Source organism: Marmota monax, unplaced genomic scaffold (assembly GCF_021218885.2).
Source record: "Marmota monax isolate L192 unplaced genomic scaffold, Marmota_monax_Labrador192_F-V1.1 WCK01_AAM20220418_F8-fsc00067, whole genome shotgun sequence".
NCBI lineage: Eukaryota > Metazoa > Chordata > Mammalia > Rodentia > Sciuridae > Marmota > Marmota monax.
Genome location: NW_026695065.1, coordinates 9,033,658 through 9,177,836, shown reverse-complemented (window position 1 = coordinate 9,177,836; position 144,179 = coordinate 9,033,658). Strand labels below are relative to the sequence as shown.

Genomic DNA, 144,179 nt, shown 5'->3' with positions numbered 1-144,179 from the left:
TAGTTGGGGTTCATATTTGACTAACAGAACGAGGGTCATATGCTGGAAGGCAGAAGTCAAAGAGGAATAACAGGTCACTATATGCAAATCATCACAAGAAAGGAAGATGTCTGGTAATGTGGGCCAAATTCAAAATGTAACCTCATTTCTTTTTTCAGAATTTTCCTTGGTGTTGTTCTTTGTGTATTTTTTCCATAGAAACTCTATAATAACCTTCTTTGTACTCTAGATTAAAGATATAACTTGTTCAGATTCCTATTGGGACCACATATTTATCAATTTTCTTGGGGAAAAATTGCATATATGTAATGTTGAATCTCTCTACATAGAAGCATGGCCAGCTTATCTGTGTGTTTTCCTATTACATTTTTTTTGGTATTTAAGTTTTCTTCAGCATTTTAAAAACCATTGAAATGGGAAATTTTATGTTAGTTTTGTATTGTTACACTTAAAGTAAAAAAGAATGAAGAAATATTATTGGTAACAAAGAGGAATTGAAAAATTAAACAATCCACTTGAATCAAATGTATGAAATATGATATGTCAAGAGCTTTGTAATGTTTTGAACAACCAATAAAAAAAACAAAAAAAAATATAAAAAAAAAGAAAAATTAAACAATCCTACTCTGGGAAATAAACTAGATTATCTACTAAATTATTTTTCTTCCTGCAGGTGTTGCACATTTGTAAGTTCATTCCTTTATAATACTGTACTTTATAATATTGTTGCTATTATAAGTGCTAGACATACATTAATATATATTCCACTACCTTTCTGAACTCTTCTTTATTGATAGTTGTTTTCTCATTTTGTTCTCTTATATTTTTCACTTACACAATTATATCACCTTCCATGAAAGATAGTGGTTTATTACTCTCTCAATTTTTAATATTGGTATGTCTTTTTTCTTCTCTAATTGTGTTAGTTATTTGTATGCAGTAAAATCTTAAATAATAGTGGAGCTTATGGGCATTCCAAACTCTGCGCTGGTTTTAAGGATAATGATTGCTGTGTTTCCCTATGATATTGAATTTTGGACTGAGATAAATATAGTTAATCATGTTAAAGAAGTATTGATTTATTCTTATTGAATATTTTTTTTAAATTGAGACTTGTCATTGAATTTTGTCAAATGCCTTTTCACCATCTGTAGAGATGAGCACATAATTTTCTCCTTGAATCAATTGATATAATCAATTATTTTAATAGATTCTCAAAAAGTGAATCATTCTTGATTCTTACAATAAATCCTACTGATTTGGAAACATATTTCTTAAAATGTATTGTGGAATTCTGTTCACTAGCATTTTATTTTGGGTTTTCTTAGTAGGTTTTTTTAATTAAAACATGATTCGCATACCACATGTCCATTCTTTTAAAGTGTACGATTCAGTGATTTTTTTTAAAATCACAAGGTGAGACAACCATGACTTCTAATCCAGAATATTTTCATCTTGCCAAAAATCAATTTCTTACCTAATAATAATCACTTCTCAACTTCTATCTATAGGCATTGTTATATACTATGTTCCTTTCTCTTCCCATGCATTTGTCTATTCTGCACATTTCATATAAGTGGAATAACACAGTACATGGCCGTTGCTCTAGTTGACTTCATTGAACATGTATTCAGGATTCATCCATATTTTAGCAGTATCAGTACTTCATTTATTGCTGAATAATATGCCACTATGTGGATGTACCACATTTTTATACATTAATTCATTGATAAACATTTGGATTGTTCCCACTTTTTGGCCACTACAAATAAAGCTGCTATGACTTCCATGTACAAGTTTTTGTATAAACATAAATTTTCTATTCCTTTGAATATACATCTAGGTGTAGAATTCCTGGATTGTATGGCAGCTTTCTTGTTTAACATTTTTGGTGGAATTGCCAAAATATTTTCCAGAATGATTGTACCACTTATAGTCCTTCCAGCTATCCTTAAAACATATCCTTAAAAGCACTTGTAATTGTCTCTTCAAATATATCCACCCAAGGGAATGGGAAGTATGGGGTTGATTTGCATTTTCCTAATAGCTCTTGAAAATGTCAAGTATTCACAAGTTTGTTCATCATTTTTGGTATTTTTTAATTGAAAAAATTAAATTCTTTGCCAATTTTTATTTAAATGGTTATTTGCCCTTTTATAGTCCAATGTCAAATTATTTATATGTTCTTGATACTAAACATTTATCAGATACATGATATATATTTTCTCTCATTCTATGGATTGGGCTTTCACTTTCATGACACTATTCTTTGGAACACATTTTTATTTGATAGAATCCAATCTACTTATTTACTTTTATTGCTTTGCTATAAGTATTGTATCTAAGAATCTACTTCCTAATGCATGGTCAGAAAGATTTACTGCTACGTTTTCCTCTAAGAGTTTTATATCTTACTTTTATGTCCTTGATTCATTTGCATTTAATTTTTGTGTATGATGTGAGAAAAAAATCCAATTTCACCTTCTTTGCTAGTAAATATCCAGTTGTCTAAGTACCATTTGTTAAAAACACTCTCCTCCTCATTGAATTATTTTGGCACTCTTGTTGTAAATACATTAAACATTCATGTATAGGTTTCTTAACTCCCATTTCTGTTCTATTGAACTTTAAGTCTACACTTATTCCCAAATCACTCAGTCTTGATTACTATGGTTCTATATATTGTCTTGATTACTGTAGTACTATATATTGTCTTTTGAAATCATAAAGTGTGAGTCCTCTGTTTTCTGCAAGAGTGTTTTGAATGTACATGGTTTTTTTGCATTCCCAAATGAATTTTAGGATTAGTTTATCAATTTCTGCAAGAAAACAAAAAGGAAGCCAGCTAAGATTTTAAGAGTATTGCTTTGGACACATAGATCAATTTAGGGATTATTGTCATCTTAACAATATTATGTTTTGCAACTCATAAACATGGGATATCCTCCCATTTATTTAGGCCATCTTTAATTATTTTGACAATGTTTGTACTTTTGAACATCCAAATATTTACTTCTTTTGTTGCATTCATTGCTCTATTTCTTCTTAATTTTATTTTACATGAACTTATTCACACAATTTCATTTTTAGGATATTCACTGCTAATGCACACAGAACAATTGATGTTTTTATGTTGATCTCATATATGATGAACTTGATGAGCTTATTATTCAGTGTAATTTTTTTGGATATTCCTTGGGATTTTCCTTACATAAGATCATAGTATCTATAAATAAAAACTCTTTCTTCCTTTACAATCTGAATGTCTTTTATGTATTTTTCTTGCCAAATTGCCCTGGCTAGAAATTTCAGTACAATGTTAAATAAAAGTTGTGAGAGCAACCTGTTCCTTATTTGAGGTGGAAAGATTTTAGTCATTCACCTTTAAGTATGATATTTGCTGTGGAATATCCATGCATATTCTTTTTTAAATATATATAATATAAATATTACACACACACATATGCCTTTATTTTATTTATTTATTTTTTCAATGTGGTGCTGAGGATCAAACCAGTGCCTCATATGTGTGAGGCAAGAGTATTGCTTTGAACACATAGATCAATTTGGGGATTATTATCATATTCATAAGAATATGTCATGCATATTCTTTATAAGTTTGAGGAAAGATAATTTCCAGTCTTAGTTTGTTGAATTATTTCTAGCAAGAAAGGATGTTGTGTTTTTTCAGATTCTTTTTCTTTATCTAAGTGATCATGTGTGTTTTATTCTTTACTAATGTGATGTATTAAACTGATTAATTTTAATAGGTTCAATCAACCTTGCATTTCTGAGATAGATATAAGTTAGACATGGTGCATATTTCTATTTGCATGTTGCTAGAATTTATTTATTAGGATTTGTGGAAGACTTTTGAATCCAAATGTATAAGTAATAATGATCTATAGATTTCTTGTTTATGATAATTTTGTCATCAGAATAATACTGGCCTCCTAAAATAAATTTAGAAATATTTCCTCTTCTTCAATTTTATGGAAGAGTTTATGAGGAAACAATTTTTATTCTTAAAATTTTTGATAGATGCTGGGTGAACTGGTATATATAAGTAATCCTAGCCACTAAGGAAGCTAATGCAGGAGGATTACCTGTTCAAGGCCAACCTGGACAATTTAACAAGACCATCTCAAAATAAAGTAAAAATGGCTGGGAATGTAGCTCAGTGGTAGAATACCCCTGGGATCAATTCCCAATATAAAACTAGTAATAGTAGAAGTATACATTTTTAAAAATAATTGGGGCTAATCGGAGGTAATTAGGTGCAGACATCACCCTTGCAAGGGATTAATTTTGGTCTCACAAAGTGAGCTAGTTCTCAAGAAAGTGAATTGTTATAAAAGAGCAAGAGTGACCACTCCTTGATCTTTGGCCTCTTGTCCTACCATGTGATTGCTCTTATATACATTCTCACCATTGCAATGCTTTCCAAGTGTGGTCCTCACTATAACTGAGCAGAGATATGTGCCATGTTCTTGAACCTCCAAAACTGTGACCTAAACAAACCCCATTTCTTCAGACATTATTTAGTCTCAGGTATTTTGTTATTTCAACATTAAATGGGCTAATATGCCATTACTGTGTTCAAGCTTTACAAAACATCTTGTCCGCCAACTTTTCCTTTTAGGTTTCTTGGGCATAGCCTTTTATTTGCTCCAACTGTTGTGTATCCCACCCCCAAATGCCACAAAGTCAAACGCTTATTAGTAATTTTTTTTGGCAAATGACTCAAAAGAAAAGTTTTATCATGGACTGAGCTTTCAGTCAGATCAAATACTGACAACTATACAAGTAGAATATTCCTAGGGTTCATGAAACAGTTCAAATGATGACAATTATCTGAGAATGATGCTTTAAAGGAGCTCAGACCTCATTCTTCACCCTGTAATGGTTTGCACTCTACTGGTTTTCACCATGCTTGTAAGCTGTTCATTTTTGCCATGGAGCTGGAGAGAATGGGATAATAATAAGGCTGCTTAAATCACCACAAAACTTGTATTGCCAACATTCAAAAAAATTCTTTTCTGAAATAAATGCTTCACAATTTGCTGGAAATATCTGGTTAATTTGAAGAGGTCTAAAACTTTGAATATGATAATTTATTTTGCCAATTTTCAAATTAGCTTTATGGAGGAGAAAATTTTCAAAGGTCAAACTTAGCCACTTTGCTGACATAACTCTTTGAGAATTTTTGCATTAATATACATAACATATGGATATACATGATATTTTTTGTAGCATGTTATTTTCTCTGCAATCTTTTCCAAATTTTACTACCAGTATTAAATTCTTCATAAATAGAATTTGAAAGTTTTCCTTTATTGGGCAGTTTTATTATCTTTGTAATTATCTGTCTTTTCAAAGGTTTGGAGAATATCTTGTGAAAACATCTGTATCTCTTGCTGTTTTGGGGGAGTAACACTTTGATAATTTTCTTCATTCACTCTAGATATGCATGCGTTCAGATTTTCTATCTTCTCTCAGTCTAATTTTTCTGAGGTTTATATTCCTAGACTATTACACATTTCATCAACTTTCAACTATATTTTTATGGGTTTGAGGAAACTAGATCTTTGTTCTTTCAAATAATTCTGATTCTGTTGTTATTTCCTCTTATTTTTCCTTACATTTTAGCAGTGATCCTTCCTCCCTCTTTTCATTAATTAGATTAAATGGAGACATATTTTTAGATTTATGCATGACTTTTCATGTTTTTAAATTTAACTCAAATTCTTTAATTCATTAATTCAAAATCACTTTAATTATTTTACTGCTATATTTCTAATTTTAAGCCAGAGCATTAATTCAATTGTTTCCATTCTGCCTTATTACTGATAGACACATTTTAGGCCGTCAATTTTCCTCTGAGAATTTCTTTAGCTATATCTCTTAGGTATTGATGTATAAATCTTTTATCATATTTGTTTAAAAGATGAATACACTTCAATTTTGTATTTTCCCTTTGACTCTCAAGAACGATGAGGGTTTGTTTTTAACTTACAGGTACAATTTGTTTTCATGATTTAAAATTATTTATAAATTTCTAGATTTAAACATATAGTCAAAGATTACTCTTCTACTAGATCAATGTTAGTGAATCTGTAGAGTCTATTAGAAATATTTTCCTTCTCTATTTTTAGGTTATGCCATTTACTATGTATCAAATTTGTCTACAAATTATGTTATCTGCTTTTATATTATGTTTTTGATCATTTCATTTGAATACTTTGAGAGAGAATTAGCATCCAACTATTTAATTTTTATCTACTTCTTCTTTTATTTCCTATGATATCTGATCTATGAATGCTGTTACTGAGTTACTTGGTGCTAGATAGATAATTCTATTTTATCTTTCTTGTGAATTGCATCATGTAGCTCTTTAATGTGTTCCTCTTTGTCCTTTTACATACTTTATGGCTTAATTCCACATGGTTTTGTTTTAAAAACCTAACCTCTGACTTCCTTTTGTTTGCATTTCCATTTATATTTTTATTTACCACCCTTATGAATCATTTTGTTTGGATGAATCTCATATATATAGCATAGACCTTGGTTTGATTTTTTTGATCTAATGTAATAGTCAAGTTTTTTTTTTAAGTTGGTGATAGAAGTATATTAACCTTTGCAATAGTAAGGCTGTACTTTTTCATATTTTATAATAAAATAATCCAATAATACTCTTTCCCTGGATTTGATTTTATATTGTCAAGCATACAACTCTCTCTTACTTGCCTCAACTATTACTATGCTCCATCATATTTAAATGGCTTATTTTTATTCTCAGCTAAAATGAATAAGATAATCAGTACACTTACTTTACCTCAACATTCTTTCTCATACTTTCTCCAATTGGCATTAATTATAAGAATGTTACCTTTTTTAGGCATATGGTATTTACATTCTGTTCTGTCACTCTAGTCCTATTTTTCTCTGACCTTAATTATATGATCAAATGTATTCAAAGTTCATTGCTAGTTTTTTGGTTTCATTTTCTTTGTCATAACTTTTTTGTCTCAAAAATGGTCCTCTTGTAGTTTCCTCAAAAAGTGTCACAGAAATAATAGTTTCTGAAATCTTGCCAATTCAAAACAATTTGTAGTATTTACACATGAAGGAGACTTTGAGTGGATACATATTATTGGCTTATATTTTCTTTATTTGAATACCATTTAGATGCTGCTTCACTGTATTTTTGGTATAGATTTTTCAGTGGAGAAACCTAAAACTACCTTGCTTCTTTTATTATACAATGACTTGATCTTTTTGTCTGACCACTCAAATAATTATTTCTTCATTTTAATAACCTATAACTCTACTAGGGCTTTTATCAGCATTGACTATTCAGGCTCAATTTTATTTTAGACATTGTTTATCTTATATAATCTTATATACGTACAGTTGGCTTTTTATATTTTTCAGTACAGACTCCTTAAATAATATGTTTAATCATTGGTTCTAGCCTACTATTTTAGCTTTCTTCCTCAGTTTCTCCAATCACAAATAGATGCACTTTTTTGGTCTGGCATACAAATCTATCATTTTTTCACCTATCCCTTTTAAACTCTTTATTCATTTTATTATCATCTTCGTTTAATTTCTTTTTCAGAGCTGAGGACTAAACTCAAGGCCTTGTGCATGCTAGGCAAGCACTCTGCCATTAAGCTAAATCTCCAACCCTACTTCATTTAATTTACATTTTCAATATTTTAACTTCTATCTGAAAGAAGAAAACATTTTTTCCTTTCAACTCTCATACTCAATACAGAATACTTTTTTGTTCAAAATTTGTGGGAATTTCTCCCCACCATCATCCAATTCTAGGTAAATTATAGCATATCATATCAGAGTCATAATGTAATTCAATCTGACACTATCTACCTGGAGATAGCATCAAATCCCACAGACTGAAGCCTCAGTACCATAAAACTGTGCTTCACTTCAGATGCCCATGTTAAGTAGCAAGTTGTCACCTATTCTCTTGAGTATAAATAATAGATTCCCAAGACCCCTTTAACCTTCAATTAGCTTGTTAGAGTGGCTCATAGAACTTGGGAAAACAATTTACTTATATTTTCCCATTTATTATAAAGTATTTTACAAAAAACACAGATGAACAGCCAGATAGGAGATTTTTACTTAGAATTAGGTATTTGGAAAGGGACATGGAGCTTCTGTGCCACGTCCAGCCACAATACCTCTAATATCCTCTACATGTTCACCTATCCAGATGTTCTTCAAACCCTATTGGTGGCTTTATGGACTTTTGATCATATAGGCATGATTGGTAACATAACTGGCCATTGATGATCAACTCAACTTCAGTTCCTTTCTTTCCCCTGAAGGAGGTTATTGAGGGTGGTTGGGTCAGAAGCCCCAACTTTCTAATCATGTGGTTGGTTCCCCTTACAATAAGCCCCACTCCCAAGCAGGGGCCACCAAGAGTTAGCCTATTAGAATAAAAGATGATCCTATCACCCAGAAAATTCCAGAGGATTTACAAGCTCTGTATCAGATGCTCCTATTACTCATGAAATTACAAAGGTCTTAGAAGATCTGTGTCAAGAACTAACTCGAAAACAAATACTAGAAAAAAAATTCTTGATAATGACCCTCTCTAGGAGAGTTTTTAGGGTTTTATATCAGAAACCAGGGGTACATTCCAACACATTTATCCCTCATTATTTAATAACATAATACCAATCTTCTATAGTATCTTTTTCTTTTGTGATTTCACCAGTTCTGTGTTTTTCTCAGATTTCTTCTCTTTATCTTCTAAACTTCTTAGTGATTCCTATTCTAATTTCAGTATTTTCTATTGTTTCATACTTTCTTTCTTATGGTACATTTCTGATCTGCCATCTCTCTTTGTAAATGTGACTGATTCATTATTTTTAAGTATTTGTTTTACTGCAACATATTCTAGGGAAACTTCATTTGTTTCTAAATTTTGCTGTTATTGTCTATTTTTATGACATTTTTGTGCCAGTTCATTTCTATATTATTCATCATTGAATGAGTTGCATTTTCCTGGACCAGCTACTTGTATGTTGATTAGAGCAGAGACCAGTGTAACCATCCATGCTTTATATCAAAAGAAGCTTTCCTTCTCTACCTCCACAGAGGCATTTGATTTCTTGCAAATATGGCCTGTGTATGTAGTTCTTCATCTAGCTATTCTTTGAAATATGCTGGATATGATCTTGCTAACTTATTTCTCACACCTAGTTTCAACAAAAAAATATAATTTTTGAGAGACGGGAAGATGGCGGCGAAGGGAGTGCATCACCCCCGTGTACCGCGTCACTGTGCGGGAGGATGACGAGTTAGAATGGCTAAAAGCTACCTTGTTAGGAATTTCCAGCAAAATTGGGGTGCTCCAAAACCTAGAGGAAGGATTTCCATCGCACGAGGATTAGCTACGGGGGCTCAAAGGCGAGTAATTTGTCACACGGAGGGTCACGCTGCTTATTCAGCAAATCGCCCCGTGGCTACAGTCTGCAGCGCGCCCTGGGAAACAATGAGATAGCAACGCAAAGATACAGCACTGCAGATTCTGTGGGCTCCTGCCAGCGGTGCACTCACTGTGCTCAGTGCTGAATTCTGGGTTTGAGACGGGGGAAGGAAGCGGTCCAATTTGGTTCTCCATACCGGTCAGACCACAGAGGAAGCCAGGACACCATCTTGGAGAGCTGATGTCACCATCCCTGTTTTCGACTTATCGCAGCTCATTCAGCTATAGAACAGGTAATTTCAGGCTGCCATTCGCCTGCATCTCGCAGACAAATTACTCAGGCTCAGTGCTAAAGAACCCGCGGAAACTGCTTCTTGGAGCCTGCTCCTATCAGAACATACACAGAGCCTGGAGCAGCCGAATTCCAGCTCCCGGAACTGCTCTGGCCCAGGGCTAAAGAATCCGCGGAAACTGCTTCTCGGTCCGGGTCCTGCTGAATACTGTGGAGGTAAATACCAACCGAGCCTTCATAGGCAGTGGCAACAGGATTGAGACGGGGCTTGTGAGGGCCGGTCAGGATCCACCCGTTGCTTTGGTCACCCGGCAAAGGGAACGAAATCCTGCCATTTGCATGGGATACCAACATGGCAGAGACCTGATGTCATCAGAAAGCAGCAGAGGAGATAACTTCATCGATACCAGCGGCGACAGAAACAGTTGGTCTCCTGGTAAAGAAAGTGAGTCATAAACACCCGAGTCTCTCTCACTTTGTCATCATGCCAGAGGGGCAGAGCAGAGCCGCCGCCCGCGCCCAGAACAGGCCCAGTGACCCGCCGGCGTGGTAGTCACGTCACCCCAATTGGAGTAGGGGCCGAGCCAAGCCGCCGCCCGCATCCGGAACAGGCCCAGTGACCCGCTGGCGTGGTAGTCACGTCACCCCAATTGGAGTAGGGGCAGAGCAGAGCCTTCGCCCACACCCAGAACAGGCCCAGCGACCTGCCGGCGTGGTAGTCACGACACCCCAATTGGAGTAGGGGCAGAGCAGAGCCGCCGCTCGCGCCTGCAAGGTAGGCAGACCTGCGACCGACCGGCAGAACAGGCCCAGGGGTCAGCGTGGTAGACAGATCACCCCAATTGGAGGAGTAGCACAGCCGCTGCCCGCCCCTGCAAGGGAGACTTTTCAGCTATACAAGAGCAATATAAATATATAGGGGGGAAATTTCAATACCACAACAGTTTCACCAAGCAGAAAGAAACGTGAGCAGTATGAAAAGACAAGGAAAGAAAGGACCACAAGCAATGCAGGTCAACTCAACTTTAGAAGAGGTAATAGCTGCAGCAGATGGAATGTCAGATAAAGAATTCAGGATATACATACTTCAGATGATCTGGAGTCTCAAGGAAGACATTAGACAGCAAAATCAGACAATGAAAGATCACTTCAACAATGAATTACATAAACAAATCCAAGAAGCAAAAGATCAACTATACAGGGAGATAGAGGTTATAAAAAACAAACAAACAGAAATCCTAGAAATGCAGGAAGCAATAAACCAACTTAAAAACTCAATTGAGAATACTACCAGCAGAGTAGAACACTTAGAAGATAGAACTGCAGACAATGAAGACAAAGTATTTCAACTTAAAAAGAACATAGACAGCTCAGCAAGACTGTTAAGAAACCATGAGCAGAACATCCAAGAAATATGGGATAACATAAAGAGACAAAACTTAAGAGTCATTGGGATACAGGAAGGTACAGAACTCCAAACCAAAGGAATGAGCAATCTATTCAATGAAATAATACGAGAAAACTTCCCAGACTTGAAGAATGAGACAGAATCCCAAATCCTAGAAGCCTACAGGACGCCGAATGTGCAAGATCGTAAGAGATCCACACCTAGACACATTATAATGAAGATGCCCAACATACAGAATAAGGAGAGAATTTTAAAAGCTATAAGAGAAAGGAAGCAGATTACATTTAGGGGTAAGCCAATCAGGATAACAGCTGATCTTTCAACACAGACTCTGAAAGCTAGAAGATCCTGGAATAGCATATTTCAAACACTGAAAGAAAATGGGTTCCAACCAAGAATTGTGTATCCAGCGAAATTAAGCTTCAGGATGGAAGATGAAATTAAAACCTTCCATGATAAACAAAAGTTAAAAGAATTTGCAGCTAGAAAACCATCTCTTCAAAACATCCTTGGCAAAACATTACAGGAAGAGGAAATGGAAAATAACAATGAAAACCAACAGTGGGAGGTAGGACAGTAAAGGGGGGAATATAATCAAAGAGGAAAACAAACCATGTTTAGTAACATAAATAAACAAATTAAGAGGCTAGTAGAATGGATCACAAAACAAGACCCAACAATATGCTGCCTACAGGAGATGCATTTGATAGGAAAAGACATACATAGGCTGAAGGTGAAAGGTTGGGAAAATCATATCACTCATATGGACTTCGGAAACAAGCAGGAGTGTCCATACTCATATCAAATAAAATAGATTTCAAGCCAAAGTTAATCAAAAGGGATAAAGAGGGACACTACATACTGCTCAAGGGAACCATACACCAACAAGACATAACAATCATAAATATATATGCCCCAAACAATGGTGCAGATATATTCATCAAACAAACTCTTCTCAAGTTCAAGAGTCTAATAGACCACCATACAATAATCATGGGAGACTTCAACACACCTCTATCACCACTGGACAGATCTTCCAAACAAAAGTTGAATAAGGAAACTATAGAACTCAATAACACAATTAATAACCTAGACTTAATTGACATATATAGAATATACCACCCAACATCAAGCAGTTACAATTTTTTCTCAGCAGCACATGGATCCTTCTCAAAAATAGATCATATATTATGTCACAGGGCAACTCTTAGACAATATAAAGGAGTAGAGATAATACCTTGCATCTTACCTGATCATAATGGAATGAAACTGAAAATCAAGGATAAAAGAAGGAAGGAAAAATCACGCATCACTTGGAGAATGAACAATAGGTTACTGAATGATCAATGGGTAATAGAAGGCATCAAGGAGGAAATTAAAAAATTCTTAGAGATAAATGAAAACACAGACACAACATATCGGAATCTATGGGACACATTGAAAGCAGTTCTAAGAGGAAAATTCATTGCTTGGAGTTCATTCCTTAAAAAAAGAAAAAACCACCAAATAAATGATCTCATACTTCATCTCAAAATCCTAGAAAAAGAAGAGCAAAACAACAGCAAAAGAAGTAGAAGGCAAGAAATAATTAAAATCAGAGCTGAAATTAATGAAATCGAAACAAAAGAAACAATTGAAAAAATTGACAAAACTAAAAGTTGGTTCTTTGAAAAAATAAATAAAATCGACAGACCCTTAGCCATGCTAATGAAGAGAAGAAGAGTGAGAACTCAAATTACTAGCATACGGGATGAAAAAGGCAATATCACAACAGACACTTCAGAAATACAGAAGATAATCAGAAATTATTTTGAATCCTTATACTCCAATAAATTAGAAGATAGTGAAGGCATCGATAAATTTCTTAAGTCATATGATCTGCCCAGATTGAGTCAGGAGGATACAGACAACCTAAACAGACCAATATCAATTGAGGTAATAGAAGAAACCATCAAAAGACTACCAACTAAGAAAAGCCCAGGACTGGATGGGTATACAGCAGAGTTTTACAAAACCTTTAAAGAGGAAATAATACCAATACTTTTCAAGCTATTTCAGGAAATAGAAAAAGAGGGAGAACTTCCAAATTCATTCTACGAGGCCAACATCACCCTGATACCTAAACCAGACAAAGACACTTCAAAGAAAGAAAACTACAGACCAATATCTCTAATGAACCTAGATGCAAAAATCCTCAATAAAATTCTGGCGAATCGGATACAAAAACATATCAAAAAAATTGTACACCATGATCAAGTAGGATTCATCCCTGGGATGCAAGCCTGGTTCAATATACGGAAATCAATAAATGTTATTCACCACATCAATAGACTTAAAAATAAGAACCATATGATCATCTCGATAGATGCGGAAAAAGCATTCGACAAAGTACAGCATCCCTTTATTTCAAAACTCTAGAAAAACTAGGAATAACAGGAACATACCTCAATATTGTAAAAGCAATCTATGCTAAGCCTCAGGCTAGCATCATTCTGAATGGCGAAAAATTGAAGGCATTCCCTCTAAAATCTGGAACAAGACAGGGATGCCATCTCTCACCACTTCTGTTCAACATAGTTCTTGAAACACTGGCCAGAGCAATTAGACAGACAAAAAAATTAAAGGCATAAAAATAGGAAAAGAAGAAATTAAATTATCACTATTTGCAGGTGAGATGATTCTATACCTAGCAGACCCAAAAGGGTCTACAAAGAAACTATTACAGCTAATAAATGAATTCAGCAAAGTTGCAGGATATAAAATCAACATACATAAATCAAATGCATTCCTGTATATCAGGGACAAATTATCTGAAATGGAAATGAGGACAACCACTCCATTAACAATATCCTCAAAAATAAAATAAAATACTTGGGAATCAACCTAACAAAAGAGGTGAAAGACTTATACAATGAAAACTACAGAACCCTAAAGAGAGAAATAGAAGAAGATCTTAGAAGATGGAAAAACATACATTGTTCATGGATAGGCAGAACTGACATCATCAAAATGGCGATATTAACAAAAGTTCTCTATAGGTTTAATGCAATGCCAATCAAAATCCCAATGGCATTTCTTGTAGAAATAGAGAAAGCAATCATGAAATTCATATGACCCAGAATAGCAAAAACAATGCTAAGCTTGAAGTGTGAATCAGGCGGTATAGCGATACCAGACTTCAAACTATACTACAGAGAAATAATAACAAAACCAGCATGGTACTGGTACCAAAACAGGCAGGGGGATCAATGGTACAGAATAGAGGACACAGAAACCAATCCACAAAACTACAACTATCTTATATTTGATAAAGGGGCTAAAAGCATGCAATGGAGGAAGGATAGCATCTTCAACAAATGGTGCTGGGAAAACTGGAAATCCATATTCAACAAAATGAAACTGAATCCCTTTCTCTCGCCATGCACAAAAGTTAACTCAAAATGGATCAAGGAGCTTGATATCAAATCACAGACACGCCGTCTGATAGAAGAAAAAGTTGGCTACGATCTACATACTGTGGGGTCGGGCTCCAAATTCCTCAATAGGACACCCATAGCACAACAGTTAATAACTAGAATCAACAAATGGGACTTACTCAAACTAAAAAGTTTTTTCTCAGCAAAAGAAACAATAAGAGAGGTAAATAGGGAGCCTACATCCTGGGAACAAATCTTTACTCCTCACACTTCAGATAGAGCCCTGATATCCAGAGTATACAAAGAACTCAAAAAATTAAAGTATAAGAAAACAAATATACCAATCAACAAATGGGCCAAGGACCTGAACAGACACTTCTCAGAGGAGGACATACAATCAATCAACAAGTACATGAAAAAATGCTCACCATCTCTAGCAGTCAGAGAAATGCAAATCAAAACCACCCTAAGATACCATCTCACTCCAGTAAGATTGGCAGCCATTATGAAGTCAAACAACAACAAGTGCTGGCCAGGATGTGGGGAAAAGGGTACACTTGTACATTGCTGGTGGGACTGCAAATTGGTGCAGCCAATTTGGAAAGCAGTATGGAGATTTATTGGAAAGCTGGGAATGGAACCACCATTTGACCCAGCTATTCCCCTTCTCAGTCTATTCCCTAAAGACCTAAAAAGAGCATGCTACAGGGACACTGCTACATCGATGTTCATAGCAGCACAATTCACAATAGCTAGACTGTGGAACCAACCTAGATGCCCTTCAATGGATGAATGGATAAAAAAAATGTGGCATTTATACACAATGGAGTATTACTCTGCATTAAAAAATGACAAAATCATAGAATTTACAGGGAAATGGATGGCATTAGAGCAGATTATGCTAAGTGAAGCTAGCCAATCCCTAAAAAACAAATGCCAAATGTCTTCTTTGATATAAGGAGAGTAACTAAGAACAGAGTAGGGACGAAGAGCATGAGAAGAATATTAACATTAAACTGGGATGAGAAGTGGGAGGGAAAGGGAGAGAGAAGGGAAATGGCATGGAAATGGAAGGAGACCCTCAGGGTTATACAAAAGTACATAGAAGAGGAAGTGAGGGGAAGGGGAAAAATAATATAAGGGGGACAAACGAATCTCAGTAGAGGGAGCAGAGAGAGAAGAGGGGAGGGGAGGGGAGGGGAGGGGGGATAGTAGAGGATAGGAAAGGCAGCAGAATACAACAGTCACTAGTATGGCAATATGTAAATCAATGGATGTGTAACTGATGTGATTCTGCAATCTGTATACGGGGTAAAAATGGGAGTTCATACCCCACTTGAATCAAAGTGTGAAATATGATATATCAAGAACTATGTAATGTTTTGAACAACGAACAATAAAAATTTAAAAATATATATATTTTTTGCACTTATGGCATCTATCCTTTCAAAAGTTGTTTGTGTGGATATTTTCTTAAATCCTTTACTCTAGACTAACTTGTCACTCTCCATATTCTTGTCTTCATCGATCCCTGTGTATGACTATATGATGACTATAAAATCCTAATTTAGTAATAGGATTCTTACCAAGAGGGAGAAGGAATAAAAGTCCCTAAACAATATTGAGGAGTGCGGAGGATACCAATCTTAACTTTTGAGTGGTGTGAATTATGAAAAATATACAAAATGTTGCTAAGAAAAGGAATTGCAGATATACAGCAATTTTCTAATAATGGAATAGAAGTTTTCAGGAGTCAAATAGAAAGATCATAAGGAACCATTCTGAGTGGCTGAGTCTTCTAGCCATCTCCAAGTTTAAGTGTTCAGTAATTTCCCCATTTGTGGCTCAGGAACTATGCCTGAATTGTGGTCAGAAGTTCAATGGTACATGCATAACTACTGGCAGAATTGGGAAAATTATATAACCTCTGTAAACCTGTATTTCCTTGTTTTCATAATGCTCTCAGGAAGATTAAGGAAATTACATTATCTTCTTTCTTATTCAGTGTGGTGGTTCATTATGCCACTCATTGTGATGTCATTGCCTTCTGAAGGATTCATTGACAGGGAGTAAACACATATTTGAAACATTCCAGTAAGGTCTATCTTTAGCTCTTTCCCTTCACAGAATGATAGTTCATTTACCTCTTCTTATATTTATTTTCTTACATGCAATCTTGCTTTTCTGTCTTCATTTTCTTCTGCATTAGAAGGTCTCAGAAGATGTTGAGCTGACTATGGACTGTCTTCTTCATTGATATAGCCTTACTGATGAGTTGGTTATATAATAACTTTTTTCATAATTAAGTATGAGAAACCCCAACCTCTTCCTCCAATATCCTTTGGTCAAGGAAATATAGGAATGTATAAACTTTCTATTCAATGGTATGTCTCAGAAATTATATTAAATCACATGAGGCTAAACATTAAGTTTAAGCTGGGTGGTAATTTTAAAGATAGTTTAGTTTTGAGCTAAGAGCTCTCTCACTATTCAACAATTTATCACAGAATATTGCAATTGTTTTATGTTTTTCCACATTTACTTTTTCTTTGACTATCATCATAATCAAAATATGGATGACCAAAGCTGTTGCATATTGAATTGACAGGGTGTAGGCAATTAGGCATTGTTGCCTTGCTAACACATCCACTGTCAAAATGTGACAACAGCTGGCAGGGGTGAAAGATACCCTGGGAATATTTCTAGGAGCTCAAATGAAAAGACTTTCCTTGAATGTGATAGATGTTGTTTATAGATCCCTTGAGGAGAAAGTGTCTCTCTCAATATGGCTTAAATGCTTAATCTCTGTACTACACTAAGAACACTGTCCGGGCTAAACAAATCATGTCCTTTTATTCCATTTATATGCAACTGAACAAAGAGTTTCCATTCTAACACATTTAAACATTTAAACCTGACATGACTCCATGCAGCAGTGTCTCTTTTTATTAGCTGTAGATAATATAGTATATAATTATGCAACACAATCATGTACTATATTTGTAATCTCCTCAGATAGGTGTTGAGTTATGCCAAATGAATCATGTAAAACACGTATGGATTCTTTGCTAATTGGCCAATGTCAGGTACTATAACTCAGAGGAATGAAAGGGCATAATAGTTTGATATTTGAAAAATGCCTATTTCCTACCAGATCACAACCTTCTAAAATAAACTTATCCATTGACCAAATTCAGAGCACAGCTGGGCCAACTGTAATATTGAATGCATTCTGAATTCCCATCTCCCCTCTGTTTTCATAAATTGCTATGGAGTTGTTGTGCGGAGTGCCCCACTTGGTTTCAGAGTGAAACGACAGTTTATTATTCATGAGTGACTGAGTGCATAGGGGATAAAGGTAGGGACTATGGAGGAAGAAGGGAGGAAAGTCAGAGCAGGCCACACAACAGTAATATGTTTGTCGTAAGTGACTGTTATGTTATAGTAACCTAGCCTCAGTATTGCAAAAAGTAATAAGGAGAAATTATATCAGTCAAAAGAATAATTATGAATGTATTACACGATTTCTAAGGCATGAGTCTTTTGATTTTTTTTTCTTTTTTAAAGAATGCATCAAAATCCAATAAGTTAGCCTCTGAATGGATTTGCTTTCAGTTATTCTGAATTATGAATTCCAACTGAGTACCAGATGCTAAAAAGAGAGAACTGCCCTGCTGATGATTACCAGTTGAACAACAAAGCTCTTCAAAGTGGGTTGAATCTTTTCTCTGAAAAGTTCTCATTCTATTTAATAACATCACTGTGTTACTAGAATGTAGAATGGTATGCTTCTTATTGAAGTGCTGGCAGCTCTATACAACTAACCACTGGCTGGTTCCTCAGAATGTTATCCAGCTATCATACCTTAAGTAAAGAAACATTACCTTGGAGGTGATGCTTGAAAAGTAAAAGGAAATAAGTAAGTAAGAATCTTTACCATATTTGGGTCACGTTTTAACTTTCTTCATGTTACCATAAGCATAGATTTATATTATTCTTCAATGTCTAGGTAAATAAACATTCCTTGAAAATTATCAAAAAGATAGAGCTCACACAAACAGAAGATTTTCATCTTATGTGATCCATAGAGTTAAGCTGGATCATTAATGAGTATTGAATTCTTATTTCAGTTATGTGTTTTCTTTTTTGTGAGCTCTAAAATGCAAATAATCAAACTATTCCAATTTTACATTTGCAGCAGAATTTACCATTATTAAAGTTTTTAAGAAACTTAAAAATAAGAGGTAAAAACTTTAAATATTGCCAGATGAAGGCAGTAGCTCTCATGCCTTTTTGTGTGGGATTCAGGAAGTGCCATAATAAAGAATGAGCTCAAGGTTGCAAAGGAGGTTGTACCCCACCTGTTTCTGCTGCAAGAATGAAATTTTATGGTCACTCAGTTTCATGAAATTGGCTTCTCAGTTTCATGAAATTGGCTTCCCAATTTCTGTTAGTAGGTTAATACTTAAGAAGGAGTAATAATCTGCATTTTATTTGATATTCCTCTTCCTTAGTATGAATGCAAGCTAAAGTCAGGGTAGAAGTAGAGAGAAAAAAAGTAAATATGAGAAGAAAGGTTAAATTTCCAAACAGTACTCATAATCTTTCTATCTGGCTTGACATAGTGAGGTATTTTTAAATTTTGTGTTCTTTAACTCCTTTGAGTTCCACAGGAATGAAGAATATGAATGTGATAAATTTATACTCAACACATAATAGATCAGAAAATCACAATTATGCATAAAAGGTCCAGGGATTTTGCATGTGATAATCACTGGGATTATTATTGAAATTAAAATTCCAGAATCATATCCAAAAACTACTGAAAGAAAATCTCCTAGAATAGAGGTAGGAACCTTTCTGAAGGTGGTAGGGAAGAAAGGAGCTGACCTAAATAATTTTGTAAAACAGTGTTTTGACTAGCCAGTATTAAGCTATAAACAACCACCAAAACATAAAATTATGAAAAACCTAGACTAGCTGGTAAGTTTGTTTCTCACAGTGAAAGGGGTCAGCAATTCTGAAATTATGTGCATACTAGCTTCAAACTAATGAGTAAATACATTCATAACATGAGTCAGGTTTCCTGTGTTCAGAAAAAGAAGCTGCCAATAAGTAAAGAATGAATGCTAAAATGAACCCTGTAGTGCTGGAATAGACTTGGAGATATCACTATCAATATATGGTGTGTGTACACACACACACACACACACACAAAAATAGATAAATGAATAAATATAGATGTGCACGAATGCGTCAATTAGTATATCTTCAAATATTTCCTAGCTCTGTACTTTGAGAGGGCTCAGAAGCAATACACCTCAGTCATAAGGAGCATACCTGGCAACCAATCTTGCTTTCTAAATATTTCTCTTCAGTAAAAGGAATCAAGGATATTTGGAGAAATGGCTGGTTCTGAGGCTAGAGCAGGGAAAATAGAAGATGCACTTGTAGAATCTTATGTGAAAGTTAAAAAAAAGTGTTCAAGGAAAAAATAGTAAAAGGACTTAGGAGACAGTCTAAAAGAGCACCCAATGGACAAATGTGGAATGATTTGAGTAATAAAATAAATCATACTGTATTATAACATAAAGAATAAAATAAATATCCATGTCTCTACTGATATAAATATGTAATGGGAACAAAAAAAGATGTCTTCCTTATAGAATAATTTGAATTAATAAATGTAGATGAAATGAGAGAACTAAAAAATCACCATTAGAATGTCACATTAATAATTTCTGCAGGCAATAGCAATGGATTAATGCTAAAATTAATGGGTGAAACTTTAATGAAAAGGAGGATATGTATATAACCTCAAAGTTTCCTCCCCAAATGTTAATTAATGCAGTTGTTTTCTAACACATGTCCATAGATTCGTTAATACTTTTTTCCAGGTGGAACTTAATTCCCCTCCCCTTGAGTGTAGCTGGATTCAGTGACTCACTGATAATGAAAATGATATGAAAAAAATAGTAACTTTACAGTGTAGAAACTTAGCACACATTGCTTTGTCCATTCACTAAATACAGACACACTCAATCAAGGTTAACATCACCTTGATAATAAGTTTTATTGATAGTATTGATCTCCTGATATGATGCAATGAAAAGGTGATGTCATTTCTTTTAATACACATCCCCAAAATCTATAATCTCACACCAATCGTGAGAAAACATCTGATAAAAGTATCAAGGTCATGAAAGAAAAGAAAAAAACTGAGAAAGATTTAGGAGACATACAATTATGTGCACTGTTGTATCCTGGGTTGGATCCTGGAATTGCAAAGGGACTTTAGGATTAAAAAAAGAAAGAAAGAAAAAAGGTAAATTTAAATAAATTATATACTCTAATAGTATTGTAATAATTTTAATTTCTTAATTTTGATAAGTATAACGTAGTTTTGTACCATGTTATTATTGAAATCTTGGCTTAAGGGCATATCAGAATTCTTGTCTTAAGCCATCTTGTGCCACTATAAGAAAACACTGTAGACTCAGTGTACTGTTATGGTGGCACAAGAAATTCACTTTTTTTACAGTTCTGGTACTGAAAGTCAGCTCAAGGCGCCAGCAAGGTCAAGTGAGGGTTCTCCTCCTGGCCTGTGGACAGCTACCTTCATCACAGGTTTTCACATGGCCTTTCCTCAGTACATGGATGTGAGGGGTCAGGGAAAAAAAGAGAGAAAGAAAAAGGGAAAGAAAAAGAGAAAAATAGTGTCTCTTCTATAAGGACACAAATCCTGTCAGGTTAGGGCCCTACCTTTATGATTTTATGTAACCTTAATTTCTTTCTTAGAGCCCCTGTTTCCAAATACAGCCACACTAGGGGTTAGGGCTTCAACATATGAATTTAGTTAGAACACAAATTTTCAGTCCATAACATCTCTTTACTACCATTAGTAAAACTAAACTTATTCTAAAACATAGAATTAGAATGGAAAATGAAATAAAAATATAAAATAATAACTTCAGTGGAATCATGTTGATTTTACCTCATTAATATAGTTTGTTCTATTTATAATAGCCAAATAAGATCCTTAAAACTTGGTTGTGACCACTTGTACTTTCATAAATACTAATCTGTCTATAAGTATTTTTATGCATGGTAGTATAGCAGCAACATGACTTTAGCAGTGAAACACATAAGCTGCTAATAAAAAAGTAAGAACTGACAATTTTATTAATGCATTATAAAATGTTATATGTATACCAATAAATAGACATCAATGAGGCCATGGATTGCAAAATCTCATTTTGACAGTAATCCAGCTCTCCAAGGTCATTGAGTAATGAGAAAAAAGTGTCAACCATTTAAGTTAGAAAATAATTTCTGAACAAGTTTATTTCTGTTGCCTTTTCATTTCCTAAAACACACACACACACACACACACGCAAATAAAAATGCAAACTAATTTCAGTGGTTTGTTAATAACTGGTCTGCAGTAAATTAAACCTGAATTCATTCTGTTATATGTTTTTGGCAGCTTGGAACTCTATATATTTTAGTTTTTCTCTATTCCCTAAATGCAGATTGCTTGATGGTGTGTAAGAGAGCTAATTAGATATAAATACCAACCAGCACCCAAATAACAAGGATCATAATGATCATACAGTGAACAGCTGTGCCATTCAATAAATTGGTTTCTTTTCTAATACTGCAGCAATTCAAACATTTTCTAGCTCCAAAAATGTTTTTCCTCTTCATAGGCCAGATTCAATTTAAAAAAAATGTCCTGATAATACATGACTTAAGAAGGCCAGAAAAATCTGAAGCTTTGCAAACTTTTGTTAAAAAAGCTGGACAGAATTCTTACTGATTGGGGCCTTCTCTGATTTGTTAACTGATAGCACAATAACACATAGCAGTAATATTTCTGGGAGCAGTGAAGAAAGGGAATACTAAATTATAATTGATAATTGAGAATAAGTAGCTGTGTGGTATCCACCAAAATCACATGTATGAGACAATTCAAGAATGGTTAGAGGCAAAATGATTAGGGTATGAGAACCTTAATCTAATCAGTGAATTAATACACTTGTATGGTTTAACTGAGTGGTAACTGTAGGCAGGTAGGGTGTGGCTTGAGAAAGTAGGTCACTAGGGGTTTATATTTTGTTCCTGGTGAGCTGAGCTCTTTCTCTGCTTCCTTGGTGCCATATCCTGAACAGCCTTCCTTCACTACACCTTATTGCCACAATGCTCTACCTCTCCTCAGACTCAGAACAATAGAGTCAGTCATCTATGAACTGAGATCTCTGAAATCATGAGCGTCAAATAAATTTTTCTTCCTTTATATTGTTCTCATCAGGTCTTTTTGGTCACAGTGATGATTAAAAAAAAACCTTCCTAAAACAGTGTCCTCTATAGAACTGAACCATATTGGTTATTTTTTTAAACCATTTCCTAATTTGATCTACCATTGAAAGGGAGGCAGGGTTTCAATGTCACTTTAGAGTGCCAGCTCTATATTTGATTTAATTCAAATTATTTAGTGCTTATTTAGTACTTATTCTGTGAGTGGTACTATTTTAAGTGTTGGTAAGCTTAGATAGAAATTGTTCCTCCTTCCTTCAAGGAACTCCCAGTTTAATTTGAAGAAAATACAAAACCCCCATTGATATTATATAACACAGTAAATACAAATAGTGGTTTCTATATGGAAAAAAATTGAAGCATTTCCCCCAGAAAATAATGGAGGATTGGGGAGTTTCCTGAGATAAACATATCTGGAAGTTTTCTCTGAGAAATTGATATTTCAGTTGACAACTAATGTAAGCTAATGAAAATATTTTTTTTTCTCTCCAGGCTTCTGCAGAGAAAAAAAAAAAAACAGCAGAAAATCATGCTGTTTACTTTGAGTTTGCATGTCTCAGTCCTGTTTTGAAGTTACCAAAAGCAGCTAACAATTTATAGTGAACAAAACAGTGCTTGAACAAGTTGCTACCTCCTGAAACTCCATTCTATTGACAGCAAAAATATTAAAGCAGGAAGGGGACATAATACAAATAGGAACAAAAAAATGGGAAGAGGTAACAAGAAACAAAATGCTTCAATCTGGAAAGCAGATGGATGAGTGGAAATTGACTTGGAACACCAAAAGCTCAAAGTGAAGGAAGCCAAGAAGCAACCAGATTTGAATCATTGTGTCTCCAAAATATTTGGAGGATAGTGCCAGAAACCTCTGGATGTTGAATGAGGGGCTAAAATCAGGAAAATTGGTTTTAAATGTTTACTTAAACTTAGCAAAGGTTTAGAATCCAAGCACCTACTCTACTTCTTTACTTCACTGCCTTTTGGATGAGCATGGAAAAATAACAGAAGTCATTTCTCTAAAGAAGGCAAAATATAGAGTCTCTGGAATGGGAGACAAATGAACATGAACCACTAAATATTGAGCTACTGTTATTTATAACCACTTTTATCTTTATTTACAACTACTATTTATATCTATATGTATATTTATAACTACTGCTATTAAAACATATTATTAAGTGAAAGTTCACATGTTGAATACTAAGAATTTCATAATTCTAAGATTTCAGAATACTGACCATCAAGCTTATTCTTTAAAACAAGGAGATTAGAAATTCAAATGTCCCCCAAGAAAATAATTTGCCTAGATCAGACTATGATGGAGCCACTCAACAAAACTAATCCTGCACACAGATCTTCCAATATGTTCTCTGAAGAGTAACTGTGAAGTGGAAGTCAAGGATAACTAGACATTTGAAATAGTCTCTAAAAATGTAAATATCAAAACAAACATACATAACCAAGACATTTGGAAGACATAGAAACTATGAATAAAAAATAATGAATAGTATCTTCAAGCACACAGCAGGTTTTTACCCCATGAAACAAGAACTATTTGTTACAAAACAAAAATTTAAAAAAATAATAACTCGTGAAAATTAAAAATGTTCTATCAGATATGAAAAGTTTAATAATAATAATTCAAAGGTAAAATTTAAGAAATATCTCACAAAGTATAGTAAATCAGCAATGAGATAGAAATAGGAGACCAAAGAAAATTAAAATATAAGACATATTAAAGAAATCCAACATTCAAATAATAGGAATTATAGTAAGAGAGAATATAGAACTTAGAGGGAATAAAATTATTGAAAAAATAATCTGATATGATTGGATAAAAATGATCAAAAATTATCCAATAAGATCCCAAAGGACAGAAGGATCCATTAAAAGGGCCCATCAAATTCCAGCACAGTACATAAAAATATCCCTTATCAGCCAGACATGATGGTACAAATCTGTAATCCCAGTGAATCTGGAGGCTAAAGCAGTAGGATCACAAATTGGAGACCAGCCTCAGAAATACAGTCAGACCCTGTCATAAAGTGAAAAAAATTAAAAAATAAAAAGGATTTGGAGTATAGCTCAGTGGTAGAGCACTCCTCAGTTCAATTCTTACTACAATAAAAGAAAATCCCTCACCAAAACACAACAACATAAGGAAAGGGAAAAAACAAAATTTCTGATAAACACACACACACATACATACACAAATTTCTTCAGATAAGGACATTATGAAGACAAATTTTGCTTCTATTTGAATGTATGAAACATGATTTACATCTGGGGAGAGAGTTTGGGGCCAAATATTGATGAGGAAACTAAGCTGTCAAAACAGAAATAATCATTAAATGAAGGTAGAACTAAAAGATGGGTAGGAAAGGAAAGGTAAACTACATAGCTCTGTTCAGTTAAATATTTGATTGTTCATGACCATTTGAACACTAAGAAATTAACTAATTATTTTGAGAAGGTGGGGTCCATGAAGTGTACTGTAGGCTGTGAAAAAGAAATAACTCATGTTCCACAATATGAAGGACATAGATAATACCAAAGATGTAGTAATAATATTAAGTAGCAGTATAAATACATTATTTAGCAATATAAAGGTAAGTACTAAAATGATGTTATAAGAATGAGATTGTTTTTTTCCATGTAGCCAGAAATATGGAATAGAAGGAGTCAGAGAAGTGTACTTAAAAATTCTTGCAGAACTACTTGACTGTTTAAATCATGTACTTGTATACCTTTGATAAAAAGCAAACTATAGTAAAACAAAATAAAGTAAATAGCTGCCAAAATAGAGGCTTGCTAACCTGTTAAGGATAAGTATGGATTTATACCACAACAATAGCTCTAAATTTTTTGAAGTAGGATAATGATAAATGATATATGAATGATTTATCTCTTGGTAATCCTTAATTGCATCTAAATTCTGTAGTAGTATCTGACTCCACTCTTTACTTACTTGTCCATGAGCACAGAGGCTGGATAGAGTTGTTGCTCAATAAATGTTAATTTTCTCATTCATTTTTTTCTCAACGGTATACTAAATATGTCACAATCCAATTATACCCCCAATTTGTTCCTTGCCCTGCACACAGAACACTTTGGGGGTGGGGATGGTATTATGGCTAGACTGTAGTTTCTGAAGGATTTATAGACTTTTGCCCATTTAAAGTCTCTGGAATTTAAAACTCCAATTTATATAACATCCTGAAGTTTCTAAACATACACAGCATGTGTGTGTTTGTACGTACAAACATATTTTTATTTTTCCCAAAACTTAGATTATATACTACATATTTTATCTTGAGTTTTAAAAAATTTAACAATGTCTTATGAGTATTTCCTTTGTCAATAGACTTCCACAGTGTGATATTTTGAAGAAGTATTTTGCTCAATCATATGAATATGCTATAATTTATATAATCAATCTTCTACTATTGGGCATTTTCCCAATATTTCTTAATTATAAATAATCTGATATGAATATCATTGTGTATTCACCTTTGTGTATATATATATGTATATATATATATATATAAACGGATTTAAAAATGTTTTAAAGGATCCATAATTATTTCCTTATATTAAGTTTCTAGAGATAGAATTGTTGAATCAAAGTGTTAGAAGAATCTGACACAGAAATTCCAATATTAGAAATTTATGTTAAAACAATTATATATATATATAATTGTTTTAACATAAATTTCTAATATTGGAATTTCTGTGTCAGATTCTTCTAACACTTTGATTCAACAATTCTATCTCTAGAAACTTAATTATGGATCCTTTAAAACATTTTTAAATCCGTTTCTAATCTGCTCACTTAATAAAGAGAATAAAAGACTTTAAATAATTTAATTTAGTCACATGACAGAAATTTGCATTTTTGCCTAATCCTCATCACTATTACAGCTCATTGACATTGGGAGAATTTCACGAAGTTCTGGAAATTACCCGTGATCAACACATCTATGATATAATAAAACCTCATGCTGAGATATGGTGTTGGATCTAATTGGCAAACTGTTTGTATAGGAAAGTTGAGTGAGATATGTCTCAAAGACAAATTGAGAAGGACAAGTTTTGCCACAGAAAAGAAAATGGTTTTATACTTCCAATAAAGTCAATGCAATGCTCCTGGGCACAGTGGCACATGCCTGTAGTCCCAGTAGCTCAGGAGGCTAAAGCAGGAGGATCAAAATTCAAGGCCAGCTTCAGCAATTTAGCAAGGTTGTAAGCAATTTAATGATACCCTGTCTTTAAGTAAAATATAAGTAAAAGTGCTGGGGGGATGTGGCTTAGTGGTTAAGCATCCCTGGGTTCAATCACCACTATCAAAAAGAAAAAAGTCAATGCTTTGATCATTTCATTATAAGAGTTCTATCTAACCACGAACATTATAGAATCTATAAAGTGGATAAGGAGACCTAAATTTCTCCATATGTGCTTTCATAAATTGCTTAAAACTAATTATATTTTTTAAAAATTTTCTTTAAAGCAATTAAGTAGATAGGCTCCATGATAAGTAATGGAAACCACATTGAAAAGAGACCATGAGGAAGAAAAAAGCATGTGTCTTAGCTGATAAATTCATTTTATGTCAATAAAAGTGTTGGTCACCATATTCTCTATTACAGTGAGAATATCCTGGGTGCTTGTTTAAAATATAGGCTTATGGCTCTACCCTACTGAGTGATTCTCTTGAGATGGAACTTGGACTCTCTGGTTTCAGATGAATTTCCCAGGTGATAGTTATTTTAAAAAATATCTGAGAAACAGTACTCAGTGATTTTAGAGTATATATAGAAAAATTTTTAGATTTATTTTTTTGTTTTTGTTTTTGTTTTTGGTACCTGGGGTTGAACCCAGGGATGCTAAGTCATTGAGCCAAATTCCCAGCATTTTTTAGTTTTTATTTTGAGACAGGTTCTCACCAAGTTACGTAGGGCCTCGCTAAGATGCAGAGGCTGGCCTTGAACTTGCCTCAGCCTCCCAAGTTGCTGGGACTACAAGCATGCCTATCTGCACCTGACAAAAACTTTAAATTTCTAAATAATCAGAAATGAATGTGTAATAGACAAGAGAAGAAAGTAATGAGTAGATAACAAATGTTTCCCCTCATAATCATTAAATCTGAAACATAAAAACATAGTACATACACAGGCACATACATGGCATATACACTCATGTTTTATGTTAATGATAAAAATGCATTCCAAGAAATGTGTTGTTAGGTGATTTTTTCATTGTGTGAACATCAGAGCATATACTTACACGAAACTAGGTGGTCAATCACTTAATATGACCAATTGATACAATCAAGGAATGTGGTAAATACAAGATGTATGAGACCATTCTCAGGGTAATATAGCATATTGTACAGTGATTTTTTAAACTTTTTTTTAGTTATACACAGACATAATATCTTTATTTTGTTTATTTATTTTTATGTGGTGCTGAGGATCAAACCCAATGCCTCACACGTGCAAGGCAAGCACTCTGCCACTTTGCCACAACCCCAGCCCTGTACAGTGATTTTTTAACTAGAAATATATTCTAAAATAGTGTGAAAAATATGGTGTAATAAATACGTAAGCCAGCTCGGGAGACTGAGGCAGGAGGATCCCAAGTTCAAAGCCAGCTTCAGCAAAAGCAAGACACTAAGCAACTCACTGAAACCCTGTCTCTAAATAAAATACAAAACAGGGCTGGGAATGTGGCTCAGTGGCCAAGTGCCCCTGAGTGCAATCCCAGGTACCAAAATACATACATACATACATAAGCTAAACATATAGTCATAAGCCAACATTATCAAATATTAGGTACTATATATAACTATATGTGCTACACGTTTACATGACTGGCAGCAGAGTAGATTTATTTATACCAGAATCACCACAAATACATAACTAATGCATTGCACTGTGATGATATAATGGCTACTGTGTTACTAGATAATAGGAATTTTTTGGTTCCATTATAATTTTACAGGACCATTATTGCATATATGGTTCATCATTGATTGAAATGTCATTATGTGGCATATGACTAGAGAATATTGCATTATTGATTTATAGATGTTTTCATAAATGCTATTAAATATGAAAAAGCAGAATATTTAACACAGTATATAATAAAATGCCATTATAATAGTTCAAAATATATACTCATACTAGATATCATGACATACTTTTATAATGCTATATCATTCAATAATTTATATCCTCAATAATTAAAGTTTATTTGAGCAAGGAAGACACCATAAATGGATGGCAATTCCAAGTCTTTTTGTTAGTTGGTATGTCTATATAATAGAATCAAATTGAAGGGTTTTAAGTGAAAGTAGTACCTAAAAATTGGGTGAAGTATTATTTAAAAGAGTGGAAAAACTATTCTATTTCCTGATGACCAGAATAACAATATGATGGCTAGAATTCTGACATGATTCTGTGGCTCAAATAGCCAAATTGATTAATTTTTGAGAAGGATTAAACAATCAGATAAAAGAAGATAAAGTTATAATAACGAATTACTATATTAGTTTGAAACTGCCCCCATTAAGTGAACAACAAACTTGTTTTCAGTGTTACATTAGGTATTTATGCAAATCATATATAGACCTGATATGTCTTGCTGTTTAGAGAGAAGAGAGAGAGGAGCAGCTCAACTTCTAGGAAATAAAAATGCAGAGAAGTCATGCTTAAATGTCTATGTAAACATCAAATTCTTGTTCTTTGTAAAGACCAACAAAATTAACAAACTTTTACCTATACTGACCAAGGTAAAAGAAGGGGGGTGATGTGAGAGAACATATCACTACTAATCTAATTGGAGGGAGATAGATTTTAGAGGAAACAATGAACAACTGTGTAACAATTTAGATAATCTAGATTAAAAAGAACTATTCACAAATGATACAAACTACCAAGATTGATTCAAGAAAAAAATAGAAAATCTGAGATTAAAAAATATAACAAGAGATTTAATTAGAAACTTCAAAACCTCTCCATACAGACACACCCACAAAAAAGTCAAGGATCTGACTTCGCCGGTAAATTCTATCAAATATTTAAAGAAAAATGAACCTTCTCAAACACTTTGCAAAAATACAGGTGGAGAGAATACTTCTCAGTTCATTCTATGATAATAGTATTACTCTGATACCAAAAACAGAAAGAATCATTTATAAATTTAAAATCTTGAAAAAAATGATCTAAAACAAATTCCAGCTACATATAAAAATACGTATAGAGCATGACCAAGTGAGATTTATTTTAAGCATGAAAGGTTGGGTTAATATCACATAATTAATTAATATACTGAACCATATTAATAAAAGGCAAAAGTACATGACCATCTCAAAGGATATAGCAAAAGCTATAGGTCTTGCTTATCAACCTGACTTTTAGCTATTTATTTTGCACATGAAGATGACTCATACTTTATTTTTAGCTTGCTTTTATATGAAATATTTCAGTGTTATGTATTATTTAAATAGGCAGTAGAGGGCTGAGTCTGTAGCTCATTGATAGAGCACCCACTTCACACGTGTGAGGCACTGGGTTCAATCCTTAGCACCACATAAAAATAAATGAAGACATTGTGTAAAAAAATAAATAGGCAGTAGATAATAGTGTGTAGTGGTTCTAACAATGAACTTCAGATCCAAACTATTTGAGTTCAAATCCTGTTTCCACCTGTCATTAATTATGTGACCTTGGACAAGGTACTTAACTTAAACTTTCTCGATTTCAGATTTTCTCTGTAAAATTGTAATGATAACAATAGTACTTATCTCATTGGACTGGTGTGTGTTTTAAACAGTTAACATATGTGCACCTCTGATAGTAGTGCCTGGCATATATTAAGAGCTAAGTGTGTTATTAATACTATTTCTATGTGGGTTTCAGTAAGGAGAATAAGAAACTTTTCAATTAACTCAGTATGCCTACTACTCAGTATTATAGTTAGCAAAAGAAAACCTTGAATTACTCTGTCTCTTGACCTGTATTTCCCTCCAACTTCCTTCTTTCTCTAGATAACATCATGGTCAGTTCTGCCTTTCAGATTAAAAATTCAGAGTCCTTGGAGTCTTCATAGTTTCTTCCTTATTGCTCAGTACACACTTTAAATGCATAAGAAAATTTTTTTTCAATTCTACCTCATAAATATATTCTAATTTGTCCATAATTCACTACATCTACCAGCACCATCCTGGTACAAGCTATCCTCACTTTTCTGTATGCCTCCTAGCTGGTCTTTCACATTGCACTCTAACAACAGTGAAGTCTACTCTCCACAGCATCCCGAGTATTATTTTTAAAGCCTAAATCAAGTCATATCCCTTTCCTGATTACAATTTTCAATGGATCCATGCAATACTTGGATTACAGTGAACACACATTACTATGCCTACAAAAACCTTTATGGTAGCTTATTTCCAAAGACTGCAACTATCAATCAAGAGCTAGAGGCTATTTTCCTTATACTTGGAATTTAATTGGCTCTATGAATGTCTTTGACTGATAAGATGCAATGAAATTAACATTCTGGGGTTTTTGAGATGAAACCACAAGATATCAAGCAGCTTCTTTCTTCCTCTCTGATGGAAACCAGATGTCAAATGTATTAAGTATGACCGCCCTGACACCACCATGCTCTGAGGAAGCACAAGTTAGTCATGGAAATGGAGGACGTGTGGATAAGTACCTGTACACCAGGGGTATAAGAACCTTCTTGGAAATTCAATTCAGCCCAGTCACCAGATGAACAATGTTCAGTGTCTTCAGGTGACACCATACAAAGCAAAATTACTGAGCCAATAGCTGTCTAAATTGCCAACCAATGAAATCCAGACAAAACATGAATTGCCTTACTAAGCTATGCTATCATGTTTGGAATGGTTTCATATGCAGTAATAGATAATAAAGGCATCCTTCATGAAGCTTTTCCCCATACTTCTCTAGAATAATCTGAAAGTAAATTCCTCCTTTACCTTCTAACACAAAAATCTTGCCTAGTGGTCCTTAAAACCACTGTTCCTCTTGCCTGAAAATCTTTCTTTAGTTTTGAACATAACTAACATTTTTTCATCACTGAGGTGTCAGTTCAATTATCAGCTCGTCAAACAGTGCTTTCTTGGCCACATTATCTGAAGTAACTGCACTCTACCACTATGATCATCATGCTTCTTCATTTTACTTTTTAGTATTATTTAACATTATATGGAGTCATTTTGAATATTCACATATTTTTATTGCCTGATTATTTTTATAAGGACAGGAACTTCTATTTTGTTGAATCCTCTAAAATTAAAACTAAATAGTGCCTGGAACATTGTAAATGTTAAACATAGATTGAATGGATAAAGATGAAAGGATATGCTCAGGGAGAAGATGGCCGCTGCGTACGGGGGTTGCTGAAGTGCTGAGCGTGGTGCTCAAAGCAGCGGCTTTAATAGAGATTTCGCACAGTCTGTTAAAGCTCCTTTCACCGTTAATCTGTAGTGGACCACTTTGCCAAGGAGCGGGAAGAACAAAGAAATCGAAAAAGAGACGCTTGGCTGCTCAGAGCCGCGGGCGCTTTGCTCCCATCTGCTTCCTCTTTCGCTTCGCTCCGGGCGGAGAAGCTGAATGTGTAATCAGCAGTGGATTGTAAGTACCCGAGGCAAAGAAAGCTCAGTGCGCCCCGCCTTTTTTTTTTTCTTTTTTTTCTCTTTTTTTTTTTTTTTTTGAATATTTTTTATACAGGGAGAGTTTGTGGATTGGGATTGCTGGCGGGGCTGTGGTCTCTGTGCCGAAAATCCACTCCGCGGGAGCCGCCATTTGCTTTCTGCTTGCTGTCTTGATGGCTCTGTATACACTGTCCGGCAGCCGGACCTAGAGGTTGGAGCTGGGCTGCGTGCCGAGCCCTGTCCTCCGAATGCTGGACTGCAGCCTCGAGCGTCTCTGTGGCCTGTTCGCTGCTGCACCTTCGGGCAGAGCCTGCTCTGGGGTCGTTCTGCACCCCCCTGCCAGGGGACCTGTGCTCCGGAGGAGGGGGACGGAGAGCCGCGGCGGCAGCCGCTTGGGCCCCTGGGGCCTGGCACCGGGCTGAAGAGCTGCGGAGGCCAGGGCGGCTCTGCTACGGTCGCAGACAAGCGCGGACGCTCGTCAGTGCGGCCCAGAGTTTCATTTCTAGAAATCTGGTCTGGAAACAGAAGCAGCAGTTTGTATAATCCCAAGAACTTGCTTATACCAGGAAGCTGTAAGGGCAACATGAATATTACTGAGGAGATGTAACATGGTGGCAGGCGCAGAGAGATCAAGTCTCTGACATCTTCAACTGCGCGGGCATAGGGAGCCGTAAACTGTCTAAATGCTGTTTGCTCAGGATCACTAGGCAATGCTGAGCTGACGTGGATCTGGGGTGTACAGGCTGGGCCCCTCAGAACACACACACAGAGCCCGAATCGGAGGCAATTAAGCTCCGGTTCGCCTGCTTCGTGTGACTCAGCACTAACGATCCCGCTGAAATAATTGGCCGGCCCTTAGGAACTTACAGAGATAAAAGCCAACCGAGCCTTCATAGGCAGTGGCCACAGGACTGAAACGGGGATTGGGAGAGACAGTCAGGACCCACCCGTTGCATTGGTCATCCGGCAAAGGGAACGAACGGTCACCATTTGCATGGGATATCACCATGGCAGAGAAATGGCGTCACGGGCGGAGGAGATAACTGCATTGAAACCAGCGCGACAGGTGTGTAATCCCCTAGCCATCTCTCTCCACACAGCGGGGAAACCTTAAGGGCCACTCCCAGCTCTCCTGTGAACGCAATAACCAGACCGAGGGAATCAGGAGTGGCGCGGGACTCGCGGCGCGGAACTCCCGGCTACCACTCCCACCAGTGCTGACAACTGAGGTCTCTTGCACCAGCTACCGGGGGCGTGGCTACAGGAGGACAAGCAAATTCGCTGGGGGATCTCAGCCCCAAGCTCTACAAACTTAGGGTCTGAGGGAGGCAAACAGGGAGAGTGAGCCCAGGTGTTCATGAAAACAGGGCTCCCAGGAGCAGCAGACCTGGCGTGTAGCCAGTATTGTGGTGAGCGCCACAGGTGAGCACGGCCTGGCTTGAGGAAACACAAGACAAGGCCCTAGACACTCAGGATTGGAGACCCGCCCAGTCTAGGAGAAAGAGCTGCTGCACAGTGAATGGTTCCCACCTATTGAGAGGAGAAGCTTGGCCCAGTGGGCACAGCTCCACCTACTGGAAGAGAAGTTAATAGAACGCTAGGACTGCATTTATTATTATTATTATTATCGTTTTTTTCTTTTCTTTTCTTTTTTTTTTTTTTCTTTTTCTTTTTTTTTTCTTCTTTTTCTTTCATTTTCAATTTTTATTTGTTGTTGTTCTTTAATTTTTTTTTCAATGTTTCTATTTTTTTAATTTTTTTTTATTTTATTATTATTATTATTATTTTAATTTTAATTTTCATTTTCTATTATCACTATTATTTTTGTTAAAATTTTTTTTTCGTCTTTTCTTTCTTTCTTTATTATCTAATCTTTGTTATTCTTGTTTCTTTTGTCTTTTCATTTCTTTTCAATCTTCTTATTCCCCCTTCCTTGAATTCTACCTGCCTACTCTCATTCTCTTTAGTTACTTCTTCCCTTCCCTTCTAATATCTTTCCTCTCAAGCATCAAATAAATCTATAAGAGTAAACAGAAACTCAGCAGTCAAACAGAACAAGAAGTAACATGAGCAGCATAAAAAAGCAAGGAAGAAAAGGAGTACAAACAATGAAGGACAGCCTAAATATTCAGGAGGACCTAGAGTCAGCAGAAAAATGGTCATATAAAGAACTCAAGGAATACCTTAGACAGATGGAATGGAACCTTAAAGAAGATACGAGACAGCAAATCCAAACAGTGAAAGAACACTTTGAAAATGAATTACATAGACAGATAAAAGAAGAAGTTAAGCAACTTTATCAGGAGATTGAGATTATAAAAAAAAACCAAACAATAATTCTAGAAATGAAGGAAACGATAAACCAAATTAAAAACTCAATTGAGAGTATCACTAACAGAGTGGAGCAAGTAGAAGCCAGAACATCAGATAATGAAGACAAAATATATCATCTTGAAAAGAGCCTAGCCAACTCAGAAAGGCTGGTAAAAAATCACGAGAAAAACATCCAAGAGATATGGGATAACATAAAGAAACCAAACCTACGAGTCATCGGGATAGAAGAAGGTACAGGGATTCAAACCAAGGGAATGAGTAACCTGCTGAAAGAAATAATTACAGAAAACTTTCCAGAAATAAAAAAGGAAACGGATATACAAATTGTAGATGCATACAGGACACCGAGCACACAAAATCACAGTAGACCAACGCCAAGACACATTGTTATGAAGATATCCAATATACAGAACAAAGAGAAAATACTAAAAGCTACAAGAGAAAGGAGGCAGATTACATTCAGGGGTAAACCAATAAGGTTAACAACGGATTTTTCATCACAGACGCTGAAAGCGAGAAGATCCTGGAACAATGTATTTCAAACACTGAAAGACAATGGATGCCAACCAAGAATTCTGTATCCAGCAAAATTAAGCTTCAGGTACGATAACGAAATAAAAATCTTTCATGATAAACAAAAGCTAAAAGAATTTACAGCCAGAAAACCAGCATTGCAAAGCATCTTGAGCAAAACACTACACGAGGAAGAAATGAAAAACAATAACCAAAACCATCAGTGGGAAGTGCCTCTATAAAGACAGAGGGCGGGGGGAGAGCTAACCATGGAGAAACAAACTAAATTAAAAAAAAAAAAGAAGATAAATAATCAAACATGGCTGGAAGTACAAACCATATATCAATAGTAACTCTAAACATTAATGGCTTAAACTCTCCAATAAAGCGACATAGGCTGGTAACATGGATTAAAAAAACAAATCCAACAATATGCTGCCTCCAGGAGACACATCTGATTGGAAAAGACATACACAGGCTGAAGGTGAAAGGTTGGGAAAAAATATACCATGCACACGGTCCTCGTAAGCAAGCAGGGGTGGCCATCCTCATATCGAATAAAATTGACTTCAAGACTAAATTAATCAAAAGGGATAAGGAAGGACATTATATACTGTTAAAAGGAACCATTCACCAACAAGACATAACAATTATCAATATTTATGCACCAAATAATGGTGCTGCGACGTTCATAAAACAAATTCTCCTCAAGTTCAAGAATCAAATAGACCACAACACAATAATTATGGGTGACTTCAACACACCTCTCTCACAATTGGACAGATCCTCCAAACAAAAGCTGAATAAAGAAACTATAGAACTCAATATCACAATCAACAACCTAGACTTAACTGACATATATAGAATATATCAACCATCATCAAGTGAATATACTTTTTTCTCAGCAGCACATGGATCCTCCTCAAAAATAGACCATATATTATGCCATAGGGCAACCCTCAGTAAATATACAGGGGTGGAGATAATACCATGCATTTTATCTGATCATAATGGAATGAAACTGGAAATCAATGATAAAAGACGGAAGGAAAAATCCTACATCACATGGAAAATGAACAATATGTTACTGAATGATCAATGGGTTACAGAAGACATAAAGGAAGAAATCAAAAAATTCTTAGAGATAAATGAAAATACAGACACAACATATCGGAATCTATGGGACACAATGAAAGCAGTTTTAAGAGGGAAATTCATCGCTTGGAGGTCATTCCTCAAAAAAAGGAAAAACCAACAAATAAATGAGCTCACACTTCATCTCAAAGCCCTAGAAAAGGAAGAGCAAAACAACAGCAAATGTAGCAGAAGGCAAGAAATAATTAAAATCAGAGCGGAAATCAATGAAATTGAAACAAAAGAAACTATTGAAAAAATTAACAAAACTAAAAGTTGGTTCTTTGAAAAAATAAATAAGATCGACAGACCCTTAGCCATGCTAACGAAGAGAAGAAGAGAGAGAACTCAAATCACTAACATACGGGATGAAAAAGGCAATATCACAACAGACACTACAGAAATACAGAAGACAATTAGAAATTATTTTGAAAACCTATATTCCAATAAAATAGAAGATAGTGAAGACATTGATAAATTCCTTAAGTCATATGATTTGCCCAGACTGAGTCAGGAGGATACTCACAACTTAAACAGACCAATAACAATAGATGAAATAGAAGAAGCAATCAAAAGACTTCCAACCAAGAAAAGCCCAGGACCGGATGGGTATACAGCGGAGTTTTACAAAACCTTTAAGGAAGAATTAATACCAATACTTTTCAAGTTATTTCAGGAAATAGAAAAAGAAGGAGCTCTGCCAAATTCATTCTATGAGGCCAACATCACCCTGATTCCGAAACCAGACAAAGACACCTCAAAGAAAGAAAACTACAGACCAATATCTCTGATGAACATAGATGCAAAAATCCTCAATAAAATTCTGGCGAATCGGATACAAAGGCACATCAAAAAAATTGTGCACCATGATCAAGTAGGATTCATCCCTGGGATGCAAGGATGGTTCAATATACGGAAATCAATAAATGTTATTCACCACATCAATAGACTTAAAAATAAGAACCATATGATCATCTCAATAGACGCAGAAAAAGCATTCGACAAAGTACAGCATCCCTTTATGTTCAAAACATTAGAAAAACTAGGGATAACAGGAACTTACCTCGACATTGTAAAAGCTATCTATGCTAAGCCTCAGGCTAGCATCATTCTCAATGGAGAAAAATTGAAGGCATTCCCTCTAAAATCTGGAACAAGACAGGGATGCCCTCTATCACCACTTCTATTCAATATAGTTCTCGAAACACTGGCCAGAGCAATTAGACAGACGAAAGAAATTAAAGGCATAAAAATAGGAAAGGAAGAACTTAAATTATCACTATTTGCAGATGACATGATTCTATACCTAGAAGACCCAAAAGGGTCTACAAAAAAACTACTAGAACTAATAAATGAATTCAGCAAAGTGGCAGGATATAAAATCAACACGCATAAATCAAAGGCATTTCTGTATATCAGCGACAAAACTTCTGAAACGGAAATGAGGAAAAACACTCCATTCACAATATCTTCAAAAAAAATAAAATACTTGGGAATCAACCTAACAAAAGAGGTGAAAGATTTATATAATGAAAACTACAAAACCCTAAAAAGAGAAGTAGAAGAAGATCTTAGAAGATGGAAAAATATACCCTGTTCATGGATAGGCAGAACTAACATCATCAAAATGGCGATATTACCAAAAGTTCTCTATAGGTTTAATGCAATGCCAATCAAAATCCCAACGGCATTTCTTGTAGAAATGGATAAAGCAATCATGAAATTCATATGGAAAAATAAAAGACCCAGAATAGCAAAAGCAATTCTAAGCAGGAAGTGCGAATCAGGCGGTATAGCGATACCAGACTTCAAACTATACTGCAGAGCAATAGTAACAAAAACAGCATGGTACTGGTACCAAAACAGGAGGGTGGACCAATGGTACAGAATAGAGGACACAGAGACTAATCCACAAAGCTACAACTATCTTATATTTGATAAAGGAGCTAAAAGCATGCAATGGAGGGAGGATAGCATCTTCAACAAATGGTGCTGGGAAAACTGGAAATCCATATGCAACAAAATGAAACTGAATCCCCTCCTCTCGCCATGCACAAAAGTTAACTCAAAGTGGATCAAGGAGCTAGATATCAAATCAGAGACTCTGCATCTGATAGAAGAAAAAGTTGGCTCCGATCTACATATTGTAGGGTCGGGCTCCAAATTCCTTAATAGGACACCCATAGCACAAAAGTTGATAACAAAAATCAACAAATGGGACTTACTTAAACTGAAAAGTTTTCTCTCAGCAAGAGAAACAATAAAAGAGGTAAATAGGGAGCCTACATCATGGGAACAAATTTTTACTCCTCACACTTCAGATAGAGCCCTAATATCCAGAGTATACAAAGAACTCAAAAAATTAAACAACAAGAAAACAAATAACCCAATCAACAAATGGGCCAAAGACCTGAACAGACACTTCTCAGAGGAGGACATACAATCAATCAACAAGTACATGAAAAAATGCTCACCATCTCTAGCAGTCAGAGAAATGCAAATCAAAACCACCCTAAGATACCATCTCACTCCAGTAAGATTGGCAGCCATTATGAAGTCAAACAACAACAAGTGCTGGAGAGGATGTGGGGAAAAGGGTACTCTTGTACATTGCTGGTGGGACTGCAAACTGGTGCGGCCAATCTGGAAAACAGTATGGAGACTCCTGGGAAAGCTGGGAATGGAACCACCATTTGACCCAGCTATTGCCCTTCTTGGACTTTTCCCAGAAGACCTTAAAAGAGCGTACTACAGGGATACTGCTACATCGATGTTCATAGCAGCACAATTCACAATTGCTAGACTGTGGAACCAACCCAGATGCCCTTCAATAGATGAATGGATAAAAAAAATGTGGCATTTATACACCATGGAGTATTACGCAGCACTAAAAAATGACAAAATCATAGAATTTGCAGGGAAATGGATGGCACTAGAGCAGATTATGCTTAGTGAAGCTAGCCAATCCCTAAAAAACAAATACCAAATGTCTTCTTTGATATAATGAGAGCAACTAAGAACAGAGCAGGGAGGAAGAGCAGGAAGAAAAGATTAACATTAAACAGATACATGAGGTGGGATGGAAAGGGAGAGAAAAGGGAAATTGCATGGTAATGGAGGGAGACCCTCATTGTTATACAAAATTACATATAAGAGGTTGTGAGGGGAATGGGAAAATAAACAAGGAGAGATATGAATTACAGTGGATGGGGTAGAGAGAGAAGATGGGAGGGGAGGGAGGGGGGATGGTAGAGGATAGGAAAGGTAGCAGAATACAACAGTTACTAATAGGGCATTATGTAAAAATGTGGATGTGTAACCGATGTGATTCTGCAATCTGTATTTGGGGTAAAATTGGGAGTTCATAACCAACTTGAATCTAATGTATGAAATATGATATGTCAAGAGCTTTATAATGTTTTGAACAACCAATAAAAAAAATTAAAAAAAAAAAATAAATAAAAAAAAAAAGAAAGGATATGCTCACATTCCAATAGATGTGAAGCGCTAACTAAGAGTTTCTGTAGTGAATAGTCTCAATTTTCCTTGTCTAATCTTCTCTGCACCCTTTTCACATCGTTCTGTGAGCAAAGGAGCTGGCTTTATGTCCAAATCAGCAGGGTTTCTTGCCCCCTAGCTTTTGGCTGGTTTGGGCCAATGGGGGACATCAAAAGATTAGAGTTATGAGGAAAAAGGGGTCAATGTATTTATTCTAATAACTTCTTCCCCAAAGGTCACAGCTCCCAGCTGGTGGCCCTCTCTTAGAGTAGGGCCAAGATATTCAGGATCTGGTAATATTTCCCTCCTCTTTACCACTCAATCTAAAGGATGATAAAAGTTCCTCACTGTTACCAGCCCTGAGAGTTTTGCTATATTTTGTTGGTATTCCTTAATTCTGCCAGATATTTTAAATAGTCTTTTCATTTAAAATCTCTTCTAACACATTTTTAAAGTGTACCATCATTTCTGTTGCCTTTGTCTGTTTGGGTTTCTCTAACAATGTGTAGTAAATTGGCAAGCTCATAAACAATGGAAATTTATTTTTCGCAGTTCCAAGATGTCCAAGATGAAGATGCTAGCAGATTTGGTGCCTAGTGAGGACTCACTTTCTTATAATGACTCCTTCTGACTCTGTCCTCACATGCTAGAAAGGACTAGTTAGCTGTTTGTGGTGTCTTTTATAAGGGTACTAATCCCAATCATGTGGGTTATGACCTTATGATTTAATAACTTCCCAGAGACCTCTCATTCTAGAATCATCACCTTGGGAAGAGGCAGAATTTCAATATATGATTTTCGGAAGTTTACAAACATTCAGATCATAGCACCTGCTATGACCCTAACAATTATTTTTCCAGTTCTGAATAGTACATCCTTACCATTCTTCTTTTGAAACTAGTACTTTTGGGAAATTATTGGTCTATCAGTACACATATGTACTTACACACATTTGTACACTCACACATAACATATCTGTTGTTGCTTTTGGAATTATTTCTGCTGAGGCTAACTTATTATCTCACTTTGTGGTTTCTCTTCTCAACATCTCCCAACACTCTATGGTAACTGACCTCAGAACTTTTCATTATTCTTTTACTAATGTGACTCATATTGACTCTGAAGGGAGAGCACACTGAAGACAGGCAATGGAAATAGGAGAGTTAAGACTAATGTAGCATACAATGAGAAGTCAGTAAACAACCCAGATTCATATGGTCAACAGTAAAGAGAACAAATATGGATGTGAACACGGATAATTTGTTAAGTATACAACCAAATTAGTGAGAATTTCTGTTGGTGAAGATGTTAGAAGTTTTGTATAGGCATTGGCAAGATGGCTGCTTTTATAAGTCTAAATGCAAGGACGAGGCAATAGTAATTTAAATTGAATGCAAAAATAATTTCTTTAAAAGTTAGATGGGAGCAAATGACAGAGCAAACTAGAAGTAGAATTTATTGTTAATTTTAACCTGGATTTTTATAAATTGTTTTCATGAAACATTCATGCATCTTTAATGACAGAAGCATAAAGATTTATAGCTGGGAGACAATAATACTTTCTCCAAATCTCTCACTATCCAAAAAAAAAAAAAAAAAAAGAAATCTAGGTCTAGAATGATTGATCAGAAATCAGAACTTGGGCTACAATTCCTTATGTATTTGTTTCCCAGTCCCTATTCTTTCCTTTTTATCAGTTGTTTTGTAAATATGGCATCTACAATCCAGGATGTGATGGGATTGCAGAGGAAAGTCTGGTTGGCAGTTTACAGGGCTAAAGACCAGAGAATGGTAAACATTTTGTGACCTAGGAATATCTCTGCTTTAATTGGATATATATATGTATATGACATTTTTGGAAAAAAAATCCTGGTTTTAAAAAAATGAGTGGGGCTGGAGGATGTAGCTCAGCAGTAAAGCATTTGCTTAGCATATGCAAGGCCCTGGGTTCTATCCCTAGCACAGCAGAAAGAAAGAGGGAGGGAGGGAGGGAGGGAGAGAGAGAGAGAGAGAGAGATTAGAAAACTTTGTGCTATGCCATGCTATTAACTGAGGGACAAACTAGATAAAGAAGAAATCTGTAAGAAAAAAAAAATTGTATTGATTTGGTTTAGTGTGGTGACCCACAGGCAAATGTTTAAACACTGGCTCTACAAGGAGAAAAAAAAAGTACTAATTTGTAGTATTTTCCAATTTCTACCTCATTATGATAGATTTCAAGCTACCAACATGATGTCATCCAGCTTGTAAAATTCCTGAAAATTTATAAGATTTCACAAACATTATGAATCAGCCCTAGCACACCTCTGACTGAATTCCTTCTATGTGCAATGTAGTCCCATGATTTTTCTGATTTTTATTGTTTCTTCTCTTTTTTCAGTGAGGGGTTATTTACTGGACATTGAACCCAGGGGTGCCTAACCACTGAGCCACATCACCAAACTTTTTATATTTTATTTATAGACAGGGTCTCACTAAGTTACTTAGGGCCTCAATAAATTGCTGAGGCTAGCTTGGAACTCATGATCCTCCTGTCTCAGCCTCCCCGTCCACTGAGATTACAGGCTTGAGCCACCACATCCAACCTCTGATTTTATTCTTGTCTTCCTATAACCAACTAATAGGTAGGTTTGGTCATTGTACTAATAAAAGATAAAAAAGCAGTTTACAGGCCTTGAAATTATTCTTCATTGTTGAGTTGTTGTGGGTTATTTGTTTTTTTGTTTGTTTATTGGTTTTAGGATTAGGATAGGATTTTGGCACAGGTAAAGGTGGGATATCTTAACAAAAAAGTAACATATTTAAAGTGGAATGCTAACAAAATGACTATGGATGAAATCAGTGACTGTTCTGGAAGTGTATCAGAATGTTTACACACATATAGATCTTTCCATGTACAAATAGCATCTGCTTTTATATGCACAGAGGTACTGTATTATCAAACATAAAGAAAATATCTTTGCATGAGTTGCTGTTCTTACTTCATCTCCCTAGGAAGCCATTCAATTACATCCCGTTATTCTCTGTGACTCCAGTGGGTGTTCCATGCCCAGATTGGCTCTTTTTTTTTAACCCCAATGACCTCTTTCCACAAGTCTCTCATATTGCTCTACCTCCTACTGCCCTTGAAACACAGACACAGATATAAATTTCCACATTAAAAGAGAAAAGTTTTGAGAGAAAAGAAAAAGAAAATCAAAGATAGAATAATTGTTCAAATACTTATGTCAAGGTCCTTCCAATGTATATAGACTCTACTTCCTCCTTTCACTAGTCCAAAATATGTGGGGAGTGTTACATATCTTATATTATAACAGCCACATTCCCACCTTAAACTATGTACCTTTTAACCTAATCATACTTATCAAAATAATTTCAGCTATGTCTCAACTTTTTTGTGCCATATTCTTAACTTCTGTGATTAAAATACCAGTGATAGTAGAAATCTCCATTTTCTCTCATTTTCCACAATTTCTTCCAGAATGTATACAACATGTAAAATAATTAAATATTAAGAAGTTATAATGTTCACAGAAGTCTATCTGCCTTTTTCTAATCTGTCTATATAACTTGGTAAAAAGAATAAAACAAGAGTGAGAATCTCCATGCCAGCTTATCGGTTTATTCTGTGTTATGAAGAAATTTTATTACTGAACATAGATCTTTCACTAACGAGATTTCCTGTGATGCATTTTTAACAGAGTTGAATTTACTTTAAAATAGAATCAAAATTTACTTTCATTACTTTAAAATAGAGTCAAGCCATATGCAGAAATCTAAGCAAATATCATAGTCATATTTATTAATTTCCTCAATACCTTTTAATAGAGTAATGATGGCTATCACTCTAACACTGATTTTGTTAGTTCACATAATACCTGATGCCCTGACAATTTAATGATACCTTCCAATTAACACATACTTATTCATCTTAATTACCAATAAATGCCTTCAATAGATGATGGTCCTTTAATTCTCACACCCATTGCCACATCACTTATTTTTTATCTTCAATAAGCATAGCACACTTTACCAATACTAGGAAAAGTTCTGACATTTTCTATTTCAAACTATGCCATCTAGCTTGACCTATTGTTCCCTTCCTTACAAAAGTTGACACTATGATGAGAGAACAGGTAAGTAGGATGAGTAATCACAACTAGATTTCAGGCTGAAAAATGAAGTAAACTGACATTACAGAGTTTCCCATTTTCAATTAATCAGAGAAATATCTCTATTGGCTTCATTTGTAAGGTGAAAGAATGTTTTCAATATCTGATGTGAAATTTCATCCAGAAATCTGAAATTCAAGCTGTGCACTTTCTGCCTCTTTCATCACTGCTAGTAATAAAGATTTTGCAACCAGAACTTAGCTGACAATTTGGTTGATGATGCATGAGCCACAATAGAAAGCACTTTGGCTCTTCCTGAGTGGTCTTGGTGTTGAATTCATAATGGATCAAAAACTCAAGTCTATGAGAAAATTAAAATATGATTCAAAGATGCTTACTGATGGCAAGTCCAGCATTGCTAGAATACTGGGGATCTAGTACACCAGTTCAGTTTTAATTAGAGATTAGAGACAAGATACAAAGAGCAATTCAACTTTTAAAGAATCCAAGATGTCAAAAATTTATGTGTCTAATTTGTTTATTTGATTAATTAATTATACTAATTTACAACCTTATATGCATTGGGAAATTTAGAGGATTTCATCACAAGCACATGTATGTAAGGCTGTTGAACTGATAAATGATGTCTATATTATTCAAAACAAAAATTGGAGAGATTAGTAAAATGTAATATATCTTTTTTTTTTTTTTTTTTTTTTTGCTAATGACTAGTCTATGTAAGATTGCTTTGTCCACTTGACTATACTCTGACATGAAACAAGTTGGGTAATGAAATAATTATACTATCTTGTACTTTACTTTATTTCCAACAGCAAGGCACTAAATTTCTCAGCCTTCCTCACTATGGTGATTTATGCTACATCCCACTGTTCTTTAGAAAATTATTCTCTGTCAACCCCCCAAAACTCAAACCCAAGCATTATATGACTTCCCTTTTTCTTCTTCTATTTCCATCAAAAGTGTTAACTATATGGAAGCTCCTATAAACTTGCAGGGCCCCCACCTATTCCTGTTTTAGCTGGCATAACTTCATTCCTAATACATTGCAATGAAAAGTCTATAGAATCTTGCCTCTTCATGAGAGGAAGAAGGACAAAGAATACATGGAAACTAATCTTTAGAATCTGTCTTCTATATGGCAGAGATGATGCTAATAGGTAGCTATTATCTGTTCAATCATTAAAACATCTTTAGCATCATTTACAAGTGAGAGAACTGAAGAAATGAAGTTTCAATTCCGTTTCACTGGATTCCATATTCCATACAACATGTTGCATTCAAAATACTCACCTGACTGAAAGAATTTAAAATATACTTAGTAGTTTGTGAAAAATAATAAATTGGGTCAGGTGGCTAACATCATTCCTAAAAGGAACAAAACACAAGATGAAAAATAGTCATTTAATAGAGGAAATAGAAGTTCAGTAGTGTTTTTTTTTCTAAAAAAAAAAAAAAAAAAAAGAGCTTGTCTCTATAGGTAGCTTCTGGTTTGATCATTTTGAGGAACTTGACCAGAAATTGTAATGAGTTTCCTAGATTTCCACACTATTCACAAATCCAAGTGGCATTTTTGTTTTAAATTTTAAATTTATTTATTTATTCTAATTTGTTATGTATCATAGCAGAATTATTTAAATTCATATTACACAAATAGAGCACAACTTTTCATGTCTCTGGTTGAACAAATTACAGTCAGACCATTCCTGTTGGGATATGTGCACTTAAAGTAATGATGTCCGTCTCATTTCACCATCTTTCTTACCCCCATGCCCCCTCCCTTCCTCTCCTTCCCCTTTGCCCTATCAAAAGTCCCTTCATTCCTCCCATGCCCCCTCATCCCCATGATAGATCAGCATCCACATATCAGAGAAAACAGTCAGCCTTTAATTTTTTGGCATTGGCTTACTTCACTTAGCATAATATTCCCCAACTCCATCTATTTCCCTGCAAATGCCGTGATTTTATTCTCTTTTTTAAAAAATATATTTATTTATTTTTTTAAGTTGTGCACAATACCTTTATTTTGTTTATTTATTTTTATGTGGTGCTAAGGATCGAACCCAGGGCCTCACATGTGGTAGGCAAGCGCTCTACCACTGAGCTACTACCCCAGCCCCTTTTATTCTTTTTCAATGCTGAGAAATATTCCAATATTACAATGTTCCAATAATTTTCATTATTCACTTATCTACTGAAAGGTATCTAGGTTGGTTCCACAACTGACCTATTGTGAATTGTGCTGCTATAAACATTGATGTGACTGTGTGTCTGTAATATGCAGTTTTTACTTTCTTTGGATATAAACCAAGGAGTAAGACAGCTGGGTCAAATTGTGGTTCCATTCCAAGTTTTCCAAGGAATCGCCAGACAGCTTTCCATATTGATTGCATCAATTTACAGTCCCACCAGCAATGTATGAGTGTGCCTTTTTTCCCACATCCTCGCCAACACTTATTGTTTTTCTTTTTGTTTTTGGTACTGGGAATTAGGCAGGGGAACTCAACCACTGAGCCACATCCCCAGTCTCATTTTGTATTTTATTTAGAGACAGGGTCTCACTGAATTGCTTAGTGCCTTGCCATTTCTGAGGCTGGCTTTGAACTCTCAATCCACTTGTCTCAGCCTCCATAGCCACTGGGATTACAAGCGTGTGCCACCTTCCTGGCTATCGTTTGTATTCTTAATAGCTGCCATTCTTAATAGCTGTCAAGAGGTTTGTAATGTTTTGAACAACTAATAATAATAATAATAATAATAATAAAGAAATAGACACATAATAAAACATCTTTTACATTAAAAAATAGCTGCCATTCTGACTGGAGTGAGATGAAATCTTCGAGGAGTTTTGATTTGCATTTCTTTAATTTCTAGAGATGTTGAGCATTTTTCATATATTTGTTGATTGATTGTATATCTTCTTCTGAGAAGTGTTTGTTCAGTTCCTTGGCCCATTTATTGATTGGGTTATTTGGTATTCTGGTGTTAAGTATTTTGTGTTCTTTATATATCCTAGAGATTAATGCTCTATCTGATGTGATTGTGGTAAAAATTTGTTCCCATTCTGTAGGCCGTCTATTCACCTCACTGATTGTTTCTTTTGCAGAGAACAAGCTTTAGTTTGAATCCATCCCATTTATTTTTTATTTTATTTCATACTCTCTAAGACTCTTATTAATGAAGCAGGGGCCTCATCCAACATGATAAAGATTTCGGCCTACTTTTTCTTCTATTAGGCATAGGGTCTCCAGTTTAATTCCTAGGTCCTTGATCCACTTTGAGTTGAGTCTTGTGCATGGTGAGAGATAGGGGCTTAATTTCATTTTGATGCATGTGGATTTCAGCTCAGCTGAGATCAGTTTTTGTGCTGGGTAGTGACTGTGCTGAGTAATCACAGCTGGGGAGGGGGAGACAGGGAGGAAGTTGGAAACCAGGTACCTGTTCAAATGGAGGTCCGCACTGATAGCCACGCCCACCAAAAAATGGCGAGAGAGATTTTCCAAGATGGAGTGGGTCTGCTTCCAGCGCAGGGGTGTCTGGTAAGGTGGGGGGAGCTGGGATGACCTTGTGCTGTGGCTAGATTGCAATCATGTGACCTGCATGGGAGCAGAGTGCAGTTGATTAGGTGATTCTGCTACTCTGCTTGAGAGCCCTGTGTGCACTAGAACTGCAGGCTTTGGGTCCAGAGACCAGAGTCTTTCTGGAACACAGAGGCTCAGATTTCTGTGCAGGTGGTCGCAGCTCTGATGGTTTCTGCGAAAATCCACTGTATAGGGGTCCTGTTGCATGCTCTGAGATGTTGTATTCCATCTAGGTGAGACCTTGTAGAGATGCCATCTGACTGCTTTCTTGGTTTAATGCCACAGAGCAGCCAGAAACAGTAACTCCTCTATTCCGCCAACTTGGATCCCTCCTCTATCTTCTTATTGAAGTAATATTTTGCTTCCTGTATTTGCTTATGTAGCTCTTTATCAAAATGATCTTTAGCTGCCTATATTTTCTCTCTTGTATCATCCTTTAATTCACAGAAAAAAAAATTAATTATGTACATCCCGAACTCCTTCTCTGTTATTTCTTCTGTTGTGCTGGCTATGGATTCTAATAATATAGTATCTTGATTTGTTTAGGGCACTTGTTTGTTCATGTTGTTCATATGTCTTCCCTTCTAGCATTGCAGATCTGAGGCATTAGAGTTTTAACCCCATAGGCTTATAATGTCCCTGCAGGGTTCCAATACCTCTTCTTTAAGGGAGAGAACAATATTAATAGATCCCAATACAAACAATATACAGCCTTAAACCAAAGAGCTGCTATGAAGACATTTTCAGTTTTGTTACAATATACAGAAATGGTGAGTTCAAGTATTATCTTCAATATAAATAGTAGGTTTGCAAAAGGGTCTACAGTTTCTGATGGTGGACAAAGACAGAACTGGGATGAGGTATAGGATGAGAAGTTAAGTGGGTAGAAGGTGAGGATATAGAGTTTTTAGATCTTAGGAAGGGTGCAAGAAGAATCTAAAGAAGTTGGTTAGTAGCAGGAGAAGAGAAATAAAGTGATTTGGGGACACAAGTGGGAAGACCATAGTGAGAGTACAAAAACCAAACAAACATAAATATTAAGAAAAATAAAAACTGTAAAAATAGGAGATAAAAAATATACAAAACAAATGTAATATACTATTCAGACACCCCAGTCGTCAGTAGCCTAATTCAGGAAAAGTACTTGATTTTACAGACGCTGAGGATATGAGGGCCATAGAAGAGAGAGAGAGAGAAAAGTTTTCCTTCAAGGGATGATACAAGGATTGTTTTCGTTGGAGTTCAATATCTTTCCTGCTTCCCTTCTTATCCAATAAGTGGGGTTTGTATGTTGTTTGTTGTTATCTCCTCCCTCAAGATGGTGAAGGTTATTAGGGTGGGAGGTTTGGTCTTGGGGGCAGAGCTCCTGGAGGTGGAATATAGCACTAGCACATCCCCAGTGGGATACTGCACCCCAAGGATGTCCTCTGGGGCCTGCTCATGTGATGTGGGCACCTGGTCTTATCTCTTTATATTGCCTGTAGACCTCACAATTCCTGGTCTCTAATTTAGTCTCTAAACTGTATATCACTCATCCCTTCCCTTTCCTCTTCCCAATCAGAAATCTTTCTCTCTGGAGGTCTTGTGGGCTGTTCTTTGGGGGTGGCACATCCATCGCAGAGAGTTGTTTTATATTGGACAGTTCAGGACCAGATTTTGTGAGCTATGGACCAGCAGTGTAGATGCAAGCACTGTGCCAGGTTAGTGGCTGTGGGGAAGAGGAGGAAGTTGGGGACTATAGATACCTTGATACTGCTTCCAGGCCCCAGCAATTGTTCCAAACTGGGAGTTGCCCCCACTAAAGATGGTGATGAAGGTGTATCAAGAGGGAAGCAGCTGCTTTCAGAGATGGGGTGTCCGGTTGGGTGGGGCCAGGCGGTGGTGTTGGGCAGCTTGTTCAGAGATGCAACTCTGTGGTTTGCAGTGTTGTGGCTGGTGGCTGTCTCCGGTCCCTGTGTGGTATCCCCAGGTGCAGGCTATTTTGTGTAGGGGACTATGGCATTGGTTGCAGTGTCCCAAGATGAAGACAACCAGGGGAGCCCCACATTATTAGATGAGGGAACACACAGGAATGGTGGCTGGAGGTCCTGCATGTAGGCAACAGCCAGGTGTCCTGCATGGGAGTGGCAGCTGGGATTCCTATGCGGGTGGACAGCCAGGGGTCCTGTGTGAGCGAGTGTCCAGGAATCCTGCACTGACACTGAGGCTTGGAGATCTGTGCAGGCATGGAAGATGGGATTACTGCATGGGAGCAGTGTTGAGGGGGCCTCTAAAAACTTGTAGAGAAACTGTATTCCCACTACTTGAATCCCAGGTCATGTAGCGACACAGAATGCAGCCTCCCTCTAGCCTGCCATCTTGGATATCCCAAGTGGCAGTTTTAATATCATGTAAATTTACCCTGACAGTTTAAATGAAAAACGCATGATAATAAATGAAGGGTGGTTGACTAGGCTCCAAGAAGCAGAGCTAAATCAATTTATCTTAAGCGTTCATAAGTTAAATACAAGTGAAGAAGTTAAAGATATGGCAAAGAAAATAATTTATATTTCTGAAATCATAAATAGCTCATTCTTGTTTTGTGAGGTTCTTTGATAATCATTCCATTCGGGTTTCCTATATTGAAATATTAGGGAGGATGCAGAAAAGAATAACAGAAAGATGGGACATATGACAGCATATTAAAGTAACTGAGTTTGTGATTTATTTATATTGAATATTATGCTGTATCCTTATGTAAGGCTCAAATTATTGAATTAAGAGTATCTAATACTATCAAACTGACAATAAGGGAAATATAAAAATTTAAAAGGCAAAGTTGAGAAGAAAGTAAAAAACATTAGATATTGTAACAGGTTACTTGCATATGTTATTTAATTTTATACTAGCACTTAATTTTTGAGTTTTCCCCTTTCTAAAATTACAAAATTGAGTCCTAGAAAAATTAATTGATTTGTCCTAAACCAAACATCTATAAAACTGGATTAAATTTGCAAGTACTGCAATACTGCTAGAGTATAAAGAAGGCATAAATGCAGAAGAAAGAAATGAAGTAAATGGCAGAGAATAAGGCTAGAAGAACAGGTAGAAACCAGATTATGAGTGTTTTATATATGGACACTTGTATCTAAATGACAGGTTACTGGAAAGTTTGAAGTGAGAAGAAAATGGTTAGATTCAGGTCAGAAAGTTATCTTTGGTAATACAATGAAGATTGCAAAGGTATAAAGACGCATGACTAGAACAGAAGTGCTCTAATGAAGTAGCAAGTTATTATAACCTGAACTAAGGCAGCATCAGTAGGAAAATAGAGTACAGACTATGCCAATTTTTTTTTTTGGGGGGAGGTTCCCAGGGATTAAACTCAGGGGGACTCGACCACTGAACCACATCCCCAGCCCTATTTTATATTTTATTTAGAGACAGGTTCTCACTGAGTTGCTTAGCACCTCACCATTGCTGAGGCTGGCTTTGAACTCGCGATCCTCCTGCCTCAGCCTCCCTAGCCACTGGGAATACAGATATGCAGCAAAGCATCCAGCGCCAAAATATATTTTGAAAGTAAAAATAATATTTATAAATGACAGCTTAAATGCGCCAAAATATATTTTGAAAGTACAAATAATATTTATAAATGACAGCTTAAATGTAGGTGGTGAGCGAAAAAGAAGAGTTCATAAAAATTTCAGTTTTTAACTTGAATCACCATTAGGAGATTTATATGATACATAGAGATTAATAAAAGATGAGGAAGACAAATTTGTATAGGAACATAGAGTTTACATCCAGGCGTATTGAGTTTAAGTTGGCACTAATATCTAGGTGAATATTTCTACCAGACAGTTGGAGGCATAGGTTTATAGCTGAAGAAAGGGATATGAACTTGTTATATAAATTTGAAAGTCAAGGATTTTTAGACAGTAGTTTAAATTGTAGTAGAGAATGACACTGCTCAATAAAAACATGTAAAGTGAAAAGAGAACTGACGACAAAATCCTGCAGGACACAAAGTTTAAATGGCATGTGGAATAAGGTGAGGAGACACTAACATAGCTTTTTCTATATGAGGAGCACTTTGCCAGATGCTTTATACATATGCATCAGAGAAATAAAGTGGGGTGGGGGTGATTGAGCAGAAGTCCTGAAAGACAGAACTTTAAGAAGGAGAGAGTTGTCAACAAAGTCAAATATCAAAGATTGGTTAAGGAAAATATCCAAAATATTTGGCAGTTAGGAGATTATTGGTAGCCATTTTAGAGTAGCAATGTAAGAAGAGGTCAGAATATTATGGGATAGGAGCTGAAGCAGTGTAGGCAATTATTGTACACACACTTTCTTTTAATTTTCAAGAGACTTGGCAATAATGAGGGGGTACAGAGAGGAGAAGACAGCAAGGTAGATTATAGCTGCATATAGAGTATAAGACATATATAATTAATGACACATACATTCCTCTCTTTTGTTGATGTACCACTAGCCACATAAAGACAGTATTGTTATCCTCTTGACCTCTCCCTGGACTACATACTGATTTTAACAATTTGATCAGCTTCAGGCCAATGGCCATTAGTCAACCTACTGTCTTCAATCTAGCTTTTCTTTGTGGTCCCTACTTGTTGTTGTTGTTATTATTATTATTATTATTATTATTATTATTATTAACCCAGGACTGAACCCAGGGATGCTTAATCAGTGAGCCACATCCCCAGCCATATATGTATATGTATATGTATATATTTTTTCTGTTTTCTTTATGTGGTGCTGGGGATAAAACTCAGGATCTCATACATGTCAGGAAAGTGCTCTATCACTGAGTCACATCCCCAGGCCTTTTTTTATTTTTTATTTTGAGACAGGGTCTTGCTAAATTGCTAAGACTGGCTTTGTACTTACAATCCACCTATCAGCCTCCCAATTTGCTGGATTACAGGAGTTCACTACTTTGCCTGGCCATACTTACAGTTTTTGTTTGAATTAATTGGCTTCTGTTTACGATAATTTGTCTGCACTGGGTCTATTTTGTATCATTATACATAAGACTGGGAAGTCAGATATTGGTTTCACTTTGAGCAATCGAAAAAATTCAGCATTTCCTGCCCGGCACTGTGAGAGATTTCACAATGATCTGTCACTTCCAAATAGCACTACTTGACCCAGTTTATACTAAACATATATCATAAAACAAGGAAAAAATATTGGTTAGAGCAATTATTCTTTTAGTTGAGTTTAGAATTATGATTTATGCCAAAATATCATTTAAATTTAAAGCATCCCTTTTTCTCCCATCTTAATTTCTTTGTCTTCCCTCCCTTTATTCCCTCATTCTTCATGACTACTGGCAATTTGATCGCAAATTTTGTGCATTTCACAAGCTGTCTTTTTGCTGTCTACTTTTTATTTCTCTTTCCTACTGTGCTTAGAGTCACCAAAGAAGTTGGAAAGCAAATGTTTATGCACTCTTTATTTTTCTTTTGTCACTATCAAAAATATGAATCATTGTGCGAAAAAGTAGCTTTTTTTCCTCAAAAGTTCCAATATGCTGACTCTAAATGTACTAATCTTCCTAAAGCTTAAATTCCTACCCCAATCACTACCTCATAATGCTATTGTCTGTGTATCTGAAAGTCACATATATGAGTCTAAGAATAGTTTTGCAAAATAATAATTAATGTGTTTTTCACATTTGACAATAATGGTATTCATGCTTATTAAAGCTTTGCTTTCAACTTTTAATTAGTCTTTATAATAATAATTAATATTTTTTCTGCTGCATACAGTGCAATCACTAGCTTTAGAGAAATATAGAAATTTGGTAATTAGCATTTAGACTGCTAATGAAAATGTGAAAATATTGAAGTTACAAATAGATGTAATGGTAATCACTGATTTTCTACAGTCTAATTCAGAGCAAACCAGTTAATATTGGAATGCTAAAATATGGGGGTGTGGATACAAAAAGAAAAGTAATTTGTCAGCCAATTGGCATATTGTCCCTCATAAAGAATTGTTATCTTCAACCATTGTCTAAAGCACTTGATTTTTGCATTTCTAATTATCTCAATCGTTGTTACCAACATACTGGAATATTTTTTCAGAAGAAATGTATGGTTCATTTACTTTGCTTTAAATTGTATGCTGTTTATACTATTCAGGATGGAGGACAAGTTTCACAAAATCAAATTACTGGCAGGATGTTGCTGTAACAAAATGTCAGAAACCACTGGACTAAAGCTTGGTGTGCACAAATTTCTGTTCTGAAACCTTACATAATAATTCTCTCAGTGGTGGTCCAAATCCAAATCAGATCACATCATAGAAGAGTGATTTTGTATTCTCTGTGCTAGTTTCAAAGTACTCTCATTATTTCATCAGCCAACAAGTGAATGAAAGTAAAGAAATATGTATTTATAAAATGAAAAAGATTAGCAGGGTGATGTGATTGGTGGATGGTATTTCAAAACCACATGCATAACTTTTTAAGACCACATGGCCAGAAATCGCTTAGCCACATTACCATTTCTCATTTTAATACAGCTATAAAGATCTTTAGCAGTTATGCACCCCCTCAATATTTTCCTTAACCCTCTAATGCCAGAATATAGCTAATGTTTTACTCAGAAAAAAAAAAAAAAAACAGAAAAGCCATAGTTTTAGGAATGAGGAAGGAAACATTTTCTCCTGTTCAGAGAAAGATTATAACTCTTTTGCACTTGACTCAAATCAAGAAGAAAATACATGCATACACACTCACAAGAAATCTTTTAACTGAAAGGTTAGCTTTTCTGCAAAGTCTGAATTGTACCTGAATCATAGAAACTTCAAACGGTCTACAAGCCGTCTTCAGAGATATGGATAAATTTGCAAGGCTATTAAAAAATGCTATGGGCTTTAGATTTCAACAGAGTTCAAAAGCTGATACTTTTATTTGAAAGTATAATTTTCAAAGGAGTAAAAAGGATGTCTATAAGAAAGTAAACATTTTTTTTTCCTTTTGACTCATTTTACTGAAAAGTGTTGCCTGTAAGTAAGATGAGGAAGCATATGTGACATGGCAAAAAATGTTGATTAAAATGGTGTATAATTAAATGTTCACAGAAAAATGAAGGACAGTTAGAACAGTGTATGCTGCAGTGAGATCTTATATTAACATTTGAACATCAGTTGTGATGGAATGTCTAAGCAGCTTCCTTCTGTATGTTCTGCTTCTTCAATATAGGCATTAGGGTATGATTAAAACTTGGCAAAAATCACTGAGCTATTCTGCTTTTGCTCTCTGAGACGTCAGAGTGCAGAAAGTTTTAATGAAGCTGAGGACCTAAAAAAAAAGTCCCCATCAATTTCTACTTCTTTCCAAGTTATGCAATAAGGCACAATTTTGTACGTCAAAATAACTCCAAATACTAGTGTTTTCTTAAAATAAAGGCTATGACATATTTTGTGTCCTATATAACCCTAATAAATGGCAGGGCCCCATATGGCCCAAGCTATGAATGAAGTTACATTTAAAAGAATGATAAGTTCTAGTAGGCCAGTTTGTCCCAGAAGATTTAACCACCATTCCATACAAAAAACTTAAGAAAGTTGGGCACAGTGGTGCATGCCTGTAATCCCAGCAGTTCAGGAGGCTGAAGCAGGAAGATCCCAAGTTTGAAGCCAGCCCCAGCAACTTAGCAAGTCCCTAAGCAACTTAATGAGATCCTGTCCCAAATAAAAAATAAAAAGTGCTGAGAATGCAGCTCAGTGGGTAAGTGCCACTGGATTCAATCCCTGCTAAAAATCTTCCCTGCCTTCCCACACCTCTTAAGTTCTTTCATTGCTATAATGCTCTTTTTTTTTCAGTTTCTCCTTCCTTGACATATAGAACACTGCTTAGCCCTTTGAGGGAAAGTTATCTTCATTATATGGCCTCTGTTTTAGTCAGCTTTTGCATAACTGTGACCAAAATACCCCAAAAGAATAACTCAGTGGAGGAAAAATTCATTTGGGCTCACAATTCCAATGACAACCGATTCTATAGCTCTGGGCCCAAGGTAAGGCAGCACATCATGTGGTAAGGGCCTAATGGAATAAATCTGCTGAGATCATGGTGGGGTCAGGAAGCAAAGATAGGGGGATACAGGGAAGATACACCTTTCCAGGACAAACCCCCAGTGACCTATATCCTCCAGCCATGCTCTCACCTACCTACAGTTGCCACCCATTCAGTTCTTTCAAACAGGATGGACTGATAATGTTACAGCTCTCACACTCCAATTATTTCACCTCTGAATATCCCTGCATTAACTGGAGCTTTTAGGGGAACACCTCATACCCAAACCATAACATCTTCCCTGGCACAGTACACTCTAAAATGACTAATGATTCTTGAGCTCAAGTCCTTCCTGCCTGTTTCCTACTTTGGAGGAAGTCTCCAATCTTCAGAGTCCCTTGGTAAATGTCATTCTTCTCTACAATCACTACCCTTTCTCAAGAGATTGTCACAAAATATCTCTCATTACACCGGAACCCGCCATAGCACCTAGCACATTCCTAGGGATTTTAACTATTTTAAAGTATTACTTATTCAGGAAATACTTCTAGCTCCTTTTTTTTCCCTTGCCACATTAGCAAAAAAAGAGGTAACAATGCAACTTTATTCTCTATGAGGAATCTTAAAACAGACTCAGAGGCTGAAGTACCAAGAATGTAATCCATGAGATTAACACTATAGGGATGATGTGCATTAAAATAATACAAAAATATGGTTCTGCACCTAAAACTGACTGTGACATCATCTAAACTAAACTGGTAGCAGCAGCCTCTGAGAATCATGTCCCTCTTTCTGATATCTCTGAGCTAAGAGAATATTCACAAATGAATGAAACATTCTCTCATATGTGTGTGTGCACGCACACACACACAATTCTATGAAAAAGTAAATTGAACATTGAGACAAAAAATGTACCACTAGTTCACCTCTTGATCTTCTACATTGATAGAGAGGACCAGTGGCATAAAGAAAGTAAAATAATTCTTATAAAAATTAAAGCAATATAATATTTTTTGCTGATGTTCTATGCTCACATTTGGAATTGCTTAATAATGCATTGGTTTGTATTGCTTGAACACAAAATAAACAAGATTGACAAAAGGCAGACTAGATAAAACAATGCTCATATGATTTTTTTAAAAAAAATCACAAAACCATGCAGGTGGACCCAGTTCAAATCCATGCTGTTCAACCCCACATGTTTGTCTTCTGCCACTAAATCCTTTCACAACTTTTTACTAATTTATTATGTTACTTACATTGATTTTTCCAAGCACACCTTCTCCATGTTCCCAAGCCCATAATTCCTGTTCCTTCTAACTTGCTGCAGTGACACACAACTGTAATTCAAGTGACTTGGAAAGGAAGAGGGCAGGTTCAAGGCCAACCTCAGCAACTTATCAAGGCACTAAGCAACATAGCGAGACCATGTCTTAAAGAATAAAAAAAGAAAGAAAAGAAAAGAAAAAGGGCTGAGGATGAAGTTCAGTGGTAAAGCAACTCTGGGTTAAATCCTCCATTGGATTTTGGGGAAACAGTTCTAAACGATAATTCACTTTCTACTTTCCCAAGAAGACTGAGGGAGATAAACTTCTGACTTGTCTCCTCTGAATATTAAAATGTCTTTCACTGTAATTGTCCAACTATTGTTTATCCTCAAATTTTGTTTTTCACCTGGACTTTGCTCTTGATCCCATCTTGTCCCATTTCCTCTAAAACCTTGCTCCATTGTTTATTCCAGGTTATTAGGTTAAGACTTGAAATTAGCCTGCTGACTCATTCTGTTTTGTCTGCAGAGATTTTTTTTTAATAATGCTTTTAAATGGAGCATGCAGTCTCAACTTTGTCTCAGCCCCTTTTCTTTCCTATTATACTGCATTCACTAGCTTCAGTTAGTTTCCTGTTCAAATTCTGAAAATGTATGAGCTTCTGATGCCAACTTTACATCTTCAGACCTATTCCCTGAGTCTTTTGCTTCTATTTGCACTCTTCAGACTCTTCCTATTCTAAAAATACAAATTATCCCTTCTCTGGGCCATACTATTCCCTAGAGCTGCTATCTGATTCTGATACTTCTTTGTACCACTGCTTATTATTATTATTATTATTATTATTATTATTATTATTATTATTAGCATACTATTCTACCTTCCCATTTACTCTACTTTTCTGCTGGGGAGGGGGTCACACATGCACACATACATCAAGAATTCAGTTATAAATGTAAAAATAATACATATTCATGAATTATATACCTGACTCACTTAACAACTTTGAAAAATAAATTAACCCCTGGGACTCAGTTTCTCTATTACAAGCATGTTAATATTTTCTCTGCTTGCTATAGAGTGTTGTTTTTAACAAAATAAAGGAAAAATATAGAATACCTTGTATTCTATTATTTAATGTCAGTTAAATGCCAGGCTGTGTTGTATAATTTACATATTAACTCATTTACTTCTCACAATAACCTAATGAAGAATATGTCATTATTATCACCATTTTATAGGAATTAAACTGTCATTAATTGAATTTAAATAGCTAGCTCATGATCTTACACAATGAGAGAATGGTAGAGCCACAAAAATATATAACTCAAATGAAAATATTTGAGAACCTTTCAAGTTCTAGGTTTAAGAACATGTTGATTTTTTAAAGGATCAGTCCAATGTAGAAAGAAATTAACATAGCTACTGGCACCTTCTGACTCTTAAAGTCATTTAACTCTATCTAGCTTGTAGACTCTTATGGTACATTTATACAATATTCTAGAACCAGATAGGACTTTTTATCCAGTCATGTGTCTATCTTCATATTCATTCACACTGGCCTTATTTCTAAGGGTAGATAGACAAAAGAGGACAATGTCTTTTTTATCCCTGAATATAACTTCTTAAAGATCCAATGGATGAATTATCAACTGACAGCAGTGCTCTTGTAATTTAACCACAGAGGTATAAACTTCAATTCCTACTTGTTTTACTTTCAGGAAATGCTACGAATTACAGCTGATAAGAAAATTGCAGTTATGTGACAATTTTGAATCACCTTAATTATGAACATTAACCAGAACAGGAAACTTACCAATTACGCTGCTATGCTCAAACGAAGCTGCAGTAACTAAAAAAAGTCAACCTTGTTTTGCTATTTTTAATTTTTAATATATCTACACTATTGTAGAAAGAAGCACAAAAGACTTCTAGCTGAAAACGAAATATATCATCAAAATGTGTAAGTCCTTTAGGTATTATCACTGACTAAACAATAGTTTTGGCAAGTCAAGTCTAAAGAATAAGCAAAGTAGTTTGATATCAAGAATTCTGGAAAGGCTGTTTGTGCATGCACACCTTAATTCCAGTGGCTTGGGAGGCTGAAGCAAGAGGATTGCAAGTTCAAAGCCAGCCTCAGCAACCGTGAGGCAATAAGCAACTCAGTGAGACCCTGTCTCTAAATAAAATACAAAATAGGGCTGGGGATGTGACTCAGTGGCTGAGTGCCCCTGAGTTCAAACCCCACTACCTTCCCCCCAAAAAATAAAAGAATTCTGAGAAGATCTTCTGTCCCTCTCCATATCTACTTTCATATTGTAGCCTATTTCTGAAATTCCTATAAACTAGGATCTAAATTTTCATTCTTCAGCACCCTGGCTGAAGTTGTAAAATCTCCCAAGGCAGGCATCACACTAACTTACCTTATTCAAACTGAAATAGAAATGACTGATACAAGCTCTTTCTCTGAAAGGAGATATTTTTTTTAAAAATTATGGAAAGTTTCATGGACTGCCTTTATCTCAGGCTTTTTATTTTCCAGTCTTGCAAAAATAATTTCTTAATTAAAAAAATAGATATCTTCACTTGTATCCCCTGATTAGCCAAACTACTTAATGGTTGCCTACCCTAACAGAAAGCTTCTAAAAACTAAAAAAAAAAAAAAAAAAAAAAAAAGTTTGGTTCCATATCAAGATCCTTCTTGCTATTTTTACCTCATAGATATTGCTCATATTGTTAGCCTTAATCCTGATCTTTTATGGTGCAGAGTGTTTATTCAGTTTTCTGACTATTATTAATGCCCCCGAGTTTTTCCCGAGGTGCAAAACTTCTTGTTCACTATGCTCTTTAACATCTATATGAATATTATAATTAAAGCTAATCACCTGCATGCCTACCTTTCTGTTCAGGAATTAATGCCTTCATTGGACTTCTTCCAAATGACCATGAGCCTGATTAGGAACTTCCCAACATTATGCCTGGCCCCTCATCTATTTCTCCACTTTGCCTCAGGATACCAACAAAAGTTTGATTCTTTCACTCTGTATGAAATACTAATAGGTCCATCATAGTACAGAGAGTTGATACAAATCTGAATATTTCTTGCCATATTTAAAACAGAGTATAATGCTGATGGCAGGAATGAGCAAGAAAGCCATTAAGGTGGCAATTAAACATGTGAGCCCTGGAGTGAATCCTGCTTTCAAATTCTAACTTCTCCCTTCACTAGTTTTATGACACTAGGCAAGTTCTTTTGCTACTTGGTCTTAGCTTTTTCTTGTATAAAATGGTGATAACAATACAGTTTATCTCAAAAAAGCTGTTTTGAAAATTAAATATTAATTTTAAATTATAATTTTAATTATATAAGCATAATTTTTATTATAATTGTAGGTGAAACATGGAAGAAGCACAGGAAAATGTTCAATAAATGAAAGCTGTTAATATGAAAGAGCTAGGCTGTGCCATGGTTAAACTTATTGATTTTTGCTAGAAGAAAAATAAATCACAATGGCAAGTGATTATCAAAAAGATCTGAGGTTGCATCCAGCTTTTTAAGCACATCAATATGTTTAATGGCAACTGAGAGTACCAAATATTGAGGGTACTAACTATTGAGGCCTATGCCTCAATGGTTGGATTTAAGCACAGCCATTTGCATCTGTTTGTGTTTTACAGTTTGTTGAGCTGTGTTTACCTAGTTGTTATATGTTGTTTTATTTGCTTTTCATTCCTACTTTCTTTCACTTTAATGGCATTTTGCCAAGCTATGGCACTGTAATGTGTATCTGTTATTGTGCTACTTTCCCAGAGTAAAGGATATTCATTGTTTTTAAAAGAATGCTTGAAGGTAAGGTCATATAGCTTTAATAATATTTGGTATGCAAGGGAATTCAATAAGATGTATATTTTGCTTTCAGGGAATAGAAAAGTCAGGTTTCAAAGGCCTCCATGAACTCACATATTTTGACTATTGAATTAAGCTCTAAATAGAGATGCTACCAGGGGGTCATTGGAGAAGAACATTCATCTCATGCTATCTGTAAAAAAACAAACACAAATCAGCAGGCTTTCTGGGCCAATGACATTTCCTTTCATCCAGGCAACCCGACACACATGTATCTCCACAAACAGATTGTCCTTCTGGGGAATATGAATGCAGAGTCAGCTAATGAATAATATGAAGGCATTCTGACCAAAATGTAACATGTGGGAAAGAATGGTCTTGTGACCTTGATACCGTATGGACTAAGGAAAAATAATTAAAGAAACAAAGCAAACAATAACAATGAAATCTTTGAAGACGGCAAACTTGGTCTGGTGAAAGGCAAGCCAATCACTGATTCAAAGTATTTCATCTTTCCTTATGCCCAAATGTATCTTCTAAGAAGCAAGAAAGCACATTTTGAATGAATACTATATGAAGAATTATCAACTTCTAACAAAGCAGAAAATATAGAAAACACAGGTATACGAAATTAGAGCTGGGGTGTCTCAAATTGAACTAGAAGGTCAGACGCCTATAAAGTATAAGTCTAGTGATTACTAGTGACAAGTTTTTAAAGGCACTACAGGCATCAAGCAAAGGACACATGGAGAGATTAGTAAGGGAGGAAACATGGACTTTGTAATGTTCTTACCAGTAATATGCATTGCAGGAAGAAACCATGTCAGCAGTATTATCTTTTATCATGAAGGACAATGAGATACCTAACAGCTGTTTCACATTTTTAAAGCCATTCCAATCTCAATGAAACATACTTGGGAAGAATTTGGAAAATAAGCCCTCCCCAAATTCTACTATAATGAGGCAAATACCATTAGAAACAAATTGGTTGCTTGGGGCTGGCTTCCACCTCATGGAGATAGTAGAAGGCCCTGGAATCACAAACACTGATATCAATGAACTTTTGATCCCAAAACATTATGTAGAAGCTCAGCAATTACTTTCAAATTTTATTTCTCTTGCTATAATTAAACAGAAGAAATATAATTTTTAGGACATCAAAATGCCTTAGCCCATAATGTAAAGTTAGTAGGTGCCAAATCTCAGTTATAAAAATGTGGGTGTTTTTATATCAGAGGCCATGAAAGATAAAATGGCTGAAATGAATATGGATTTTTAAAAAATTCTAGCAAAAATATCTCATAAGATCTATCCTCTTAAATTTTTAAGTGTCCAGTAGAATGTTGTTAACTATAGGCACAATGTTATTCAGCAAATTTCTAGATTTTTTCATCTTGCCAGACTGAAAATCTATACACAACCATATAGTAACTCTGTCCTTTCCTCTTCCTCCAGGCCCTGGCAACCACCATTCTACTTTCTGTTTCTGTTTGACTACTTTAGATTTTTCAGAAGTGGACTCACACAGTATTTGTTCTTTTGTGACCAGCTAATTATTTTTTAGCGTAATATCCTCAAGTTTCATCCATATGACAGGATATTCTTCTTTTAATATGGATTTTAAAAAACTTCCCTGAAACATGATACATCTGAAATATTTAGGTTCCACATATATATTTATTTCTTAACTGAGAATTTACTATTTAATATACTAAAAACTAAACATATTTTTCTTTGGCTATTAAATTTTATAATTTCCTATTCAAAGTTTAAATAGCAGTCACCCCTAACAAAAGGGGTTAAGGTAAATTGACATTTTTTTTTTAACTCTTCAGTAATAGAGAGCCCAATAGAATAGAATAAATATATACTTTCCTTATAGGAATTTAGTGAATGCAATAATCTGTCAATTCAGAGAACAGGCAGTTTTCATAAAATTAGTTTATTTTTCATTTGGTAATAAAAATGCACGTGACTATTCGTATTTTCAGAAAAAGATTGTAAATATTCCAGGAAAATATATGGGGTAAAGGACACATTGAAGAAGAAAGATATAGGAAAGTAGAAAATTAGGTAAGAATGATGAGAAATATATTGCGTTTCCAGATTTCACCAATTTTCTGTTCATACATTTTCCTTACCTCCAATGACAAAATCTTAATCAGTCCAAGGATTATGAAAGAAGGGAGAAACTTTGTGACCATTGTACTAAAGTATTATGATTCACTTTATAATATGTTTTGCATTTGTAATATAACTGCTATTTGGATAATGATTATAATTTGAACTCAACATAATCTGTTAAATTAAGCATTTGTTGAAAATCTTAAATATGCAAAACACAATACTAGGCACCATAGAGAGGAAAAGATGATTGAAGAGACAGTTTCAACTGTTAATGTCTATGGTCTAGATATAAAACATATTTTCTCTCTGTGGCTTGAGAATAATTAGTAAATGCATTAACAGGGGCAAAATTAAAATAAAATGTCTGACTTTCAGCAGATGATTGATGTGTTCCTAAAAGTGTATATATAAATTTAATTTTATCAAGTTAAATTACTTCTAGAGAATAAACAGTAGCTTAATTAGAGCAATACTGTTTAAGAAATTTTATAAAGCAAAGAGTTACTATCTAATTTATCTTTTACATTAATCTGTATTTTCACAAATTTTTCTAGCTTCAGGTGAGGTAGAAGTATATGTTAAAAATGGAAAACATAAATGTTCAATAGACATAAAGACATAAACTTTTAATACTCTGCTAGGGAGTAGCATTAGAAATCAGAGGATCAGACAGTGGACCTTAGACAGAGTTTGGCCTACAGGGAAAACTCTGGGCCTTCTGGTTGGGCCAGAAGGAGAAAGGGAAGAGTTCACCCCTAATGTGAGTGTGGCTGGTTTTCCTGGTTTGCAAGAGGCCAGAAAGAAGCTAAAATGGTAGTTAAGTCTTCCCTGATTCTGAGACCAAGAACATATCAGCCAGACAGCCTATCTGTGTTATAATCATTAACCTAAGGGATAGACACCATTGACAACATTGTGGGACTTCCATCATATAGAGAACTCCAACAAATGTGTGTCATCCCTAATGAGCTGGCAGTACATGGCAATGAAAAATGACAAATCAAAATTACCCAGAAATCAGGAGAAGAATATTACTCAGAACAAGTAGAGCATTTGCCCATCAAAAGAAAGCCACTGAGTAATTTGCTAACTAAACAATTGAGTAAATACATTTGGGTAGATGATAGTATATACTGAGCTACAAATTAGAAAACTAGAAAATCAAAAGAACAAATATCTGAAACTTAAAGCACAATTGTGCAGAGTGAAAGAAATCATGGGGGAAAGATAAAAGCCTTAGAAGGTAGATCTAGGAGATTTAATATGCAAATGATAAGAGGTCCAGAAGGATATTGGGAACAGATGTAAAAGAGGCAACAATCATGCAAATAGCAGAGTAAATTTTCTCTGAACTAAAGAAATAGCTAATCTCAGAGACTGAAATGGATCACCAAATTCTAGTCAGAATTGACATGAAAATATACACTTGTAAATTTACTGAACTTTGAGAACAAAGAGAAAAGTCTACAAAGTTTTTATTCATTCAGGAAACATTTATTAAACACTAACTGTGTCAGTCACTATTCTAAGTAACCATTGGGGAACAATTCTTCTTTTAGGGAGTGCATATATTCACATCCATTGCTGCTCTCTTCCTTTGTCAGGCCCTCTGGGAAAAAAACCCAGTCCTGAATAAATGTAACTCCATAAACTTCCTGTTTATATTCATAAAGTTGAATGTGGCTAGAGAAAAACACAAGACCTTGATGACAGGTTTCATTAAATTAATAACCAGCAACCTCATGTAGGTCCCAACTATTTCCAAATAATTTTATTACATTGTCTTATCAACTTAACTCACATCTCTCCCAGATGAGCATTTTACATTTCTAATGTTCTCAAACCTCCCCCCATTCTCTGCCTTCATGCTCAGCGGATCATATACTTCCTAATAAATTAGGAAAACTGAAGTAATCAGATGATGATATTCGTAGACTCCCACTACTGTTATGTTGGTCACTACATTGACATTATGGTATCCACCACCAAGCACACTCTCAGATAAGTTTGCCAAACAATAACAAAACAAAATCTCAAAAAACAAATAAAGATTTTTAAGTCACATGATATATTAAATAATTTAAAAGATACAACAGAAAGAAATCTAGCATGTCAACACACTTAGGATAAAGAGGTTGCACAGACCACTCTAGCTGAATCCTAGGTTCCTATGTCGTCCTTCTGTTGCATCAACTTTCCCCATCTGTCATGTGGCTATGAGGACAGAGATGAGGTTTGAAAAAATGGAGGAGTGAGCTCAAGCAAAAGGCTTCTGTGTTTCTAGCTTTATAGGTAAGTTGCAGAGTGTGCTTGACCAATAGCTGTAGCTCACTGATTAGCTTGCTAAAGCAATTTAATCATGGCTTTATCCTTGCTTCTTGGGCAGAGTACTTTGGGTGCCAGAAAGGAATTACATTGGCTGTTGCCAATGAATAGCCAATTTAGAGATGACATAATTGTTAATCTAAATGAGACACCATGGCATCCTATGATATGATGCTTCCGTTCCTTTCTACCTTAAAGTAACACTCTTGCTTGATCCATTAAATATTCCATATATTCCATCTTTAATAGGTCATTTATCTCTCACATATTACTAATTTATTACCTATATTCAATATGTCTTTTGAATTCTGCCTATGATTCACAAGCTACATGTTTACTTATTCTCATCATACCTTATGGACTTTGTTGACACCCTGTACATTAATAGCTTCCTTATCTGATTAACACTGTCAAAAACAATGAAGAGTATGAGAGTCCATGTTACTTGCAAGCTAAGTTAGTTTGCAGTTTCTTGTAGCAAAATAAAGAGAGAAAGAGATTGAGAGAAAGAGAGAGAGAGAGAGAGAGAGAGAGAGAGAGAGAGAGAGATTGACTGAATGACTGACTTTTGGTGAAACATAAAGGAGAGTTTATTTCCAAAGCAATAGCAATAGCCAGAGTATGTATCATAATTTTGCACCAGTTGTCTGAACCCTGATTCCCACAGGGTAATGTAACAAGAGTTGAGTGAAGCCTGCACACTTAGTGGTTTATAGTAAAAAAGAGGAACCTTTTATAGTGAGTTGCAAGCAGACCTAGCCTTTGCCCTGGAGGAAGACATTATCTTTATTATACCAGAAAGTAAACAAATCTGCCCTTTGTTCTGGAAAGAGAGAACTCTCTCTCTCTTTCAAGACTGTTCAGAATATAACCATCCTAGGAAAAAAATGCCTCTATTCTCAAGATATGCAAAAACAAGAGACCCATGGAGAATTATCTCCCCAAAAGCGATTTTTGTGAGTTTTATTGATTCTGTTTTTTCTTCACAACCTCCTTAGTGGAACTAAGCATTCCCAACTAACACATCAATACACGTTAGACCACCTACATCTGTATTCTGTATCTGTACCCATATACTCTGGGGGCTCTACTCTTGATTTCATAAGTAGAAATGAACTGTCCTTGCTCCTATATAAGGCCAGTGACCAATCAGTTCAATTTTCTTCTATCTGCTTAAGGCCTTGCTCTAAAAATTCCACCTCTGTGGTGCAACATAAATTATTTCTTGCTCCTCTGGATCACTTCTATCAGTATAAAAAACTACTGTACTACTTATGTTAAAAAATAACTTTACATGCCACTATATGTAATCATTACATCAAAATTCCTCAAAAGAGTTATTTGTACTTGTTTCCAACTTGTCTACTCCCATTCTTTCTTTTTGTGTTACATCTTCCTAATTTGGTAAATTCTTTATCATTATGAAATATCTTTTTTCTCTGGTAATATTATGTGTCTTAAAATATGATAATCTCAGATACTCTGAAGGCTGAGGCATGTTGGCAAGTGTAGCTCACTATGGTTATTGTTTTCATGGTATTTATTTTTTAACTATATGTCTTTGAACCTAAAGTATGGCTCTTGAAAACAAAATATAATTGAATAATACTTTTTAAAAATATATAGCAAGAGCTGGGGTTGTAGCTCAGTGGTGGAGTGCTAGCCTCACATGTGGAAGGCACTAGGTTTGATCCTCAGCATCACATAAAAATAAAATAAAGGTATTGTTTCCATCTAAACTAAAAAAAAATTAAATCTAGCAAGATAATCTTTATCTTTTAATAGGTATGTTTATTCCATTTTCATTTAGTGAATTATTGATATGGTAGGGTTTACATCTGCCACTTTAACATTGTTTTCTACATAGCTCATATCTTTTTGTTCTTCTGTTCCTTCTTGACTGCGTTTTCAGGCATACTTCTGTGAAAAGGCAAATAGTGAAAGTTTTAGGTTTTGAATTCCAGGTGAGCTGTGTAAAAGGAATTCAGTACTTTCACAATAATATGAAAGCATCCATAGACCACACAAAAATAAATGTATGATCATGCTGTATTCCAATAAAATTGTATAAAAATAAGTATTGGGGCCAGACACAATGACAGATACCTGTAATCCCAGATACTCAGAAGGCTGACGCAGGATGGCAAGTTTGAGGCCAGCCTGGGCAATTGAATTAGAAGCTATCTCAAAAGAAAAGTAAAATCATCTAGGGATGAAGATCAGAGGTAAAGAACTTGCCCAGCACATGTGAGGCCCTGGGGTCAATAGCCAGTACAACAACAATTAAAAAAAGAATAATGAGTCAGTTGTGGTTATCAGCCTATAGTTTGCCAACCATAATGTTAAATATTTTTCAATGTATCATTTAATAAAAAGTGAGTATGTGTTATATGCAAATATTAACATTGTTCTGTTTCTTTGTACTAATATTTTGCCAAAAAAATTTTTGGACTGTTTTGTATTAGTAACTTGCCCATACTTAAAACCAACCCCCTACTGTAGCCACTGATGTCTCTGTAATTTTTTTATTCTTATTTTCTATATTTAGACTAGTTATATATTATATGATATATAATAATATATTATATAGCATAATATAATATAGATAAATGTATATTATATTAATATATAAACCAGCTTCCAAGGGTCATCTCTTTACCTCCATAGCTTAGAGGTCAGCCAGTGGTTTGGATACAAGTTTTATTCAACATCTTAAGCCTGAAAAGCATCTACCCAAAGCCCATCTGTGTATGGGTTCAGTATTCAAACTTGAAGGATTACCAAGTATCTTTTGGCTTTCATTTCTGCTGGACTTTCTTGAGAGATTCCTACATTTATAATTTTCCTTTTAACCTAAGAAGTATGGAAGACTTATATCCTCTCTTTTGGCATTATTTCTGTACCAGGGATTGAACCCAGGGGCACCTAACCACTGAACCACATCCCTAGCACTTTTCATATTTTATTTAGAGACAGGGTCTTGCTAATTTGCTTAGGGCCTCGATAAGTTGATGGGGCTGGATTTGAACTTGAAATCCTCCTGCCTCAGCCTCCTGAGCTTCTGAGATTACAGGCATGTGTCACTGAAACTGGAGGCACTCTCTCATTTCTAGTATCTTCCCATTAAATTTCTGGCTTTCCTCTTGCACACCTCAACTGGAATAGAAATCTCTGCTGGCAAAACTGTGGATTCCTTTCATTGTTTCCTAACCTCATATATCATTTTCAGCCAGGAAAGCCATAAGTCTCCCCAATTAGGCAGCATTTTGTTGTTGTTGTTGTTTTAAGAAGGAGCAAATACTATCATTTTTGCTGACCAAGCAACTTAGCAAAGAGGTAAGGAAATGAGAGCTCACTGGGAAAATAGATTCTGATACTTATATTCTCATTATCATAAACTTCTGCAGTTTTTCAAGAATAAGCATTTCTCAGTTTGTTGTTAGCCTTTGCTCAATTTCCACTGCCATGAAATATTTGTTTTTGACGAAGTTGTCCAGTTTTATAATTGTACTTTGCCACCAACCAGTTCACATTGCCTTAACCAGAAGCCTCATCAACATTCTCTTAAACAATTTTAATTGGGATTTTGACCTGACTACTCCACCAAAAAGTCACCAATGGTCACCACATTGTTAAATTCAAGTTTTACTCCTAGCTTTCTTGGCCCATAAGAAGCATTTGACATAATTAATAACTCTCTCCTTCTTGAAAAACTTTACCTGGTCTCCTGGGCAACCATTTCTCTTTTAAAAATCTTCTTACATCACTGGCTATTCCTTATGGGTCTTCTTGGCTGGTTCCTTCTAATCTTTATGACCTTTAAATATTGAAGAACCTGAAGGCTTAATCCTCAAATCTTTTATCTCATCGATCTATCCTTACTGCCTGGGTGGTCTCATCTGTCTTAGGGCTTTAAATAGAGCCTAGAGATTGAAGACCCTCAAATTCATATACACTTTCTCAAACCAGGAAACATGAGAAAAATTGTTAGGAAACAGAATAATTTAAAAAATAAAAATGATTGCAATGAAATCTAGCATATACATTATTATCTTGGGAATGGATTGACTTAATTGAATTAAAAAAAATGAGCCTGGTAGATGAAAAAAACTTTTTAGAAAGAAGTCTAGCTAACACACCTTCTATAGGAAATATTTTTAAATCAAAATAATAATGAAAAGATTAGAAAATGAAGAAAGGGCAAGAGGATATCAGAAAAATGCCCAAATACACTAAAATAACATTATTAAAGCAACAGAAAGCAGAATTTAAATTTCAAAGCATCTTGCAGAGTAAAGACAATGACTATGTAGTACAAAATGTGGAATTTACAAAAAAAAGTATTTCATATAGTTTTTACACTAGAAAATAGGAACTAACTAAGCAAAAATTTAATATAGATTCAAGAAGAAATTAATGAAAATATAATTATTATGTAACTCAGAGATGGAAATACTGAATATGTTAAATATACATTAAATAATATATTTTAATATAGTAATGCACTGTAGAATAAACACATGACAAAGGTAAGGTGACACTCTTTCAGGGAAGTATGTTCATATGCAATGTTAAGTGGGCAGACCCATTCAGATTCTTTATAAATGTATAGGTTTTATTTTATTCTTTTTAAAATATTTTATTCTAACTTGTTATCTAAGACAGCAGAATACATTATATTTCATATTACACATAGCACAATTTTTCTTATCACTGGTGTATACAAAGTATATTTACACCATTTGTGTCATCATACATGTACTTAGGGTAATTATGCTCATCTCATTCCACCATCTTTCCTACCCCCATGCCCCTTCCCTTCCCCTCCCACCTCTTTGCCCTATCTAGAGTTCATCTAATCTTCCCATACTCCCCCTCTCAACCCGACTATGAATCAGCCTCCTTATATCAGAGAAAACATTCAGCATTCAGCTTCCTGGGATTGGCTAACTTCACTTAGCATTATATTCTCCATCTACCTCCATTTACCTGCAAATGCCATGATTTTATTCTCTTTTATCGCTGAGTAATATTCCACTGTGTACATATGCCATAGTGTCTTTATCCATTCATCTACTGAAGGGCATCTAGGTTGATTCCACAGTTTAGCTATTCTGAATTGTGTTGAAATAAACATTGATGTGGCTGTGTCCCTGTAGTATGATGTTTTTAAGTCCTTTGGGTATATACCAAAGAGTGGGACAGTTTTCCAAGGAATCTCCATACTGCTTTCCATATTGGCTGCACCAATTTGCAGTCCCACCAGCAATGTGTGAGTGTACATTTTCCCCCACATCCTTGCCAACATTTACTGTTATTTGCATTCTTAATAGTTGTCATTCTGACTGGAGTGAGATGAAATCTTAGTTTTGATTTGCATTTCTCTAATTGTTAGAGATGTTGAACTATTTTTCAGATATTTGTTGATTGATTGTATATCCGCTTCTGAGAATTGTCTGTTCAGTTCCTTGGCCCATTTATTGATTGGGTTATTTGTTTTTTGTTTTTTGGTGTCTAGCTTTTTTTTTAAAGAGACAGGGGGGGGAATTTTTTAATATTTATTTTTCAGTTTTCGGCAGACACAATATCTTTGTTTGTATGTGGTGCTGAGGATCGAACCCGGGCCGCACGCATGCCAGGTGAGTGCGCTACCGCTTGAGCCACATCCCCAGCCCGGTGTCTAGCTTTTTGAGTTCTTTATATACCAATTAGTGCTTACCGTAGAGATTAGTGCTCTATCTGATGTGCAAGTGGTAAAAATTTGCTTCCAAGATGTAGGATTTCTATTCACCTCATTGATTGTTTCTTTTGCTGAGAAGAAGTTTTTTAGTTTTAATCCATCCCACTTATTAGTTCTTGATTTTAATTCTTGCACTATAGGAGTCTTATTAAGGAAGTAGGGGCCTAATCCAATATGATAGCAAATTGGGCCTACTTTTTCTTCTGTTAGACACAGGGTCTCTGGTTTAATTCCTAGGTCCTTGATCCACTTTGTGTTGAGTTTTGTTCATGGTGAGAGGGGTTTAATTTCATTTTATTGCATATGGATTTCCAGTTTTCCCAGCACCATTTGTTGAAGAGGCTATCTTTTCTCCAATAAGTGTTTTTGGCAACTTTGTCAAATATAAGATAACTGTAATTATATGGGTTAGTCTCTGTGTTCTCTATTCTGTACCATTGGTCTAGCAGTCTATTTTGGTGCCAATAACATGCTGTTTTTGTTACTATTTCTCTGTAGTATAGTTTAAGTTCTGGTATAGTGATGCCCCCTGCTTCACTCTTCTTGCTAAGAATTACTTTAACTACTCTGGGTCTCTTATTTTTCCAGATGAATTTCATGACTACTTTTTCTGTTTCTATGAGGAATGTCATTGGAATTTTGATTGCAACTGCATTAATCTGTATAATGCTTTTTGTGGTATGGTCATTTTGACAATATTAATTCTGCCTATAAAAGCAAGGGAGATCTTTCCATCCTCTGAGGTCTTCTTTAACAGCTTTCTCTAGCATTCTGTAGTTTTGGTTGTAGAGGTCTTTCACCTTTTTCATTAGGTTGATTCCCAAGTATTTTATTGTTTTGAGGCCATTGTAAATGGGGTAGTTTGTTTCCCTTTCTGATGATTTGTCACTGATATACAGAAATGCCTTTGATTTATGAATGGTGATTTTGTATCCTGTTACTTTGCTGAATTCATTTACTAGTTCTAGAAGTTTTCTGATAGAATTTTTTGGGTATTCTAGGTTTGAATCATATCATCAGCAAATAGTGCTAATTTGAGTTCTTCTTTTCCTATCTGTATCCCTTTAGTTTCTTTCATCTGTCTAATTGCTCTGGCCAGTGTTTCAAGAACTATGTTAAATAGAAGTGGTGAAAGAGGCCAACCCTGTTTTGTTCCAATTTTTAGAAGGAATGCTTTCAATTTTTCTCCATCTAGAATGATGTTGGCCTTGGGCTTAGCATAGACAGTTTTACAATGTTGAGATATGTTCATGTTATCCCTAGTTTTTCTAGTGTTTTGAACATGAAGGAGTGCTGTATTTTGTCAAGTGCTTTCTCTGCATCTATTGAGATGATCATATGATTCATATCTTAAGTCTATTGATGTGATGAATTACATTTATTAATTTCTGTTTGTTAAACCATCCTTGCATCCCTGGGATGAACCCCATTTGATCATGGTGCAGTCACTATCTTTTTAATATCTTTTTATACTCAATTTGTCAAAATTTTATTGAGAATTTTTGCATCTATGTTCATTGAGATATTGGTCTGAAGTTTTCTTTTTTTGATGTATCTTTGCCTGGTTTTGGAATCAGGGTGACATTAGCCTGATAGAATAAGCTTGGAAGTGCTCTCTCTTTCTCTAATTCCTAAAATAATTTGAGAAGTATTGGTATTAGTTCTTCTTTAAAGCCCTTGTAGAACTCAAATGTGTATCCATCCAGTCCTGGGATTCTCTTGGTTGTTAGGCTTCTGATGGCATCTTCTATTTCATCACTTGAAATTGATCTGTTTAAATCGTGTATATCATCCTGATTCAATTTGGGAAAATCATATGACTCTAGAAACTAGATGTCTAGGTTTTTACTATAACAAAACTTGCCTTTCAGGTTTAGGGTTGTGGCTCAGCAGTAGAGCACTTGCCTAGCTCGTGCAAGGCCCTGGGTTTGATCCTCAGCACCACATAAATATAAATAAATAAAACAAAGGTATTGTGTCCAACTACAACTAAAAATAATATGAAAATAATTTTAAAAACCTAGCCTTTCAAGGCTAAGATTCTTGATGGTTCTTAGATCTCTTTCTGCAGGTCATCTGTACTTTAAATCAATATCAACTGTCCCCACCTTTCCATACACAGAATAAATCTACCCAACATTTAGTAGCATTGAAGCAGAAGAAATATTTTTAGTTCCTTCCTGCATCATTCATTGCTTTAAAAAATTCATACTTAGCCCTGATTCTATATCAAGTATTTTACTAGTTTCTCTTATTATAAAATAATGAAAACAACAGACATGTTTTCTGCCCTCCTGGATTTCAGGCTTTAGTGGAAAAGTTAGACAATAAGAATATATAATTATCATATGTAAGCAAATTGATTCATTATTTGTTTATTAGACGTACTTGTTTTATATTTAACCACCTCTGATAGCCGGATATATCTTATGGTACAACATAATTTAATTGGCATGATTTATAGTTTGATTTTTGTAACCTATGAAGTTATGGGGCATCTTACAGTAAGAGCATCTAAAATTCATTGAAACATGTATTCACAAGCTGGAATATATATTATGAAGAAAAAACTGAAAAGAGAAGATACTGGATGCTAATACTTCTTAGTAATATGAGGATCAGAGAATGTTTTTCTGCATATACTTCATATGCTATCATTAATCCTCACCAACTTCTGACACTCCTAAATATGATTCCTTACCCTCTGACCTTTTAATGCAATCCAAGAAAGAAATCACTAGGAGTATGTAACTGTAATATTTGTTTGCAAATATTATCCTAAAATAATGGTATCTGCTACATTATGTCCTGAATTGTGGTAGTAGAGATGAAAGTTAAAATAAATGAGATTTGTGAGATATTTAGGACATAGTGTCAACAGGATAGATTGGATGTAAGAAATAAGGGGTTTAAATCTAGGTTGACAGGTATAAAATCACAATGACATATGCAAAACAGTTATGTTGAAGATTCATTAGAATAAAAAAAAAGTAATTTTTCAAAGTAATTTCAAATAGCACACATTAAAACCTATGTATTCTCTAAGGACAGAAACTGAGACTTTAACTCAGTAAACTCATACATTACACAGAAAAATGTTATGTGCAAAATAGGTACACTTTAGAACCCATATCAATGAAGCAAAATTGTCTAATATATCTGAACAATCCATGATTTGGATCTGCTATTTAATCCACATGACTACTTAGTATTATTGATGATAACTAGAAAATAATAATTATGCAAGGTGATTTTAATTAGGAAATCTCAAATCCACTGAGAATAATTATGCTTCTTTAGCCTCAAACAACACCAGGATACTATTTTAAGTCTCTAAAGGCAACAATGATATAGGTTACAACTAAAAAATAGAAAAGTTAATATTTATTAGTAATAATGAGACCAGAGAAACATTTTTTGAAAGAACTATCAATGCCTGGGAATTGTATTATCACCATGATGATGTAACACATAGTTTTGGAACCTATAATAAACAATTCTTTCTAGTTACACATGGATGCTTTTCAAGATTTCCTATCTCATTTATTATTTCCATAATAATGTCAGATGGTATCCTAATCTTATAGATACCAAAGGAATCTGTGATACATAAAAAGAACTTGAGATAACATTGATACTGGTAACCAGAAATAAATGGGGCAGCATAGCACCATGTTCGTGTCAACTAGAAGACTTGAATCCCCTAGTTGAGCTTCAGCTTCCTCATATTTGAAATTGGAAAACAAAATTTTGTCCCGTGTAAAATTTACTTTAATATGATTGAAAGAAATAACATACAATGATACAGATGGGATTATTATTATGTTCTATTTTATGTAATGAGATCAAACAGTGTTCATTCATTAAGGTTTAACTTTTTATTTTATTAGAATGCTTGTTTCTAATTAGACATTGTCTTAGTTTTATGTCCTAGTGCAACTATCATCTTTGCATTGCTAGTCCTAAAAACAAAAGCTCTTGAAGATATGATGGTAAAGTTTACAATGGAGTAGCTCTGAGTGATATGCTTTTGACTGCAAGCAGACACAAAGGCAAAATCATAAATTGCATAGTAGGTTGCTACCCTGAGCTTTCTTCTCCCATTGGAGAATCTTCACTACAGAAATGATGCATTCTAAAATATGAGAACTTTTTCATATCCTTATCCATCTCTTCAGCAGACTGTTTCTTTAAATGCAAAAAAGGCAGGTTTTCTGTGCTGCAGTATTTATAACTTAAGAACTGATTCACTCTACCATAGTGCAACTTGGGCAGAATGATAAACAAGAACATTATCATTTTACAGGGCAAGACATGGCCCAATTTAAAAATAACTCTAAATTATTAAGAAGCACTTGAATATCATATGTCACTGTCCAAAACATGCACCAAATTACTATGAACAAATTTTAAATGCTCATATTTTAACTGATAATTCAGTGACTATAAAGTATAAATTCTTTAGTTTAAGTGCATATGTATTCTTTGTGATGTGTTGAATTTATTCCTATGTACTGTAATCACTGAATGCAGTGAGCATATCAATTTTGAGTTTTACTCAAGCTGCAGGTAACACTAATTACTGAGCAGACAGTTTGACATACGCATTGAATGTATTTCTGTGCATAAAACATAATTATCCTTCGAAGTTGAACAATATGTCCTTATTAATGAATGCCAATATAGATACTTGATATTATTTTAGATGGATTTAGATGTAGATATATTTTAGTCCATACCCAAGCAATTGTACTCACAGTTTCTTCTCTAACTTTCTAGCATAAACCCTGCCTATTTTATACAACAGGAAGTCAACATATTTCCTAGGGCAAATAATTAAAGAAACCTTGAAATATTTGGGCACTAAACCAAAAGACAAATATCACAGCAAACATGGAAAATATGCATAAGTCAAGTTTTAAACAAACAGATGTATGTGTTCTCCTTTTCGGGTAAGGATAAACATTTATAGTCTTTCTTTAAAATACATTTGAATTGCTGTTTTCCCTCCCTGCTGACAAAACAGATTAGTCTAGATGATTTCTGTCCATAAAAGGTTTTGCACTTGTGACTCAGCAATTTAACTGCTACAAAATTACCCTTTGGCCAGCATTCTCTTTGTCAGATTTAGAGAGAAATTTGCATTTGTCATTTTTGGTTATTTCTCAGTTTAAAGTTCTCCTATCATTTATACTCTTCCTAATTTTCTTCCATAAAAAATAGGATACCACTGTGAAGAGGTTGTCTCTTCCTCTGCCTAACCATCAAAAACTTCTACCTACAGATAATGCAAAATGTTTTAAAATAATATTGATAGCTTTAAATCAGACAAAGTATGCAGTTTAGATCCAATGTAACCCAGCATCATCTTTGTTGGTTACATTTTTAGAGCCAGCATCCCTAGCTCATATCTACTTTGTACAATAGGTATGAATAAGGTATGTCAGGATATGCAGTGAAATTTAAACAAAAGATATGGCATGTGTTATATTTAAATGACTCACTTGAAGAGTACTCTTTGGTTTGAAATCACAAATTTGTGCAAATCCGAAGCACAGTTATCTATCCTTCGAAGCTTGCCTCTTTCACTTCCACACTGTCTCCTTAAAGCCATAAAATACATTGAAGAGTTAGTAGAACTAAGATGAAGCATGAAAACAAAGTCTTAGAGGACCTTAGAGTACTGGAGGAAGACTCTTCTACCCCATATTCTGCATTTACCTTTTTGCATATTTATTAAAACTGTAACTTAGGTAAATCACCTCTGAGGAAGAGACATAAACATTAGTCATCTTGGTATCCCCCATGTGCATTGTAGTGTGTGCCACATGGGGCATACTGAATAAATAATTGATACATGAATAAATCATTGAATGAATGGCCTAACAAGTAAATAATTGGTAATCAGCCCGGAGGATTCTATATGTTCCAATGGAAATTGAATGGGGAGATATATATATATATATATATATATATTCATTCCCTCTGAAAACCCAGAAGAGGCAAAGAATTGATCCATCCACCTAGAGAATATGATCTGTTAACTCTCTCTCTCTCTCTCTCTCTCTATATATATATATATATATATATATATATATATATATATGTACACACACACACACACACACACAAAACATTTACTGAAAGAATAGCCAAAGGGATGGTTAGAGTGCCACCAGTTCGTATTCTCTAAGTAGATCAATCCTTTGCCTCTTCTGGGTTTCAGAGGGCAGGAGTACATCCTAATACAAATTGAATAAAAACTCACACTAATGCCCACCAAGCATAGTCTATGCAGGCACTGGGGCATTTAGATATGATATTATTCTACAGATTTACTCATCAGATACAATCAACCCATTAAAAGAAGCACAAATACAAAGAAACCCTGTTAAATCAATGCTTGCTTGCCTTAGTGAAACAGAATCAAATGAGATAAGGTAAGGTACTAGATTGAGTAATCTCAATACCATATTGTCCAAGGCCAAAATCAAACAACCTAACTAATTAAGATGTCTCTTCTCTCTGTTATGCCCACCCAATGGCTAATCAATTTGGCATGTATTTAGTGGCTCTAACTCATTAGCTAGCATTATATAAACATGCCATAGAGTAAACTAGCTCAGGCATAGTGCTGATTCATAGTGCTGATTCAGCATGTGTTTCTTTTAGGGCCACAGTTCTGCTTAGAACATTTTTTGTAAAGAGTATCTATCTGATAGCATTTGCATGTTAAAATCTAGTTTAAATCACACACATGGATAATATGTATCTAACTTTTCTCTATTAGACTTTGGAAAATGTCATTAATTTGTTTTATGACACATACTAAATGTTAATTCTTTTCTTTTTTTCAAATGACTAATGGTCCATAATAAATTTACAACATTTCTGTTTTGACAGATTAATTACATTTGCCATATTCTGGTAGCACAATGGCAGGGGTAAAAAGCTTCAAGCTAAGCAGTTCTAGAATAATTTTATTCTTTAAAATATGTGTTTTAACAAAACATAATGATGATTAAAAATGCTGATATGCTGAAAATATAGTGTGGTATACAAAAATATGAGATTCAGAATGAGAGATTATAGTAGATAACTTATTAGTAGAAAAGAAAAATACCAAATCCTGAGTGGAAATGTAGACACACCTATTATTTAGAATACTTTCTCAAATGGCTGGATATTATGTGCATTATTCTATGTGAAAAGAAAAAAATAAAGGAATCTTCAATTGTGAATAAGCATACAAAGTTTTCTTTGATAATTTTCAGGGGAAATTATTCTTATTCTGGCTGCTGTAGACATGATTTTCAGGGATCCAAGAATGTATCTTACCAAATTCATTACTTGTAGAGAATGAATGAATTCATGCTTCTTTTCAGTGCTCTTGTTACTGAATTCCTAATTGTCTGGATAATGGGACAGATGATCTTTAAGGTTCCTTCCATCCCCCAAATTAGACATATCCGTGATTCTAATAACACCTAGCTTTTATTTACTAAGACGGGAGAAATGTGAAGCACAGACATGAATCAATCTCACTTTTCTTCCTAGAACTCAAGTTTGTCCATAGAGGTTAAAAAGAAATTCTACCACATAGGACTAGCTTAAGGAGACTAAATAATATCCATCGTTAATTTTTTTTTTTTACTTTAATTTCAAGCAGCTTCTCCAGTGAGTAAGTGTTGCTTGGGATATTAAAAGTATGTGACTTCTAAGAAGAATCAAGTTCACTGCCATGAAGAGATCTTTGAAGGTAAAAATCAGAGTGCTGAATAAAAGATGTTGATTATGCAACCAAAGCAAAAAAGACAGGATCTTGGCAGATCTTAGTAAAAACTCCAAGTGCTTAAAAATATTTGGGGGAGCAATGAAACTTCATGCTTAATATGTAAGAAACTCTTTAGAAAGGAAAACAATGCATCTTAATAGAAAAGACTGAACCCACCCACACAACTTTCACCTTCCCAGAATTTGGCTACACGTAGTTCAAATGGCAGGAAATTGGCATTTTAATGTTCTGTTTGAGGAGGAGAAAAATAAATTATGAAAGTATAATTAATTTTTCTGTGATCTGATAAAAGTTTCAAGAGTCATCAATGTTTATATTTTAGCACATCATGATGCATACTCAATTATTTGTGCCAAATTCTGTCCAGAAATAAGTATGCCCTATTCTGAAAAGGAAATCTGCTATGTGGCAATATCTATGCAATATTTTCCTAAGAATTACACTTACTGTAAACAATGATTGAACTACAATTCTGTGAATGTATCTTGGATCTTGAGAAATAAAAGAATGCCAATTATCTTTGCTGTACTTAATTATTTCAAGAAGTTAATTTATCATCTTCATTCCCCTCATATTATTTCGGGACTTGGGTGACTTAATTCATGATTCCACTTAGTAATACAAGCAGGCAGGACAAACAACAAATGTAAAATCCAACCTATTTCAGGAAACAACCTTTGGGGGTACTCTTACAGCAATGGGAGTTAAATTTGGAGGTGTAGCCAATTGAATAGGGGTATACTCAAGAAGTAGAGAAGTCAAACCCAAATGAGTAAACATTGGAGTACCAAAACAAAAAGCAGGATATCAATAGCTAGACAGGAGGTGTGATTTGAATATCTCCTCCAAAACTCATTTTGAAATTTAATGGCCATGGTCATGGTATTAAGAGGTAGGACCTTTAAGAGGTGATTAGGTCATAAGAGCAAAGCCTTCATTCGTGGATTAATGTTATCCAAGGAAGAGGTGAGTTATCTTGAAAATGGGTTGTTATAAAAACAAGTTTGGTTTTCTCTGCTTTCTCTTGCTTCTACCTTGATGCTCTCTCTCACCTGTTCTCTCATCATGTGATGCACTTTCTAAATGTTACAATGCAGTTCAAAGGCCCTTGCCAGAGTCCAGCATCATTCTCTTTGACTTTCAACTTTTCCCCACTGTAGGATACGCAAATGTTCGACTTTACCAAATAATACCAAATTGTTTTTCAAGGTCAAATTTACTTTCCCCGGCACACATTCTGAGTGTTTCTATGGATCCCTATGCTTGCTGACATTTTATATTGATATTTCTAATTCTTTACAATGTGTAAAATGCTATTTCATGGTGCTCTTAATTTTGTTTTTCTGATTAGTAGTGAGATAAACATCTTTTTATATTTTTATTCTCCTTATTTGTTTCACATATTATAACATTCCTATAATGATTCTCACTCATTTTAGCTATTAGGTTATAGTTTTTACTTATTATTTTGTAGTAGATTTTTAAAATACTATACTCTAGATACCAATCATTTTGCATTACATGTGTATTACAAATATGATTTTCAATTTCAGACTTGCAATTTCACTTTCAGTAATGAACAGATGTTTTCATATAAATGTAGTCTAATATATTAATCTTATTTTATGGTTAGTATTTTTGCATTCTATTTTTTTAAATAAAAGCATCACTACAATGGGCTGATAAAAGTATCCTCCCATACTTTCTTCTAAAACTTTTTTTACATTATTTTAACATGTGATCCAACAGCAAGTACTTGAGCTAGAACAAAATAGAGAAACTTCGTGATTCTACAGGTTCTTCTGAGCATTTACTGTATTTGAGGTACTGTGCAAGGGGCTGGGTCTCTCATTACCTCCTTTGTATTTACCTCTTTACAAACAATTCTTTTGTTTAACTCTCTGCTTTCCCACATAATGAGTCTGTACTGATAATCATGACTTCAAAAGTAATTAGAATTGACTTCTTAGATTCCATGCACCATTATTAGTTAAGTTATATCTGATATTCTAGTTCTTTTTAGCTACCACTACCCACATTACCCAACTGTTAGGCACTGTCTTAGTAGTACAGATTTCACAGATAGCCTAGGCACTTTTATGCAAGGTAGAAGTTATATGTATGAAAAACATGCCTTTCATGATTTGTAAAGTATACTTCAGTAATATATGTATATAAGGAGAGAAAATGTGACTATGTGGTAATCCAGAATAACTATAACAATAAAAAAGCACCTTAGATTGTTCTAGGAGTTTTGTACAAAATACTGGACTTGGTGCCTCACTTTGTTTCCAAATCAAATGAAGAAGCACTGCATCAATTAAACAAGGTATCACTGGAGGACCAGGTTAGACAATTAAATGTTTAGATGGAAGAAAAAAATAGAAATGATCACTTTCTATGTAATTCAGAGGGTATCATACTCTCCTTTATAGATATTTTCTCAAGCACTACAATAAATGTGCTGTGATAGTTATCCACTAGATGAAGGTGATGGCATAACTCAGAATGATCTTGTGTCCAAAGAGGTGACTTCAAGTTCTGGGAACTGGTGAATATTTCTTGTGGAATATTTATGATGTGGTCTTAAATTATATTTGCTATGGATGTGTTGTGAATTTAAACTCAGAAGATGAAATAATTGCCTTCTTCTCAGAGAAGCTAACATGTGTCTTTGCTGTTTCTTCTCAAGTGCCTGCTTGGCCTAGGAGCAGAACACTTCGAAGGCTAAAACTATGTGCTTGTTGATTAATATCAATCAAATCACTTAAATAAGCTCACTCACCTATTGATTCCAAAATAAACTCAAGTTTCTAACAATTATGAATTCATAAATGAACTATAGTTCAGACCATTACACCTATTTGACTTTCTTATTAAAAGGTCATATGAAGGATTGCTTATGCTTTAGTGTGATAACTTTCAACACAAATTCCTATGATTCATTTATGATGCTGATATTTGCCATCCATATCAAGTTATGCACTATTCATTATGAAATGGACATGCAAGTAGCAACTTCTTCAGAGTGACTATAAGAGAAGATCATCTTTCTGTTGCATGCCATGGTTATGTTGCATAGGATTTGTAGCTGTTGGAAACTCTCAGTTGTGATCCATTGACCATATTCAAAATACCCTATCTCCTACTGTTTACTGCCATTGTTATGCCACAAGTTTTTGAGACCCAGTAACTTTGTATTTATAACAATTCTTCTGAACTCCCATTTTGTGGTTGGTGTGCTTGAGTTCACCCACAAACACAGTTAATAAGACGCTTTATAAATTCCCACAAGTCTAAGACTACTGGCAACATAGCAGTTTAATATACACCCAGTTTATTTTATTTTAAAACTCATATTTCTTAGCACAAAAATATTCCTGTAATGTCGCTGCATCTATTATAATAATGATAATATAACTTCACATTTAGGGAATTCTGGGTAGTTTCTAAGTTCCTTCAATATATATTATCTCATATTATCTCTATAATAACTTTATGATATGTCCAACAGGTTTCATGTCCCCAAGTTAACAAATGAGAAACTAATACCTAAGGAAAGTTAAGTGTCATGCTCAGACACACACAAAAAATTATAAAAAATTATAAATATCTGGGCCTGACCTATATTATTGCCCTTACTTCTTTAAAATAGGAATATTTGAATAGCTTATTACTTTCCCAAAATTTCCTCTGAGCTCTAGCATAACCAAAAAAGGTTCCATAGAAACACATGGGATCTATAACTTCTACTTCAACCAGAAAAGCTATGGTTTTTTTCCTAACTTTATCAATATTTGAGCCCTGTATATTACTTTTAATGAAAAGAATGTGTAAGGATACACACACAAAAAAAAAAATAAAAATAAATAAAAAGTTAACAACCACCAGAATAGATTATCTCCACCTCTGAGGGTCTTTCTTTTGTGATTAGTCAGGGGGTAATATACAAAGTCTTTCTATTCCACACTTATATCTTTAGTGTTACTATTAGGATATTATTGTCACTTTTATCAGTAATATGTAAAAGTCATCCTATTTTCACTGAAAATTTCAAGTGTAAAATTCTAAACACACACATATACAACACACATCTGTTGGTTTTGGTTTAGCATACCTATGGGTTTGAAGAACATGATCACATAATCCTGAAAGTAACAGGAACTAGATTGCCCCATTCAGTTTTAGAGGGTGTGTGGTTTACAAAGACAACTAAGGCATTCAACACTAAGTGATATAGAATTATGCAGAGGCTGATAAAGACATCAGCTGCAATCAAACTGTAAGAAGAAAAGACATAGTGATTTAGGGGGAAAAGGTGAAGACCAACCAGATTTTCATATGTGTTTGAAAATCTTATATTTGCACCAGGGATGATGGATTTAATCTATTTTCAAGGTAGCAAAAGTGAGGTCTTTTATATCATATAAAGTAATAGTTCAAAAATATTATCACTATATAAGGAAAAATAATTGGGAAATAAAAATTTTAACTGTTTTTACAATTTCTACAAAAATACTGGATAGGAATGAATATAATAAAAGGTATGCAAAACTTCTAAGCTAAAAACTACAAAACATTATGAATATATTAAAAGGGACCCAAATAAATAGAAATTGGAAGAGTCAAGTTGTTAAGATGACAATTCTCTCTATATATCCATAAATTCAAAGCAAAACCAGTCATAATCCCAGCAGGATATTTTGTAGAAATTGACAAGCTGATTCTAACATCTATATGGAAATGTAAGGGGCCTAGAATAACCAAGGAATTTCAAAAAAGAAATAAAACTGGACATTTTATTCAGTATGAATTCAATATGTACTACAAAGCTATAATAATCAAGAAATCATGGCACAGGCATACAAATTGGCAAACAGACCAAAGTAACAGAATGGAGAACCCAGAAATAGACCCAGACTTCCATGATTATTTGATTTTTGACAAAGGTGATGAAACAATTGTTGAAAGTCCTTTAAAAACAAACGCTAAAGGGCTAGGATTGTGGCTGAGTGTTAGAGCAATTGCCTAGTATGTTTGAGGCACTGGGTTCAATCCTCAGCACCATATAAAAATAAATAAATAAAATAAAGGTCTATCAACAACTAAAAGAAAAAAAAATGGTAAAAAAAAAAAAACCTATGCTAGAGTAATCCACCTTGGGGGAAAGGAACACAATCTTGATTTTTTTCTTTTTCCTTTTTTTTTTTGTAACAGGGATTGAACTCAGGGACACTCAGCCACTGAGCCTCATCCCCAGCCCTATTTTTGTATTTTATTTAGAGACAGGGTTGCACTGCGTTGCTTAGTGCCTCGCCATTGCTAAGGCTGGCTTTGAACTCACGATCCTCGTGTCTCAGCGTCCAGAGCTGCTGGGATTAGAGGAATGCGCCACCACACCTGGCACAATTTTGATTTTAACTTTATATTATACAAAAATTTAATTTGAAATGGATTATGGACTTAAACAGAAAAGCAAAAACAACGAAGCACAATATAAAAACAAAAGCCTTTGTGATTTAGGGAAAGCACAGAAAGTAAAAACATAAAAAAATACTATGGCAGAAAATTTAAAATTTCTTATCAAAATATACATTTAAGAAAATGAATACATGTGTCCAGTATATAATGATCAAATCAGGGTATATAGTATATCCATCACCTCAAACATTTACCATTTCATCATAGTAAATAGGAAAGTCAAAGACTCAGAGAACACAACTGCAAAACATAAAAACTGGTGTTCAGGGTATATATGTAATTAATAAAAACTACAAGTCAATAATAAAAAGACCAAAAACCAAATTAAATAAAATTGGCTAGTAATTTGAATAGCCATGCATAAGTGGCCAATAGGTATATAAGTGGCCAATAGGTAATGCTCAATACCATTAGCTATCAAGGGAATGCAAATTAAGACCACAATGAGATACCATTATACATTTACTTACTATAATTGAAAAGACTGACAGCACTAAACATTGATAAGAATGTAGAGTCATTAGAAGTCTCATGCATGTTGGTAAGAATGTAAAAATATTAAAATTAACTTTAGAGACATTACTGGAATCTCTTTTTGTGATGGTTGATTTTAGGTGTCAACTTGAATGAATTAAGGAATACATAGAAATCCAATAAAGCATCATTTTATTGATGTCTAATAGAGGGTTTTCAAAGCAAGTTAGCATGTGAGTATGCGTGAATTAGGTAGGGAAGATCTACTTTCAATGTGGGTAGGCACAATACAATCAACCAGGGTCACAGAAAGAACAATTATTAAAGATAAATCAGTCTCCCCTTTCCCTATCCAGAGTGGGGATACACTAATTTTTGCCTTGGACATAAAAAGTCCAGGCTCTCTGGCCTTTGATTCCATAAATTACTCTAATAGCTACCTCCCTGTGTTCTCAGGCTTTCTGCCTCAAAATGACAGTTATATCTACCATTGGATTCACTGATATCTTAGAATGATATTTTCAGTCTTGAAATGAACCACATTATAAGTATTCCAAAGGTTTCCAGCTAAAAACAAGTTGTTCTGGAAATTCTCAGTGTCCATAATCTCACATGCCAATTATCTTATATATCTCTATCTATCTACACACATACATATGCACACACACACACACACACATGCACACTATTATAAATGTACACTATTGGTATATATACACATAGTGTGTGTATATATGTATATATATATATATATATATATATATATATATATATATATATAGTATATATGTATGTGTGTATAGTATATACATATCACATATATGTATATAATATATAATAGTATATATGTATATAGTATACATACATTTTATATACATAATATATATTTATATACATATATTTATGTATACATATAGTATATATATACTATATGTATACATATATGTATTATATATATATATGTGTATACACATATATACTATATGAATATAGTATATACATGTATACTATATGTTTACACTATATATATATATATATATATATATATATATATATACCATGTGTATATATACACCAATAATGTAAGCTCACAATATTGTGTGTTTGTGTGTATAATGAGATACCATTGTACATTTACTTACTAACTATAATTAAAAAGATACACATATACATTATTAGTTCTTTCTCGATGGAGAACTATGATTGATACACTTATTAAACTTATAGGAATTTCTTGTAGGACTAAATATGAATCTTCCACACCTAGGCATACCCAAGATAAATGAAAACACATGTTCACAAATTAACTAATATAAGAATGGCTGTATTAGATATGACTTCATAACAGCCACAAACTTAGTGGCATAAAACAAAATATATTTATTATCTCATGGTTTTATGGGTTAAGAACCCAAACTTATGTTAGCTGATTCCTCTGCTTAGAGTCTTGAAATGAAAGTGTCAATTGGGATACATTTCCGCTTTGAAGATTAACTGGGGAAAAATCCATTTCAGAGCTCATTTGGGTTGTTGGAAGAAGTAACTTCTTTGTGGGTGTGCTCCTGAGGGCCCCAGTTTCTGGCACATTATTAAGTGAAGGTTGTCCTTATCTTCTCACCATATGACTTTCTCAACATGGTTACTTACTTCATCCAAGCTGACTCATATGAGAGACTCTCTATAAACAGTCTGCTAGCTATATAGGAACTTCTCTCAAAATCATAGGAGTAACATACATATTCTGTATTCTCTTGGTTAGAATTAAGTTACAAATATTCCCTACACTCAAGGTGAGGGGGAATACCAGACAGTAAAAATCATGGGGAAAGCAGCCTATAATCTATTGACCATAATGTTTATAGTAAATTTATTCATAATAGCAAATATATATACTGGTAAGACCTAGGCTTTTTATAAGTAGGAAAATTAATGAACAAACTCTAAAGTTCATTTACAAAGGAACAGTACTCAGAAATAATAAGGAAGTGCAGATACATGCAATGGCATTGGATAAATCTTCAAAACATGTTTATTATTGAAATGAGCCTTTAAAAGATTGCATATTATATTATTCCATTTATGTGAAATTCTACAACAGGAAAAATTAATTTATGGTGAGAAAAACCAGAACAAGCCCTGGGGATGTATTTCAATGGTAGTGATTGCCTAGTGTTCTCAAGGCCCTGGATTCAAACCTCAGTACTGCATTAAAAGGAAAATCTGGGCATTTTGATACATGCCTGTAATCCCAGCTACTTGGGAGGCTCAGGCAGAATGATTATAAGTTTGAGGCCAGCCTCAGACCTTATGTAAAAATAATAAATAAATAATTAAAAAATGAAAAACAGAACAATGGTTATTCCCTAGGTGATAGAAATGGGCTTGGTTGGAAAAGGACATGAGCAAACTTTCTGTGATGAAGCAATGTTTGGATCAGTTCCCAAAGCAAGTTTCTGACTGGTAACTCAACCTAAATCCCTAGTGTTGGTTAAGGTTCAGGCTGTATCCAGGACATTACTGAAATGTACACTACTTTCTATGATTTTTTTTCTGAGTTTATCATTTAGTTACTTTTCAAAAATGTTTCTGAGATAAAAAAAATTGAGATGTTTTATTAAAAAACGATTTTAGATAATAAATATAAAAGAGGCAATAGACTTAGAAAAATCACCAGTTCACAATTCCCAGTATAATAATAGATTCAGGTGATTATTATCAACAAATACTAAACTCATCAGGTCAAAAAAGATATTAGGAAACATGGAAACCACATACTCTCAAATTATCACCCCACAGATGACATATTGATTATAAAAAAGATGAAAGATATTTATAGTGGAGAAATCTGGCATAAAGATAAACAAGAGATATATGTAGCCTCACTTAGAAGGAAATTAACTGGAATATGTGTTATAATACCAACATAAATTACACAACATTGTCTGTGGATTTTTTTGCCAAATATATTTGACTTGAATAATGAGGAGAAAATCTGAAATATGTTATCTAAACTTTTTAAAAAGATAATTTTGATAAAAGGCAAAGAGAGAGATTTTAGATCAAACAAAGCAGAAGAGATATAACTATCAAATACAATAAGTGAGTTTTAATAGATCCTGGGTTTAAAAATAAATCTCTAAAGAACTTTGGGAGAATAGTTGTGGAAATTTGAACATAAACTATTTGATGATATTTCTTTAACAGTGATAAAATTATTGAATATGATACTGGTACTGTGATAATTTAAGATATTTTTCTTGTTTTCAGGATATACCTACTGAGGTATTTAAAGGTAAAGTTTCATGCTATCTGAAACTTCATTTCAGATGGTTCTACAAAATAATAGATAATTGTGATCTATGAATGACAGAAAAAGAAGGCAAATTTGTCAAGATGATAATAATTGGTGAATCTAAGTTAAGTGCATGTTTGCTCCTCTTTCAGCTTTTCTTTAGGAGTCAAGTTGGTCAAAGTGAAAAAAACAAATTGTGAAATTATAATTCCACTTCTAGCAATGATGGAGTACTTAGTGCTAGACTAGCCCTCTCGATATAAATAACAAAAACTTGACCAATATATATGGAAAAATGATTTTCAGATAGTGGACAATAGGTAGTATAGGATACAATTACTGACAGAAGAGAAGCACAGGAGTTGAGCCCAATTATCATCCTGGCTTTCTGCCAAGGGTTTCTTTTCCTATTTCATCACATGCAGGTAGAGCACAGAGGACAGCACTCTTGTTGAGCTGAAGAGATAGAATTCAGAGTTAGGTACTGTGTAAGTAACTGGAATTTATGAAGCAAATGAATAGACAATAGTGAAATATATAGAGAAGAAGCTCCAGAAATCTGCAGAAAGGTCCCAATAGATCTTTAGCTGAATACTAAGCTGCATATGTGCAAGGCAAAAAAAAAAAAAAAAAAACTATTGGGGTTCCATGAATTGAATGGAAAGTTAAGTTTGAAAAGTACTAGCAGTCATTCAAATTCTGACCAATCTGATAGAAGAGAGATTGCTGAACATCACTGTCATTTAAGAGACTTGAGAAAGAACACACCTAAGTCACATGGCTATTTCAGCTCTCGGACAACTACTACTCTACACATGCCCTAATGAAATTAAAAACAAGCCTGAAAAAATCAAGCTGATGCACATGTAAATGGATTACCTACCAGAATAAAATTTAGTATGCCTTAAAAGAATATAATAGGCTGGTCATGGTGGTGCATGCATGTAATCCAAGCATCCCAGGAGGCTGAGGCCAGAGGACTCCAAGTCTGAGGCTACCCTCCACAATTTAAGGAGACCCTGCCTCAAAATAAGAAATAAAAAGGACTGGGAATATAGCTCAGTGATAAAGTGCCCCTAGATACAATCCCCAGTACCAAGATAATTTTAAAAAATAGAAAAAAAAACTTTAGAAATTCAAAAGTATAGCATTCAGAATATACAACATATATTTTAAAAAATACTAGATGTGAAGAAGTATGGTAATGTGACCCAAAATCAGAACATAAATCAATAAAAATGACCTACAAATGAGACAGATGTGGGTATTAGCAGAAAATCAGTTCAAAAGAGCTATTATAAATTAGTTCAAGAATTATAGAAAAACATAGACATTATGAGTAAACAGATGGAGAAATTTCAGCAGACAAAAGGAAATTATAAAAAGAACCAAATGGAAATTCAGAAATGAAAAGCACTTCAAAACAAAAATAAGAAATCAATACATGTGCTTAATAGATTCAGCACTAAGAAAGACCAATAAACTAGAAAGTAGGGTGACAAAACTATATAAAGGAAAGCTTAGAAAGAAATAAAGCCTGAAAAACTGAACACTGTCTTAGTAAACTGAATGACTCAAATACACAGAAATACTTTCCCAAAATGAGAGGACAGAGGCTGGGACATAAAAAGAATGCTTGAAGAAATAACAAGCAATTTTTTTTTTCAAATTTTCCACAGACCCAAGAGTTGAAATAAACATGAATGAGAATGAGCACAAAGAAAACCAGACTTAGGGACATGGCAATAAAATTACTTGAAATCATATATACAGGAAAAAAAGGCACATCACCTACAGGAGAAAAAAAATGAGAATGAAGGTTCCTTATCAGAAATAATATAAGCCAGAAGACAAGGGACTGACATAATTTGGTTGATTGATTAATTGATTATAGCACTAGGGATTGAACAAAGAGGAACTCGTTCACTGAACTACATCCCCAGCCCTTTTTAATTTTGATTTCAACACAGGGTCTGGAAAAGTTGCTGAGGCTGACTTTGAACTTTCAATACTCCCACCTCCACCTCAGTAGGTGAGTGGAATACTCACTGAGATTACACGCATGCACCACTACATTCAGCTTGGACTGATATCATTAAATATAAAAATAAATATTGATCTAGAAGTAGATATTCAGTGAAAATATACCTCAAAAATGAATTCACATTTTCAAATAAAGTTGAAGTATAAGAATCTATAAGAAATGAAAGCTACTAGCCAGAACTTAAAGCTACAGAAAGTAATAAATAGCCTGAATACAGAGATAGGATTATGATAAAGAATGGAAACCCTAATCATATCAAAGTTAAAATGGGTATGACAAATATCAGAAAAGAGTAGTCCTCAGGACATAAATATCACTAGCAGAAAAAAGAAAGACTTTATATAGATAAAATAATATTAAGAATACATAAAATTTGTAATACATAATGTGTAATTAGTTTCATATTCCTTAATAACAAAGCTTCAAACTGACAGAATTATAGGAAGACACAGGCAAATCTATAAATCTATTGTTGGAAATCTTAACATTCCTTTCTCAATAACTGCTAGAACAACTGAACAAAAAGTTAGGAAGAATATATATGATTTGAATAACACTACCAATCAAGATTAACAAAAATAGATCCCTCAGAGCTAGGTAGTCCCTTTCACTGCTGTTAGAAGACAACAAGAAGGCATTATTCACAAAGAAACAGTTTGTCACCAGATACTGGATCAGCCAGCACTTTGACCTTGGACTTCTCAGTTTTCAGAACTGTGAGAAATGAATATTTGCTGTTCAAAAGCCTCCCAGTTTAAGGTAACTTGTTATGGCAGCTAGGAAGGACTAATACCATATCCAACAGTTCACCAAACACACTATTTTCAAGTGCATAAGTAACATTCACTGCCCTAGATCATACTTTGGTCTTTAAGGCAATGTTCAATAAACATAAAATTATTGAAATTATACTGAATTATTTCCTTGACCATAGTGGAATTCAAATAGAAAATAATAGAAATACGTAACAAAGATAAATGAAAAATCCCCCAAATATTTAGAAATTAAGCAGGATTTTGAAATAATTCATTAGATAAAAGAAACATTAAGAAAAATTAGAACACATTTTCAAATGCATGACAATGAAAACACATGATATCAAAACCTATCAAGTACCACTAAAATGGGGTCAAGAAATAAACTGATAACTTTAAATATTTTAAATTTAGAAAACAATAAGTTTCTAAAATCAATTATCTAAGCTTACTTCTAGATAATCTAAAACAGAAGAAATTAAAACTCAAACAAGTAGAAGAAAGAATCTGTCAAGACAGAGCTGAAAGGAATAAATCAGAAAGGGGACAGATAATAGAGTAAATCAAAGCCAAAGTTTTTTTTTACAAAATGCTCCATAAAAACTGATAAAATCTAGGTAGATTTAAAAGGGGAAAATATGGGAAAACCCACTATGAATTGTTAATAAAAAGCAAGGAAGAGGAACAATTTTACAAATCATACAGAGATTACAAGGGTATGAGAGTGTATTATGAGGAACTTGACTACAATAAATTTGATGAAATGGGCAAATTGTTTGAATGACACAAATCTCCAAATTTGACACGAGAATTTTTAATTATACTAGCTCTATATCTAATAAATGAGTTCAATTGACAACTTAAAATATTTTAACTTGATTTTAGTGCTAAATTCTATTAAACATTTAAGCAAGAAATTATAATTGTTGAATTTTTTAAGAAAACACAGGATACTTCCCAACTTGTTTTATGAGACCAACATTGTCCTGCTACCAAGTAGGCAAAGACACTAGAAGAAAACCACAGACTAATTTTCCTTACAAATATATATACAAAGTATCCATAACAAAATATCTTTAAATTAAATACAGCAAGATAGGAAAAGGATGACCAAGTAGGGTTATTATAATAACTCAAGATTGAACTAACAGGAGAAAACTCATCAACACAATTCAAAACTTTAATAGAATATAAAAGAAAAAATTCATAAGATTGTCTCAAAAGATGCAGAAGTGTTTCATAAAATTCAAGATGCATTCATAGTAAAACGTAGAAAACTTGGAATAGAAATAAAAGTTTCTCAGAGAAATGCAAATCAAAACTACTCTAAGATATCATCTCACGCCAGTCAGAATGGCAGCTATTATGAAGACAAATAAGTGTTGTTGAGGATGTGGAGGAAAAGGTACACTCATATACTGCTGGTGGGACTGCAAATTGGTGCAGCTAATATGGAAATCAGTATGGAGTTTCCTTGGAAATATGGAAATGGAACCACCATTTGACCCAGCTATCACTCTCCTCAGACTATACCCAAATAACTTAAAAACAGCACACTACAGGGAAACAGCCACATCAATGTTTATAGCAGCAAAATTCACAATAGCTAAACTGTGGAGCCAACCTAGATGCCCTTTAGTGGATGAATGGATAAAAAAGTGGCATACATACACAATGGAATTTTATTCAGCAATAAAAAAGAATAAAATCATGATATTTGCAAGTAAATGGATGGTGTTAGAGAAGATAATGCTAAGTGAAGTTAGCCAATTCCAAAAAAAAAAAGAAATGCCAAACATTTTCTCTGATATAAGGAGGCTGACTAATAGTGGGTAAGGAGGAGGAGCATGGGAGGAATAGATGAATTCTAGATAGGGCAGAGGGGAGGGAAAGGGAGGGGGCAGGGGGTTAGCACAGATGGTAGAATATAATGGACATTATTATCCCAAGTACATGTATGAGGACACGAATTGGGTGTCAACATACTTTATATACAACCAGAGATATGAAAAATTGTTGTATATATGTGTAATAAGAATTGTAATGCAAAAAAGGTTCATGTATAAAGACATGAATTCGCATGACACATACTTTATATACAAAGATACGAAAAATTGTACTCTATAAGTGTAATAAGAATTGTAATGCATTCTGCAGTTGTGTATTTTAAAAATTAAAATAAATTAAATAAAAAAGAAATAAAAGTTTCTCAGTATTGCAAAAGGCATATACAAAAATATATAGCTAATATCAGACAATGTCAAAGATTGAACACTTCTTTAAAATTTGGAACAAGGCCTGGAAGTCTGCTTTCAAAATTTCTCATCAACATTTTACTGGAGGTCCTAGTCTGTGAAATAAGTCAAAGAAAAAATAAAACCATAAATACTGAAAAGGAAAAAAACTATATTGCTTTTATTTGTAGATAACATCATTTGGACTGTAGAATATTCCAAGAAATCTACAGAAAGACGTCTCACAGTAACTAATAGGTGAATTTAGCAAGGTCACATAATACCAGACAACATCCTGAAAGCAATTGTATTTATATACTAGCAACAATTAAAAATTAAATTAAAAATAATAACATTCATAATAGGATCAATACAATAAAATAGTTCAAAATGAACTCATTTAAATATGTGCAATATCTCTACATTAAAAACTACAAAACACTGCTGAGAGACACTAGAGGGTACCTAAATAACTGGAAGATATAAGATGTTTATGGATCAGTGTTAAGATGTCAGTTCTCCCAAAATTGATCTGTAATTTCAATGTAATCTCAATTAAAATCTCAGCAGGCTTTTTTAAAAACCAAAATAGCAAAATTGGTTCTACAATATAAGTGGAAAAGCAAATGGCCTAAAACAGCCACCACAATCTTGAAAAAAAAGGTAAAGCAAAATTGAAGGATTTACACTGTCTGATAGAAAGGCTTAATATAAATCTACAGCTATCAAGATAGTGTGGTAGTAGGTTAAATACAGACAAATAGATCAATAGAAGAGAATAGTGACCAGATTAGATCCATACTTGTACTGTCTATTGATAATTTACAAATGTATGAAAACAATTCTATGAATAAAGGAAAGTCTTTTCAACAAATGGTGCTGGAATAACTGGACATCCACATAAAAGAAATGGCACATGGATCCCACTTCATACTGTACACAAATGCTAATTCTAGATAGATCATTGAGATAAACCTTAAAGATAAATTACAGAACATCAAGATATAAACATAGAAAAAATGTCTTCACAATGGTGTAGCAGACAAAGGTTTCTTTGGCAGTATCCAGAAAATTCTAATAAAAGAAAAAAGTGGGTAAATTGACTGTCAAGGAAATTAGTCTTTCATCAAAAGATGCCAATAAAATATGAAGAACCAAACCATAGTGTGAGATAACAGAGTTGTAAAACATAACTTTAACAAAGAATTAAAATATAGCATATATAAAGGACTCTTTCAACTTTTTAATACAAAGATAAACAACTCAATGCAGTATGTGAACAACATTCTTGGAAAGAACTTGACAAAGGAAAATAGCCAAATAGTCAATAAGCATATGAAAAAGAGTTCAACATCATTAGTTGTCAACCAATACAAATTAAAACCATGATGGGATACAACTATGTACTCACCAAAATGGCTATAATTTAAGACAGCAAAAAATGTTGACCACCATGTGGATCAATTGACACTGTTGAATACTTCTGTGGCATATATACAATGTTAAATCACTAGGAAAATAGTTTAGCAATGTATAAACTGCTGTCTTATAAAAATTGAACATATACTTATTACATTTTCTACTATGGTCTCAATGAATTCCCCAAAATTCATACCTTAAAACTCAATTGCCAATATGACAGTATTAAGAGGTGGCGCCTTTGAGAGGTGACTAAATTATGAGGATAAAATCTTTGCAAATGGCATTTGTAACCTATAAAAAGGGTTAGAGGGAGATTAAGAAGATGGTGGAATAAAGAAATTATAAAGAACATCCCCAGCTGCTGCATGGAATGAAACCAAGAAAACTGACAGGCAGCTTCACAGCAAGGTGGGTGAATAACAACAACAAAAAATCAGGGGGCTTTACTGGAATTTAAAACTGGACATTCAAAGCACATTGGTGACTCGAGAGTTTGGATATAATAAGGAAGAAATCACCAGAGGGATTCCAGCCAGGCTAGAAACTCCAGCCAGAGAGGTCCCTCCATGAGCATAGTGGAAAGATAAGGAAATTAAAGGAATCTACACTTTTGGGAGGCCCGGGGCATGTCTAGGTACAGAGCATCTAAAGACCAAGGACATGGTCTGACAAACCTGAAATATCTGTTGCACAATATCCACCTGGGGAATAGAAGTGGCCATCTCTCCACACAGTGTGCAGAGGGAGGACAAAGGAAAGAACTATTCTGTAGTTGCCAAGCAGGGTCACAAAAAAGGAAGGCAATTCCTGCCAAACCCAAGATTGGCCTGAAATACAGACCCAGTAAACACACACCGACTGACATAGAGTGTACTTAAGTAAACAGAAGAAAATCAAACGTGGAGAGAGGTTTACACTGGGAACAACTGGTTGTGGAAAACTACCTCGACCCCTACCCCTCCAATTCAACTTCTTAGAGGACTGGCTGGGAGAGATGCACCTGGCTGGAAACTCAGAAGGGCAGGGTGCAAGAGATGGCATAGAGACTGAACCCAAGACCAGGAAACATGGGGTCTGCAGGTGATGTAGGGAACTAAGAATTGAATCTCCCACCACAGGAGTAGAACCCAGGGGAGACCCATAGAGTACAACCTTCCAGCATGGACCAGCAAGTACTGGGTCCTGGAGGTGTGCTGATTTAAAATCTCCAGACCAATTAGTATTAAGTGAAAAGCCTGGAGCCCACCTAAGCCTAAATCCTGCCTCCAGGAGCTCCAGCTACAGGATTACCTCTCTCACTACAACAATCCACAGGGTGGAGCATCACATTCTAGAAGACCCACCTAAAAGTGATGAGAAGATGAGAATATTTTGAACTCCAAAGGAAGGAATTCTTTACCTTTTCATCAAAATTTTATTTTTTTAAATTCTTTTTCACTGCTTAATTGTGACCTTAATAGTACATGAGCATTTATACAGTCTCCTATTTTTTCTCATCTCTAGTATATTTGAAGCCAGTTATTTTACACGATTTATCTTTTTGTGAACTAGGATATTTGATTAGTATATTTTAGTCTTGTTTTGTATTCTTTTATTTTTCTTTTTAATTTGTTTTTAATTTTTGCTTTATATATCTATTTCTCCTACCTATTTGTTTCCCTTGATTCTCTTTTTTTCTAACAGCCAATCTCTATTATCTGCCCATTGACTCTTCCTTTGATCTTTTTCTTCTGTCTTCTCTCCTCCTCTCTCATAATCATCACATCCTATATCACTTCTGTTCTCTCCCTGTCAACCATTTGAAAATGTAAAGTCTTTTGCAAACTTGCTGTTTTTATAATAGGTAATAACTGATCATATCATTTTTGTTGATCATGATAATTAACTTTGTAAAGACATCATAATAGAAACTATTTGGTTTAATGCTGCAAATTGTGTGCATTGGTTATAATGATTTTCTCCCCCTAAGCAATGAGGTACTGGAAACCTTTAGGGACACTGTAAGTCCACAGGGTAGACATTCTAATACCTCAGATCCATACTGTTAGATGGGTAGACACATAAAAAAAAAAAAAACAAGAAAAATCAAGGAAACAAATTATCCCAAGCAAACCAAGGTACTCCAAACACAAAATCCATCAACAAACACCCAGTGGAAGAAATTTTAGAGAAGAAGTTTAGAATGTACATAATTAAATTGATCTGCAAAGCATAGGATGATGAAATAAAGTAAATTCAGGTAGCAAAAGATCCCTTCAATAAATAAATAGAGATTCTGAAAAAAACAAAACAGAAATCTTTGAAATGAAGGAAATAATAAATAAAATTAAAAATATAATAGAAAGCAATTACCAACAGAATAGACCATTAATGGAAGACAGAACCTCATTCAATGAAGACAAAATATGTAACCTTGAAAATAGAGTGGACCACAGAGAGAAGATGCTAAGAAACCATGAAGAGAACTTCCAAGATTTATGGGATAATATGAAGACACCAAATTTAAGATTCATCAGGATAGATGAAGGTGTGCAGATACAAACCAAAGAATGCATAATCTTTTTAATGAAATAATATGAAAAAATCCCAAACCTAAAGAATTAAATGGGGTTGGTCTCCTGGTAGGGAGGGTGAGTCACAGACACCCGAGTCTTTCTCGCTTTGTTGTCGAGCCAGAGGGGAGGAGCAGGGCCACCGCCCGCGCCCGGAGCAGGCCCAGCGGCTCCCTGGCGTGGTGGTCATGTGACCCCAGTTGGAGTGGGGACGGAGCGGAGCCGCCACCCGCGCCTGCAAGGTGAGCAGTCCAGCGACTGACCGGCAGAACAGGCCCAGTGGTCTGCGGGCGTGGTAAGAGGGGCAGGGCAGAGCCGCCGCCCGCACCTGCAAGGTAGGCAGACCTGCAACAGACCGGCGGATCAGGCCCAGCAGCCTGCCAGCATGGTACACACGTCACCCCAACTGGAGTAGGGGCAGAGCAGAGCCTTCGCCCCCACCGGGAGCAGGCCCAGCGGCTCACTGGCGTGGTGGTCATGTGATGCCAATTGGAGTGGGGGAGGAGAGGAGCCACCACCTGCGCCCGCAAAGTGCGCAGTCCTGCGACCGACCGGCAGAACAGGCCCAGTGGTCTGCGGGCGTGGTAAGAGGGGCAGGGCAGAGCCGCCGCCCGCGCCTGCAAGGTAGGCAGACCTGCTACAGACCAGCGGATCAGGCCCAGTGGCCTGCTGGCGTGGTACACACGTCACCCCAATTGGAGTAGGGGCAGAGCAGAGCCGCCACCCGTGCCCGAAAGGTGGGCAGACCTGCGACCAACCAGCAGAACAGGCCCAGTGGCCTCATACTTCATCTCAAAATCCTAGAAAAAGAAGAGCAAAACAACAGCAAAAGAAGTAGAAGGCAAGAAATAATTAAAATCAGAGCTGAAATTAATGAAATGGAAACAAAAGAAACAATTGAAAAAATTGACAAAACTAAAAGTTGGTTCTTTGAAAAAATAAATAAAATCGACAGACCCTTAGCCATGCTAATGAAGAGAAGAAGAGAGAGAACTCAAATTACTAGCATACGGGATGAAAAAGGCAATATCACAACAGACACTTCAGAAATACAGAAGATAATCAGAAATTATTTTGAATCCTTATACTCCAATAAATTAGAAGATAGTGAAGGCATCGATAAATTTCTTAGGTCATATGATCTGCCCAGATTGAGTCAGGAGGATATTGACAACCTAAGCAGACCAATATCAACTGAGGAAATAGAAGAAACCATCAAAAGACTAACAACTAAGAAAAGTCCAGGACCGGATGGGTATACAGCAGAGTTTTACAAAACCTTTAAAGAGGAAGTAATACCAATACTTTTCAAGCTACTTCAGGAAATAGAAAAAGAGGGAGAACTTCCAAATTCATTCTACGAGGCCAACATCACCCTGATACCTAAACCAGACAAAGACACTTCAAAGAAAGAAAACTACAGACCAATATCTCTAATGAACCTAGATGCAAAAATCCTCAATAAAATTCTGGCGAATTGGATACAAAAACATATCAAAAAAATTGTGCACCATGATCAAGTAGGATTCATCCCTGGGATGCAAGGCTGGTTCAATATACGGAAATCAATAAATGTTATTCACCACATCAATAGACTTAAAAATAAGAACCATATGATCATCTCGATAGATGTGGAAAAAGCATTCGACAAAGTACAGCATCCCTTTATGTTCAAAACTCTAGAAAAACTAGGAATAACAGGAACATACCTCAATATTGTAAAAGCAATCTATGGTAAGCCTCAGGCTAGCATCATTCTGAATGGAGAAAAACTGAAGGCATTCCCTCTAAAATCTGGAACAAGACAGGGATGCCCTCTCTCACCACTTCTGTTCAACATAGTTCTCGAAACACTGGCCAGAGCAATTAGACAGACGAAAGAAATTAAAGGCATAAAAATAGGAAAAGAAGAACTTAAATTATCACTATTTGCAGGTGACATGATTCTATACCTAGCAGACCCAAAAGGGTCTACAAAGAAACTATTAGAGCTAATAAATGAATTCAGCAAAGTGGCAGGCTATAAAATCAACACGCATAAATCAAAGGCATTCCTGTATATCAGGGACAAATCCTCTGAAATGGAAATGAGGACAACCACTCCATTCACAATATCCTCAACAAAAATAAAATACTTGGGAATCAACCTAACAAAAGAGGTGAAAGACTTATACAATGAAAACTACAGAACCCTAAAGAGAGAAATAGAAGAAGATCTTAGAAGATGGAAAAATATACCTTGTTCATGGATAGGCAGAACTAACATCATCAAAATGGCAATATTACCAAAAGTTCTCTATAGGTTTAATGCAATGCCAATCAAAATCCCAACGGCATTTCTTGTAGAAATAGAGAAAGCAATCATGAAATTCATATGACCCAGAATATCAAAAACAATGCTAAGCAGGAAGTGTGAATCAGGCGGTATAGCGATGGGTGGACCAATGGTACAGAATAGAGGACACAGAAACCAATCCACAAAACTACAACTATCTTATATTTAATAAAGGGGCTAAAAGCATTCAATGGAGGAAGGATAGTATCTTCAACAAATGGTGCTGGGAAAACTGGAAATCCATATGCAACAGAATAAAGTGTCTTAATGAGAAATACTTTTTATAGAACCTGCTTCAAAATTTTGAAAAAGAAGTCATAGAGAAAGCCTCAAGTGGTGAAGTCTCTGTTTTCTTTACAGGGCCTACCAGATTTGTGATTTCCTTGTTTTCTTCAAGAGCTTATTTGAACTGCATTGTTTTGACTTTTCCTTTCAATTAACATCCTCTACAAAGTATGAACTTACAGAGCCTAGTTTGGCTGTTCCTACTGAACAAGAAAGTTTCTGTATGTCTATTTGGAAATAATTTAAATGAAAATGCTGTGGGTATCAGGTTACAGCTGAAAGAAATGTGCCAAAGCTATGCTTAAGTGTGCTATTAAGGTAGAGCACCTGAATCTAATTTGGCTAACACAATCCGTCTATCTCTGTTTTTTGATTCTGGGGCACATAAAAATAGGGTACTCTAAAATGCATAACCCTACCTAAAATACCATTAGAAAGATAATTCCATATGTGAAAAGATGGATTTGTTCCAGCATGTTGATTCTTCCTAGCTTACCCTACATTATATGCTATACATCAAGACAATAAGACATTACATTTTCTGCAAGCAGATTATTAGTAGTAAAGATGAGCTTTCCTTGATTCTTGGAGCTGTGAGACAGAGACTGTTTCTTCACAAAGCTGTACTTTATAAATAAGAAAAATATTTGATAGGGTAATTCACAAGTTAGAGGATCACAAAATCCATCAAGTCCACTGGTTTTATTTTACAAATGTGAAATAAATATCTGGCCCTTGTCATTTATACTTACCAGGATTAAATGTGCATAATCACATGGCTTTGAATTCTGACATGAAATTCTGAATCTTTTAACCATTGCTCAAGTCAAACTGAAAGATAGGTTATAGTGTTGAAACATTTCATGATAAGTAAAGATCTTAATAATTCAAGTTAGACTTTATGTGATCAATACCTCCAAACAGTTTCAATGAAGAATAGGTATTAATTCTCTATTTAAACATTTTTCTATACCTAACATTTTTTTCATCTTTTGTATTCCAGTATGAAAATGGTGCAAAGTGGCATTTAATTTCCTTAAAAATCTCCACACTTATGCAATCTGAGATTCTAGAGAATTCTTAATTATATCTTGACCCCATTTAAGAAAACATTGCTCTCCCTGGAGCTGTAGAGGGATTGTGGCATTATCAGAATCCAGAATCCAAAATCCAAAACTAAGAAAAAGTTAGACAATAGTCTGTCAGCAAAGTTGTATATGATCATTGTATGTGGATTATTTTTTTCCTCTGAGATGAATATATTGATATGTACTACCTTCTATGATAGGAAAGCTTCAGAACTACAAGATTAATATAATAAGAAAAATAACCCATTTCTAGGCAAAAATACAATTAGTAGATGCCAGTTTGCAAACTGTGAAAAGATAACATGTACACAATTTTATTCATATTCTGCAACTTTACAACCTTATACTCAGCACTTCCCAATACCCCATAGATACCTCACAACATTGTACTATCAAGATATAAGAATAAAAATAATGTTTTGGTTCAAAGACATAATACTTCACATAAAGCATTCCTTTAAAATGACAAACTAAGGGAATAATTTCATCAGCTAATATGGTAATCAGTTTGCCACACAATTCTCAATTTTCTTTTTCTTTCTTTCTTTTTCTTGTGGCATTTAATAAAATAATATTTAAATATTTTAAAAACAATAATGAAACTTTCAACATATAAAATTATGTTTGAAGGCTGGGGTTGCAGGTCTGTGGTAGAGTGCTTTCCTCACACATATGAGGCACTGGGTTCAATCCTCAGCACCACATTAACATAAATAAATAAATGAAGGTATTGTGTTGATTTACAATTAAAAGTAAAAATAAAAATTTTGTCTGAGTCCCACCTTTTTTCAATAACTCAGTTTAAAACTATAGAAAACTAAATAACAAAGAATGGCTAAGAATTGGCACTGGAAGAATTAGAAGCAAATGCTGAAGAAAACTTGATTTGTGTCAAGGTACTGATCCATGTTGTCTCACAGAGAGGCCATAGGCTGAAAAGCACTTGGAAAAAAAATTCATCCTAATATTGCAGTCCTCACCCCTGCATGGCCAAAGTTGCTTTAGAAACAACAAGGGGAGATAGTGCAATATGAATCCCTGTCAGAGAGCTGTGGCAATAATATTCTGGATCAAGCCAGAACATTCAATATTTCTCCTATCAAAATGGCACAGGGGCTGTATGGTGCCAAATAAAACCGAAAATCTAGAGTTGTGATTGTAAAAGCACTAAAGATTAGTAAACAATTCACCTTGCTCTTTGTATTTCCTAGAGTAAAGTTGGGTGGGTCTTAGACTAGCAAGAACCCATATCCAGGAAACATGAGGGAAAAAAATGAAAGGAAAGGGCAGAATCAAAAATTAAGCCAGAGAGATTTTACCAGAAGCTTGGTGTGAGGACATTAGAAAAATGTGATATGTTTCTAGTCTTTCCATCAGCAACAGCAGTAATCCCAATAGTCCCCCAAGTTTGTGATAAAGCTTCAAAGTAGGATACTAAATCCTTTCATGAGTTTTTGTAAAGTTCTTTCAGTGACAACAAAACAGAGGCCATTTTTTTACACAGTTTGGGTAAGGAAATTCAACAACCCTATATGTATTAAGGATTTTTAAATTTTGCACAGTGCTACAGCTTTTTGGTATGTTTGGAGAATTTATTCAATGAACGCATACTACAAAAAGAGGCTGTTAAAGTTTTCCTTGTGTTCCTACCTTGATATATCAGTGCCAGATTAGAATTCATGAAATGATTCTGGTTTCTTTCCTATCAGATGACCAAATGATATGGTAAATATTTGATAAGATCATCTCTTCTGCAAACTATATTAGGATTACTTTCTGCTAGATTGGATTATGTTGGTGCTACTAATCATTTTATGAATCAGTAAAGAATCCTGATATGCTAGGCTCAGAGCAAGAAGTACACTTGATTTTCATGTTACACAGACTGACCATTTACCTCATCTCTGTTTTTTTAATTGCATTTATTTTATTTATTTATTTATATGTGGTGCTGAGGATTGAACCCAGAGCTTCACACGTGCTAGGCGAGTGGTGCACCACTAAGCCACAACCCCATCCCCCTCACCTCCTTTTGTTGCAATCTATCCTACAGTGGGGGAAATGATGAAATTGTAAAATGAAACTGTGCCTGAGATTTGTCCTTCAATTTTTACACAGTCAATTTTTTGTTCAAAAGTGATGCTCAGAATTTGTGCTCAAGGGATGTCAAATTGTCAGAATTATCTTTCTGCAAGTTTCCTTCACACAGGAACCTGCTTTGTCTAAAAACCTCTCTTCAGTGTCAACATAACACTTTGGATGTATGCAGTAGCTGTTGTTGCTTTCCCCACTTCTGACCTTGCAAGAATACCATGTGTGCTGAGTATAATTTTCACACTATGGTGTATAATATTTTTGAAAGATTATTCTTTATATGTTCCTTTGCACTTTACCTAATTTGAATGGAATTATTAACTTGTGTTTCTTTCTTTGTATTTTCTCACACTTTTTCTTAATATATGAATTATTTATTTTGAGAAGATTGTATATTCTGTTAAATTAGCTGAGAACAATCAGGGGATTTGCTCCTGCAAAGTCTCAAAATAAGAGATTAATTTATTCATTCAAGATTTATTGGATACTTGTGCTATACACTCTAGTAGACACCAGACAAAAAATAAATAAAAATAAGGTCCAAGACATACCTGATGAAACTCTTATGCTGGTATAACTACAATAGTGACAGGTTCTCATGTAACTGGCTATGAGGATCTAATTCTATTTGGGGACAAATCTTATGGGAAAGGTAATATCTCCCAAAAAAGGTAAAACAAGAAAGAGCAATAGAATCACATGGAAGAAGATGATCATTTCAGATAATATGTGGTCCCCCTTAGTGCATGATAAAGTAAACTAACCAGAGTTTAAAAATGCCTGTGCCCAGCCAACACTCACCCAATATCCTGATTTATTAAGCTATGATGAATAGAGGTAATATTCTACTGTGCAGCCAGTATGGAAAAGGAAAACCAATGCTTTGCACAATGGGGAACCGCTGAGGGTTTTAAGCAGGACAGTAAATGAAAATTTGAAAACTTTATGGAATCTGACAAATTTTGTATTTTATTGTGGGGGTGGATTTAAAAAAAAGACTAAAATTACTTTGTTTAGATTGAAGAAGTGGAAGGTTGAAGGCTGACATACCATTAGAACAATAATATCAATATATCTTTCTTTAACTGATGCTAATCCAAAATAAGGTTTCCACTTGTACTAAGTAAAATGGTACAAAAATAAGGACAAGATAATAGATTGACCACAAAGCTGGATCTATCCTACATATAGGATCATTTTCTATTTTGATATTATATTATTCTGTTTTTGTGTTGTTTGTTTTATGAAATAATGGCAAATATTGATTTTGCTCATTATTATTTGATGGCTATAATTGGCAAAATAGCAATTTTATTTTTTGCAATCAGAAGGGGTTGCAGCTTCCACACTGTTTTCTTTCATTTGTTTCTACTTTCATGGTTGAGATATTAAATACATACTGGTATAAAATGTATAAATGCAAAAGTGTTAAATGCCTGGCTCAAGTAATTTTTACATTTGTATATATTTATAAATCCACCCCCACAATAGAATACAAAATTTGTCAGATTCCATGAAGTTTTCTGTCACCCATTAAATTCAATTTCCACCCCTCTACCACTGGAAAACACTATTGTTTTATAGCACCGTAGATTTGTTTGTCTAGTTTTACATTTCATATAAATATAGTTGTATGTGTTTTTGTGTCTGGTTTCTTTCAGTCAAAATATAGTTTACCTGATTCATCCATATTTTAGCAGATATTTTTGTTGTTGTTCTGTAGTATTTTCATGTGTGATTTATCATAACTTTTTATCTATTCTCCTACTGATTGACATTTGCATCATTTCTAGTTTGGGTTACTATGAATAAAGCTTCTATGGCCATTATTTATAAGTCTAATGTGGAGATTTGCAGTCATTTATTTTGTTTATATATGTGGAAGTAGAATTTCTGGGTTAGAGGTTAAGCATATGTCTAGCTTATCCTAATAAAAATTTATGTATAGATTCAGCATATACTAAGAGGATGTCAAACAGTATCAACTAGATTTATTCAGAATTACTGCATAAAGTCACACTTCCACCTCTAGAACATGAAAGCCCCTGATGCTTTACATGCTTGTCAACACTTGGTATAATGTAACTGTTTTGAATTTTAGCCATTTTGGTAGGTGTACAGTGATCTCATTGTTGTTTTTTTTTTTAATTTTAAGTGTATTGGGTCATTTAAATAACATTGCTATTTTTAAATGCCTGTTTTATATAATTTGACTGGTCAGTGGATTACTACAACTTCAGGGTATAATATGTAACCATGATTACATATTATTAAATCAAGCTATAATTCACATGCTATAATATGCAACATTTTAGAGTTTACCATCCATTGATTTTTTTGAGGGGGTTACTGGGGAATGAACTCAGAGTTACTCAACCACTGAACCACATCCCCAGCCCTATTTTGTATTTTATTTAGAGACAGGGTTTCACTGATTTACTTAGTGCCTTGCTTTTGCTGAGGCTGGCTTTCAACTTGTGATCCTCCTGCCTCAGCCTCCTAAGCTTCTGGGATTACCCATTCATTGATTTTTAAAATATTTAGAAAGTTGTATAACTGTCAACACTATATAATTCCAGAATATTTTCATTACTGAAAAATGAAACTTGATGATCTCTAGTAGTCATTCCTGATTCTAACCTAACCCATACCCTGGTAACCATTTGTCTACTACTTTGATCTCTCTGGATTTTTTACTATTCTGGACATTTCTTTTTAATGGAATCTTACAATATGTAGCCTTTTGTGTCTGTCTTCTTAAAGTTAGCATAGTGTTTTCGAGGTTCATCCATTTTTTTGTTGTATCTATCAGTACTTCTTTCATTTTTATGGATGAATAATATCCCATTGTAACTTGGAGCAGTAGGGCACACCTGTAATTCCAACAACTCCGGGGGTTGAGGCAGGAGGATTGCAAGTTCAAGGCCAACCTCAGCAATTTAGCAAGACCCTGTGTCAAACTAGAAAACAAAAAGGATTGAGAATATAGCTCAGAGGTTAAGTACCGCTGGGTTCAATCCCCCATGCCTATATATATATATATATATATATATATATATATATATATATATATATATATATCTTTTCACTATATATTCAAATATATATTGAGCATATATTAATATTTATATATGTATGTATATATCTCATTGTATGAGCTAGAAGAAAGGATTTGAAAGTTTTCATCATAAAGAAATAATAAATGTTTTAGGAGATAAATATGTTTAACCTGATTTTAACTGTATACAATAAATACATGTAGCAAAATATAACAGTGCCTCATTGATATGAACAGTGCCTCATTGATATGTATAACTTTTATATTTTTAAGTAACATTTAAAAAACAAAGTGATAGAGCTCTAATCTCTAGGGTATACAAAGAACTCAAAAAGCTAAACAACAAAAAAACAAATAGCCCAATCAACAAATGGGCCAAGGACCTGAACAGACACTTCTCAGAAGAGGATATACAATCAGTCAACAAATACACGAAAAAATGCTCTCCATCTCTAGCAATCAAAGAAATGCAAATTAAAACTACTCTAAGATACCATCTCCCTCCAGTAAGAATGGCAGTCAATATGAAGTCAAACAACAAGTGCTGGCGAGGATACGGGAAAAAGGTACACTCATACATTGCTGGTGGGACTGAAAATTGGTGCAGCCAATTTGGAAAGCAGTATGGAGATTCCTTGGAAAGCTGGGAATGGAACCATCATTTGACCCAGCTATTCCTCTTCTCGGACTATACCCAAAAGACCTAAAAATTGCATACTACAGGGACATAGCCACATCAATGCTTATAGCAGCACAATTCACAATATCTAGACTGTGAAACCAACCTAGATGTCCTTCAATGGATAAATGGATAAAAAAAATGTGGCATTTATACACAATGGAATATTACTCTGCATTAAAAAATAACAAGATCATGGCATTTGTAGGGAAATGGATGGCATGAGAGCAGATTATGCTAAGTGAAGTTAGCCAATCCCTAAAAAATAAATGCCAAATGTCTTCTCTGATATAAGGAGAGTAAGTAAGAACAGAGTAGAGAGGAAGAGCATGAGAAGAAGATTACCACTAAATAGGGAAGAGAGGTGGGAGGGAAAGGCAGGGAGAAGGGGAGTTGCAGGGAAGATGGAAGGAGACCCTCATCATTATACGGTATACATGTATGACGATGTGAGGAAAAAGAAAAAATGAAGTGTGTCACATTAGATTGGGTAGAGGGAAGTGATGGGAGGGGAGGGGAGGGGAAGGGGGAAAGGAAGGACAGCAGAATAAAATAGACATTATTATTGCTGTGTGTGTATATAGGTGACTGTATGACCAATGTGATTCTGCAAACTGTACACTCAGAAAAATGAAAAATTATACCCCAATTGATTCAAATGTATGAATTGCAAATATCATTGTAATGTCATGTATAGCTAATTAAAACAAATTAAAAATAAAAATTAAATAATAAAAAATAAAAATAATAAAATAAAAAACAAAGTTTTAAAAATATTGCATTGTATGAATATACCACTTTTTTATCTATCCAGCAACTGACAGACATTTGGGTGCTTTCCACTTTTTGAGCATCATTAATAATGCCATAGTGAATATTTGTGTGAGTTTTGTGTGACATGTTTTCTATTCTCCTGAGAATACCCCTAGTAGTGGTCTGGCTGGATCATATGACACATCTATGTTTAACTCTTTAAAGAATTGTTTTCAAAAAAGGCTACACACCAGCTGCATATGAGGATTGAAATTTCTCCACATATTTGTCGGTCTTTTTTACTATAGCCATTTGAATGTATATGATGGAGGTATTTCATTGTGGTTTTGCTTCTTATTTCCTTAATGACTGGTATCAGTCTCATCATTCGTGATTATTAAATATTTGTGTATCTCCTTGAAGATATGTTCATCCAAATCCTTTGCTCATTTTAAAATGAGACTATTTAAAGATATTCTTAATGAGACTGGGGTTGTAGCTTGGTGGTAGAACATTGTAGAGCATGTGTGATATACTGGGTTCAATTCTCAACACCATATATTAAATTAATAAAATAAAGATATATTGACAACTAAAAATATTTTTAAATATTTACAAAGATATTATTAATGACCTCTAAGAATTTTTATTTTATTTTAGATACAAATCCTGATAAATTAATATTTATAATTTAATGATGTCAGTTTTATTTAATTTATGTTACATAGTTTTACCTTATTGTTATATCTTTCTTCCTATAATAAAAAAACAACCACTCCATAGTCATAAAGAATACTTCTGTGTTTTCTTCTAGGACATAGTTTGGCCAGATATTAAATATGTATGGTTTTAGAAACCATGCAGTCTGTCATAACAACTCAAATATGCCAGTGTAGTGTGACAGCAATAATAAACAACACATAAATGAATGGGCTGGCTGTGTTCCATTAAAATTTTATTCACAAGAAGGGGCAGAAGGCTAGGTTTGGCCTATAGGCCATAGTTAGTCAACTTCTATTCTAAAAGTTGTATTGTTTTATCTTTCACATTTAGCTCTGGGGCCCATCTCAATTAGATTTTTGTACGCTGTTTGACATAGGTATCAAGATTCATTTTCTTCCGTATGGATATGAAATTACTCGGATACCATTTATTAAAAGATGATTCTTTTTCCCAAATTAATCTTAAATATAAATCAAGTGACTTTTTATATATGGGCCTATTTCTGAACTCCTTTTTCTGCATCATTGGACTATTTGTCAATACTTTCATAAATACCACACTGCCTTAATCATTACAGGTTTAGAGTTAGTTGTCAAAACTAGTTAGTGTAAGTCCTTCAATGTTGTTTTTCCTCCTTTAAGATTGTATTGCCTGTTCAATACTTTTTGCATTTCAATACAGATTTTATAATCAGCTTATCAATTTACACATACACACACACTGTGCAGGGATTTGATTGGTATTACATCTACTCTATGGATCAATTTCAGAAGAATTGACATTGTAACACTACAGTGCCTTCCAAACAATCCATAAATATATTGTTTTTACATTTGTTTAAATCTTTATCAATATGTCTCAGAAATGTTTCATTGTTTCAGGTATAAGAGTTTGTCATCTTTCATTAGATTTATTCCTAAATAAATGATGCTTTTTCTTACTATCATAATGGTATTTTCAATTTTTTAAAAAATTTTACTAGTTTATAGAATTGGAAATATTTTTTGCATCTTGACTTTTTCAGAGCAATTGGTGAATTCACCAGTTTTTTTAATTGTGCTTGTCCCTGAAATCTTAAAGTCTTAAAACAGCTGAAGAAACTACTGAAATGATATAAGTATAGGTAATAAAAGTAAAAACTAAAAATGATGGATGTGAGATATAAGAAATAACTAAAAGAATCCATTCAAATGTATATTTTTATGAAAATGCAATGGAAGAGTAGAGTCTATCAGAATTTTGTCTTGTGTAAGGATTCCAGTTTCTCCACATACTTGCCCACATTTCATACTGTTGGTCTTTTTTACTATAGCCATTTGAATGTATATGATGTAGGTGTTTCATTGTGGTTTTTCTTCTTATTTCCTTAATGACTAGTGTCAGTCTCATTATTTGTTATTATTAAATACTTGTGTATCTTCTTGAAGGTATGTTAATCCAAATCCTTTGCTCATTTTAAAATTGAACCATTTATTTAAAGATATGCTTAATGGTGTTGTAGTTGTAGCTCAGAAGTAGAGCACTTGCCTAGCATGTCTGATACATGATACACGACTAATGTTGTCATTTACAACATAGGAAAATAAAGGGAAAAGAAAATGCTTTGGAAAAAATAATGAGAGGAGTATCTAATAAATTTATTTGAGTTGGCTATAAAATGCCCAACAGAAAGTCTTCATTAATGAATTGAAAATAGAAATCAGAACTTCCACTGTTGCAAGTTGTTAGAATACAGGTGATAGTTGAAGCCAAGCAGAAATAGACAAAAACATAAGAACAATGTGTAGAATGAAAAGAGAGCTAAAGATTTTAGTATTGGAAAATGCCAACATTAGACGAGTAGTGAAGAGACAAATGCCAACAAAGGAGAGCAAAAAAGATATGCTTGAGAGGAGAACCAAGAAAGGGTAATTACAGAAGTCAGTGAAGGGTTTTTAAGTGGTAGAGCATGTTCAGCACTGTCAAGTGCTGTAAAATAGTCAAAAGATAAAGGAATTGAAATTGAAATGATCAATATGGGAGTCATTAATTGCTTTATCCAGAGATACATCAGCAACATGGGGGGAATGGTTGCCAGATTGAAATGAGTTAAATTGGAGGTGAGGAAATCAAAGAATCAAAGACAACTGTGAACACTCTTCTTTGTAAAATCCCGTATGAGAAGAGAAGGCTCTAGACAAAGACTGATATATGTTCAAAGGAAGGTAACTTTAAAGGGGAATGTTTGGTTACATCTCTAGTGGAAAGACACAGGGTATGAATATACTGAGGTAAGAGAGACTGATTAATTGAGTATGGTCCTATAGTATATGGAATTGGAGTGGATCTGTTATATAAACACTATCTCAATTAAGATAAATTTCCCTGTAATTGAGATAAATAGAAGCATAAATACTTGAATATTAGGTGAAAGAAGCTGGATATAAATTGATATCTGCTGTCTTTATTTTGTACCTCACCTAGTCTCCCACATTCTAATATTTATTTAACATTTTGGATTATTTCTGAATTGTCCTCTAATGGTTGAAAAATATTTTGTTACCTTATTCAAACTTTACTTTCTTTCATACACCATTCACAGTAACTTATACAACTTGCAAGCCTTTAGAAAAGATTTATTTTATGCTGACTTAATTTATTTGTGTAAAAATCAAGCCACACATTTAAATATATCAAATTATCTTTGTGGAGGGAAGAAGATACTTATGCTTTCCCTTGCTACATAGCCTACTATCCACCTCCACCTCTGCACTTTGTCCAAATGCAAAATTACAAATCAAATCAAGTTATTAGTAAAGCAGTGTGTACCTGAAGATTTTTATTTCAAGCTATGGAATAATGGATATGCAGAATTTCCAGGAAAGCAGTATCAGTACTGGAGTTTAATTCAACTGAATATCAACAAAGAAATAGATTTTAATGGATTATGACAAGTATGTTAAAAGTATCAAGAGCATGTTGATGTGAAATCTGATAAATGGAGGTTTATGATTACCATTAATCAAAGAAAACTTTGAAGAAAATAAATTGAAATTTTTAGGTTAGGATGATTATTAACAGAAATGTTCTGGATAATTTTTAAGATATTTTCTCAATATGCATTTAATATTAAGGCTGCATTATGAAGTTCAGATTCATCCCCTGAGCTGGTCTCTGTGGACAAGCAAGTGAATATTTTTAAGTGTCTCCCTTTGCATTCACTATAACATGTAAAATACATAAGGCGATGTGTGGGAAGTTAATAAAAAGATGAGACTGGGTTGCTAAATTAATTCATTAGTCTAATATTCATGGAATATATTTTCCTTTCAATGCACACACATAATTCAAATTAGCATTTGTGAGAGAAAGTTAGATTTGGAAGGAAAGAATGTAGAAATCAACAAGGAAAAGTTTTAGAGAACTCTTTGTGAGGGATTTGCTATTTTACTGATTATTGCAAAGGTGATGTCTGGGATAGCAAACAGAACAATCATCCAAGTGTTTCTTCATAGCTGCATATTGCACATTTTAGGAAAACTGTATAAAATAATTATTGCATTTTATCCTTGAAAAGAAATGGCAACTAATATTTGTGAGAGGCCAGTTGTATGCCAAGCACTGTGCTAAGTCCCTGACAAGTATAGTTATTGTCCCCACAAAAATGTATGAAATCATTCAAAAATTCAGTGGCTTAAAATAGCATCATTACTCTCATAGGTTTGTGGGTTAGTTAGGCATTTGTTGATGGAAGTTGAGCACAGTGGGGTAATTTTTATGATCTCAATCTGGTCTTGCTCACAGATCTGAAGGTTGGCTAAGAGTTGTCTGATCTAGGTTGGGTCCAGGCAAGGTATTTTGTTCTGCTGCAGTGTCTTTAACCCTTCTACATGAACCATCAGGGGAGCCAAACTATATTCTTTTTACGTTGATGATAAAGGACTAAGAGAGTAATCTGAATGGTGCAGGAGGTTTATGTATTTCAGTCTCAACATGACACTGACCAAAGCAAGCCACATGGCTAAATTCAAAATCGAGGGTTGGGGAAATATACTTTTCATCTTTAATGAGAGAAACTGCAAACTCACCAGGCACAGGACTTAAATACAAGAAGGAGTAAAGAATTATTCCATTAAAGGAATCTGAAATACATTCTATCTTTAATCAATATTTCCCCCAAAATAATATTATTGTGAAATAAGTAGGAAACTGAATCATAACAAGGTTGTTTGACTTTTCCAAGTCATAGAGAAAATATGTTGTAGGCCAATATCAAAGTTCATTTTAAAAATAATTTTATTAATAATATTTTTTTTATTATTATACTTTAAAAATGGCAAACAAAATGAGATCCACCAATTAATACAGAAATTATATCGGCAGGTCAGAAAAACAACCCCATAAATGAACAATACCCAATATCATGATTTTAACTATTTTATTGATGCCCAAAACTTTCAAATCTATTTCTGGCCTAACCACTATCTAAACACTATTCCCTGCTTCAATTTAACACAATTTTCTTGTATCAGTTTTCTACTGACAAATAGAAAAACTCCTCAGTGGTCTCATCATATAATCCTCTTTTTTTTACTTTAAGATCACACTTTTCATGACTTCACCTTCTTTTTGCTAAGCTTAAGTAACTGCAATCCTTTTAACCTTTCTTTGTGGAGCCTATTTTCCATTATTTCAAAATTTCTTATTATACTTTTCTTTGCCGTCCCATATCTTGATATTCTTTTGCAGTATGACAATTCTGTGTTCATAGTACTCCAAAAATGTCTCAACTAATGTTCGATACAATGAAAGTGTATTCTATCCTTAGGAGTTAATCCTGTACTAGGTTCCATATTCAGCTTCATGGAAAGAATAGAACTTTCCTGTTCTTTTTTATTATAACTAGGTCTGTTTGAAAAGATAAAAAGGTAATATTAGTATTATGACCTCAGTCATAGTAGTAGGCTTCATGCATAGCAATGTGACATTACTAATTCATATTGTACACTCTATGAAGTCAGCTTTTGGTCACTGTGATCAAAATACCTGAGAAGAACAACTTTTAGGATGAAAAATTAATGTTGGCTCATGGTTTCAGAGGTTTAGTCCATGGTTGGCCAACTCCATTGCTCCTCACTCTAAGGTGAGACAGAACCATCATGGCAGAAAGGCATTGCAGAAGACCATCACTCATCTCACAGCAGCATGGAAGTGGAGATAGAAAGAGGAAGAGGATACAGAGATGATGAACCCTTCCAAGGTCCTCCCCAATGACCCACCTCCTCTGGCCACATCCAGTTAGTCCATTCAAACTAGAATGGATTTGAATAGTTCAATAGTTTCACCTCTGAACATTCCCTCATTAACACAGGAGATTTTGGAGGGGCACTTCATATCTACATCATAACAGAAGAGATATAAACAAATAGAGTCTGGGATTGTGCACATCTAGGCTTATTCTATATCCTAGGAAACAGATACAGGAGTTTCTATGAGAATATGCCACATATTGTTGTAAAAAATCAAAATCCTTAAGCGTAATGGACAAAAAACCCAAAAGAATCTAGAATCTTATTTATAAATAAGAGATAATCAGCCACAGGTAACTCTGAAATAATTAAATATGTAAACTGCTAATGCTTTATAAAATAGCTGTGGACAAAGTGATTCTCTAAAAGAATCACTTTTAATCTACTGTCCTAAGGAACACTCTGGTCATTCCCAATTTCTGTTCATCTGTCTTTTCTCACAAGACCTTCTAAGACCTTCAGAAGCTACTCATATAGTAATTGCAACTATGCTAGAAATAGTGATACAATATAGCAATATTATCTATAGATTTACATTAAGAAACTATAAGGTTCCAGAACACTACAGACCTTCAGACTTCCTTGGGCTATAGGGAAGTTTCAAAAGCACTCATAAGAAGCAGGTTGCAGACATTAAGCAGATATTGACTTGTGTTGAAGACAGTCACACAATAAATTGAACTGTGAGGTAAATATTGATCCAAGATTAGACCAATATTTACCTCAAGGAACAATGAGTCTTGGGGCTGACCAAAAACACAAGTTGATATATACATTGCATCATCAAAATTAATTGTGACAAGAATTTTGATCTATTTTTATTTTTACATCTGAACAATATTTACACAGCTCCAGAAAGTAGGTAGCACTTTCTATTTTATTGCTAGAATCCATTTACTTCATATCTATCAATACAAAGAAAGAACCAAAGATTATGCTACTAAATTTGTATTAATCACCTTTATACTGCCCTCTACTTTCATGTTACTATACTGAATGGTAGGGATTAGAGAAGAATTAACTTTGTAGAGAAAAGATTCAGGTTAATATTTTGTTCATACTATTTACTAAATAGCTCTGAGAAACTTTTTAAGCATTCTGAGGCTCAACTATACAATAAAAAATGATATCAATGCCTCACCCATCAGATTATCTTGAGAACCAATGAGAGACATTTTAATCCAGCTATCACTCTATTTCTCTACCTATTTACATCCAGTGGTCTTGAAGTTATTGCCTAAACTCACGTTTTCAAAATCCCTATCTTCCTTCTCACCTCTCAATGTATAGCAAACTTTCTCTCATACCTACCACTAAATTAAACCTGCTCTTCATTTACCATCTCATTGATAAGCTGGATGGATTCTTAGCATTCAACCTCATTTGATTTCTTGATAGCAGTTCTCACTCTCACCCATTCCATAAATTAATTATTTCTATCCCTTGTCCTCTAAGTCTCTATGTTCTCCTGAATTTCCAATTGTTTCTCTATGGTTATTCTTTCCCATTGTTCTTTGTGAACTAATTTTCTCCCATCTGGCCCTTAAATGTTGCTGCTCTTCATTATGCTGTTCTGAGCCTCTTCTTTTTTTCCTTGTGCAAGCTCTTCTTGTGAGACCTCACTCAGTTCTGAGGTTGTCCATAACCACTATTAAGCACATGACTCAAAAGCTTATAACTCATTCATTTATCCAAAAACTAATCAGTGTATATTGTCAACCCAAATGATGTCTGATTGTCAGACATGTGTATCTGATTTTTCACATGGAGTTCATCATTGACGCAAATATGATCTTTCTCATCTCTTTGAGCATATGTCACCTTGTCACATAGGCCTTTCCTGAAAACTTTCTTCAAATAAACATTTCTACTTTTGCACTTTACATTTCCTCATATCCTACTTTACATTTCCCATAGAATGTATCAAATGTATTGATTATTATTGTCTATTTACTTTCCATCTCTCCCATTCAGTGGTTATTTCTAGGAAATCAAGCATCATGCTTATTCCATTTAATGATATGACCCCTATGCCCCCCAAAGTGCACTAAATATGGTAATAACTCAATAACTATTTACTGAATGAACATAGAAAGTGCCTAGAGCACAGTAAGTTCTCAATAAATTGTAGCATTATTATTACGACATTCTTTATTTTTTTGTTGTTGTTAGCTGTATCCCATGAATTTTTTTTGTAACAAATCATTAATAGGAATTGGCACAGTGTAAAATAAACCAAGAAAACTTAATCATAAAATCAATATTACACTATAGGGAAGAGGAAGATCAAGGATAAGTTCAAAAACAGTAATGTTATTATCGCATTATTATTATCACATATAAGTATTAAAAAACACCAATTAAATACTAAACTAGGAAATCACAACTATGAGATGCATAATTAATTAATTATAAATAAATCTAGATGAGTAAAGCTATAGTATTCACTAGGGCTCCAGTATGTGCCATATACACACTTCTGATCACATCAAGTAAATACAGGGCAATGGGGATATCAAGCTTCAAATGCTGCTAGCAGCTAGAGAGTTCTAGTAGTATCAAAACTGCTCTTTGTTTTCTCTCTATGGCATCTGTGGAGCAATTTCATCAAATGGAGGCAAATTTAATGATACTATCAGTAGCAACAGAATGAGGAAGACCTTGGTGTAGACTCATTTTCAGACTTTCTAGATGTAAGTAGTTGCTGCCTATTTCCAAGCTCCTTAGTAGCCTTTGATCTAAAAACCTTTCATAATGCCCACCCTTGAGGCTGTGCCAGACCCTGACACTGGCTCAGCAAATTAACTAGCATAAAGTGAATTTTTATTGAATTATTTTATAAAGGGTGGGGCACAAAATATATCAATTTCAAACAAATAGTTGTGCTGGGAAACTGAGCAATATGCCGCTACAAAGGTGTTTATATTAAATAAGAAAAAACACATATTATGGGTAAAAACCTTTTAGCATTCTGATAAACATTAATAGGATTCTATAAGTGAAACGTTCTCTAAGGAAAACAGCTAAGATTTACAGTAAATAGCTCAGTCAAGTAAGCTGTGTGTAGCAATTGTTTCCCCAAAGCCTTAAGATTATTGGGGGCATTAATAAGGGGAAAGGAAATGCTATTACTAGAAGCAATAGATCCCTTTTCATTTGGGATACAAAACAAAACTTTCAGTAGTAGATTGCATACCAAAGCTGAGAAGGGGTCACAGTAAAAATGGTCCTCGTAGTATTTAGCTGCTTTGTGTATACTAGAAGCAGCAACAAAATTAGAGTCATATGTATTCTTTGAAACTATTTAAGCCTACAGGAAGATACACACAAGATAAAATGGAGTTGTCTTTTCAGTGAAATTTAAAAATTAGAAGCAGTAGTACTGGAACAGGAAGTCAAGAGAATAAATCTAAGAGTGAGGCTTCAAATAGACATGAAAGCAAGTCAACTCTAGGTGATGTACCATTCTAGACAAGTATATTTTCAGTACCAAAAAAAGCAAGGCCTTTAGATAAGCCAAAGCCTCTCAAATTTCATCACACAAATATTTATTTAAAGCAGCTAATTTCTTTACTTAAATAAGTAAATTTATTCTAAAAGAGAGCTATATTGTAACTGGCAGACCAATATCATTTGTTATTAGCAGAAGGTGTCCATGTAATAAATCAGTATGGATTAAGCAATATTATCAGGTTCCAGCAAGATACTTTTGTAAGCTTAGCTTGAAAATTACTTTTGTCTTCCTTTTAAAGGGACATTAGCAATTGTGAGAGTGTTATTAATGACAAACTGGCACCAAATTAAGAATTTCTCATTAATGTAATCTGAAAGACTGAATGGGCATTGAAAAGAGATCAACTTTCTCATTATGAATCATCTATTGTATGTCTGTGTCCCACCAGTAGGCACACACTTAGGAAAACATAAAGTTCAATAAATAACAATTTAGAAGCCATAGTCTAAGAGAAACTAAATGTAAGAAGAAAGAGCAAGAGTAAAAATGTAGAATGAATGGTCAGGGAAATGAATATTCCAGCAATTAAAAATAGGAGAATGTATCTTTCAACCCATTTGAAGTTATTCCAAGTGTTTTGGTTAGCTTTTTCATTGCTGTGACCAAAAAACCTGACAATAACAATTTTAGAGGAGAAAAAGTTTATTTAAGGACACATGGTTTCAGAGGTCTCAGTTCATAGATGGCTGACTCAATTCCTTGGGGCCTGAAGTAAGGCAGAACATTATGGTGGAAGTGTGTGGCAAAGGAAAACAGCTGGGAATATGGCACCAAAAAGCAGAGAAAGAGAGTCTCCCCTCACCATAGACTATATTTATACCCCAAAGGAAGGACCTTCAATGACCTATCTCTTCCAGCCATACCCTACCTGCCTATAGTTACCACTCAATTAATCCCTATTAGGGAATTAACACACTGATTATGTTAAGGGTCTCATAACCCAATCATTTCACCTCTGGACTTTCTTGCATTGTCTCACACATGAGCTTTTGGAGGACACCTCATGTATAAACCATAACACTAAGGGTTATAAAAATTATATTAACTTAACCATGATTAATAGTCCCCCCATAATTCTATCAGTGACTCTGAAATTGCACTTTGTCTCTGAAAACTGTGCCTTTTCTTTGGGGGAATCTAAGCAGAATAACTAGACCCTATTTCAGCCTCTAAAAGCTTCAGCTCAGTAGGGCACCTATCATTTCACTCACATATCTAAGGTGTGAAAGGAAAAGTGACATGAGCAAGTTCCACATTAATGAAGCAAGGAATACACCCCTACCCTTGGTAATACTACAAGTCAAATGACCATAGGTAGGAGTATATTATCCTCTTATAAACAGAAATACCATCTACCATAAGGGCCATGTTAGCAAAGACCAGGGGCAGATATAACTGTCATTGCAATTTATTGAGTCCTAATTGCATGCTAATTTCTCTTTAAGTACATTTAATGCATTTTTCTCATTAATTCCTATCAATGATCCTGTGCAGAAGTAGTTCTTAACCAAGGACAGAGTTGTATCCTTCCCTAGAGATTAGAGTTTAGGAGTATATGCAATAGTTATTCAGGATGCAACAGTTTAAGAGACCAACAATTTCATGAGGGTTACCAGTTAAAGAGGCATCCCTATAGTGTTAATACATGGAGTATAAAGCAGAAATTCTGGAAGGGTTCATTATGAAGTATGCATGAGGCAATACACTGAGGCTCATATTTTTATACAGGAAATCAGAAAAATGAGAGAGTTTTATGATCATAATAATTGGGTATTTTATGAGTATTGTTATTCATGAGACAATGCAAAAGGATTTAGAGAAATGATTGAGTTATGAAAGTATTAACATAATCAGTGCATTAATCCCTGATGGGATTAACTGAGTGGGAACTACAAGCAGGTAGGGTGAGGCTGGAGGAAGTGGATCCCTGGGGGGAGGCATTTGGGGTTTATATCTTGTCAATATTGAGAGGAGCCTCCCCTTCTTCCTGGTACCATGTCCCCAGAGTGTGGTCCTCTGCCACACTCTTCCACCATGATGTTCTACCTCACCTCAAGCCCTGAGGAATGCAGCTGGATGTTTATGGACTGAGACCTCTGACACCATGAGCCCCCAAATAAATTTTTCTCCATATCCACTTGTCCTGGTCTGGTCTTTAATCTTAGCACAAAAAAGCTGACTAAAATAGGTATAGAAAGGATTTGGGGGTTGTTTTTTCTTTAATTGCAAGTGAATCACACCTGGGATACATGATTAAAAATCTGTCATCCAGTTTATCTTCAAATCATTGTCTTTTAAGGATATTATTTTCATTTTATTTTATCCTTGTTAAATTTTTATTCCATTTGTCTATCCTCCATAAGTTTCTTATCAGAACTGTAGTGGCTTTTCATTTATAAATTCTCATATATTCTAATTATATATATATATATATATATATATATATATATATATATATATATTCCTTTTATTCTTATTGCTTTATCAATCTTATGTCATTATACTTTTATCTTATATTTCTTTATAGTTACTTTAATATTTTATTAAGAAATTGTTCCCTTGCAAGCATGTTTTTAGCTTTATTTTCCATATATTTTCTTATTCTCATATTTCATTCAACTATTCCTTTTCAGTTTTAATTCCTTTTACTTTTAAATTTTAATTGTTCTACTTTAGAAACAGGTTATTGCCAGGTACAGTGGCACACACCTGTAATCCCAGCAGCTTGGGAGGCTGAGGCAGGAGGGTGATTCAAGTTCAAAGAAAACCTCAGCAAATTAGTGAGGCCCTGTCAAACTATTAAAAAAAGGGCTGCGTATGTGGTTCAGTGGCAGAGTGTCCCTGGGTTTAATCTCTGATACCAAACAAACAAAAATATAGATTGTATTTTTATATTTGATAATTTGTATTACAGTTCTGAATCAATAATTGGGGTGCAGAAAATGTGGGTTTATCGATAATGAGTTTGAAACCATATCTCATGAGGGAGAACAGATGGCTGAAATGATGTTCAGGGATAGTTATAACCCCAGTGTAAATAAGGGACTTGGAAAAAATATGGTTTAATGGACTGACAACACATGATCATTCCTGGATAAGATAATGCAGCCTGAAATTATTGCTGGCTCAAAGGTACACAGACTTTTTCAATTATATTTACTAGTCTTCTTGATATATACCCTCAGCCTGAGTCTGATTCTATCATTGTTTAGGGTAAGCTAAGACCATAGTTGGTAATTTCTTCCTGTGAGTAGACACAACTGACTTAGACTGGCAAGGGTAGACAAATAGAGAGTCCTTATCCATTTAGACACTTCAGGTGTGGTTCTGTACTTGTTTTTAACAGTCCCACAAAATTAAAACACAAACAAAATATAGGACACCAACATTTTATTGCCAAGTTTGCATTTAATTAATCAGTGTATTTTAATAAATATGCCTCTACTATCAATATTATTCTCAGAACAAATTATATTTTAATATCAAAATAGGAGGGAACTGAATAAGAATGAGAGACCATTAACCTAAACAAATTGAGCTTTATTAAAACTCACTATATGTTCCTCAATTTTCTCATTTGCCATGTACCAATAAAAACAGAACCAAAGAGAGTCACTAGTCTATAGATCAGTATCTTGGAAGCATTGCTATAGAATCTATATTTTTATTATAGAAACTGTAAAAAAATACGTTTTGACCACTTCAACTTAGTCTTTTCTAGATTTTCCTTCACAGTGTTACTTTATATATTGCTCTTTCACCTTTTATTTAAAAATCTTATGAAATATTCTACATTTAAATTCAAAATTTTCATTTTTTATTATACCACACAATGAACTATATGATTGAATTTAGCCATTTAGAAATGTTGCCTCAATTGGACTCCAAGATGGCCGTGAATAGAGTGCATCACACCCCATGTACCATGTCACTGTGCAGATGAATAACGAGTTAGAATGACAAAAAACTATCTTGTTAGGAATTTACAGCAAAATTGGGGTTCACTGAAACCTAGAGGAAGGATGTCCAGCACCGAGGTCCTGTAATTGAGTCTCAAACACGAGCCAACTGTGTGACCGGAGGTCCAGGCTGACTGATCCGCGCGGCCCACCGCACAGCCCGCCCCAAGGCTACAGATGGCTGGGCGCCGCCGAGAAGCGACCAGCAAGCAGAGAGAAAAGTTGCTACGGATTCTGTGGAATTCTTCAGGCTGTGCCCTCACTGAGCCCCGGGCTGAGTTGGGGATTTCAGACGGGGAAGGAAGCAGTCCACTTCTCTCCCCTACAATGGAAACTCCAACAAGGAAGCCAGCGGCCACCATCTTGGAGAGCTGACATAACCACCGCCACTCTCCGACAGATTGCAATGGTAAAACAGGTGTGTGTTACTCAGCCCATCTCCCATACAGTGGGGAATTCTCATAAAATCTCTCCTAGGCTTTACGGGGGAGGGATTATCAGAGCGAGCCTGCATAAAGACGCGGGGAAAGCTAGAGACACCTGACCTCCAACTCCCCCTCCCATCAGCTGCAAAAACGAAACCTGTCTTGCCAGCGCTGGAAGAGGGGCAAGCGGAAAAAATCAAAACAATAGAGTGCCGGGGTTCCCAATAGCCACCCTCCACACCCAGCAAACTGCAGGCTCAGAGTACAGTTTGAACTGCCGAGAGGCATCACTCAGGGGAAGACTGGGCTAGCAGGAGAAGCCAGGACTAGCAGGAGAAACCAGGGGACTAGAGGCCAGGCCCTTGCGACTGGGCGGCTGGAGACCACACACCTGCTGGCGACGGATCGCCCGCCTGCTGCCTGCGCGACAGGGCGGCAGGAGACAGCCCACTGGCCAGCGACCGCCCACGCAACTGGGCGGCTAGAGACCACCCGCCTGCCGGCGACCGACCGCCCGCCCGCTCCCCGCGCTATTCAATGTAGTTCTTGAAATACTAGCCAGAGCAATTAGACAGACAAAAGAAATTAAAGGCATAAAAATAGGAAAAGAAGAACTTAAATTATCGCTATTTGCGGATGACATGATAATATATTTAACAGACCCAAAAGGGTCTACAAAGAAACTGCTAGAGTTAATAAACTAATTCAGCAAAGTGGCAGGATATAAAACCAACACGCATAAATCAAAGGCATTCCTGTATATCAGCAACAAAACTTCTGAAATGGAAATGAGGAAAACCACTCCATTCACAATATCCTCAAAAAAAAAAAATAAGATACTTGGGAATCAACCTAACAAAAGAGGTGAAAGATTTATACAATGAAAACTACAGAACCCTAAAGAGAGAGATAGAAGAAGATCTTAGAAGATGGAAAAATGTACCCTGTTCATGGATAGGCAGAACTAACATCATCAAAATGGTGATATTACCCAAAGTTCTCTACAGGTTTAATGTGATGCCAATCAAAATTCCAATGGCATATCTTGTAGAAATAGATAAAGCATCATGAAATTCATATGGAAAAACAAAAGACCCAGAATAGCAAAAGCAATTCTAAGCAGGAAGTGTGAATCAGGAGGTATAGCGATACCAGATCTCAAACTGTACTACAGAGCAATAGTAACAAAAACAGCATGGTACTGGTACCAAAACAGGCAGGGGGACCAATGGTACAGAATAGAGGACACAGAGACCAATCCACAAAATTACAACTTTCTTATATTTGATAAAGGGGCTAAAGCATGCAATGGAGGAAGGATAGCATCGTCAATAAATGGTGCTGGGAAAATTGGAAATCCATATGCAACAAAATGAAACTGAATCCCTTTCTCTTGCCATGCACAAAAGTTAACTCAAAATGGATCAAGGAGCTTGATATCAAATCAGAGACACTGCGTCTGATAGAAGAAAAAGTTGGCTACGATCTACATACTGTGGGGTCGGGCTCCAAATTCCTTAATAGGACGCCCATAGCCCAAGAGTTAATAACAAGAATAAACAAATGGGACCTACTTAAACTAAAAAGTTTTTTCTCAGCAAGAGAAACAATAAGAGAGGTAAATAGAGAGCCTACATCCTGGGAACAAATCTTTACTCCCCACACTTCAGATAGAGCCCTAATATCCAGAGTATACAAAGAACTCAAAAAATTAGACATTAAGATAACAAATAACCCAATCAACAAATGGGCCAAGGACCTGAACAGACACTTCTCAGAGGAGGACATACAATCAATCAACAAGTACATGAAAAAATACTCACCATCTCTAGCAGTCAGAGAAATGCAAATCAAAACCACCCTAAGATACCATCTCACTCCAGTAAGATTGGCAGCCATTATGAAGTCAAACAATAATAAGTGTTGGCGAGGATGTGGGGAAAAGGGTACACTTGTACAATGCTGGTGGAACTGCAAATTGGTGAGGCCAATTTGGAAATCAGTATGGAGATTCCTGGGAAAGCTGGGAATGGATCCACCATTTGACCCAGCTATCGCCCTTCTGGGACTATTCCCTCAGGATCTTAAAAGAGGGTACTATAGGGATACTGCCACATCAATGATCATAGCAGCACAATTCACAATAGCTAGACTGTGGAACCAACCTAGATGCCCTTCAATAGATGAATGGATAAAAATAAATGTGGCATTTATACACAATGGAGTGTTACACAGCAATAAAAAATGACAAAATCATGGAATTTGCAGGGAAATGGATGGCATTAGAGCAGATCATGCTAAGCGAAGCTAGCCAATCCTTAAAAAACAAATGCCAAATGACTTCTTTGATATAAAAAGAGCAACTAAGAACAGAACAGGGAGGAAGAGCATGAGGAAAAGATTAACATTAAACAGAGACGAATGGGGGGAGAGAAAGGGAGAGAGAAGGGAAATCATATGGAAATGGTAGGAGACCCTCAATGTTACACAAAATTACATATAAGAGGTTGTGAGGGGAAAGGGGGGGGGGAAACAAGGGAGAGAATTGAACAACAGCAGATGAGGTAGAGAGGGAAGATGGGAGGGGAGGGGGGGGGATAGTAGGGGATAGGAAAGGTAGCAGAATACAACAGTCACTAATATGCCATTATGTAAAAATGTGAGTGTGTAACCGATGTGATTCTGCAATTTGTATTTGGGGTAAAAATGGGAGTTCATAACCCACTTGAGTCAAATGTATGAAAGGTGATATATCATGAGCTTTGTAATGTTTTGAACAGCCAATAAAAAAAAGTGAAACCACAAAGATGAGTGTTAGAACTTCACTTGTTTATCAATGTTGTAAGTTATTTCTTTGTTAAACTGAAAAAAATAGTTTTGGATATCAAAAAAAAAAAATAAATGTTGCCTCTTTAGAGAAGTTGATACGGGTTTTATCGGGATGCTCCTTTTCATAATTTTGCAACTACTCTGTTTTAGCTTCCAGAAAGCTCAAAGCCACCATTGCAGCTCAATTACAGTATTTATTCTTATAATTAGCATTTACATTTCCCCTTTTTCCTTGATTTATATTTTCTGCTTCTAGTTTACACTCCTATTATACTTTTCATGTTATGAACTCTCTCATTGCCTTTCTAGACAGAAATGGGTTATAAATTAGTGTAAATTAAATAGTGTTCTCATTATATTCTATTAATCTCCATGTCCTGTTGCTTTTATTGACTGTAAGTTCTTTATTGTGGAATCTTGATTCACCTTTGTATTTTGGATAGTGTTTAAACACATAACAGATAGACTCAAAGCTCATTTGTTAAATGCTTCACAGACTGAATGGCTCAGACTTTATACTCTCACTTGGAAAGATATAATCATTTTTATCATGTTGAATATTTGGCAAATCATATAAAGTAGAAAAATCTATTAACAATACAGGAAGTCACTAAGTGTTAATATGTCTAATTTTAAAATAAGTCTTTATTCCCAATTGCTGGAAAACAATTAGTGATTTTTTTAAGACAATATAAGCATCTCTGCCACATGCAAAACTAGGAAAGTATGTTATACTTGTACTTATAAATGTCTCTTCCCACACTGAAATGTTGAAAAGATATTTGAAATGTTGCCAAGTTTCATTTTGCTTGAATTATCTGACACTCTGTCAGCTTAACTAGAATATTTGGCTTTATCACATATTTCATTCAAGAATGTCATACCATTTTCATTCTTACTAGTTCCTTCATCGTTAACCTACTTTTATTCTGCATCCACATTCTAACAGTGTCCTGTATTGGAAGCAAAATCCCTCCTCAGTGAGAATAAGTTAGAAGAGTGCCCCCCCATAACACAACTTTAAATTTCAGATATGGAATAATCAGTTTTACAAGTATGTCTACAAATTACTAATGGGTCTTGGACAGATACTGCTCTTAATCAAATAATGCTTCAGACTACTAAAGTGCGGGTTATCCACAAGCACTTTCTCAACACTCACCCAAGAGCCATTGTCTGTGTAGCATTCTGCATCAGGAAAAACAGTTAAGTGCAAGCAAAGGTAAGGCTATGGAAGCTGGTAAACTGAACTCTTTAAATAGCTTTTGTATTTGAGAGAGAAAAAAGTTTTAATATAAAATACACTTTAGTAATACAGAAAATGAATTGTTGGCATCACAAAAGACAGAACTTGGAACCAACATATTTGGCTGCTGGAGGAGATTCGGCCAGGTGTGCATGCTTTTCAGGTCATGGCAAGGAGAGCAAAAAGCCATTGTAATGAACTTCCTTCATCAAAGATAGGAAGACAGTTCAAGGATGACATGACATGTTTTAGGAAGGAAGTAATTCTGTATTCAAAAGAAACATCTCAGGTACCTGTGCTACCCAGAACCCAGAGACCTAGATGAAGATTGACAACTGGGTCACCAATGTAAGGGGTGTCTCCTTCATGTCAGAAATGATGATATTCTTTATAACTACTAAATCCATACTTTGTCTCATCTGACCTGAAAATCAAGACTATTTTCAGTCATTATTATTATTTTGAGTTGCACATCTTGTCATAAAAAAATAATACAGTGAATTTCAAGAAAATTTCTAAGTGAATTAAGTGCTCCCAGATGTGATTATCTTTTAGTGCCAGAGGCCAGGGAAGAACGGAAGGGCAATAGGAAAAGTTCAAAGTAACACATTGCTGCTTGAGAGATTCAACATCATTTACTGGCAAAAGTATTAAGACTTTCCAGCAGTCAGACCTTGCATTTGGCCTTTCAAAATGCACTGAAATGGAAGCCAGAATGTTGGGGTGCAGGTTTTATTACCATCTGACTCCGAAGTTGTTCAGAAGTAACCTTTGCCTGTATTGCCCAGTAATAGAGATAACACAGAAAATGTTCTGGAGTTGAATGGGGGAGTTATTTCACTACTAGATTACATCTTTACATTTTTTAAATTAACTACATATCTGTTAAGCAAATACAGTGTCAAGGTTTGGAAATGATATCCTTGTATAAGAGTATTCACTTCTAACTACATTGTGATTTGCAGGTGCTAAGGAGAAACCCTTGCCATTGTCTCAAGGCAGTGTGTGTCAATCCAATTTAATGATCATAAAGATCTTTCTCTGACTCTAAGGACCAGGAGTTCATTTGAGCAGACATCCTGTAGGGAGGGTTTTTTTTTTTTAAGTTGAAAAGAAGAATATCTATGCCCAGGAGTCCTTTCATTATACCTATTTAACGGTTCTTACTCTAAAGTCAAAACTCTGCTACCTTTCATGATACCACAGAGAGATAATTTTTTTTTAAATTTATAAGCACATGCTTCTGCTGTGAGATTACACTCTACAAAGACAGTGGAAATACTTACTTTAAAACAGCACAGTACTGGGCACACAATGGACATTTAAAAAACATTAAGATGGTGATGATGATGGTGCTTTGGGTTTAAAAGGATATAAATTATTTTTCTTTGAGGACTTAGAATTGGTCATAGAGCTATACATTTTGCCAAATTCTTACCTAAATCTGATCAAAACTCACCCAGCAACTTGTGACAAATGCCCTTTGAGCTTTTGTCTCCGAAATGTACAATGTGTATCATTGTTAGGGAACAGACTTATGTGTGTGGTAGGAACACAAGGCAAAGAGACTAATTCTATAAAATGGGCCCACTCTGCTGACCCCCACATACTTTATTTTCCAAGAAGAAATTTACCTGAAGCTCTACCTGGCCTAAGTGGATAGGTCATATTATATTCTTCAGCAAACTACCTGTTATCTGCAGGATAAACGCAGGCCCAAAACCAAGTTTCCTTGAAGCGGGAGACTTATAACCAGATCCTGAAACACAGGGAGATAAGGATAATTCCCCCAACCATAAAATCTGTAAGAATTTATGGTTAAGAATCCAATTAAAACCAGTCAGCATGAGCTAAGGTGATCTAGAGTTGTCATGGCAGTGGGGACTTGAAAGTATGATGTCATCTTGCTGTCAGTCAAAAGTCCAAAGGTGGACCTGGGTAAGACTTTCTGGAAACTTCTCTGGATTCCCAATAAAGCTATAGTGCAGGAGAGGCCCATTTTGCCTCTCCTCTCTAAGAGGACTCATTTTCTCCCTTGAGAATGCCCTCTTTTCCTTTCCCTATTCTTTCGACAAACTCATTCCAGTTAGTCTCTACAACATGTCTGAAATATTTCTGAATTAATTTCAAGAATCAGGGTTTGAAGGTGTGTCTTCTTGATTCCTCTGTTTCCCAGAAGGACCCAGTTCTATAACATGATAATCATTTTTTACTTTCAAATGACACTGGTGGGTATTTATTTCTTCACTAAAGTTACCTTAAATGGGAAAACAAGGTTTATGAAATTAATGAAGCAACCTGTACACATTTTTCTTCTTTCCTATATCTGTCACATTGTCTAGTTTTGTCTCACAACAGTTATTAATAGGAATTATGTAATTTCATATTCCAAAAAGCTCAAGTGTATTACACAGCATCCTTAAACTTCCAGCATCAGTATTTAAGAGACACTTAGGAAATGGACTTTCCATTTTAAAGATGAAATAGCTAAATCTGAAAATAACTGGTGGTGACTTTATGGGATATTTGAAGAAATTGCCAAAACTGAAATGTAAAAAGATCTTTATAGATCTTGCTAAGCATCAGGAAATTTTTTTGAAAAGTTTAATGTTCTTCTGAATGAATGCATGCAGTTTCATTCAGCACTTCAGAAATTATGATATTTTGTGTCGCCATGGGACATTTAGAAATATATAAGATCATTTTTCTTGTCATAATGATTGGGGACCACATTGACATTCAGTATATTAGGACCAGGAACTCTAGACATCCCTAAATATTCAAAATAATCCTGCATTGAATTTGATATTTCTCTTCACCCACACTACAAAATCTGCAATCCTTCCCTTCTCAGGGAAGGGCAAATTTCACCACCTAGAAGCTTTTCCCTGCTAAAAATTTGTAAATAATTATTTATCTCTCTCCTTCTTTCATACTAAATATCCAATTCATTAGGAAATCTTTGTGCAGGGAATTGAACTCAGGGCCTCATGCATTCTAGGCAAGCACTTTACCACTGAGCTACATACCCAACCCCTCATCAAGACATTTTGTAGGCTCTTTAAATCTCATCTAAAACCCAGTTGCTTCTTGCTATCTCCAGTGCTAAAACTGTGATCTAACCACAGTCATTTCTTGCCTGAATCACTACAATATCCTCTGAACTGGGCAATCTAATTTAACCTTTGTCCTACCCACCACTGCTTAGTCCCAAGTATCCCAAACACAACATCTATTTAAACCTAAGATATCATGATACTTCTCTCCTTAAAACCCCAAAAGAGCTTCCCACTCAGAGTAAAACCCAAAGTACTTAGAGGAACCTACAAGGCCCTATCTGATATGCCTTCCTTCCATTACCTCTCCGACCTCCTGTTCTGCTACTTTCAACTTCATATATTTTTTTTTCTTTTCCATGCTTTTATTTTCAACCTTTCTTCATCATTTTATATAAAATACATCTATCTCATAAAAAACAAATCATTGATTTTGGTTTTTATCTGACTATACCAATGTTGTCTCTTAATTTGTTCCATTCACTTACTCTTTTTTTTAAATTTTTTATTGTTGGCTGTTCAAAACATTACATAGTTCTTGATATATCATATTTCACAATTTGATTCAAGTGGGTTATGAGCTCCCACCTTCACCCCATACACAGATTGCAGAATCACATCAGTTACACATCCATTGATTTACATATTGCCATACTAGTGTCTGTTGTATTCTGCTGCCTTTCCTATCCTCTACTATCTCCCCTCCCCTCCCCTCCCCTCCCCTCCCCTCTTCTCTCTCTGCTCCCTCTACTGAGATTCGTTTGTCCCCCTTATATTATTTTTCCCCTTCCCCTCACTTCCTCTTGTATGTACTTTTGTATAACTCTGAGGGTCTCCTTCCATTTCCATGCATTTTCCCTTCTCTCTCCCTTTCCCTCCCAACTCTCATCCCTGTTTAATGTTAATCTTCTTCTCATGCTCTTCGACCCTACTCTGTTCTTAGTTACTCTCCTTATATCAAAGAAGACATTTGGCATTTGTTTTTTAGGGATTGGCTAGCTTCACTTAGCATAATCTGCTCTAATGCCATCCATTTCCCTGTAAATTCTATGATTTTGTCATTTTTTAATGCAGAGTAATACTCCATTGTGTATAAATGCCACATTTTTTTTATCCATTCATCCATTGAAGGGCATCTAGGTTGGTTCCACAGTCTAGCTATTGTGAATTGTGCTGCTATGAACATCGATGTAGCAGTGTCCCTGTAGCATGCTCTTTTTAGGTCTTTAGGGAATAGACCGAGAAGGGGAATAGCTGGGTCAAATGGTGGCTCCATTCCCAGCTTTCCAAGAAATCTCCATACTGCTTTCCAAATTGGCTGCACCAATTTGCAGTCCCACCAGCATTGTACAAGTGTACCCTTTTCCCCACATCCTCGCCAGCACTTCTTGTTGTTTGACTTCATAATGGCTGCCAATCTTTAGAGTGAGATGGTATCTTAGGGTGGTTTTGATTTGCATTTCTCTGACTGCTAGAGATGGTGAGCATTTTTTCATGTACTTGTTGATTGATTGTATGTCCTCCTCTGAGAAGTGTCTGTTCAGGTCCTTGGCCCATTTGTTGATTGGGTTGTTTGTTCTCTTATTGTCTAATTTTTTGAGTTCTTTGTATACTCTGGATATTAGGGCTCTATCTGAAGTGTGAGGAGTAAAGATTTGTTCCCAGGATGTAGGCTCTCTATTTACTTCTCTTATTGTATCTTTTGCTGAGAAAAAACTTTTTAGTTTGAGTAAGTCCCATTTGTTAATTCTAGTTATTAACTTTTGTGCTATGGGTGTCCTATTGAGGAATTTGGAGCCCGACCCCACAGTATGTAGATCGTAGACAACTTTTTCTTCTATCAGACGGCGTGTCTCTGATTTGATATCAAGCTCCTTGATCCATTTTGAATTCACTTTTGTGCATGGCGAGAGAAAGGGATTCAGTTTCATTTTGTTGCATATGGATTTCCAGTTTTCCCAGCACCATTTGTTGAAGATGCTATCCTTCCTCCATTGCATGCTTTTAGCCACTTTATCAAATATAAGGTAGTTGTAGTTTTGTGGATTGGTTTCTGTGTCCTCTATTCTGTACCATTGGTCCACCCGCCTGTTTTGGTACCAGTACCATGCTGTTTTTGTTACTATTGCTCTGTAGTATAGTTTGAAGTCTGGTATCGCTATACCGCCTGATTCACACTTCCTGCTTAGCATTGTTTTTGCTATTCTGGGTCTTTTGTTTTTCCATATGAATTTCATGATTGCTTTCTCTATTTCTACAAGAAATGCCGTTGGGATTTTGATTGGCATTGCATTAAACCTATAGAGAATTTTTGGTAATATCGCCATTTTGATGATGTTAGTTCTGCCTATCCATGAACAGGGTATATTTTTCCATCTTCTAAGATCTTCTTCTATTTCTCTCTTTAGGGTTCTGTAGTTTTCATTGTATAAGTCTTTCACCTCTTTTGTTAGGTTGATTCCCAAGTATTTTATTTTTTTTGAAGATATTGTGAATGGAGTGGTTGTCCTCATTTCCATTTCAGAGGATTTGTCACTGATATACAGGAATGCCTTTGATATATGCATGTTGATTTTATATCCTGCCACTTTGCTGAATTCATTTATTAGCTCTAATAGTTTCTTTGTAGACCCTTTTGGGTCTGCTAGGTATAGAATAACTTCATATATTTTAATCTATCTATACTGGCCTCCTTGCTGCACCTTGAAAATGTTAGTCAGATACCTATCATTAGAACTTTGAACTGACCTCTTTGTCTAGAATGTTTTTCACCAGACATCTGCATGGTTAACTTCCTCAGCTCCTTCAAGATTTTGCACAGATATCACCTTCTCAATGAGGCCTAATCACAACCATTCTAATTATAAATTTCAACCACCTACCACTCCCTGACGACCTCAGTATTGTTACCCTGCCCTATTTTTCCCCAAGGCATTTATTACCTTATAACAGCTTGTTTAATTTCTTTACCATGGTTATTGTCTGTTTCCTGCCTACGGCACCCCTAACTAGTCTGTAAGTTTCATGAAGACAGAAATATTTTTGCCTGTTTTGTTCAATGTTGCATTCAAAGTACCTAGGACAGTGCTTGACATATAGTAAGTGCTCAATGAATATTTGTTAAATGACTTCCAAATATCCCAACACACATTTGTGTAGTTGAAAAATCTTTTTACACATTGGGTTTTGATGAAATATTACTTTATTTTGTTTGATATTTAATAAGTATGTTTTTACCATTTGGGGAAAAACATGTCAGAAATAGCAATGCAACTCATGATATTTGGATATTTGGGTGTTGGTTACATGTGAAATTAACCTTGGTACCTGGTAATTTATAATGATTTTTAGCTATAAATTATAAGTATTTGACTACTTTATTATGTCTTTGGGAGAGGTTTTGCCTGAGCATGTATGTATTGAAATATATATTATTTTATTAAAAATTACTTTCCTTTCATTTACCTTTTATATTACTGTTAAGACATTATATTATTGCTTTTTTCTTTAATAGCATATATCAGTAGGTTTTAATATCCGCAAATTTCATTTCAGAATTTTAAAGGAGGTTTTAGAATTCTTATTACAATGGCAAGAAAGTCATTAATACTTCCTATGCACTTCATGTTTAGTTTGTGACTTTCCATAGATAGACACTGTATAAAAATATGGAGCAGAGAGCACAGATTAAATGCACTAATATTTCATAAGAGTCTAACTTGTGTAAAGTACTCACCAGCTCCACAAACTTTTTTGCCAAGGCTAGGAAACATAATTTGGTTGTCTAAAATGATAAGTAACCCTAACTTCTCTGCCATTATTAGCTATAGCCACAAATTGGACAGGTTTTGCAGAAAAACTTTGATCCTCTCTGCTTCTAAGTATAAACCTTCCAAATCATTTCTGTCCAAACTCAACAAAATATAAACCCAGGAGTGGCTATTTGCTGGTTCCTGGTGCAAAACATGTTCCTAGTTCTATTGTCTGGAATCCATTCCCCGTCTAGTTTTGGATATGTAGTTATTGGGTACATACGAATCTGTCAAAGCTTTCTTCCAGGATGTACCTTGGAGACATGTTTCCTGACTTTAACCTTTTGTCTATACCAGTGTTATCTGCCCCTTCCAGAATAAAGCTCTTGAACTATAGAGCATCTGTCCCTACCTGCCACATTATTTCTGTTCCTAGCTAGTTGTACCACACAGATATATAAGAATGACTAGCCACTAAATTTTGACAGTTTGAAAGCAAACTAAAACTGCTTTATTTTTGCTCCTAAAATTCTTCTGCCCCTGTAACCTTGAACTTTATTTGAAGTGCACATTTACATGATACTTTAATGCACACAGTTACTACCCCTGTCTTTCTGATTCATACCAGATGAGTCTAAGACTTAAGTCAATCCTTTTCCTTGTGTGTATTGCAGATGATACTATTAATAGTGGTGTTGTACGTTAGTGCAATTCTGTCTGAAATGTCTAAAGCATGGACCTTTAATAGCATAGAACAACAGTATTTTAAAGTTTCTGTCACCTATCTGAAACTCAAAACACTTAATAATGAAAGTTTATTTGTTTCACATAGTTTGACATGAAGAAACTTTGGGTAAATAGTAGTCTATAAGTTATTTTATGATGTAAGTTCCTTTAAAGAAATCATTGCAGTTATAAGATATCATCACCTACTTGGGCACTTAGCCAAGACAATATACTGAACACTGGTTTTCATGCACACTCTCCCACAAATAGCATAAGGCATTTTAATGACTCTAGTATTTGCGATTTACCTCTTAGTTTCTGTAATCTAAAATTTAGCAAAGTTGTCCCTCCTTGCTAGCTCCTGTTCACTCTTTTCCTTCCATTTTTGGCCCTCCTCTCCAAACAAGCTCTAGCCATGTTCTCAGCTGCCCTTAACTTTCCTCCCTCATCTCCAACAGCAGAGCAATGGTCACAGTCCACAGCAAAGTAGAAAGGAAGGAGGGAAGGAATAGAAATGACAAAGGATGATAGAGTACTACCAAGAATGAACAGATTAATGAACTTGGGGTGACTCTGATCCTCTTCAGACTTTCCATTGCCACTTTTATTCCTAGTTATAGCTGTCATTTAAGATGCCAATTTTCATTTAAGAAGAAGCAACTGCTACTCCTTCACCTTGGAGCTCTTCTAAAGTTAAAACCATATCTTTATCTCTATTTGAACTACAAGTGACATAGAAGTTTATGGAGTGAGGGGTGGTGGAACTTGCCAACGGTCCTTCTAGAATTCTATACAGTGCCAGAAAATGCACAAAATAGCCAGAATGAAAGGGTTGCAGCTTATCTACAAGTCAAGAATTCTTTTAACATCTAAGGATACAAATATCAAGGGACAATATCAACAGAAAGGCTTAACATTAATGCTAAAGTTTGATGGAGAAGCTAAAAGCAATGTTGTGGACCTCGAGCACAGAAACTTACCAGTTTAATTCTTCTTCACTGTGATGTCTGATATTGTTTATAGAAAGATACCAGTGAACCAGTGGCCAAAACTAATTCTTCAGTTGGTAGCCAATGTCACAAACCACAACAACCCAAAGCACATGAAAAGACTCGATGATGGGAATAATCTTATACATGTGCCAGTATATTTACAGGAAGCAACTGTAGGATAAAGCCAATGAGATTCTGACTGTCACATCCTTAGAGAAGAGGGAAGAAGATTCTGATAGTAATGTGAAGTCAGTGGCTACAAAGGCACTCCTGAACTATTGTAGTTCACCAAAGCAAACTTTGACAAAGGGTCTGAAAGGCAATTCATTTTGCAGTAGTCTATGGAGCAACCTATTATCAAGATAACAAGGTATGAGTGGCTACATTACAGAATCTGGTGAAGAAAATGTCCCTGAATTATCAGTACATGGAGACACATATATATGAGTCTTACTCTTTTTGTGGTCACAATTGAAGTAATGAACAGTGACTTTGATGAAGTGGCCCTATAAGGAGTAAAATTCTGGTCCAATGTCTGTGATGAAAAAATAGATTTGATCATTAAAGCTTAATAGGCAGCAGAACAAAGAAAGCCCCCACAGCACACAGCAAGTTCCGTGCCAAGGGAGCACTGCAGTTGGGTTCCAGTTCTCACACAGACACTAGCAAAGAATGATGAAAATGGTGATGCTCTTGGCCAACTAATGTGAAGATGACATTATCCCATGTATTCTTCTTTCTGTTAAAGAACATGCCTACAGCCATGATTAGTCATACCAGGATCAGGATACCACTGTGATGGCTTTTGCCTGTATCTTTGGAGAACAGAAAGCTCCAACTCCTAGTTATATAGGCAATGCCTATCTTAATAGCATTAACTAAGCTTTCTGTATAAGTTATTTGGTATACAAGTATATAGGGTAAAGACAGATTTTTTTTTCTTTTTAATTTTAATTTGTTATATATGACAGCAGAATGCATTACAATTCATATTACACATATAGAGCACAATTTTTCATATCTCTGCTTTTATATAAAGTATACTCACACCATTCATGTCTTCATATATGTACTTAGGGTAATGAAATCCATCTCATTCCACCATTTTTTAAGACGGATGTCTTACCAAACTGTTCCATGAAGTTGTCATCAATGATGTCCTCTTAGCTGCCCTGATAGTGTCTGATAGAAGTCCTGAGTGCTGAACCCAGAATGGCTTCAAATGCATGCTGAGCTTTTTCCAGTCTAGCTAAAGCTTCTTATGAACTTCATGAGTGATGATCAGGAAGAAATAGCTACTTACTGCTTATCCTCATATGTTAGAAACTCATGGAGACCAAAGACAGGACTGCTGTCCAATGGAAATGAGAAGTGCTACATATGAAGCTTTGATGGAAATTCTGAAAAAAAATAGTACTAAATATTCAGTTCAAAAATTGGAAGCTTTGGTGTAATTGTAAAAAAGTATATCAAATGAAGTCACAAATAAAAGCACTTTTTATAAGTCCAATTCAATGACCTTTCAGTCTTTACTCTGCATAACTCTTCAAAATGTTCTCTGAAAAATACAGCATCAAGATGAGATCATCTCTCTGTTAACTATTTTCCAAAGCACAGTTGCATCTGATGGAATGCAAGAGGATGCCTGATGACAGTTAGTACATTGGAGGAAATATAGGTTAGTGAATTCCTAAAGTACACAGAACTTCTAGACTCTTCCTGGGCACAGACATTTTATTGAAAAATTGAACTGAATGTCAGGTTTTATTGGGTTTAGTGGAAGACTATAAACCACTATAGGTGTAGTGGAAGACTTATGTCGCATCTTGAAATCCACTACCTTACCTTTAGTTGATAGATAACATGGAGAATGTGAATACCCAAAGGTTTGTAAAGCCAACAATTCTGTGTTTGGTGAAATTACCCTTGTTATTGGTGGTGAATTTAGTACCTAAAGGAAGTATTGAATATGTTTCAGCTAGCCTCCCAATTCCAGATGAACAAGTCAGATTTCAACATTATGTAATGAAGATAATGAGATAAGCAAAGGCTACTGGGACGCCTATAGGTAATTGTCCAAGGATCAAAGGGAGACTAGGAACATGTGTACCCACATATAGTTCTGATATATCCAAGAGAAAAATTTAAACTTTCTTTAACCACATTGCTAGATTGAAGTATCATATGGAAAGTATAAGCAGTGGTATAACATGGAGCATGGATGGGTGGGTTTGTTGTCTCACGAATTTCAAGAGTGAAATTCACAGACCCAAGAGTAAGAGCAAAGTAACAGGATTTATTAGAATAATGAAAGAAAGAAAGAAAGAAAGAAAGAAAGAAAGAAAGAAAGAAAGAAAGAAAGAAAGAAAGAAAGAAAGAAACGAACTTCCAAAACAGAAGGAGTCCCAGAAGAGGGTTGCCCATAGTGTCTGTTGTTTAGGAGTTTTTAAAGGCATATCAGATGGCCCAGCACAGGTGATTGGTGAGGTGAGAGATGCTAGCATGGAAGAACCAAGCTCTTTAAGCTCTGAGTATAATAACCCAATCAGAAGTACGTAATTTCAGGGCTGGGGATGTGGCTCAAGCAGTAGCGCGTTCGCCTGGCATGCGTGTGCCCCGGGTTCGATCCTCAGCACCACATACAAACGAGGATGTTGTGTCCGCCGAAACCTAAAAAATAAATATTGAAGAAAAAATTCTCTCTCTCTCTCCTCTCTCTTTTTTTAAAAAAGTACATAATTTCAATCCTTTATTTAACTAATTAAGAGGATGGGTCCAAACTAATTAAGAGGATGTTTGGCAGGTCTGTTGGGGAGAGAAAGCCATTCAAGTAAAAGTAGATTTGGTGGTCAGCCATTGCTAAGGGTAGGGGTAGGGGTAAAAGTATGGGGGGTAGGAAAGACAGTGGAATTATATGAACATCATTACCCTAAGTACATGTATGAAGACATGAATGTTGTGACTCTACTTTGTGTACAACCAGAGATATGGAAAATTATGCTCTATATGTGTAAAATGAATTGTAATACATTCTGCTGTCATATATAACAAATTAAAAAATAAATAAAATAAAATTTAAAAACCTTAAAAGGGAAAACTATACACAGGTGCTTGAGCCACAGTGAAATCTTACCACAGAAGAACAGCTGTTAGTAGCAAGACTGATGGTTAGCTAAGTAAATACTGATGACTTCAAAGAACAACATCATCTTAGCCATCTTGAAAGAGAAAAAAAGATTTACTTAATTGAGGAAAAAGAGAAGTAGGTCAAAAAGAAGGACAAGGAGGAGGAAGAGGAGAAAAGTAAAGGGGGAGAGGAAGGCTAATAAGAAAGAAAATAAATAAAAGTTATATCTTCCCAAGGGGTGCTACAATTTGTTTTTTCCTATATTTCAGCTGATGCTGAGTGGAACAGCTTAATTTTCCAGAGAAGACAGGTTAGGTTTGGCAGCTGTGTTTTCTCATAAAAATCAGCCTGACCTATGATGCTGCTGCTGATGAGAGAGCTTGGGTTTGTGTACCTTTATTACACACATGCATACAGACCGAAAGGAGAATGAATACTTTAAAATCTGAGTGTAGGTAAATGTAGCTGTATCTACATTCTCCACTACAAATCATTGAAGTTTTTCTTTTTTCTTACCGAAAGCATGGGATGGAGCTAAATGTTGTATTTCATAAAACTAATGGAAGTTCTGCCTACAGATGGAGAACAGGAAATATAAAAGAAAAGATGCTTCTTAGGGTTTTGGTTGTGTGATTTTCATTATTATCACTATTTTAGGGGGAAAAAACTAACAAATGGTCAGAATAAAAGTCTAGGCTTTCCAAAAAAATCTAAAGAAACCAAAATTTAAATGATCCAAATTGGCAGCAGCACAAAGAAAAAACTCTCTCTGGACTTGTATATGACAGTCTGAATATCCACATTAACCCCCCCAACAAAAAGTGATGCCAAGCAGTTTACCAAAGAATATATAATAAAGATAAATATAGCCAATATTTCCCCCCTTTTTTTCTTTCTTTCTTTCTTTCTTTCTTTCTTTCTTTCTTTCTTTCTTTCTTTCTTTCTTTCTCTCTTTCTTTCTTCTTTCTCTCTTTCTCTCTTTCTCTCTTTCTTTCTTTCTTTCTTTCTTTCTTTCTTTCTTCTTTGATGGTACTGGGGATTGAACCCAGGGCTGCTTTACAATTAAGCTGCATCCCAGGCCTTTTTGTTTTTTTTTTAATTTTGAGTCATGGTCTCACTAAGAGGCTTAGGACTTCGATACTCAGTCTGGCCTCCAATTTGTTTTTTTTTGTTTGTTTGTTTTTTGGATTTTTGTTTGTTTGTTTGTTTTGTTTGTTTGTTTTATTTTTTTTATTTTATTTTTTTTTAATTTTTATTATTTTTTTATTTTTTATTTTTTTTATTGGTTGTTTAAAACATTACAAAGCTCATGACATATCATCTTCCATACATTTGATTCAAGTGGGTTATGAACTCCCATTTTTTACCCCAAATACAAGTTGCAGAATCACATCGGTTACTCATCCACATTTTTACATAATACCATATTAATGACTGTTGTATTCTGCTACCTTTCCTATCCTCTACTATCCCCCTCCCCTTCCCTCTCATCTTCCCTCTCTACCCCATCTGCTGTTGTTTAATTCTCTCCCTTTTTTTTCCCCTTTCCGCTCACAAACTCTTATATGCAATTTTGTGTAACAATGAGGGTCTCCTTCCATTTCCATAGTTTTCCTTCTCTCTCCCTTTCTCTCCCCCCACTCGTCTCTGTTTAATGTTAATCTTTTCCTCATGCTCTTCTTCCCTGTTCTGATCTTAGTTGCTCTCTTTATATCAAAGAAGATATTTGGCATTTGTTTTTTAAGGATTGGCTAGCTTCACTTAGCATAATCTGCTCTAATGCCATCCATTTCCCTGCAAAATCCATGATTTTGTCATTTTTTAGTGTTGCGTAATACTCCATTGTGTATAGATGCCACAGTTTTTTAATCCATTCATCTATTGAAGGGCATCTAGGTTGATTCCAAAGTCTAGCTATTGTGAATTGTGCTGCTATGATCATTGATGTGGCAGTATCCCTATAGTATGCTCTTTTAAGGTACTCAGGGAATAGACCGAGAAGGGAGATAGCTGGGTCAAATGGTGGTTCCATTCCCAGCTTTCCTAGGAATCTCCATACTGCTTTCCATATTGGCCGCACCAATTTGCAGTTCCACCAGCAATGTACAAGTGTAACCTTTTCCCCACATCCTCGCCAGCACTTATTGTTGCTTGACTTCATAATGGCTGCCAATCTTACTGGAGTGAGATGGTATCTTAGGGTGGTTTTGATTTGCATTTCTCTGACTGCTAGAGATGGTGAGCATTTTTTCATGTACTTGTTGATTGATTGTATGTCCTCCTCTGAGAAGTGTCTGTTCAGGTCCTTGGCCCATTTGTTGATAGGGTTGTTTGTTATCTTATTGTTTAATTTTTTGAGTTCTTTGTATATTCTGGATATTAGGGCTCTATCTGAAGTGTGAGGAATAAAAATTTGTTCCCAGGATGTAGGTTCCCTATTTACCTCTCTTATTTTTCCTCTTGCTGAGAAAAATCTTTGTAGTTTAAGTAAGTCCCATTTGTTTATTCTTGTATTTAACTCTTGGGCTATGGGCGTCCTATTAAGGAATTTGGAGCCCGACCCCACAATGTGTAGGTCGGAGCCAACTTTTTCTTCTATCAGGTGCAGAGTCTCTGATTTGATATCTAGCTCCTTGATCCATTTTGAATTAACTTTTGTGCATGGCGAGAGAAAGGGGTTCAGCTTCATTTTGTTGCATATGGATTTCCAGTTTTCCCAGCACCATTTGTTGAAGATGCTATCCTTTCTCCATTGCATGCTTTTAGCGACTTTATCAAATATAAGAAAGTTGTAATTTTGTGGATTGGTCTCTGTGTCCTCTATTCTGTACCATTGGTCCACCTGCCTGTTTTGGTACCAGTACCATGCTGTTTTTGTTACTATTGCTCTGTAGTACAGTTTGAAATCTGGTATCGCTATACCTCCCGATTCACACTTCCTGCTTAGAATTGCTTTTGCTATTCTGGGTCTTTTGTTTTTCCATATGAATTTCATGATAGCTTTATCTATTTCTACCAGAAATGCTGTTGGGATTTTGATTGGCATTGCATTGAACCTGTAGAGAACTTTGGGTAATATCGCCATTTTGATGATGTTGGTTCTGCCTATCCATGAACAGGGTACATTTTTCCATCTTCTAAGATCTTCTTCTATCTCTCTCTTTAGGGTTCTGTAGTTTTCATTGTATAAATCTTTCACCTCTTTTTTTAGGTTGATTCCCAGGTATTTTGTTTTTTTTGAGGATATTGTGAATGGGGTGGTTTTCCTCATTTCCATTTCAGAAGTTTTTTTGCTGATATACAGGAATGCCTTTGATTTATGCGTGTTGATTTTATATCCTGCCACTTTGCTGAATTCATTTATTAGTTCTAGTAGTTTCTTTGTAGACCCTTTTGGGTCTTCTAGGTATAGGATCATATCGTCCACAAATAGTGATATTTTAAGTTCTTCTTTTCCTATTTTTATGTCTTTAATTTCTTTTGTCTGTCTAATTGCTCTGGCTAGTATTTCAAGGACTAAATTAAATAGAAGTGGTGAGAGAGGGCATCCCTGTCTTGTTCCAGATTTCAGCGGGAATGCCTTCAGTTTTTCTCCATTTAGAATGATGCTAGCCTAAGGCTTAGAATATATAGCTTTTACAATGTTGAGGTAAGTTCCTGTTATCCCCAGTTTTTCTAGTGTTTTGAACATAAAAGGATGCTGTACTTTTTCGAATGCTTTTTCTACATCTATCGAGACGATCATATGGTTCTTATCTTTAAGTCTATTGATGTGGTGAATAATATTTATTGATTTCCGTATATTGAACCAAACTTGCATCCCAGGGATGAATCCTACTTGATCTTGGTGCACAATTTTTTTGATATGCTTTTGTATTCGATTCACCAGGATTTTATTGAGAATTTTTGCATCTATGTTCATTAGAGATATTGGTCTGTAGTTTTCTTTCTTTGAAGTGTCTTTGTCTGGTTTCGGGATCAGGGTGATGTTGGCCTCATAGAATGAATTTGGAAGAGCTCCTTCTTTTTCTATTTCTTGAAATAGCTTGTAAAGTATTGGTATTAATTGTTCTTTGAAGGTTTTGTAAAACTCTGCTGTATACCCATCTGGTCCAGGGCTTTTCTTGGTTGGTAGTCTTTTGATGGCTTCTTCTATTTCTTCCTTTGTTATTGGTCTGTTTAAATTGTGTGTGTCTTCCTGACTCAATCTGGGCAGCTCATATGACTTAAGAAATCTATCGATGTCTTCACTGTCTTCTATTTTATTAGAATATAGGGTTTCAAAATACTTTCTAATTATCTTCTGTATTTCTGTAGTGTCTGTTGTGATATTGCCTTTTTTCATCCCGTATGTTAGTGATTTGAGTTTTCTCTCTTCTTCTCTTTGTTAGCATGGCTAAGGGTCTATCGATCTTATTTATTTTTTCAAAGAACCAACTTTTAGTTTTATCAATTTTTTCAATGGTTTTTTTTTGTTTCAATTTCATTGATTTCCGCTCTGATTTTAATTATTTCTTGTCTTCTGCTATATTTGCTGTTGTTTTGCTCTTCCTTTTCTAGGGTTTTGAGATGTAGTGTGAGTTCGTTTATTTGTTGGTTTTTTCTTTTTTTGAGGAATGAACTCCAGGAAATGAATTTCCCTCTTAAAACTGCTTTCATTTTGTCCCATAGATTCCGGTATGTTGTGTTTGAATTGTCATTTATCTCTAAGAATTTTTTGATTTCCTCCTTTATGTCTTCTGTAACCCATTGATCATTCGGTAACATATTGTTTATTTTCCATGTAATGCAGGATTTTTCCTTCCTTCTTTTTTCATTGATTTCCAGTTTCATTCCATTATGATCAGATATGGTGCATGGTATTATCTCCACTCCTTTATATTTACTAAGAGTTGCCCTATGGCATAATATATGATCTATCTTTGAGTAAGATCCATGTGGTGCTGAGAAGAACGTTTATCCATTTGATGATGGTTGATATATTCTATATATGTCGGTTAAGTCTAGGTTATTGATTGTGTCATTGAGTTCTATAGTTTCTTTATTCAGCTTTTGTCTGGAGGATCTGTCTAATGGCGAGAGCGGTGTTTTGAAGTCACCCATAATTATTGTGTTATGGTCAATTTGACTCTTGAACTTGAGGAGAGTTTGTTTTATGAACGTTGCTGCACCATTATTTGGTGCATATAAATTGATAATTGTTATGTCTTGTTGGTGGATGATTCCTTTTAACAGGATATAGTGTCCTTCTTTATCCCTTTTGATTAACTTAGGTTTGAAGTTGATTTTATTCGATATGAGTATGGCCACTCCTGCTTGCTTCCGAGGGCCATGTGAGTGGTATGATTTTTCCCAACCTTTCACCTTCAGCCTGTGTATGTCTTTTCCTATCATATGAGTCTCCTGAAGGCAGCATATTGTTGGATTTGTTTTTTTGATCCAGGTTACCAGCCTGTGTCTCTTGATTGGTGAGTTTAGTCCATTAACATTTAAGGTTACAATTGAAATATGATTTGTACTTCCAGTCATGTTTATTTATTTATTTATTTTAGTTTGGCTAGTTTTTACATTTTGGTTGTTTTCCTCCCCCTTTACTGAGATACCTCCTGCTGTTGGTTTTGGGCACTGTTTTTTCCATTCTTCTTCTTGTAGAATTTTGCCCAAAATGCTTTGCAGTGCTGGTTTTCTGGCTGCAAATTCTTTTCGTTTTTGTTTATCATGAAAGATTTTAATTTCATTGTCAAATCTGAAGCTTAATTTTGCTGGATACAGTATTCTTGGTTGGAATCCATTATTTTTCAGCGTTTGAAATACATTGTTCCAGGATCTTCTCGCTTTCAAAGTCTGTGATGAAAAATCAGCCGTTAACCTAACTGGTTTACCTCTGAATGTAATCTGCCTCCTTTCCCTCGTAGCTTTTAATATTCTCTCCTTGTTCTGTATGTTGGCTATCTTCATAATTATATGTCTTGGAGTTGGCCTATTATAGTTTTGGATGTTTGGGGTCCTGTAGGCTTCCAGGATTTGGCAATCCATTCCATCTTTCATCTCTGGGAAGTTTTCTAGGATTATTTCATTCAATAGTTTGTCCATTCCTTTGGTTTGAACCTCTGTGCCTTCTTCTATCCCAATGACTCTCAAATTTGGTTTCTTGATGAGATCCCATATCTCTTGGATAGATTGCTCGTGAGATTTAAGCATCTTTTCAGTATTGACTATATTCTTTTCAAGTTGATAAACTTTGTCTTCATTATCTGATGTTCTGACTTCTACTTGATCTAGTCTATTTGTAATATTCTCGTTAGCGTTTTTAATCTGGTTTATGGTTTCTTGCATTTCCAAAATCACTGTTTGGTTTTTTTTTAAGATCTCTATCTCCTGGTAAATCTCGTTCTTTGCAGTTTGAATTTGTTTGTTTAGTTCGTTTTCAAAATATACTTTCAATTCTTGGACTTGCTGTCTCATGTCTTCTCTAAAATTCCGTTCCATCTGAGTTAGGTATGCCTTGATTTCTTTCCCTGTCCATGTTTCTGATGCTTCTAGGTCCTCCTGTAGATTTAAGTTGTCCTGCATTATCTGTACTCCTTTTTTCCCTTGTTTTTTCATGTTGTTCACGTTACTTTCCAGCTCTGTTTGACTGCTTTGTAACTGCTTTCTCCTATACATTTGTTTTGGCTTTGTTTATCTCTGTTGTCTCTCCTTTGTGGTGGGAGATTATGCCTATAGATGTTGGGCTTTATTGTACTTTAGAGCTGATTCATTCAATTTATAAAGGGCTTCCGGATTTTGTATGCATATAGTGATTTGTTTTTTGTTCTTAGGACTTTAGGTTAGGTGCTATAAAGGTATAAGGGTTAGTATGTCTTGGCTACTTTAGAAGATTGCTCTACTGAAGGGGGATACTAACCATCAATTGGATCAGGGTGTTGGTAGTAGCTAGGTATTTAGGAGCACTATAGACGGCCTCGAAAAATTTACCTGTTTGCATTTAGACAGTTACACGAAATGGAGGACGTAATGCTTGGGATGAAAGTTGGGGGGAAAGGGAAGGAAGGTGCTCTTGAAAAGAAAGAAGGAGGGGGAGTTAGATAGAAT

The 144,179-nt window shown here is 35.0% G+C and overlaps 1 pseudogene; it reads left to right on the top strand.

The window, feature by feature from the left end:
- Positions 1 to 31,541: 31,541 nt before the first annotated feature.
- Positions 31,542 to 134,728, top strand: LOC124081608 (importin subunit beta-1-like; annotated as a pseudogene).
- Positions 134,729 to 144,179: the final 9,451 nt, after the last annotated feature.